This window comes from Argiope bruennichi, chromosome 6 (genome assembly GCF_947563725.1).
Source record: "Argiope bruennichi chromosome 6, qqArgBrue1.1, whole genome shotgun sequence".
NCBI lineage: Eukaryota > Metazoa > Arthropoda > Arachnida > Araneae > Araneidae > Argiope > Argiope bruennichi.
In genome coordinates, this window is record NC_079156.1 from 19,386,032 (window position 1) to 19,530,210 (window position 144,179).

General features: G+C 28.0%; 3 protein-coding genes across 4 annotated transcripts; 2 read left to right on the top strand and 1 right to left on the bottom strand.

Moving 5' to 3' along the window:
• Positions 1–3,010: 3,010 nt before the first annotated feature.
• On the bottom strand, positions 3,011–26,830 carry LOC129972852 (uncharacterized). The gene is made up of 11 exons (XM_056087150.1): positions 26,656–26,830; positions 20,122–23,655; positions 19,533–19,645; positions 18,205–18,675; positions 16,927–17,070; positions 15,894–16,027; positions 11,477–11,589; positions 10,403–10,569; positions 6,855–7,055; positions 4,428–4,511; positions 3,011–3,367 (listed from the first exon to the last, which is right to left on the bottom strand). The coding sequence occupies exons 2-11, from the start codon at positions 23,612–23,614 to the stop codon at positions 3,317–3,319; spliced, it is 4,971 nt and encodes a 1,656-aa protein (XP_055943125.1). The 5' UTR covers positions 23,615–23,655; positions 26,656–26,830; the 3' UTR covers positions 3,011–3,316.
• A 409-nt stretch (positions 26,831–27,239) lies between these two features.
• LOC129972237 (zinc finger protein ubi-d4-like) lies at positions 27,240–68,359 on the top strand. 2 transcript variants are annotated; one of them, XM_056086291.1, is made up of 10 exons: positions 27,240–27,327; positions 34,135–34,421; positions 36,729–36,943; positions 41,398–41,467; positions 50,482–50,712; positions 53,575–53,613; positions 59,111–59,245; positions 60,125–60,237; positions 62,701–62,782; positions 64,491–68,359. In XM_056086291.1, exons 1-10 carry the CDS (start codon positions 27,275–27,277, stop codon positions 64,535–64,537), a joined length of 1,272 nt encoding a protein of 423 aa, XP_055942266.1. In that variant the 5' UTR covers positions 27,240–27,274; the 3' UTR covers positions 64,538–68,359. The 2 variants fall into 2 exon arrangements, with proteins under 2 accessions (XP_055942266.1, XP_055942267.1); XM_056086292.1 differs by lacking the exon at positions 53,575–53,613 and having other exon boundaries at positions 64,491–68,357.
• Positions 68,360–72,174: 3,815 nt separating this feature from the next.
• On the top strand, positions 72,175–94,988 carry LOC129971679 (uncharacterized). The gene is made up of 9 exons (XM_056085655.1): positions 72,175–72,289; positions 72,378–72,451; positions 75,351–75,525; positions 79,357–79,489; positions 81,413–81,547; positions 85,646–85,769; positions 90,787–90,858; positions 92,753–92,824; positions 94,800–94,988. Exons 1-9 carry the CDS (start codon positions 72,175–72,177, stop codon positions 94,899–94,901), a joined length of 1,002 nt encoding a protein of 333 aa, XP_055941630.1. The 3' UTR covers positions 94,902–94,988.
• The last annotated feature ends 49,191 nt before the right edge of the window (positions 94,989–144,179 follow it).

The following is a 144,179-nucleotide window of genomic DNA, read 5'->3' on the forward strand; positions in this document are numbered from 1 at the left end:
CAATAACAACTTGGCAATAAAAATCAAAACTTGTTCAAATGAAATATACAGAAAATATATTCATAAAAATGCAACATAATTATTATTAAACAGTTTTATAAAATGACATTCACAATTTTTCAAAATAAGAATACACATACTGAATGATAAATCGCTCTAAATAATCTCTATGGATTTCTCAGCATTTTAACAAGTAAATAATAGTTTATGAACATAACATAATCTTAAATTTTTCTCACTAAATTTCCATTGAAATAAATGACTACATACTATACAATAGAAGGGAAACAACAATAAAAAAGATATAACTTTGGTATTAAACAAGCAAAGTTTGTATTTGAAAGTTATAGCAATAATTTGTTAAAAAAAAAGCCAAATGGATAAGATTATTTTAAAATACAATCTGAAACTTATTCTGGTGTTAAAAAAACCTTACATTTTTATAAAAATTAATATCTTTTAATAATAATAAGCCATTTAATTAAAAATCAACATACATTGTATTTTTTGTTTTTTGAAAAAATAATTTTCAAAAAGTTTTTTTGACAAAGAATAAATATCTGCTCTAAATTAATAACTAAAAAATTGACTATATATTAAGCCTGTTAAAAGCTTTTCATTATTTATCATACATAATTATGAAATGCACTAGAAAGCAATGATAATCATGATATTCGATTAGAACATTGAATTAAGCAGAAAATTAATAACAAAAAATAACACTAATAACTAAATATGTATATGATAGAAAAACAATTATAATTCCTAAATATAACAATGAAAATAAACAATTAAACTACAAACTGATCTAAGCCAATTAAAATTTTTTTAATAGTAATCGTAAAAACAAATTTTACTTGTATTTCATCAATAATCAATTAATAATAAATAGAAGTAAATAAAGCTGATAAATTAAATACTAATAATTTATAATAACTTTTCATGCTTCTCGTAAGCCAGACTTAAATAATTCAAAACAATTTCTTTTCTTATTTGATAGAATCATACAAATGTATTAAAAAAATTGATAATTCTATTTCAAAAAGAAACAATAATATATTCATTTTATTTTTTAAAAAATCCTTTTTTTAAAAATAAATTTTTTTTTTGATTTGTAGTCAAATTTGTAGAAGCACAAAAGAGGGTGCACTTTTTAGATGAAAATGAAAAATGTTCATTCAAAAATGTTCATGACAAATATACATTCATATATTGATGTATATACATAACAAAGTTATGAAACAACCAAATAATACACATCGAATGATGGCATTGATTTACTCAACATATATACTCTAATACAAAGTGTATGCACATATTCTGCATATTATTCATAAGTCTTTATTACATTTAAGTATTGAATTAAACATCAAACTTTTAAACAAGGCAAGAATACATTATATGTAGTTTCCACAAAATCTACATACAAAACCTGGAATATGTTCACAATATATATATATATATATATATGTATATATATATTTTACAGAGTATGCATACATGCTAAAATATGTTATTAAAAAATTGAAGATAAAATGTACTACTCAAAAGCTAGTTAAGTTATGTATTCCAAAAACAGAACTGCTATTTCATTATTGCACAATACAACATTTAAGAAAGAGTTAATGAATGATTTGAATAATTTTTTAAGATAAATTTGATATAATGTTCATTGATATTTATGAATTTTAAATTTCTTTTCTCACTATACATGTCACATGAAATAATCTAAACACAGATTGATATTTTAATATAAAATCATCAAAATTTAAGTTGGCCACTGAATCTGTAACTTACTACTTATTTGCAAGTAGAATCAAATTTATAAAAATTAATATTTTAATAACTTCCAATATAGTTTTGACTTTAAAATTGAATCAGAAATATAAAATTTAAATTTAATCATTCAAATTATTTTTTTGCGATGCCTATAAATGCAAGCCTATAACATGTAAGAGTATTATTTTTTCCCATAAATGCCTTATATATTTAAAATATTATATATATATTTACAAAAATAATATCTAAATAAAGAATAATATGAAATGACCAGAAAAAAATTTTTTAAAAAGAATAACTGCATTAAAAAAAACAATTTTCAACAGAAACCTTCTCCAGGTATAAGATTTCATAAGAAAACAATGCAAATTGTTCACAAAAAATTTAGGCAATTTGTAAAAAAAAGTAATGCATCTAATTAAAACAGGATTTCAAGAAATAGCAGTTCTGTATTCAGTTCTTACAATAGCAAACTCTGACATTTTCTTTGGTATATATGAACTGGCAGGTACTGTATCAAAGAATTAGTGGACAGGAGGGCAGACTTTTTTTTTTCCACAAAAAAATTCTCTCTTATCAAGAGCCTGACCACTTCTGATCATGCAATATCACATGTAAGGAGGTCACTTTGCAAAACCATAACAAAAAGGTTTGCTAAAGGACCATCACCGGTTCCAATTCATTTTATTGCAAAATGGTGCCATCAGACAGCAGAAGATAAACAACTGTACACAATAATGAAATGTCAAAATCTTGCAATATACACGAAGAGCAATTATCTTGTTCAGCCTCTTAATAAAAGTTTTTAGCATTAATTATTTTTCTTTAGGCATTTTGAAGATCAAAAGACTTATTTAAAGTGCAATATAATTCTATTTTGGCAGATTACTAAAAAATTAAAATATTGCATTATAAAAATAAAAGATATATATTTTTATGATAAATTAAGCATTTGCATATCATAACATGTTTTTGAGTTCAAAATAATTTTGTAATGTAAAATTTTTGATAAATTAATAAAAACATTAAATGTTACATCGTAGGAATAAAGCATATTTTCTAACTTATAAACATGTTTTTCTATGACAAATTTTGCATCTGTGTATCATATGTTTGATATAAATTGAAAGTGATATCCAATAATAATGTTTAAATATATCAATAATTATTCTATAAATCAATAAAATCATATAATTGGAGAGAATTAATACATAAAAAATATCTTCCTTCCTTTTCTTATTAAATGGTTAATTTAAGAAGAATGTAATTAAGTGATAATTACAAAATAAAATCTTGATTTTTATAATTTAAACTGAACTTAAAATGAGCAGAATAAAAGATAAGTGGTTCCTTGGTGAGGTTTGATGGCATCATTTCAACAATAGAAAAGAAAACACCATGAACGTGCATTTATGTTTAACAAATGATCTAAGTTGTTGGACTAAATAATTTATCCTACTTTCTTTACAAAGAAACTAGAAGTGTTGAAACAGGAGACAAGGTTAGGAAACTAAAACACAACAGCGTATTCATGTTGTCACCTGTATTTGTCACAAGCATTCCACATCTCAAGCATGTCTTGAAACATCTAAAAGTTACAGAAAAAAGATTATGATTTTTTAAAGAGTTCTTTTTATAATAAAGAATTACTGCAGCTGTTTAAGCTGTTTAGTTGGTAAATTTTTAGAAAAAAGAAGTATTACAATTTCAGATATCAGCCATAAGAAAAATTAATAAATTTCATTCAGACAGATAAAAAACATGCTTAAGTGGATAACTTAGATAAAATTGTTTGCCTGTTTTATAAACATCTGAATAAAGATGATGAATGTGTTGGTAGGTAAAAGAGTGCAATAGATAGAAAATAAATTTTAAACCATTGAAAGTAATTTATTACATGGGCTAGAGTTCCACAAAACATTAAAACTGACAATAGTATTTCTTAAATGTAGAACTTCTAATTATTAGCAGAAATAGACTCAATTCTTTGTCAACACAAAATAACTATGCAAATCTAAAAAACTAATCAAATCTATATAAAGTTTTGAAAGAGCTTCCAATATAATAATTATTTCTTTTAATTAATATATTGCAATAATTAAGAATTAATGATAAGTCTTTTGATAAATACATTGAAGAAAGCTAGACATTAAAGCTTTGAAGCACATGAAAATTAATCCTTTGCACTTAGAAAAATAATTCAACACATAATTATTCACTTAATACAAGGACTTATTTATTGCTATGAAAAATATATATTAATTGTTTTAAGTTAAAAAAATTAATTTTACATCTTCATACCACTTTGTAGGTATTTTTAATAATTAAAAAATAAATAAAACATCAAAACTATCCACTATTTTGAATAGTGCCTGATGGGAGCCAACCAAATGGAAAGGGTTAATAATTCCTACCTACAGTCTGTTTTAGTCTTTTGTTTGTTTTCTTATTTAAAAGTATATTTTAGTTCACAGTTTCCTAAATGAAGTTAGTTAAGAACACAGATCTAAAATCAACACTTAGTTCTTTAAACCAGTCACAATGATCTTCAACGATGAAGTTATTCAGCAGAACAAATATTAATCTTAATTAGAAATAACTAATTTGTAGAAGAGAAAAAACCCTTTAAAATGTAGAAATACCCTTACCTGTGTCACCCACTCAATATCTTGTAGGCAATCTTCTAATATTGTATGGGAATCTTTATCTTCACCTTTTGTAACATCTTTAACCTTGAATGTAAAAACACAAAAATATTAAAATGCATTTTGCACTGATAGCATTCTATATATTATAATAATTTTCTACTTTTAACAAGAGAAGAGTCTTTTGAAAGATCAAGCTATATTATGAACAGTGATTTATTAGCTAATTTATGAACAGTGATTCTGGATTTCCAAAACGAAAACTGAAACTGAACGGTTTTCTTTCAGAGGATAGAAACAGATAAGTGAATCATTAAAAGTCACAAGTAATTAATTATTTTGCATTTTCATTCAGATTAATAAGATAAGAGAAATGAAGAGATAACACACTATATATATTTTTACTAATAATACAAACACATATACATGTTTTGGTACCCAACAAGCGAGACTGTTAGAAAATTAGTATAAATATTCTTTGGAAGGCAGGAGTATGATCCTCGGAGCGATTTCTTTAAAATTTTAGTTAATTAAAAATTAATCAAAATTTTGGCATTTTTCTATCATAACTTATAAAAATAGTGCCGCACAAAAATGAGTTTTGCAACTTTTTAAAATTTAAAAAATTCTCTTTTCAATGCCATTGGTAATGACACCAATTTATTGTAGTATAGTTTTTTAATTTAATTTTTATAAATATTTTAGACTTATTTTCCAACAGTATATTTCACCAATGTAAAAAAGAACAAATTATTTTTATTGTATCTATAAATATTTCTTTCAAGAGTTTTCTTCCATTATTGACAAGAAGGTTTCAAGCTATGGTCTATTTTTCTATAAGGAATAGGTTTTTATTTAAATTATATTTTTAATATAAATTTTGAAATTTGTTGTACTTACAATTAAGGTTTAACTTCAAAAGTAAGCAATGATAAAATCTGTTTTAAAAAGCATCAATTTTTCTACACTGCTGCTAAGTAATGCATGCATAAAATATATTATTGCTTTTATTGTCTAAATATTATTTTTTTGTTCGAGGCACAGTGAATTCTTGTTTAATGAGAGAAATTTTTAAAAGAATAATCCTTTAACTTATAATATAATGAATAATATTCCTTACAACACATAAAACTTCAATGGTGAGCAATTCTTTCCTTTCTCAAATTTTTGTTAAGATAACAGAAAATTAGGGAGGTACATTTCACAATAAACAGTATAAGATCTTTTAAAACATTATGTACTATATGCCTATCAAAAATGTAAATTTAAAAATGCTTTGTTAAGATGCCATTAAGAGCAAACTACATAAAATATTTAATTGAAAATCTTAGCAATTTTTAATTCCAGTGAACCAGCGCGTTGTTGATGACTGCTTGCTATGCCTTTTGCACAGAAAACGGTGCTTCACAAATTATCTAACAATTATACTTGAGGTTTTATTTTTCTTCATATATCAATAAATTAGAATTTTTTTTCTATATTTGTTGCATTTAAATGAGCAATTTCAATCAGTTTAATGCTATTTTCTATGAAAACCTAAAAACTCGTTTTAAGTATGAGTCTATATTTTGCAGAACAGAGATAAATTATGAGAAATATATATATATAAAAAAAATGTAATATAAAGACAAATACAACAAAAAATTTTCATTTTCATTAGCCTATATAGTTATCTGAATATATATTTTATATTTAATTTTATTTATTTAGTTATATATTTAGTTTTTGTTACTGTTTTTTTATTTGTGACAATTCCTCTTTTGTATAGTAGATACTTTAATAATAAAGTTTTTTAAAAAAATTAAACATTTTCCAAATTCTTCTTACAATGAAATAGTTATATTGTATATTTCAACAATTACATTTCTTAATTGAATTCAATCACGCATTTAATGCATAAAAATAACATGTTTAAGAAAGCAGCTTCCAAGCATCAGTTTTAGAAGCATTTTAATGAAATGTCCAATCATTATGTTCAGATATATTTTTCAAACTAGAAATAATAATAAGCAAAAGGAAGTTTTTATAATAATAGGATAAACTGTTGAGACCAAAAATTTGCTAATTATCCCGAATAAGATATTTTATAATGTGATAGATTTTTAAAATAATCAATTGGGTACATCAATATAGCAAACCGTATCCTAATCATGTAGCTGAGCTGACATGGTTATCAGAAATTCCAAATTTCCAGCCAATTTCACTTTTTGCATTTATTTATACAGATTATATAAATATCTTTCTAAACAGATAATGCACCTCATGTAAATAAGCATGTAATCAAATGACTATATTGATTTTTTTTTCTTATTTTAGTCACGACTTTTTAAATGCATCTTTTTTTCATGTCATGTAAATTGAATATAAATCTCATGAATTAAAAACTTAATTTTAAAGTGACTATAACTAGAAAATGAAAACCAGACTCACCTTTTTGCAGCCCAACTGAAAGAAATGATATTTATGATGATGCAAGCGACTATAAAGAGTGACAGTTTGTACACAAGACCCACACAGTGGGAAATTAAAATCACTCGCAGAAGAAGAGTCTTCCTTACTTTCAAGGGTCATAGGGTCATATACCTGGCCTTGAAAGTGGGCAACAAACTGGATCTTGCCATTCTGACAGACCTGAAAACAAATCAATTAAGAAACATGATTAAGAAGGGAAAACTTTCTATCAATTTCTTTTTAAAAACATTTTGTTTCAATTCCTAATAGTCATAATTAAATTTATTTTCGATACTGAAGTGGAAAGTGAATTTTTAAAAGGCAATGAATTTAAGCTATCTGGTATGTAGAAGACAAGGATAAAAAGTTCAATATTGTCTATCATAGCATCACTAGGTAAACTTACAAATTCCAGAAAAAGAGGAGATTCCTTTCCGTTTATAAATAAAATTTTGCCCTACTGCAATCAGCAATAAAATTATTGAATAATGCATATATATGTTGAAACATTCTAAATCTTTTATAATAATAATCCTCAAATTTAATGAATTTTTATTATTGTGTAATAATAAATATACATATAAAGTTGTGTAGCATTTTGTCTTTCAGTTATACTTCAGGCTTCAATTAGATGTTACATTATTTGCAAACTAGGTTCAGTTTCAGAAATTACATAATTAACTATTTTCAATTAATTTTCTAATCAAAAAATTATTTTTTTTTGTACAAATATTAGTTAAAAAAAGAATTCCCACCAAAAAATTAAAATAGTGTTTTTTAATTTATATCCAAAATATTATATCCAAAAATAATGTCATTGTACCATACTCTAGAAATAATGCACAGAGTTGATTTTTGAGTCTCGCTCAAACATAAAATGCTTTTATTTCAGATTATTTCCTTTTCTGCCTTAAATACTTTTGTGAAAACATAAGAAGAAATAAAATAAAATAAAAAAATAAATAAATAAAAATCAATAACCTACTGATATATTTTTCATGAATATTCTTATTTACAATATTCAATGATTCTTTTAGCACTCATTAACAATCTCTTGCAAACAATTACTATTCAATAATCCCTCAAAATAAAAACATTTCGTCCTAATTTTTGGAAAGCTTCAGATCTAAAATGTTTAAAGTTCTTAGCTCAGTTACCCATAAAAACAATATCATAATAATAATTAATAAAGTAATTATACCTAGACATGGTCAGACATATTCTTTAAAAGTAATGACTAACACAGCCTGCCACAGTGCTTATATATCAATATTTTCATTTACATCTACATTCAACTATGTTTTTGAAATATAAAACGAAACACTTTTCCCTCTTTAACTCTTTCAATTCTGATCTGGCTAAATTGGCCATGCAAATTCTATTCTGGCATTCATGTTTCTGTTTCAAACAAAAGTACAGCACATAAAAAGAGTTATTATCAAGAATGTCCTTTCTTTACATCCTGCATGCCTCATTTGAAACAGACATTGGCTTGCCAGGATAAAATATGCATAGCTGATTTATCTGAATCAGTAGTTAAAAGATGAATAGATAAAGTATGCAAGCAAATATAATAAAATCAATTTCTGACAGTAATAAATTTTGCCTTTGACCATGATATTGTTGTATAATCACAACCAATACAGATATATGTAATACATTAAAAATACAAATTTAAAGATTGAAGGGTTTTTTATTGTTATTAAAGGAGTATATAATTGTAGCAATAATATAATAAAAAGCTATACATGAAAGCAACTGATAGCTATTCCAGGGTGCACAGTGAGAAGCTGCTGGAAAAATTAAGTATTTTCAAGCATCTTAGCAAAAAAAAAAAAAAAAAAAAAAGCACGTTTATTTAAGTATGCTTATGTAAACTGCATATTTTTTAAGCATAAGAGCTTTTTTCTGTTTTATAATAATGCACAGTTTAAATTGAAAAAAAAATTAAAAAAATTAATTTTAAATATTTATTCTTTAAATTTTAATATTTCTGTATTTGCACAACCTCTTCTATTGCAAAATTATATTTTTAAGAATCTGACAAAAACATAGAAATAATCATAAAATAATCATTAATCAACTTCTTTAAGATTAACAATAAAGATCTGTGAACTTTTTCAAAATTTCTTACAATTAAAAGGTTTTATTTAGGCTATATATACAACATTTCTGAAATTGTCAATAGTGATGTGGATGCTCAGCATGAACAACAATTTTGTATTTGAACAACAAATAAGATTCAACATGGCTGGGATGGAAAGAGTAAATTTCTTCCTGCACTAACTCATTCTATTTAGTAATTTTATTTGCAATCTTATAAAGCTAAAAACTAAAGCATTCCTATGGCTATCATCATATGATTACTGGCAAAACTGTGATGAAACTGATAATAGAAGAATGCCATGCTCTAAATGAGTTTTTTAGATAATAAATAATAGAAACAAATTCATAAAGTTAAAAAAAAAAATCAGTTCTAAAGTTTGAAGCAAAATGAAAATATATCAGTGCAATGTCTCCCCCATAATTTTTTCTCTTCAAGAGAAAATTAAGCCTTTTAAGGTGCTTAAAAGTGGTTTTCAAATGTAAGCACTTTTCACGACACTACACACTCTGTATTCTGAGTAAAAACGACCCCTTTTTTCCATGTCTTAAATTCTGTATACTTCAGAATTTTAATTATCTTGTAAAATAAGGAACTACTAACTGATTTCTTTGAAGGAGAATTTTATTGTTATGCCCCATTCCAGAAGAGACAAATTCAATAAACTCCTGCAGTTGGAAGAAGTACATATTTATCACCTGGTAGACTGAAAGAGCTTGTTGGCTGTTTTGTCAGAGACTATTTCAACCAACCATTTAATTGGATTTATCAAGTAAAATTTGTTGCAATTACAAGATATATAGCTGTATATTTCTCATCGACCATCAAACATACTAAATTCTTATTATGAAATACCCCACATGATATATATATATATATATATATATATATATATATATATATATAAAAGATATATATTGCAAATTTGGCAACACAACCTAGGTTGTTGCATAAAGTTATCATTATCTGGATGTAAACTATTGACTGAGTGATAAAATCTAAATGAAAAATTACTATAATTCAATGCCTAAATTTAAAATTAGGCTATGAATTACACTGTATTTTTAAATTTTAGGATAAAAGTATAGTTTTTTTTAAATATATTCAATGCCTTAATTTGTACATTTTACATTTAATCTATCTATACACATAATCTTTTATACAATTAAATCAAGATATCCTAAATTTGCCTACTTTTTTTCTCTTAATTTTTTTTTACTTTAATGTGATCAAACAATTTATTTTTGATTTTATTAAATTTTTAAAGCAGAACCTATTTTTTATGATGCTTTAATATTTAAATATCTTTATATGAAATTTATATAACTTAAAGTCTATATGACTTACATGAAATGCTTATTTTTATGTCATTTACAAATATCATAGCATATTTGTAGAATAGAAATCCAGGAGAATGTAATACCTGACACAAACTTTTTTCTTTTCCTTCACTTTTGCTCACTTTCACGAGAGGAAACATTTTAACAGAATCAGAAAGTTCACTGCTCCATTTCTCACATTCATGAAGCGCGCTTTTCTTCTCAGATGTAATTTCCTCTATTGCTTGTAAATGAGTCAAGAAATACTCATCTGGAAATGAGAGAGCAATTTAAAAAAAAAAAAAAATGCCGATTTTGATCACAATATTTTACATTTGTAACTACAATATAAAGAATCTTATAAACTATATTTCTGTATTTTCTATTACCTTTCTTCCTCTATTTTCTTATATTTTATGAAATTTATAATTTATTGAAACAAACAAAAATATGTAGATAAAGCTGGAAAGTATAAGAGAAAAATTCTAATATTAAAATAATACAATACATAAATAGCAAATCTCCCTAAATTTAGAGTCCAATAATATTACAATTTGAAGTGAATCAAAATTAAAATTCTTAAATTAAATATTTAAAAATTATAGAGAAATAATTCTGATAATACAATTCATTTAGAATTTTATCACAAAATCTTATATTAAGTCCAAGCATTTGCACTTTAAGCAGATCAAATGTCATGAAATTACAACTACAAAAATTTGGTCTCAGTTTAAATTAAGGGATTTTTAATTTGAATAAAAGTTAAATTAAAAATGTAAAACATAAGTTTTCTATAAAAGATAGTGAGATTAATTCTCATCTTACAACATGTAACATGCTTGCAAACAAATACGAACAATGAAATATTTTTTGAAATCTAAAATCCATATGCATATCCATATACGCACAATATATGAATCCAATATTTTATTACGTATCATCTCAATCACACACCCATACAGAAAAGAAAAAAATATATATACAATCAAGCTTAAGATTTTAAGTTAAATATTCAATTCACATTTTTATACTAAAATAAGGTGAAAGGCTTTGATTCAGTTTCACTGCAACAATTAAAAAATTCAAAATAATTCATTTTTATATACACAAATAAATTTCAATTTAATTTATAGTACATTATGCTGACATTAGACTAAAATGTAATATATGCAAATTACCTTTTTCTCGAACAATTTCTGGTATGAAATCTGGATCTAAAGCATGGCTAACTAAAGTCTGTAGATAAACTTCAAAATTTTCTCTTTGTGGATGTACAGTATAATCACAGGAACTAGAGTACATGAAACAAATATTTTTGTTACCAAAATTTCTATGACAATCAAATAAAAATAATTAACATAAATTACAATGATATTTTTTCAAAGGAAGCAATTTTGAAAATTAGAACATCAGAAATGAAAGTATTTACAAAAACTCAATTTAAAATTTTTAAACATTTATTCATTCATTCATTAACAATTCAATTACCAGTACATCAGAAATTACATTATTTCTCCTTCAGTATTTTAATTTGAAGAATAAAAAATTATGATGATTTTTGAAAAGTCAAAATATAATGAAGGGCAAGAGTATTTTTGCACAGAATGAAAATTCTGCAACTTAATATAAATACAATAATACTATTTTCAAACAAAGACTTTTAGCACTCACACAAGTAATTTAATACCAATGCAAGAATTGATGCAAACATTAATAAACATGCAAGAATCAATACAAGAAACAAAAAAAACAAAAAAAAAAAAAAAACATATTTGCTTAAATATATATTCAAAATATATTCTTAAGCTTTCAAGTAAAACAGAACCTCAAATTTATATATACCTTCTTTTTATGCAGGTTACAGGTTTTTTAAATTAATTAATTAAATATATCAAAAACTTTTAAAAAATTGATTCCAAATGTTACCAAAATCAATTTTATATGCTCTAACTTTTTTATGACAAGCACAGCAAAAAAAAAAAAAAAAAAAAAAATTAATATCTTTTTGCTGCAGCTAACTGATACTGTTTCTAAAGATTAAATTCAGTTTGTTAAAACATAATTTTATTTCTTTATTGATGCAGACAGATTAATTTCAAAGATCAGTTAACACATATTTTGAAGCCTGGGATTTCAAGTTGAAAAATATCTGACTTAGTTTTTTTCCTATCAGCTTTCATTTATAAGATATAATTGTAGTGTTATTTAAGTTAATGCATTAAATTAAGCTTGAGTTAGAGGAGTAAATATGAAAATTCTTTCACTAAATAGATTATGTAAAACAATTTAAAAGACGAAAAAACATACCAACTCTTTGATAAATCCATAATAGCTTAACTATAAAAATTAAAAATAAGAAGTGGAAAATAAATTTTAAAAAAAAATTATTTTGTTTCTCTCTCAAAGCTGCTTTTAATAATTTTTGCAAAACATTTTAATTAATTGAGGGAAAGCACAACAATAATTGTGTATGCCCACAACAGCTAATTAAAAAATGAAAGCTATTTTGTTCCACTCTGAAAACCTTTTTAGTTTGATATTGCTGAATGAACTTAATTTAAATAAACTTTTTCCAAAAATAACTTGTCATTTTCTGAGTATATTCACTCTGTATTGATCTTCTATTATTACTCACTGTGAAATAATTTACTTTCATTTGTTCTTAACTTTTTAATAGAACTACCAAGATTTTCAGGAAACTGCCTAAATGATGGTGAAAGTAATGAGAATGTTCTACAACTAAGGTTCCTTTAATTATTAATTATATCAATCAAATTTTTTTCAGCCTTGTGGTTATTCAGAAAGATTTTCACAACAAGGAAAAATGAGATCTATGTTTTTTTATTCAGTCCCATTCATGGCATCCTTGAAATAAGGATCATTTATGAACTTTTAACAAACACAAAAATTATTCTAATTTTAAGTTATTTTTCTATTATTCTATTTTTGCATTATCACTACAAAGCAAGGAGAATCCTGAACAGCAGCTTTCATGAAACTATTTCATTAGAAACTTCATATGCAGCAGAATCAAAATGATTTAACCTCTTCCAACTAAGGAATCGCAACTTACTTATAGTAATATAATACACACCAAGCAAGGATATTTTATAATGTTCATTTGTTTATCAAAATGATAGTTAACTATTTTTGTCCATACAAATTACCCTATGAAGTTCATAAATTTAATTTTCTACACGATTAAAATTTTGTTATCATACTGCCTTTTTACAGGACTTTTTGTGTGAAAAAAAAATACAAATATCCATCTTTTTTCCCTATGCATATAAATCTTTATTTAAAGGAATAATTTGTTCTTTAAATATTAAAATATTTTTAATTTTATTAAATCTCAAATAGAGAGCTGATAGTGAAAAACTGCTTTCATATTTGAAATCAATGTACCAAAATATGGTCAAAATCGGTTTAAATTATTCCAAAACCAATTTTTTTTTAGGTGATTTGCATTATTTGATTTTTTTTTTAAATGAAGAAAACGTTTTTATGTTTCAAATAGAAGTTTTCCAAATACATATGTTAGAACTGATGCTTTTAGACCATAGGTTCCCAAAGTGGTCCAGGTGGACCTATGGACCTCCTATGGACCCCCACACGGGGGTCCACGTAGACATGAAAAGAAAACAGGGGTTCACACGTTGTAAGTGGGGGTCCACGAAAAATTTTCTGGTTTTCATAATAAAGAACAAAAATTTTGGCTTGGATTTACCTATCAACGTAGGCAGGTAGCATCATTCACTAGGTAGGTACTCAAAAATATTCGAGACTCAGTTCAAACACAGAATTTAATAGAACAATAGATAATAGTACAAGTGGGGAATAGTGGGAAATTGCGAGAAAATTTTTGATAGCGTTTCCCTTGTCAAAAGAAGTTTTAGTGCCGTTACCAACCTGTTAACAAAAAAAAGGAGCAGATTGAACATCACAGAACGGGGAGATTTGAGATTACTTCTTACAAAACTGAAGCCAAATATTGATAATTTGCTGTCAATTCATCAAGTACATCTGTCTCATTAAAAGTATGACTATTTCTTATTGTTGATTTACATTTCAGAGTTCATTGTTGATTTTTTTGTCAATTGTTGATTGTTTGTAATGATAAATGTTTATAATTTTGTATAACCACAAGTATTATTTTAATAAATAGGACACAATAAAATGTGCTACTTTTTCTTCTTCTTAACAGCCCCAATTTAGGGTGATATTTTTTAGGAGTTTTGGGAATACAGTAGAAATGTAGAAGCAGGGGGTCTACCGAAAATAGTAAAACTTTGAAAGTGGTCCACGAGAAAAAAAAGTTTGGGAACCTTTGTTTTAGACCAACTAATTTAAGAGGTGCTAAAAACATACATTAATAGAGAGTTCATTGTTGATTTTTTTGTCAATTGTTGATTGTTTGTAATGATAAATGTTTATAATTTTGTATAACCACAAGTATTATTTTAATAAATAGGACACAATAAAATGTGCTACTTTTTCTTCTTCTTAACAGCCCCAATTTAGGGTGATATTTTTTAGGAGTTTTGGGAATACAGTAGAAATGTAGAAGCAGGGGGTCTACCGAAAATAGTAAAACTTTGAAAGTGGTCCACGAGAAAAAAAAGTTTGGGAACCTTTGTTTTAGACCAACTAATTTAAGAGGTGCTAAAAACATACATTAATAGAGAGTTCATTGTTGATTTTTTTGTCAATTGTTGATTGTTTGTAATGATAAATGTTTATAATTTTGTATAACCACAAGTATTATTTTAATAAATAGGACACAATAAAATGTGCTACTTTTTCTTCTTCTTAACAGCCCCAATTTAGGGTGATATTTTTTAGGAGTTTTGGGAATACAGTAGAAATGTAGAAGCAGGGGGTCTACCGAAAATAGTAAAACTTTGAAAGTGGTCCACGAGAAAAAAAAGTTTGGGAACCTTTGTTTTAGACCAACTAATTTAAGAGGTGCTAAAATCATACATTAATAGCACGGATTCAAATAATTGAAGCAATATTCTGAATTCAAAAATTTTACTAGATGATAAAAATGCATCTATTAGTATGTTTATGTTTCCACATACTAATAGATCCAATCATACTAATAGTATTTGCTCACAATATGAGCTTCTTTACTAATAAATTACAAGAGTTGATGGTTAAAAGATTGAAGAACAATGGAAAATAAATGGATGACTAAAATCTTTTTCCAAAAAGACATATACACTTTTCTATTTGAACATTACAGAAAGAATCAACCATATATAAAAACAATAAATTAGATATCATTATTTTTTAGAGAAAATCAAAATCAGGTATTAGATATAAGCAAACAAAACAAAAGCTCTTAAAAGCAAACACAATTTCTACCATAACAGTAAAATTAATTGCTGTCTAATATAAATGATCTAAATAACATAAAAAGTGACATAGAATTTACTTTTGAGTAAGAAATTGCATCCTTTGTTAGAAATTTAACATTGGTTAACAACAAAAATGATACAATTGGAGGGTGAAACAATAAATGATCAAATTTAATTTTTGATGTTTCTTTAATATTACATAAAAACATAACTATTACATAAAAAATATACATACCCACTAATATCTTGTTCAACTACGTTTTCAGTATCTTTTAACAATTCTACTATCACAGTGTCATCATCAGATTTAATAATTTTTACAGCTTGTTTTAAGTATTTATGTTTAGAAGATGGACTCCACCGAGAGTACTACAGGAAGAAAACAAATTAATAAAACTGAAAAATGACAAAAAAGAAATAAAAATAAGAACAAAAAAAAGGAGAATAGATGGATATTTCTCCAGAGCTTGACATAAAAATTTCACAATAAAGACTTTTAAAACTCATCATAGAATACATTAGTATTAAACCATAATGAAGGAAACATAAAATTATGGGCATCATCCTTTTTGTCTCTTAAATTCCTTGCTATACCCAATTATAAGCTGAGGGAGAAGTCATTAACACATCAGTAAATGTTCTTATTTTCATTAAATGTTTCTTCTTATAGGTGTCTGTTCAAGAAACTACACATTTCACTAAACTGATATGCACTTGATATGCATACTTCAAACTAATATTTGAAAAAAGTCTCTGCTTTATAGTATTATTTTGACATTTTAAAAAAAGTTTTTAATACAATTTGAATTAGAAATTTTAAGAAAAAAGAAATTAGAAATTAAAATTTCAGATATATACTGAACATTATAGATAAAGAAAAAATAAGCAGAAATCAATTCTGTACTTCCCATAATCAAATTCACAATATTTTGTTTTTACTGATGCAAATTAAAGAAACAAACAATCAAGATCTCAACAAAAAATATTTTAAAGAAAACAAGCAAAAATATATACTTATACAAAATAAATAAAACAAAATATACATTTTATAATGGTTTAAAAACACATTAACATGATTTTATACTTAAATTATGTATATTGTAATTCATTAAAAAAAACTAATTTAACATATATAAAACAAATATTCATATAAAAATTGATCATTTATAATTAAAGAAACTGTAAGAAAGCATTCAATATTTATAAACAGAATTTCTTTTTAAACTATAAAAAAGACATGATTTGAATTCATCAAAAGTAAAGCTTACCGATGAGGTATTACGATACAAAATATTTGTACTCCCTTCTCCTTCAAGAACTTCAAATAACTGTAAGACATTCTTGCCTTCAATTCGCCAAATAGGAGGGCATTCACTACCTTGGCTATCAATACTTATCACATAATCTCCAGTCTATAAAAACAGATACGAAAAAATAACTTGCAAATTATACACCTTATAGATTAGACTGAATCTCTGCATTAAACTACTTTTCACTTTTCCGAAATATACAATAGAAAATTTGGAATGTTATTTATTTTACAAGATATTTTTAAAAAAGTGCACACATGCATTATATATTGTTATAATTTCTAAATACAGTACAATGTCGAGCTCCATCCTAATGTGGTGGAAGGGCAGGCTAGATAGTTCTATGAATTCATTTCTTTACCCATCAATACCAGTAGACAAAGTTTATAAACCAAAACTCACTGTAATAATATGTATTTGCACACTTGTTATCCAGTACTAAGCCCTCCATTTATCTCAAAGTGAACACAGCCGTGAATTATAGAAGTAGTTGCCAATAATGTGTTGAGTTAAAATAGAAGGCTCTATACTGATAGTTTATATACTGCACTGTACATTTCCAGAATTTGTTACAGAAAAAATAAGTTAAAGGATATAATTTGTTCACATTTTAACATAAAATTCTGTAATGCCCAACTTAAATGCAGGAAACATTAATGTAAATCAAAGGCCTAATTCTTAAGAAAATTGACTCAAACTGATTTTATTTTTCACTATGATTACACAGATATGAAAAGATGACTCTAAGATAAGAGTGAAAATTTACAGTTTTTAGGTTTTGAAAAAGTCCTGAATAGATGTCTTGCCTTCCTCATTTAATTACAATAAAAGAAAACTAGGCCGGATAGTACAGAAGCCAGATAGTCATGAAACGGATATTCAGTAGTGTACTGTATTATGAAAAGTATTAAATTAAACTACAAAGCCAAAACATACATGAAAGATAAATTTATTGGAAGCAGTAATACTAAATACTCTTATAGTTCTGAATCATAATGAGCACTTTTAAATTATTCATAATTCACAAAATAGAATATCAAAATTTAGCATTAGATTATTTATAGATATATAAAATATTTTACTACAAAAGCATAACATTAGAGTATATAAAGACTTTATTCAAAGATGAATAAAAATTTCAATTTAATTTTGATCAATATTTTCCATCAGAACAGTTTCAACATTCTTTTATAAATGTAAGAAATTTTTCCAAGTAATCAAGAAAATCCTACTCACTTTAAAGTGAGTTTCAGTATTCCAACAACTCTCACTATTGTTAACAGGTTGCTTAGATGCTGCCTCAGAAGTTTCACTGGATTGAACAACCGCAGCTGCCTCTTCCACTATTTTTGGTAACTCTGGCTCTATTGTGACAACCTCAGGTACAGCTACAACCACAGGCTGTGACAACTTCCTTGGTTTCCGGCGTCTCTTTCTTGTTCGGTAACCAATTGTTTTATTTACTTTCTTTTTCTTGGGTGCAGCTGGAATTGCCGGTTGCACAGTTGTAGCTGGTTCTGAAGGTTTCACAGCAGTTGGTTGGACTGAAATAGCAGGTAAATTTGTAGGCTTAGATAAAAGTACCACAGGCTGTGGTGGCATCACAACTGGTATTGGTAGAGCTGAGATGGACTTGGAAGAAGCAACACTCGTCAAAGTTGAAGTTATGACATCAGGTAATGGAGGTGGAGGATCAATTGTTTCCTCCTAAAATAATAAAAGAGATAGTGAAACGCTCAAATAATTGCATTCTATACATTATTTCTATAGTTAACATACCTTTTTCTCAACCAATACAGAACTTATATCAATGAAGAATGCATAAATAGAAAAGATTTTTCATAAAATTTTCACATTCCATGCACAATTAACATAAAAGCATATCTTTTGTTTAAAATTTAACTTAAAAGAAAAATTTAAACATTGCAGTTTTTCTTAAATGATGAATGTGCAATTCCCCTATACTTATTTTTATCACTTCACAAAATGAATCTATATAAATCAAATAGTTTAATTTCACTTTGTCTAAATTGTATATAAGTATTCAATTTCAAAAAACAACAAATAATTAGATAATTTTTTTTTAGAAGGGGCAAGCAAGTTGAATGTGCAGAAATTTTAGAAGCACTTACTAGTTTTCATCAATAAAAATAATACATGATGTAATTAATAGATGTAAGCAGAAAATACATATAAAATAATACTATGGTCTTCCTTAATGGTGCTTCAAGACAATTTAGTTTGATTAGATTAATACTGTTCATTCTGCAAAAAAAAAAAAAAAAAAAAAAAAACTGTTTGTAGATTATTTATGTTATCCCACCTTACTTTACTCACTGTTTTTTCCTAGTTTAATTATTTGGAAAAAAATTTTTAAAAAAAGAAGCATTCACAAACTGATCAGTAACTTTACACTCCCCTTGGACTTTGTATGGGGCAATAAAAATGGTTAAAATGATAAAATTATGTGTTTTTATTCTATTTTTAGAATTCTATTTCTAAACTATTGTACCAATATTAATTTTTATAACAGACCATTAAAAAAAAAAACAACTTAAAACTACCATTTTTGTTACTTCTTCCTCCTTCGTTGTTTTATCTTCCTCAGTAACTGTAATTACATTTTCTTCACTTTCTTCAAAAGCATACTTCCTTTTTACGCAATTCCTTGTCCTTCCTATATTAATGGTGAATAATAAATATGTAGGATATATTAAATTTAAAACTTCTAAACAATGAAGTATTCATCTTTACTAATAAAAAGAATAAAGGTAAATGCAAATCCTTTGGCATTCGATAAGTAAGACTGTTTGATATAGAGCTACTAAGTATATTTTAATATAAATTTAATCTTTTCAAATAAAATAATGCTAATTCAACTTTTATCTCAATTTGATTTTGAAAAATACTTTGCTGAATGAATTATGAATTTCAAGTTACATATAAAAGAATTAATATAACAAAACACAAGCAATATTCCAGGTGATAGTTGCTAAAAGCAGCTAATTAATAATATGTGATGGTATAAAAAAAGCATATTGAAGTATTAAAAAAATGGAAGCCAGCATTTAGTATATAAATACACAAAATTAAAAAGGATTAATAAATAAGATTCCAATAATTGACTAATTATTTTTAAATAAGTATATTCACTTTTAATTGTTCTGGAATTCTTTCTGCGTAATCCTTTCTCTTTACACTTCCTCATCAGTGGTCTTCTTTGGGTATTTGAAACAGTTTTACTGCCAATGATCTGGACATCCTTAGCAGAGTTTCTAGTTCTTTTAGGATTTGAAGGAGTAGCTTTTGAGTTCTTTGGCAATGCAGGAGATTTTTCTGCTGTGCGTTTCACTTTAATGACTAGTAAGTGACGAGTTCTCCTCCTCTTACCTCTTCTACCTTTAACAACACAAGCACTCTTTATAGTACATTCTTCTACAGTTTGTTCTTTCTGTGCTTCCTCATTCTCTTGTAGTTCTTCAGCACTCCCAGTGGCTTCAGATATATTTGTAGGTGTGGTTATTTCTTTCTTGGAACTGCTATTTTTACTTGATGATCCAGATTTATTCCCTTTTTCACTATGATCTTCTTCATTATCTTCACAAAGCCTCTGAATAGCCATAGCCACAGAATCAAATATCCCCTGAGTTGAGTTTTCATCTTCATCAGAAGAAAATGAAGGTGCTTCAGGATTTGGAACCACCATTTCTTTCTGCAAAGTAGAACAGCCAAATAAAGTAGGGTCAAGTGATGGAGCCTCGTCAAAGTTGTCTTTATCATCAGATTCTTCTATGAGATTTTTAGCATCACTTTCTTTCGAATTTTCCATAGAAGATATGTCAGCTTTTTTATCTTCAGGTTTAGGTGATCCCTGAGGACTTTCTTTCTTTTCTGCTTTGGCATCGAGATTTACACCAGAGTTGCTAACAGTTGGTTCATTGCTACTCTCTAAAAATGTCAGAAAAGACTGTAAAAATCCTTTGTCTTTTTTGCTTTTTTTATCTGAGAAGCTTCCTTTTGACACACTGTCTTCAACATCAGGATCAGATGATAATCCAGCAAGAAAACCTAGATCTTCTTCAATACTATTACATAATTTTTTTGATTCATCAGATAAATCATCCATTGGAGGAGTTCGACATATTGGGGATTCACATTTGGTCTGTTCTTTCTCAATGCTGCTTTCAACAGTTAAGTTTTCTGGGTTCTCTACAACAGACAATTTATCTTCATGCTCTGACACTTCTTGCTTAACCAAAGACCATTTTCCACCAGTAGCTTTGTCTGTTTCATAATTTAAATCAGGCAAAGTGTCTTTTAAATTTTTTTCTGGAGGTGAATCCTGCTTCTTTGCATTTACATTTACAGAATGGGACAGGTCAACTGGGAGGGGTGAGGAATTTGAGACTGTTGGCAGATCACTGGCAACAGAAGGACTACATAAATTATTTACAGAACTATTAGAAAGAGGAGTCTTAATCTCTTCTGTATCTGCAGTTGAAGCAGGAGAAGTTAATTGTGACTGATTATTCTCAAGGTGAGAGTAAGTGCAATTCAAAGGTAATGGATTTGCATTAGAATCACATTTGCGCTTTCGACTTCGCTTGCATTTTTGCCCTTTAGCAGTAAAATCAAGAGCTGGTGATGGGGAATTAGGTGAAAAAGGAAAGACTTCACTTTTACTATTCATGGCACATTCAGATCTAGATGAGATCATTGGGTCTAAATGTTTTACATGTGGACCCTGCACAGCTGATGGCCTGCCATCAAAACGTGCATCTACTGGATTTTGGTAAACATTTTCTTTATTCATTTTCACCATATCAATAGGAAGCACCTGAGGTAAGTGAACATCCTTCTGTTGTGATCGACAATCACTTCCCATAAGTGCGGGTCCCACTTCCCGAAGATTCTCATCGACCACCTTTGAAGAGTCACTAGTGTTCTCATGTACTTCAGAGCCCAATCCTCCATTCATTAAGCTGTAATTGATTTCTGAACTAGAATGTGGACGCACATGATGGTTGTCTACAAATGCTCCACTATTGATGCTTAAATTACTGCTCTCTATAGAATAAACAGATGGGGATGAATGCTGAGACAAATCTTGTTTAGCTGGGGAGCCAGATTCCGAGTGGCAAGTTCCTGGAGTTGAATAACACCCATCATTTGAAGGAGAGTGGTACATGACTGACTGACTGTTAACTGAAGAGCAACCACTATCATGGCTCATTGGCAAAGGAGTTGGTACATATGCTTGTCCCATAGATGAAGAAGGTGGAGTAGTATGAGCTGGAGTAGATGCTGGTATAGGAGTGCTCATTGGTGGATAAAGATTTTGACTACTTGATGAATGCTGGCTGCTATTATTGATGTGTGCCAAAGATTGCCTTTGACTACTAGCTTCACTTCTGGAATTAGCAGGATGCGTTGGTAAGCAGGAAGTTGCATGGGCTGCACCTGGTGGATATGGATATGATTCTCTCACATTGTAAGAATGATTAGGAGGATGAGATTCTGAATTATATATAGTTGAATTATTGTTAATATTACTTGTTATGACAGACTGACGGGAGATTTGGCCATTATGAAGGTGGGTAGGGTTGCCATTCAAACTGTTATTTGGCACAAAATTACTGAAGTTTGAATTGGCACTCGTGTTTGTGCTAGTTGTGGGAATGTCCTGTTTGTCAACATTTGATTCAAAATTTCCAAATGACTGGGAGTAACAATAAGGAGATATTGAACTTCTTTGCACTCCAGGTTGCACATTGGAGCAATATGAGCTGTATGCTGCAAAATCATTTTTTGAGCAGGAAGAATAATAATTGTCACTGACAGATGAGAAATAAGGATCATTTTGTGATGATAACAAAGAGGAATGTGAAGTGTTGCTACTATCCACATATGATGATGGAGGCCGTGCAGGAGATGACAAAATACTCCGGTAGCCTCGACTCAGATCTTGTTCCACAAAAGAGCTGGAGGGCAGTGAAGCACGTGACTGTTTAGAGGCTTGAACACTCAATTTCTCACCACTTCGTCCTACCAGATGAGATCGTTGTAGAACAGTTTCATGAGGCAGGACCCCAAAAGGTCCACATTGAGATGGAATGATGCCAGAATGCCTCCAAGATCCAGGTGGCATAGAGTTGGGAAATAAATGCCCAGAACTAAGGCCAGGAGCGCCAGATAAACCATTGTTTCCATCAGTGTTTCTTCCATAAGCAGACATGCCACAATGAGAGAACCCAGTTCGCAGATCATTAAAATCATTTTCTCTGTTTACAGCTTTGAATAATCCTGCAGCTCCTTGGGGAAATGAAGAAAGATGTCCTTTATTAGCTGAAGGAAAGGAAGTAGAAAAAAGACTAGCATCATAATTAGCAGCAAAAAGATTTGCATTAAAAGATGGATCATTATGGTTGGCCTGAGAGGGATTCAGGCCATGAGATGCTGCAAGGAGAAAGTGATGTGGTCCCCCAGCATTCCCATAGCCAGGAATGTGTTCCTGGCGAGGTAAGGAAGATGATAATGCAATATTGTTCATTTCTGCTTGCTGTGACAGAGCACCTGGAGGGTGGTTCATTGAAGCCCCCAATCTTGAAAAGTGCTGACTGTAAGCTGACCATGACGTAGGGTCCATGTTTTCTCAAAAGAGAAAAGAGCAGGTTTCTCAAGAAAACCCTGGAAAGAATATAGAATTAGAGACCTGAATGGAAAGATACAGTTCTTCCTTTAGTTCCTTAAGATTTATGTTAATGAATGGTAGTTCATTTACATACAAAAAAAAAAATGCACAATGATAACTTTCTGGTTTTATTCAGTCCTGAATAATCTGTCCTGACAGATTATACAAAGTTATATAGATGGGGGAAAAAAACATTTTTATACAAAATAAGTATCTTTTAAAAATAATGATATTTTAATGACAGATAGTATTTATAAACTATGCTAGAAAGAAATGTAATCTTTGATGATTAAAAACAATCAAGAATTATTAATTTATTTAATGGAATTTATTCTGCCCTTTCATTATACAACAAACATTATATATTATTTTAGACAGCTAATATCAGACATTAAATAATATTTTAAAATTATTCAAAATTATCTTAAGTATCTAGCAAATTTCAAATAAGATTTTTTACTTTAGAAACAAAGAAAAGGATGAAATGTAGCTGTTACTACTTATCTAAAAGTAAGCATTGACAGAAATTAATTTTGTAAAATCTAACATATATTTCACAAACTGAAAGAATCAATAAGAATTCATGTGAATAACTTAATAATGCAAAAAAAAAAAAAAAAAAAATCAGTGACAAACAATTTTACTATACTTTAAAACACAGGAAATCATTTGAAAATAAAATAAATGAAAAAAAAGTTTTTATTTTTTTATACTTGAAGACAATTTATAAGGTAAGAAAATATAATAAATTTTTTAAACATGTTCATTACTAAGGCTATGAGAGATAATTCTCAATGCATTTATAACTACTTGATATCAAATACACTTTCATAAAATAAGTAAATAAAATTATTTCAAATTACATTCAATTTGCACATATTTTTTATATTTAAAAAAACCCATAAATAATTATGTATAATAAATATCAATTCCTTTTCAAAATTTTTATTTGAAAGCTATGAAAACATCCCTTGAGAGGAATAAATTACTTAAACATACATGTTATCAATAAGAATAATTTGAATAAGATTATTTATCATACAATATTTTTTAGATTTACTTTAAAAATAATCACTGTCTAAAAAAGAGCCAAGACACTCTCTTTATTCAATAACCATACACTACCATGTGAAAAATGATAAACTAAATTAGATAGCAGAATGAAAAATTTAATAAAAAGGACATTATTTTTCAGCCACAATTGGAACAAGGCTTTAATGTTACCACTTTAACATTGGTAAGATAACAGCTGTAGAAAAATATAAATAGCGAAATATTCAATTAGTATCTGCATGTATTTTCTATTGTATTTTATAAATAGAATTATGTCAAACAACCAATTACAGTTGACATAACGAAAAATTCAAGATAATGAAGGATATTTTTGATAAATAAGCTTATGAAATATGCTAAGATAATCTGATATTATAACAAGAATAAAAAGACTGTAACTTTAATATAAAATTATTTTATGAATTCAGCAGTACCTATTTATTTACTTACAATAAAATTGAATGGCAATTAAAAAATACATTACTGATTGATGAAGTGCTTTCTTACAATTAATTATTTTCTTATTTCAAAGAACATGATCAATGTTTAATTTTCCAGATTTTACTTTTGGAATTGATGTTAAAAAAATAAATAGTTGTATTAACAACAATCAACTCTTTGTTATTGATATTACTGAACAAATACAATTGAAATGATCAGTAAAGAACATTATTTTAGTTCTGTTAAAATGACAGTTAATGATAAACATTTAAAACATACTCCTGTATTAAACAATATAGTCATTTTTTAAAAATACATAAATTTTTTACAGTACCAGCTGAAACTTATTAAATTCTTAGACTTTTTTTTTTTTAAATTTGTGATTGAAACTTTATGATAAACTTTATTCCACAGAAGCTTATATATATAACAATATATCCAAACAATATACTGATTTTTTTTTGTTTCAACTCAATTTTTTTTACAACTGTATAATGTTCAAATTTATTTTTCAATGAAAACATAAGCAAAAAAACATCTATCACACTGGATAGCCATGCATTTAAAAATGCTTTTAAATGTGATATTTATTTTACTAATCTGTATTAGATAAATATAAAATATTTTCAATATTTTTCACGGTAGAGATAATATTATAATAATAACCTTGGTAATAAAATAATGCCATACTTTATTTATATATGTATTTAAAACAATGGTCATACCTGTTGTTTTTAAAATAATTAAAGCAAGAACAATAGCAAGAAAGCTATTAAGTAAAAAATACAACAAAACTTTTCTTGATAACAGACTTGGATAAATAAAAGCCTTTTTAATCAAATTTCAAAAAAATCATAATTGAAATATTTATTTTACTTTAAAATCTAATGGCAAATACAGCATGTTAAATAATTATGAGTAAAATGGAAAAACAATACACAAGATAAATAACTGTTGCAGTTCATGTTTTCCTTTTAACTTATGTAAGATACCAATGAACACAATTGATATGAATTTAACGTGTATTCCAATGGTTTTTAAATTAAATCAAAACTTTTTCAAAATATAAATGAAGAAAAAAACCCAACATATAAAAATTTTGCATATTACATACCAAAGTGGATGAAATAGCAAATAAAATTTCTATCAATATAGAATATAAATTTTAAAAAATTGATTAATTAAATAACAATTAGAGCGGAATTTTAAAATATGAGTTATTTTTCCTATAAAATATTATATGCTATATAAAGAGCGCTAATATATTAAGTAACATTAATATAATACATAAATCGATATACATGCATGTAATGTAAACAAACAAATTATGTTTCAATAATGAATTGTACTAAATAACTACATCACGAATATACATGATGAAAAACTAAATAAAGTTTGCAATATATTCCATATATAAAAAAAATGGAAATTCACTGTATGATGTTTTTAGAAGAAGAAATAATGTTCAATTTTAAATGCATGATTTTTGAATGACAACTTACTGTTTACATATTGATTGAGAAAAATCGACGCTGATGAGAGTTTAAAACGGGAGATAAAATCATTTGATTCATTGGAACACAACGCATTACGTATTTTTCAGACATATAATTTTGTAAAAGGTCTTCTTTTGCATCAATAAAATATTTACATCTCGAACTCAGTAAATCAAATGCATCGTCCGCCATGTTTACGATCATAACTACATATAAATGTAAAAGGTATTGCCAGATTTATTTTTATGGATTGGTTCAGTTTCGGATTCCGTATCCTGAAATGTTTTTCAAAAACATTTCAACTTCATACAGAAAAATAATCTGTCTTTATTTCTTGCAGTGCATCAGCAAAATGCAAGAGTTACAAAGATTTTTAATATTTATAAATAATAAAAAAATTCTAAATATATCAAATTTTGTAATATAATGGATTTGAAACTGGAAAATATTCTCACAGAATGTTTGCATGTGAAAATATATATGTTATGATAGAAAATTATAATCGAGCACGTTTTCAACAAAAACGAAACTGAATATTTAACTGAAGAATCTGGCATCAATGATCATAATCTCTATCATGACAACTAATTTTGTATTTTATTTACGTCAGTAATAGAACAAAATCATGGCGGAAGAAACGCTAAGCGTCAGGACGGAATATCTTGAAAGATTAAAGAGGTATATTTTTTGCAGAAAGAAAATTAGTGCATTCATCCTTTTCATATACTGATTTCTGTCTATTTGATTTCAAATAATATTCCTTCATTTATTTCCTAAGTAAAGAGAGATTACTAGTTAAAATTTTTTGGTTGATCGATCGGTTGCTTATGTATTTATAAGTAGTTATTAAGCTTCAAACAAACCGGTCGCTAGCCGAATTCTAATACACTAGAATATGTAATCTTACTTTGGTATTTTTAAGAGAATGTAGCTATTAATTTTACATTCTAAACAGTCAGATTTGAGATTATTTATTTTTTTTTTCAATTTTTATATAATCCTTTGTTTAGAGAGAAAATTGTGCACTATCGGAAATTATTTTTAGTGCATAATATTTTACAATCAGAATTTATACTTTTACTTTTAGGCATTTGGAATGTGTTGCATAGTTAACATACATATATTTTTTCTGTAGCGTTCTTCTTTATAATAGGTTTAACGCTAACATGCTAATTTTCATCAAATGCTTTGAAAAAAGATTTTATTAAGTAAAGGCGGGAAAAGTTTGCTTAATTGAAAATTATTTTACTCATTGGTTTGTTATTTTTAATTATATTTTTTGTACCTCTTATTTATTTTGAGCACTTGTATTTAATATTATTTTATTTATTTCTAATGAAAAGGTTCTGGGTGCGATTTTCCCAACACCTTTGAGGAATGTGCATAGTTACCTTGTTTGTTGTACAAACCCGGCTCACTTCCATCACTACAATGAGGAGTCTGTGTGTCTTGAAACAATTATTGTTTGTGTGTAGAGGGAGGAATTATTACAAATGAATTTAAAAGATTTGCTTTGCAGTGTTAACTTAAATTGGTAAAATTAGCTTGTCTTGAGAGGGTTGTTTTTCTTGAATTTGTCAATATTTAAGGGAAAAATTCAACAATCAAATGAATCTATTAAATGAAATTGTGATTATGCAAAAAAGTAAAAAGAAAGCAAAAAAGATAAATAAGAATTTTAATATATGCTTGAGAAATCTAAAATGGTATTTAGATTTAAAAAAATTTTGGTATGCAGTCTTAGCAGAATTATAAAAAAAAGGAAATTTTATTTATTAACTGGAATTTTTAGTTGATTTTTATTCAATACTTCTTCCACTGTAATGAATACAGAATAAAAGTGTTTCATCATGAAAATATTTTTTTTAGTATAATGAATGTATTATTATAATGTATACAATAAGTAGAGTTTTTGAACATCATTAGAAATAGAAAAAAAATTTACAGATTAATCAAAGCATTAATGTGTTAGAGAAATCTCTGAAATTATTACTGTATATATATATATATATATATATATGTGTGTAACATTATTTTATGTGAAGCAGAATGCAGTTTGAAGACATTGAAGAGACTTTTTAAAATCCATCGGGAAAGCATAATTATTTACAAGCAGAGACACGGACAAGACGCCCGCCGAAGTGGAAAAAGGGACGAAATAAATTATCCCTCGCCTTATATAACCTTAGATTTTGATAGGGAAAATATTTCTTCATAGTGCTAATATATTAATAAGATTCTGATAGGGATTTCTGATGCATGTCAATCACATGTAAGGGAAACACAGGGATCTTTTAAGAAAGAATGTGCTTACTGGACATTTTTTACCCCTTCACGCCCAGCCTGTGATAGTGTTGGCGTTTAGCCGATTCAGCAATTTTATAAAGCTTCTCTTGAATTAATTAAGTAGAGAAAGTGTAATTGGATCTCGAAATAAGATAATATTTTAGAGTGAAGTTACTATGGGCTAAATTAAGATAAAAATCTTGGAAATTAATTAAGTTGAAATTAAAGTTTAAAATATCATTACATTTTCCCCCCCACTACAAGACGTGAAAGTATGTCGGGGCCCTCAACACACAGCCTTGCCTTACAGTGGTGGTCAAGTAAGAAAAATTAAAATTTAAAAGTGATACCAAAGTTTCCCTTACCTTCACATTATGTAAACATTAATACAAAAATCTTATTCATCATTTTACATTAGAAATATAAAAAGAATTATATTTATGAAAAATATTATATAAAAACCTTAATAATCAACAGTAATAAAAAATATTAAAAATTAAATGATATGGTACACACATGTATTCTGGCTATTTTTCTGCAGGAACTCAGCTGTTGAATTTAATTTGGAGAGGATTGTCAATGATATATTATTCTTAAATGTTAGGAAATCTGACTCAACAAAATTATTAAAATAGAAATAAAGTATTAAATTATAATATCAATAATTATTATGATTTTACCCAACTTAAATATCAGCATAATAATGATTTTAAGTAAAGTATTTTAACTGTAAATAAAAACACAAGATTCAAAACTTCAGGTAAAAAACTTGGATATGAAAATAATACTTGCAAAATTGAAATATTTCATATTAAACACTTGGAACTGAAACATAAATTTAAGATTCAAAATATGTAATGAAATTCTTGGAAATGAAAATAATACTTGTAAAATTGAATAAATTTATTATTATATTTGGAATAATTTTATTTATTTTTTATTATTTGGAAATATAAATAAATATAAGATTCATGTATTTCAAATAAATCATTTGGAAATGATAATAATAATTGCAAAATTCAAAAATATCAAACAAAACACTTGTGGATGTATGTAACAAACACAAGATTCAAAATACTCTTATGATATTTGGGAAATTAAAAAAAAAAAAAAAATGTAATATAAAAAATATTTGGACACAGTGATAATAGAGGGCAGTTTAATAACTGTCAGGGGTGTAATAATTTCTCCTGAGGTATTTACTACCTTAGTCTAATTATCACGTGCCATTAATTATTAAGTATATAAGAATCTTGGTATGTTACTTTTTTTATTCACGAGGTCTACATGCATAATTTTTAAATAACAGATTAGAAAAAAATTTAAAAACTCAATATTTTAAATTAAAACTCATTATATCTTAAATAATAATAGAAAAAAAAATTATTTGCAATTATATTATAACAGAAAAATTAAATTTAAAATCAAATCAAAAGTACAGAATATAAATTTTGAATTTCACTTGTTGAGTCAGCTGGTGGATGATTTCTTTTAATCACTTTTTGAAGAATAATCACTTTTTTAATTAATCAGAAAATGCAATTTTGAGCACTGGAACTGGAGACTACGGCAGGTGATGGAAAGCTATTTTTATATTAAGATGATAATATAACACACAAGTGATATTTTCGAAATCTGGTTGATTCAATTTGGCATTGGAGACCACTGGCGAGTATTATATTGTGGTGATGATATGACAGGAAAATGACGTTCGAGATCGGGATTATTCAGCACAGGTAAGGAGCCAGAAAATTGTTATGATGACAAGGAGCCCCAACTCCTTGAAGATATAAGAAGCATGCACATGACGATATGGAGCACAAACACAAGGGTATTAAGCAGCAGTGTTGGATGAAGTCACGGGTTATGGAAGGTATAGGATTCAATGGGAACTGGACTGGACCCTGGACTACTGTTTGCATGAAACGATGTGGCCGGAGGCAGCTGAAGGAGACGGCAGTGAAAGAGCTTCGCCATGGAAACTCAGGAGACGGCTGGCTGGAACGAAGAGCGTCGGCGAAGAGCTATTGCACGATTCATTTTCCTTTCACGCGGATTTAATTTTAATTCTTTCAGTTCATTTGACAATTTTTCACTGGCAACTATCTATCCTTGTCGACTCCTTAATATGTAAGCAATTATTTTATGTGAAGCAGAATGCAGTTTGAAGACATTGAAGAGACTTTTAAAATTCTTTTTAATATCCATCGGGAAAGCATAATTATTTACAAGCAGAGACACGGACAAGACGCCCGCCGAAGTGGAAAAAGGGACGAAATAAATTATCCCTCGCCTTATATAACCTTAGATTTTGATAGGTAAAATATTTCTTCATAGTGCTAATATATTAATAAGATTCTGATAGGGATTTCTGATGCATGTCAATCACATGTAAGGGAAACACAGGGATCTTTTAAGAAAGAATGTGCTTACTGGACATTTTTTACCCCTTCACGCCGAGAGTGTGATAGTGTTGGCGTTTAGCCGATTCAGCAATTTTATAAAGCTTCTCTTGAATTAATTAAGTAGAGAAAGTGGAATTGGATCACGAAATAAGAGAATATTTTAGAATGAAGTTACTATTGGCTAAAGATAAAATCTTGGAAATTAATTAAGTTGAAATCAAAGTTTAAAATATCATTACCTATATATATATGTAATAATATTTCTGAATATAATTTAAATCTTAATTTCCTAATTTTTATCTTAATTTCACCCATATTAACTTCATTCTAAGATATTTACATATTTTCTGATCCAATTCCTACTTTTTTATTTAATTAATCCTACAAGCATTCAAAACTATAAATTCAGCAAGTTCTGATGCTCTGAGTGAAGAGATAAAAATCCTTAATGCTTAGCACATTCTTTTAAAGATACCTAAAATTCCTTTACTTAAATCAACATGTATCAAAAAATCCCTATCAAAGTCTCATTGTAAAAACCATTGAAGTGAAAATTTTAGTCTCTTTTGCTCTTTTTTATTCTTGTGTTGTGATATAAACTGACACATCGCTGATTGCTTTGTACAAATTAGGCCTCCTAGGATGGAATAAGTTAAAAATTCAAGTGTCTTCTTTTCGGCCACACAACTGTTAGAAAATATGTATATATATAATATAGTAATCAATTTCAATCTCCAACTAATTTAGTATAGAGCTTTTATTTGGAGTAATGAAGATCTATTGCATTAAAAAATTAAAGGAATTAATCGTAAGAAGACTATGAGACCTGATTCGTCATTGATGTAAATTGAGTGATAGTTTAAAAAAAACTGTAGAAGGAATAATTTGTTATGCATGGATAAATGAAGAAATGATAACAATAACAATGGGACAATAAAGAAGTAACCACCATTAACCAACAAAATGCTTTAAGCCTTTCGACATGCAAGAAAATCGGTCCAATATTGTACAGACTTTTGTGCCAAACATTGTTCATGTGATACTTGTATCCAGTGAATGCTTTATAACTCATTATCCTCAATAATTTTTTTACAAAAGTATAAAAAAATTAAATATGCATGAATATTTTTCAATCCTCTGTATTGAATCTATTTTACCATTTCTGATTAAAACAAATGAATAATATAACTGATGTATGATTTTTTTAATGCTATCCTTGTATACTTACAGAATTTTATTATTTTAAAGAATTTTCGATGTTGTGATCACTTTGACTTGGACCTAAACAATCAATATAAGTAGATTCTACTGTATTCCATTTTTAAAAAAATTTCTGGTATACAAAATTTACTAAATAAAAGTATTATAATAAAAAAATTCAAACATGGGGTATAAACGAATCCCCAGACTATTGATTTTTGAGGGTTGAAAAATTATCTATAAAGAATGATAATCTACCTGCCTGTTTATGAACATGAAAATTCAAGAAGGAAATAAATTAGACTGAATTATATAATTTCCATACTTCTGTGTATTATTACTTAACTTCTATAGAATTTGACTATTTTGAGAAAGATTCTTCTATAGTTTTGTGTAGAATACCTTGGAGAAACATGAGCTCAGCAAATGCTTCCATAATCTAAAAAGTTTGGGAATCACTTGCCCTCGAGAAGTGTTCTACCTGAATACAAGTACATTAACTGAAAAAAACCAATAATCCAGATGAATGAAATATGGTATCATCACTTGACTTGCAGATTTGAGTTAAATTCTAGACCAAATACATAAAAGGAAAGAAGTCTGGTTGTTCAGTCTTTGTGAATTCTAAAACAGAAACTACATAAAAGAAATTAAATATATGAATTTGTCATCAAAATTATATATTTACATACAATTTTAGAACAATTGGTCCAAAGAAAGGAAAAATTGTTTGCTCGATTTGTTTAATTATACTATTCACCAACAACAAGAAATATATTTTATAAGCATATAAGAAAGTCAATTAATGGACAATCTTTATAATCTAATTTACTTGTATTTCTTAATTTGCAAAAATTATAAATCAATTGATGATTTTTTTCTTTATTACAGAAGACTTCACTTCTTTAAATGAATTTGGCATTCTTTATCATTAACTGTATAATAGCTATCATTAAGCATGATTGTTGCCTAGGAATATCACTTTTTTTGTAAATATAAGAGATTGCAAAAATGCATAGTAGAACATCTTGGTTGTTATCAGGATTATTTAATGGAGAAATTTCCAATTAATGCGAATTTTATGTTACATTTTCAAGATTTTTTATGTGATATTTTATATTGTTAGAAGTACTAGAAAGAAAAATTTAAATTAATTTTGTTTAGTTTCAGAAATATTTTATTGTTAACAATTTTTTTACATATGTAAATAAATTTTATGAGCTTACGAAGTAAATATTTGTCAAAAGACTTTTGCAATATAAGACCTGATTATTTCTGCCATTTGGATATTTGTGATAATACATGTGTGATGCATGCACATATGCACTTATAACTTATTTTTAATGAAAAATATAAATTAAAAAGTTCAAAGTACATATGTTTCTTTAAAAATATGCTGAATATTGATTTATTAAAAAAAAGTATATTTGTCGCATTATTTTGCTCCTAAAATTTTGTTTTTTCGTGAATAATATTTTTATTACTTATATTCATTTTTATAGGGGAAATTTTAATGACAATAGATATTTTGTTAAAATAAAATATAGCTATAACATTATCAGATTAACAATTACTGGTGTATTTTTCCTTTTAGTATATTGAATGACTCTTTCTATAAAGATGCCATGGAGCATGCAGCCAGCTACAATACTCGTTTATGTTTGGAAAGAAAAATGCGACTACCATTTTTAGATCAGCAGACAGGTGTTGCACAAAGTGATTGTGCTCTTTGGATGCAGAAATGGCAGCGAATGCCGGGAAAGACTGAAGGACAACTCTATACTTACCCGGCCAGACGGTGGAAAAAGAAGAGGCGCCAGTATTTGATGAACAATTTTTACCTCACTCGCCGTATGAAGGAAGTTGAAAATAATGATTCAGGTCAGTGATATACACTAGTCATCGCAACTTCTTCACTCATCATCATCATCACTTTTCATCTAAGTTGTTCTCGTAATTTTTAAACTCATATTAATTGTTTTTATGAAAACAAAGAAATTTCATTTGTTTGTTATTTACTAATATGTCTTTTTTTGCTGTTAATTAAATTTATAACTATATTTACCATCAAAGGATTGCATTTTGTGCATAACAAATCACTTACTTGCCAAATGTTATTTGTAAATTATTTTAACTTTTTATGATAATAAAATGTTAAAAAAAATCTTGATAGTGAAGTTGTCTTTTTTCTAAGACGTGGGACATATTTTCTAGACTTCAATATTATATTTTAAATTAGCATTTATTCATTTTTGGATAATATATTTAATATAAACGTATGATTTTATTGCATTCGATATTTTCACTTTAATTATTTTGATTTTTGTTTATTTTCAAAATGTACATTAAACTGCACATTTTGGTATTATTTATACCATGAAAATATTTTTAAATCTTATTTGGATTTTATTTATTCAGAAATTCCATCAATAATTTTAAAGCATTATGTTTATAAATGAGATCATTATGAACTGAAGACATAATATCTAACTCAATATCTATATTCTTATAGATAAATTTAATATCCTGAAAACGAAATTGAAACTCTATTCGTAACTTCACAATGCTTTAGAAATTTTTATAGTTGTGAAGATATGAAATTATAGAATTTTAATTTCCAAGAACTTGCATAAATTTTATTGATATTTTGTTTTTGAAATATACAAGGAAGAAATTCCTAGTATTGCCATGAGAGATAAAGATATAAACTTATATTGCATGAAGAGAAGAATATAAATTCTTACAGATATATAAATGAAAATTTGTTATTAAAAATATTATGTAGTGGCTGTTTATTAAAATTTTATAAATTGGTGCATATTATTTCTATAAAAGGCATATTCTTATATAAGAAATTTATTAATTATAAACCTGCAATAAAAATTATAGTGGCTGCATTTTGTTCCACTTTAAATTTAAAGAAGGTAGTGTAGCATTTTGTGTGAAGAAGTTGTCCTTTACACTTGCTTGAAATTAGTTATAATTAAATGTATCAAAGCAAAGATACTTGCCTTGTCTTATTTTTATATTTTAAAGTGGAAACTGTAACCCATTGATTCATTTCATGGTTTGTTTCTAGAACATGATATGTTGAAGCACTTTATTAAAATATTTGTGGAAAATAGTTTTTGTCATGCATTTTTTTTTCTCCCAAATGTGTATGCTATATTATCACAAATGCATTTATAACATTGTTTTGTCAACTTATATTTTTCATTTACAAAGTGAGGCCTGTTCTGAAGAATCAATTTCAAATAGAATAGTAGAATGAGGGAGAAACTGCATTTTCCTTAGATTAGCTGCTTTTAAAAAATCCACGTTTATTATTATCTTTGTATTGATGTAAAATAGTGTTTCCTAACTTAAAGATAGCAGCTACAAGTGGAGTGTCCTAAAATTTTTTTGATGTTTCTACAGCTCTGATAGAGCCTTCATCATCTATATTTCTTAACATATTTAGATAAAAATTGTCAAAAAATCATATTGATTTTAAAGATTTTCTGGAATTTAAGGTTTTTAAATGGATTCATTTTTAAATAAATATCAATGCTTCATTTATTTATTTTCTAACTTTGGTATCACGAAATTTCTAAAAAATCCAAAAAAGATTGCAATTAAAAAAAAATTAAGTAATGTTTGTGTGAAAGATTCACTTGACTTGGAAGCTAATGATATTTTAATCTTTTAATACCATATGATAGACTAGTACTCTCTTATGAGGAATATTCTATGCACATCATATAATAGATAATTTTTACTTTGATAATTATTATAATTTTAAAAATTACGCAATCTGTCCTATCTTTATATTAGTGAACCAGATTCAGTTGACTAAGAAATATAATATTGTCTCCCATTATATTTTAAATGTTTGACAGATCTTTTCATGGCTAATTAGATTTAATTTATTACATGAATGCAGTCATTCAAATTAAAAATGAATTTGCTATGCAAGTTTTATTTCTTTCTAAAGAATGTGTATGTATGTATATATATATTCTTTATGCTTAATTTGATCATTATGAAGAGAAAAAAGTTTTTCATTTTAAGTATATTAAAAATCATCAGATAAAGTATACAATTTCTAAAAATACATTTCCATTCTATATTTGTAATTTATGTGTTTAGTTTCTTCAAGTAATATTTTATTATTTAGCTATGTTATTATTTTATAATTTATATTTTTAGAGAATCATCAATCTACAAATGAGAATTCCATGTCTGGAGTTCAGGAAAATGACAACAGTACAGACAAAATTGCTGAAGATTCAAAGGATTCCTGGTATAAAGATTTTGAGGAAACGCCTGAACAATTTGATATGGGGGTGGAAGTTGAAGATCCTGATACTGATGTGGAGGATTATGAAGAAACTTACGTTCGTAAGAAGAAGAAGAAAATAAGAGTGAGTTTTTCTCTTTTGTGATTTGTTTAGTGTGCTTGTCCTCCTTCCCTAGATGTATACATTTTTGTCTTGCCCGAGAATTTAACCTACTCAAACACCACACACATTTCTTGCTTTCTTTTTTAAGGTAAGGGGGCAAAAATTAGTTCTCTATATAAAAAAAAAATTTATCAGTGCATGTAAAAGAACATTTAGACTTACTATTATTTTGGATATTTAATGAACTTCTTAACCACTATAAAAATAAAATTTGTGTATAGAGTATATTAATTTAGGTTTGTATTATGCTGATAGTCACAAATTGTGGACTTGTCACGATCAGTATAATACAAGCCTTCTCGAACTTTTCTACTCATATCCAATTTTAATCCAAAAATTTTTTTGTTACAAACAGTGATAAAATTAAAAATTGATGTATTAATTAATGCTATAGAAAAGGAAATTTGATTTTTCATAATTATTTGATGGATTTTAATGAAAGTCTTCTTGGATTCAAAATGATTATCACAACAATTTTGTTTGTAAATTTTGAAGAAATTTCAAAGAACAAATTTAATCTTACTATTAAAGAAATCATAAAAAAATTATAATTCTGTTAATCTTTAGCATACAGATTTATTTTTGAATGAAATGCTGTCTTCATGTTTAGTTATTTTTTAAAATAAGGCTATATTTAGTATAAAAGCAATTTTGCTGTAAATAAACTCTAAATATGCATAAGCTTAATACATATGTATGAAAGAGAGGTTTAGTATTAATAGTAATAGCAACAAAAAAGGAATCTATTAATATAAATTTTAGATAATTATAAAGTTTTGTGCTGTATTAGAGATAAAGAATTTCTAGTAAATAGCTACAGAATAGTTTTATAATGAAACTGAAGAATACTGAAGTTCACTAAAATTTTTCTCTGTTTTTAGAGTCTTGGATAGCATGTTTGTATATTTCAGGAAGCTTTTTTTTTTCTAATTTTGAGGTTACGTTAAAGACTTATTGGAATTTCAGAGATTAAAATATTTTTTTGGTATCTTATTCTATGAAATTTAAGTAATAAGCATACTTGTCAGAAAATAAAATGCTTTGTTGCCTTCTTTATATTTAAATAGGATTGTCACTGCACCAGAAAAATTGGGAAAATTCAGGGAATTTAAAAATCATCATCATAAAAAAAAACTATAAAAATGCAGGGAAATTTGAAAATTTCCATAAAAATTGTGAAAACAAAGGGAATTTTAAGTTTCTTAGTTCCTTTTTGTCATCTAAAAAATGCCAATCTCCAAATTTTGCTAGAATAAAACATTATAGCCAATAGTTTCTAAAAATGAAACAACATAATTTATGACTGTGCAATCATGAAAACTGTCCTTTTTTTACTGTATTTTTTTTTTCTTACCTTTTCTTTCTGTATATGAATAGATCAGTCCAATTTCAATTTGAGAGGCCACAGTCCTATTTTTTTTTATGAGATTTCCTATTGCAGCTAATGAACTTGCACATGATTGCTATAATTAGGTGAGAGAAAAGAATAAAGTTTTTTGCCAGGTATTGCAACCTACATTCAATCTGCAGAAACATTGCGATGGTGTTTTGTCACACACATGAGTTTATTGAATGGTTTGTTTAATATAAGAAATTGTGAATTTATTCAAAGTAAATTAGTGATTTTTTTTTTTAAAAATGAACTGCTTAAAATTTGTATTTAGCATGGATCGGGTAAATAAAAATATAAATTCTGATTTTGCTGAATGAGTAGAGAAGTTCTGCAAAAGCCATTTGCTGTGTACTGCTTTGTAAGATAATAAGCTTAAATAATATGAAAAAAGGCACTTACTTGTCATGCCAAGAGAAGAAAAAAATAAAAAAATTATGTGCCAGTTTAAAAAAAAAAAAAGTCATTTTGATGTTGCATTTTGTACCAAAAAGAAATACAAGAGAAAACATATCAAGTCCAAAAATAAGCTGATTTCAAACTTTCTACTTCAAGAATTATAATTTAAAGCTGTCTTTTATTGACTTAAAACTTGTTGCATCACATGATGAAGCTTTGGATTGCATTTCAGCAAAATGTCATATGGATCTTACTGTAAGATATTGATGTGAATCAACCAATAGAAGGTATTGGAAACAACCACAAAGTAGTCCAAATGGTATTTTTAAGGCATACCACTGCTTAAGAACTATCTGAAAATTTTAAAGATGTTATATCTTTAGGTTTGGACATTCAGCTACTTTTACAAATTAGTATGGATAGATAAATTGTAAATTCAAAATGCTTAAAAAATATGACAAAAACTTTCATGCAAAAATAACTATAAAATTTTACATCTAGATACTTGTGGACTACACATAATCCATGGAGCATTTCAGTATGGGCATAAATCTACTAAATAGAAAGTAGATGTTTCTCTAATTGCAGTGTATAGAATATTTAAAGATAGTTCAAATAGACATGCAGATTACCTAGAAGCTACAGGTTCTGAATTGCCATTAAAGGTTTATTCTGTCTGCTGGGTAAAATAAGACAGTGTTTGCAAACATGCCATGTAAAAATCTTTTTCCTGGATCTGTCATGAATGAAATATTATAATTAATTGTCAAGATAAATTGATTCTAGCTCAAATTTGGTTCTTCCCTTATTTTGTAACATTTTTCAGTCATTTCTTTAAAAATTTTAAATGTTTACCTTTTTTATATGCAAATCTTTTTATTCTTATTAAACAGTTAATGAAAATTGCTGCAAAAAAAGCATAATCAAAGAAGCAAAAGTATTGATCACATATTTTTGACAGATTAATGATTCTAAAAATCTGATTGAAAAAAACATATCGATTTTGGAATAGTGATTACAAGCCACTTGATTGCTAATGGAACTACTGAAGCTGAAAAAAAAGAGACCTTTTAGCAGAGTCTCTTATATTTGTAAAAAATTATATATTATTTGAATGTATATCAAAAAATTTTGCTGTTTTAGAAACTGTATCTTGTTTAAATCCACATTTATTGAAAAACAATGCATTATTATGTAAAAAAACGAATGGTTGATTTGCTTCGACTTCTGTATTCCAAAGAACAAATTTCTTCAGTATGTTCAGAATATGTGAAGATCAAATTTGAAGTTTTTCTAAAAAAACTACATTACAAAGATGATCTTGATTCATTTAATGACAAAAATTCAATTAGATGATTTCTATTCTAATATTTATTTTAACACCTTTATCAAATTTCAGTTTCTAATCCTTATCTACATGCTTTCTATTACATTAAAATTTACTAATTTCTTTATTCAGTGCAGTTCTCTTTCTTGTTGTACACACTCCATTTGAAGTACTTTTTTAAATGAATTTCTTTTGTACTCTTATGAATTTCTACATAGTTATTAAGAGTTTTTAAATATTATATTTTAGATCTTTTTTCATTTTAAATGTTTTGCATAAATTTAGAATTTGTTACTTAATTTTTCATTGAAATTGATATGTTACTTAATGTATCACTACAAACTTATAGAATTTGTTACATGATATATTATTTTAAACAAACAGATTTATAATTAAATATTTGAGAATTTATTATAATTTGAATAGATTTTTCTTAACATAATTTGTGTTGAAATGATATAATATCAAGTATTTTCAATCTCGGTAACATCTCTTGATTCATCAGATTGGTATATACTTCACATCATGGAACCTAATGTATTGTACAAATACTGGTATAAAATATGAAATATGGTCTCATTTATTTCCTATAATTCTAAATGAACTTAATCAAAGAAACAATAATAGCTTATAATGGCCTGTATTAGAAATAAATTTTATAATTATTACAGATTTCAATTTTCATTAATATTTATACAATAAAAATTGTTAACATTGATGCTAAGTAACATCTTCTCTTATGTTTAAAATTAAAATATTTTATTTATTTATTTTTATTTCTACTTATTAATACCCCTACTTCATATTTGTGCCCTGTGCTTTCAAATCTAGAGTGTAGCAATCAATTTTAGACTGATCAATCATTTTATTTAAAAAGAAAGTTAGTACCTTCTTTCTTGCTAAAAGAAAATTGCAGATTCCTTCAAGTTTAGCTGTGCAAGAAATAATTATTTATTACTTTTTTCAGGGAAAAGTAGCTATTTGGAAATGTTAATTTTTAATGGTCTGAAACTAAAGCTTTAAAGGTTAATATTAATTGCCCTGAAAGAAATAATTAATTCATATAATAATTTCCACCTGGTTGTTTCAGCAGTATATTGATTTCACTGGAAGCTGATATATAAGCAGTTCTTTTAAATATAAAGCATTGTTTTATTAAACAAGCTTTTTTCTCCTTTCTTTTGACAGGGTTCAACAATAGTAGGTTCTACATTCTTATTCAATGAAGAATATATCTTTTTATTATGATACATGTGAGACCCAGTTATGGAGTAAAATAGTTTACAAAATTTGTTTCAGAGCAGTAGAGGAAGAAAGAGAGCTGACCGTTATGACTATACTGACCTTGAAAAGCCTTATGTTTGTGAAAGTAAGAATTTTTGTTTTTGATTAATGGAATAAGTGTATGTTGCTATGCCATGTATGTTCTCAAACTATTAATTTTATTTCTTAATTTTTTAAAGATTTTGTATATGCTTGCATGCTATTATAATATTATCTGTGAAATATATGAAGTAGAATTTGATTAAGGAGGAAAAAAATAGTTGAAACAATTTTTAAATTTTATTTAATTTTGATGTTTGGTTTCATGATTCCCTCATTAGGCTTTGTAATTCTTAAATTAGCATCACTTATTGTTCAAAATCATATTATGTAACATTAATCAGAATTTAATATCTATATGTAATATGTTCTAGTTGTGACTAAATCAGGACATACCTAGCCAATAGGCTTATCATTATGCTCCGTAAATTACAAGAATGGCATGATAAGAACTATTAATCAAAGTGGCTTTGGTATATATTGCCTTTGATAGAAGTTTAACTTTGTTTTAGTAGGAGATGGTAGGTTGTTGTCTTGATGTGACCTCTTGAAAAGGATCCATAATTCTTTTTTATATTTTCTTAAATGAGGAATTGGATTAGACTGCAGATTTGCCATGTTTTAGTAGGAGATGGTAGGTTGTTGTCTTGATGTGACCTCTTGAAAAGGATCCATAATTCTTTTTTATATTTTCTTAAATGAGGAATTGGATTAGACTGCAGATTTGCCAATGTAAGCAGCATACCATTAAAAAAATAATCTAAGTACAGTTAATTGAAAGCTAAATAATTTTTATTATATAATAATATAATAATCAAAAGAAATAAAATTAAAATTATATATTATTGCTTACTTCAAATACTTATACAAAAACAGTAAATTCGAAATAGCTTATTCCATACAATGACATTAGTGTTGCTCTGTTTCACAAAAATAATCAAAATGAAAGTTTTTAAAGGTACATGGTAGAATTTGCAGAAATTATTGAAAGTAGATATTTTAAAAGTGTAAGTATATACTTTGTAAGTATTGGTATCAGTGAAAAGATAATTTTTTGAGTTTTAAGATAATGTAAAAATTTTTGTATTGTTATATTTTTAAAAGTTACTGCAAAACAATACTAAACTTTTGTTTTAATTAATTAAATGAAATTAAGTTTTTCACGTATATAATGAATTAAATTTTATGAAAAGTAAAAGAAAGAAGAATTTTCATTGGCATTTGACTACCATGCCATGAAGAATATATGTAAGATATTGTAATACTAATAAAATTAAAGGCAGAATAATTTGTCTAATAATTTACTTTATACTATGGCAGAATATTCATAGAATGTGTAGTGTCATTAAGAGTCCTGAAAAATTGCTTATTTTTTCTTTTTCTTATAAAAGATCCTTAAAAAGGCTTATTTTTTTTTTATCCAAGTGTCTCCCCCCCACCTTCTAACAGGGAGGGGGAAGAGTAAAAAAAAAGAAAAAAAAAATACATGTCTCAATAACTCAATGATATGTCTCTATTTTCTTTGCATTGTCGGATCTTTCAATGCTTCACGAATTTCAATGAATCCAGAGGTCAGTGGAAAATGTTTTTATTTCAGTTTAGGGAAATAGTATGGTAAAAGTATGTGCATTCATCTACTACAAATCCTTTCAATACTGCTTCATTCGGTGGTAGTCGGCTGTACACATAATAAGTAATTTTCATAATATGGGAAAAATAGGGAAAAATATCTTTAATTTATTTGATGTTTCTTTCAGCTTCTTTGGCTTGTTTATATAGGGGAACTGTTTGACAGAGTTTAGAAAAATCTCTAAATTGAAACAATATTTTATTTACATATTTAATGAATTAGCATGCTTTTTATATTCTAAATTTAATTACTTATGTTCCTAACTTTTTTTTTTTTTTTTTTTTTTGAGGAGTGAATTTTAATCAAGGAGCAGTTTCATCATTTTTTCTTAATACTTTTAATTCTAGTGTAATTAAATAATTTAAGGCATTCAATAAAAATCTTTTAGTAAGATTTTTCAAACAAAATACATAAAAAAAAAACATTTTAAATGACTTAATTTCATTGTTCATGGAAACTATTCATTAATTACTGGTGATTTTTTTTTTCAATTTTTATATTTGTATAAAATTGGACACTTACTTAGTTAATGCCTAGTTTACTTTATTTCAACGACATCATAGTTCTACAATCAAAGATATCTATAATCAATACTGCATCAAGTTTGGTTCTTATTTCTTTCTCTAAATATTCTTAAAAAATACTTAGAAGTTCTTATTTTTTAAGATAAAATTTGTCTATACACCCTGATACTCTACTTTCTTAAACATTTATGTTTACTTATCACATTTCAAGAGTGAAAGATATTAGCTGCTTTTATGAAAGACTAAACACCTTTGGTAACTACTTATTTGTATGAAATATTGTCTTTCCTGGCTGTTGAATAGCCAATCTGGAATGCATTTATTTTAAACTAGCCACTTTTGGCGACCAGCCGGTTTGCCAATCTTAATACACGTTAAAATTTTAATAATTAAATATTTTATGGAACTCCCATTTTAATTGCTTCTTCATTAAAATATTTTAAAACTTCAAATTTTAATAGTCATATAATTCACTCATAATATTATAAAGGCCTTCAGCCATAACGTAATATGAATCTCTCTAATTTTCTGTTAGCTCCTGTAGAATTTATGCTTTAAATTAAAGTGGAAATGATTAAACTGCAATAAATATAATAATATTTTTTTTACTGTAAAGAAGCGTTTTTTATATGAGTACTGAAGACAGAGTCGCTGAGTATTTAAACCTTATGGGCACTAAAGAATATTTTTCTTTATTTATATAATATCTCAAGAAGTTTTCAACAAAATTTTCTGATTCATCATGAGCAGATCAATTAATTAACAATTTTTAGTTTTAAAGGCACCAAACACTAAAAAAATAAACAGAATCATTTGAAATAATCTGTCAAAAACATATTAAACCTTCAAAACCAAGTCCGTATCCGTTGAAAATAGTTGTCAACAATCAGAACACAATGGGCATGTCTGAATTTTCAATGCCAATAATGGTAACACAAATGCATGAATTTTCTACTCTAGTTGGGGTAACGCTATGCAGATTAGAAATTTTTAATTTCCTTTATTCTGTTTTATTTTAATTCAAAAGTACTTCTGAATAAATCTGAAAGATCGATTAATTAACAATGTTTAATTTTAAATGCATCAAACATTAAGAAAATAAACAGAATCCTTTGAAATAATGTGCCGAAAATTTCTTAAGCCTTTCCTCTTTAGAGTGGGAAAAAAAAATTGAAGCCTTACTCATTTGGCAGTGGGGAAATGAAAATATTTTTTTGGCAGGAAAGTTAGTTTTTAATTAATAATTAAAATTCTAATTAAAAATTCAAAAAAAGGGACCCCAGGTGCACATTCCCGACCTCCAAGGTATGCATGTGCCAAATTTGGTAGCTGTAGGTCGGTCTGGCCTGTAGAGTGCCAACACACACATTGAGCTTTATATAAGTGTAAATTTCTTCTTTGTACTACAAAAAGACTAAAAAAATTTTAATTTAATAAAAATTAAATTATTTGCAAAAACAGTTAAGAAAAGTGTCAAAATATACTTGGTATACTATCTCCAGTTGCAAACGCCTAATCTCCATCTCCAACTATGAATAGTTGGACAGTTTTATAATAAATCATTTAGCGAGTTGAATTTGATTTTTATATATGTGATGATGCATGAGTGTAGTAATGCTTAGTATTGTTGTCGTGGGCTATGTACAATCTCTAAAATACATGAACAAAATTAACTCTTGGATAACTTATTAAGGACATCCTTTTTTTTTATGGCCTATCTAGTAATATTGGATTTGTTTCACATTAATGATTATTTATATGCTTCTTATTTGTTTATAGAAAAGTGCAGGAGTTTGACATTTTGTAAATTCTCCACACCTTCCAACAATTGCAGAATTTCTGTAGTTACTATGGAGATTAGATAAAAACTATGGAATTACAGATCTATAATGAAAAACTACAGAAAGTTTCAACACTCATGCACATATATTTATGGCAAAATTTTAGAAAAATGACTGTATATGTGGAAAAATACAAAATACACTGGAATTATTCTTTTCTCAAATCTTTGCTCACAACAGTGCAAATAATAAAAGTATTTTTTGCATGATTGAAAGAAAGAAAGAAGGGGGGGGGGACAGAATGTTGTTTCAACGTGAATACAAAAACACTGAAGTCACTCTTCATAAAATAAATAAAAATAAAAAAAAGCATTACAACATTGTGAGCACTGGATATGTTTCATGATTTACTTATCTTAAAAAATTCTGTTTAAAGATACAATGTAAATTAATCAATTACTATCAGAAAGTAAAATTTAAAACTAATAGATAATGAAAAATTGAATTTACCAAATTTTATAATAGAGATGAATGCTAACATTTTGATATAAAATAACTGTAAAATTTGGTCTTAATGTTTTTTTTTCTGAAGTTCTTTAATAATGGTAATTAGTCAAAATTTTATTAATCTGATTTTTAAAAGCTGTAGGAGATATGTGATTAAATGCTTTCATAAAAGAATAAAAATGATATCACAATATGTGGTTGTAATTGCTAGTAGAAAAAAGTGTCTGAATTATCTATATATTCAAAATAATTACAAGTAAAAAAACTTATCCATCAGCCTTAACTATAACCTTACTGATTTCAACAAGTTTTATTTCGTATAATAACTTATAACCCCCATATATGCCATCAGGGGTTGCCTTCTCCTTCCCCGTTTCTCCCATTATCTTCAATTTTCTAGAGATACCACAAATAGTATATAGCTGTTATAGTATTTCTAACCTCAAGAATTGGACACTTTCTTTCTTTGTTGAATACTTTCTTTTGTTGTGATAAGGTATGATTCATTAAAATTGATTGACTTATCTGAATAAATTCTGTTAATATGATAAGTGAATAGTCAGTCATCAGAGGTGGTTACTAAGTACATATAAATTAAAAAGAGATCGAAATTCTATTGTTAAGTTGCAAAGCTGAAATATATATATATATATATATATATTAATAATGTTATTGGAAATTGGTTAGTTCAAAAGTAAGTTGGGAAGTTGCTTTGAAATTGATTGGAAAAAATATTAGAACAAGCAATAAAAATTTAAAAAATATTAAATGAAATAAAATTTTATCAATTGAACTCCAGCTATAAAAAAAAGAAAGCATTAAAAAAATCTGTGACCTATGAACTGAGTCAATTAAAAATCAAAATATGAGGTATAAGCCACTTAATATAAATAACAGAAAAAAAATTAAAAATTGCATATAAAATTAATTTTGTAAAATAGACAAAAAAAATTGTATGAAAATAAAATTGGTGCCAATAGGAAGCAATTTTTTAAATTTTTAGATAGTAACAAGATTTTTTTTTGTAAGATATATATATTTGGAATATATAGTGGGAAAGTACAGAAAATTTTTAATAAGTTGATATTTGAATTAACTGCTGCACTTTAAAAAGTTAACCTTGGTCATTGAATTGCACATGTCATCAATTTTTTTTTTTTTTTTCAAAAATGGACAAAAATTACAAGGTACTTTCTTTATATAGATAGATAGTGACCTTTTTGCTTTTAAGGAGCAAGCAACAATTTCAGAAAGTTAAGACTGCTAAGTAAACAAGGTGATCTAGAATAGTAATCACATTACAGCCAGAAACTTACTACAACAACTGCTGTTTAGTATGCAGAATTGTAAGGTTATTTTTATATACCAACTCCACATGCTTTGTCAGAATTATGCATTGATTATCTTACCAAACTTTGCTCATTCACACAAAGAATTGATTATTATAAAGCACAAGTGATTGCTCACATTATTATTATTATTATTTACACATGATGTAAATAATCACCCTTGCAGCCATTATAGCAGCAAATGAAATAATTGACTCTCTTGGATAGTACTTTTTCTTTAGAAATAATCTTCATAAAAAAAAACAGCATTTCATAAATTTTATGAAATTTTTTTCTAAAGTTTCAACAAAAATTCAGTGTTAGTCCTTCATTCATCTGTTCATTAATCTCCATTATTGACTTGAGAAAAAAAATGTGGTACTGTAGTATCTTAGAGAAACTTTTACTTTTAACTATGTGCTTATCTAAACAGGCTGATCATTACTGTTGCTTGGATGGATTATTTTCTTTTGGAGCAGATAATGCTAGAAGACAAATGTCATCCTTAGATTGTTTGTTTCATGTATTTATTTGGCTCAACTATGTATATGCTGTTACAAATTTCTTTTACTGTCATCAAATCTGAATTTTATTATGTATTAGCCATCTTTTGCAATCAGTTGGTTTTCTAAGATTAATGGTTGCTAAAATTTTCAGTTAATTATAGTGTTAACACACACATTTATAGAATGCTATGTATATGTGCTAACACATACACATATTCATCTTTGTTATAAGTAAAGTTTGTATTTTGTGAATTGCTTGTTTTAGAGATCAAATTTCTAGGTGAATATTGGGATTTTGTTTGTTATTTTTATTTTGAGTTAATAAGCTTTGTTTATAATGGAAAGTTTAACCAAGCCATATTTCTTTTTAAGTTTTGGCAATTATCATTTTATGGTAATTGCCTATTGAATAACAATATTACATATTTGATTTGAAATTGTAATTTGCCAATGAAGGAGATTTTTTCATTAAAATCTGTGGATCCTGAAATATTCTTGAATTAAAAAGAAAGAAGAGACAGAGAGAGGGAGAAGGAAAGATTCAAGCATCTTGTTCCATAATATTTTAACACGATTTTTTTTAGGCTTGATGATATCTGTTGCATTCTGTGCATTATAGTATTTGTGTCATGTAGTTTAGAGAGAAAATATTAACCTAAAAAGATAACATTTAAAAAATGCAGTCTTGAAATATGTCCTATGTAGTTAACAATAAACTGAGAACTCTGGTATTTATTTTTGCTTAATTATATGAAAACCACAAAAATATTAATATTAGATTAATATACACTGCTTGACAATTGCTAATGAGCAGTTACGTTTTTCGGAATAATTAAGTATAGACAATGATTGAAGAAATGAAACTAAGTACATATTTAGTAGAAATGATGTGTATTTATTATAGTGCAAAATGATACAGATATCAACTCATAAAAGAATTAAAAACTTAAAAATAAAAAAGATGCTCCTTGGATGATTTCTAAACAGACCCACAAAAATTGATCTTCAGGTCAGAATTATGCAGACAACAGTACCTTAGTAAGATGTGTGATGACCACGGGCACTAATGCATATTTTGCATCTTTTCTACGTGCTCTCCACTAAACTATTGAGGAGTTCTTCAAGGCGATTTTGAGCTCTTGCGCTGTTCGGGGAGGGATTGTTCTTTGTGAAACACGTCTGCCAAGAGCATTTCAAGCATGTTCAATGGGATACCTCAATGCTTCTGTGTGGCCGCGCATAATCGTCCATAAACAAAAAGTCTGGACGACCTACAGCACCCCTAAAAAGACGAACATGATCCAGAATAACCTCTTTGCAATACTGTTGCTATGTAACGCTTCCTCGCTCAAAGATGTGAAGCGATGTTCTGCCATTGTGCATGATGCCTGTCCACACCATCACGCATGGGCCGTACCGATCACGTTCACTAACAAATTGTTGTGCATAACGTGTTCCACGCTCTCCCCACAGTAATTTGTGGCCAGAATCACTTGTCACACTGAAATGAGATTCATCTGAGAACATCACTCTAGACCAATTTTGAATATCCCAATCAACATGTTCCTTACACCAGCGTAATCTCTCACGACAATGGCGTGGTTAAAGCGGGATGCAACGAACAGGCTTCTGTGCATACAAACCAACTTGATTTAATCGCCTTGAGATGGTTCTTGCAGAAACATGTGTACCGGTAGCGGTTGCAAGGTTTACAGCTATCTGGCCAGGAGTTAAATTTTTGTTCCTTTTTGCCATGCATGAATCATGAGCTTGCATGCAATGTCTTTTATACAGATAATGAGTCCTGGTCTACCACACTCTCTCAATGAATTTACTTTTATTGTTCAGCTGTCAGACGCAATTTTGCATAAATCGCTTGTTTCTTAGCAATTGTTAAGCAGTGTAGCTGAAGGAAAGTAAGCTGTGTTGAAAGTAATTTTTTAAAATTTTATTAAAATTAGAGCAAAAAGAGTGTGGAAATTTTATTGATACCATGAAAGTTTTTTTTTTTATTTTTATTTAAAATGTTTTTGTTTTGTAATATGCTTCAAAATTATTGGGGAATGCTTTAAAATTTTGAAAAATTCTTCATTTACTACCAAAGAGTACCTTTATTTACTACTACATTCTGTATTTGGCGCCTCTCGGTACCATAATGCGCCTTATAGAACATTGTATTTAGTCCATATTTCAACAAGCAATTTACAAAATGTATGTTAGCCTCTAAACTTTACAGTATGAAAAAAATGAGAAATAGAATACTTTACATTTAAAATATCTGGAAATCATATTTATTTAAAATAACTGGTACAGATGCTAATTATTAAGTACATTTATGACAATATTTTCAATTAAAAAATGTATTAATACAATTTATTTCAGCCAGAGCTTAATTAACGAATGTTGACTAACTTTTGTTTACAAACTGAATAATAAAATTTTTCAGTTTAAATAAAAAGTTAAAACTACTTAAAGAAATTTTATATTTCCAAATATCATTTATATTTCTTTATATAATTGTTTTTAACTCATTTTCAAAAATTTCTGTAGGATATAATTTATTTTATAATAGTTTAAAATTTTTGATCACAAAATTTACAAATTAGAAGTTATTGATCTAAATATGAAAAGGGCATCCATTTTTTTCCCATTATACATTCAAGTATATTTGAATCTGAAAGAAAGCATTAAAAATCCTAATCTCGTATTTGAAATTGAGAAAGGTAATAATTTTTTATTGCATCATTTGTAATTTGGATTTTTAATAATTTGATTTATTTCCAGTCTGTGGAGCCCGTTACAAGACCAGGCCTGGTTTATCTTACCATTATAGCCATGGTCATAACAATGACTCGACAGATAACACAGAAGAAGAAACCAATTATACTCCCCCAAAACCGTCAGCAGCTCCACCTCCTCCAGCTCCTGTCCCTCCTCCTTGTAACCCACCTCCTCAGGTCATGCAACCATCCATGTCTTCATGGCCAGGGCCTTCCAGTGAAGATGGTCCTTTAAGTATGTATTATTTTTCATGTTTTCTTTTTCCACAGAAATGGTCTGAGTTCAGATTCAGGAGTTTTTGAAGTAGCTTCTGAAACTGTCTCTACCTGTTTAACAAATCTCATGCCTTTTCCATTCTGTAATGATCTGATAAAAATTTAAAAATTATATATCTGTAACCGTTATATTTTTACTTTGCTATTCTTCCTACTAAATGTCTTATTATATATTATTACTATATAACTGTTTACTTTCATACCAGATAAAATCTGAAAGTGGGAATTTCATTCTTTCCTCTGCTATTTAAATTTTTCACATTATGCCTTCCTCCTCCTCCCTAAAATTTTGCTCCAATATCCAATATTTTTAATGAATGTTTTCTTCCAAAATATGAAATTCAGTATAATATCTTTTAAGAAAGTTTTATAATTTATAAAGTTAAATAATTATTCCATATTTTATCTAATTAATGTGTGTGTGTTTTTTTCACCCTTATTTTTACTCTTATAAATTTTGCTGTTTATCTTATAAAAAAACAAAGGCCTTTTAGCTGGGAGGAGGAATTAAAAGTATTCTACTTTTGAGCATTAGTAAAGCAATGCTTGAATTGAGAAAGTATTGAATTTACTATATATGTTCAAACTATGTTTTAAATTTCATGAAATTCTGCCTTTTAATAAAATGTGCTGAAATATTGAATAGAAGTGATATCATGCATTTGTGTATATATGTATCATTTCAAGAATTAATCTGTATCTGGGTCAATTATAAGAATCTATAATCTATATAATAAAAAAATTTGATATTTTATCATTTGTCAACAACTTAAACATCTAAATGTGAAAAAAAAATTATATTTTTAATTATAAAAGGAAGCTTTTATATCTCAGACTTCAACTATCAGAAAGTACAAAAGGAAACTGTAAAATTGGCATTTTAGGTAGAAGAGAAATCTTTATCTTGATTTGTTTATTCAAATCAGAATCTTCATAGAAATTTTTTTATCAAAAGGCTTTTATCAAAATCTCACTGAAATGACTTCTCTTAGATTCAAAATAATTGAGATAGTGAAATCTGTCTACATAAAAATTCTGAATACTCAAGATGAAAAATTTATCACAAAATACTTTTTTTTAACTTTCAGAACAAATGTTCATGCTACCTATAATAAAATATATTTCAAAATTGACGAAGTTCTCACATTTTGAGTAATAGATTCTGTTTTTTAATCAGATGCTATGATAGTATGTAATAAGATTTCGTGCTTTTCACATGAGGCCATTAGTATTTAATTTCTCAAATCTGATTTTATGTAGAATTTGTTTTTATTCAAGGCCTTTGTATTTTAATATCTTGAACAATTACATATTTGATTATAAAAGTGTATCATAATAGTAATATTTATAAATTAAATCTTCCATTTTATTTCATTTAATGGAATATATTATTCTGTTGATTGCAGTCCTTCTGGACTCGGATATTAGTATTTTTAAGAGAATATATATATATATATATATATATTTAACAAAAGGAGAGATTTTTTTTACAGAATACTTTTTATCTTTGTTATTCACACACACACAAATGCAGTTTAAATTATTGATTTGAGTTTATGATATAATTAGATAAAAAAAAATCCTTAAACTGAAATACATATCAGCTTTAGTGCTTTCAAAATATTGAATTGTGTGTGTGTGAGAGAGAGAGAGATGATTTTCATAAGGAGATCATGATCCCAATAAAATATGAATTTTTCATGTATTAATTAAATATTAACTGTATAAAAATTAATTTTAGAATGCACGTGAAAAGTTTATCACAAGCCCTCACTCTCTTTGTAATTTAATCCATATTTGTTAAATATATAAATAGTTTAAAAATGTAGAGAGTCATATAAAAATTACTTCTACAAATTTACATTACCTAAATATTTTTAAAAATTATTAAATATATTGCACAATTAACTGTTTATTTCATATTTATACTTTATTGACATTCATTTTTTATCAGAAATACTGCAACATTTTTTTGCTGAAAATATTTAAAAGGATGGTTAGAAAGATGCCCTCCCATTGTATTATGGGAAAATGTTATATTTGTTATTTTTATTTATTTTGTGTGCATGTAGTGAGCCCATGATTTATGTGAATCTATTCTGCATGCACTCTTCATGTAATTGTAAGAAAAATTTAAGGATAAACTTCAGCATACTGTTTTTTCATAATATAAAAATTTCATTTCTTATGGACCATAATTTTGAGGGGGGGGGGAACTTTGTAATAATTAATCTTTTCAAAATAATGAGTTAATTTTTTGCTAATAAATATACCTAAAAGTGGATTTGAGATTTTGTTCATAAATTCTATTTCAGAAAATTATCAATAATTATTTATTCTTTCTTAACTATTAGATGTCACTGATAGTTATGAAAATAATTTTTCAAAACTTTTTTCCCTTTTTTTTATTTATATATTAAGCATACATTAATTTTACTATGCTTCGGTGTTTTTTCATCTTTATTGCATAAAATGTGTATTTAGATTTTTGTTTTCTGTGTGTGTGTTTTTTTTTCCTAAGAAAGTTGTTGAGTTCTAGCTATGAGCAATTAAAATTCTTTAAATATAATATTATTTTTTTAAGAATTAATGAGAAATGATATATGTTGAAATTAAATATTATTGAATTGTTTTTTTTTTCTTTTCTTTTTGTAATCTTTTAGAGTTATTGATTGTAAAAAAATACATAAATTACTCAGGCAAAAAGTAACAATTACGTTTGGAAAATCATATTGCACATAGCTAGTATCTAGGCATGCTAACTGAAAATAAATTTCTTTCTTTCTAAACTATAGTTCACCTTTCTCCTTTGTATTTAAAGCTTGCATTTTCAGGAGCCTAAGCTCTTTCTCTTCTACAGGTGGGTTGTGCATGTCACACAGCTTTTATCCCTCTACCTCATCCTTTCCCATGTTGTCTGTATTAGTGCTATTCAGGGAATAAACATCGAAATATTCTGCATTTGTTATTGTTAAATTGGAGATATTTGTAGAAATGAGAGAAAATGGCTTATCAAAGCAATTTTAGTTGATTTTGTTTTTCTTAATTATCTTCATCTCCAATCTATTAGATGTGCTCACTTATTCATTTGCATGAGTTAGGCATAGCTATATATATACATGTAAATTTAGTAGCTTTTTTTTATTTCCTGACTTTCACAAGAAGGTGGCTGAGAAATTAAATGTCTTGTGATATTAGATGAATCTGTTTTTCATAAATTAAAAGTCACCAACACAGTTGTACGTCTTATAATCCTATTATTGCTTTTCATCTTGCTTTCTGTTTGTTTGTCTCATTCCTAGTAATCACACTTGTTAATGTGGAATTAAAGATTTGCCACCAACTTGTTAGAGTTTAGGAATAGTTTTTAATGTGTATGTAGTTCAACATTTTACATTGTGACATAATTAGATTCATTTTGAATTGTACTTGAATAGTTTGCTGAAAATGTAGCTATTGTTTATTATCAAAATGCATGAACCTATTTTAGAATTTAGTTAATTTGTAATATTATCTTCCTTTGCTAGCTTATGTCTAGTTTCTTTAAATATATATTAATATGTCAAATATTGTTTAGGGAATGTTATATCGGCCAAATATTTGATAGAGGGGGGGGGGGCACTCTTTAAATATTTAGAGTATCTTTATAAAAAAAATTGTATACAACAAAAAGTAAGACATTTATGTATTTAGAAGACTCGATAAAGAAATTAACAAGAAAAGTTAGTTTAAGGAAAGTGTGATTGTACATAGATAATACTCTATAATATTGAACAATTAGCAGTTTTCTTAACTTAGTCAGTTATTTCACTATTCAACAAATTAAGGACAGTATTCTAATTTATGTAGCTTGCTATTCTCTAGATTTAAATGGAAATCAGGATAAGTAAAAGTTCATTTGAAACGTTTCCCTTAAAATTGAAGCTTCTAACATATATTTATACAAAAGTGAAACCAGAAGAATTTTATTTCTATTATACTGAAGATGCTTTTTTAACCATTATATCTCTGTTAAAATAAAAATATGAAAATAATTAAAGATTTTAAGGTGAAATATTTTCCATAAGTTCAGACTGTTTAAATGTTATCATTTAGTAAAGGATTTTAGTAGCAAAAATTACAAATAAAATAACCGAAAGTCCCTAAAATATATTAATTTTTCTATTATTCAATTAATTGAAGTAATATAAAATTGCTACATAAAAAATAAAAATAATAAGTTATGTGCATCTTAAAGAAACTGCAGAAAAAAGCTATGCCTTACTAAAAGAGTGAGAAAATAAAAAAATTTCTGATCGTATATATATATATAAACATACACATTTTTAAACCAGTCTTGGCCAAAAAGAGAAGACACTTTTGAATTTTAAACTTTGCTTTATTCCATCCCGGTAGGCATAATTAATTAAGCAAGAAGCAACAAGGTACGTCTACATCACAACACAAGAACGAAATGAGAAAAGAGTGAATGAAATATTTATCTCCATTATTATTTACTGTGAGATTCTGATAGGGATTTCTTTACATGTGTCGATTTAGGTAAGGGAATTAATTATATGGATATTTTAAAAGAATTTGTTTAGATTAACAGTATTTTTTCCCTTCACCCAGAATGTGGGAACTTTTCTATTTCAGCAATTTTACAGAGTTTCTGTTGCATTAATTTAATAAAAAAGGTGCAATTGGATCAGGAAATAAAAGAACATTTGTGAATGAAATTAATATGGGCTGAATTAAGATAAAAATTTAGGAAATAAATTAAGTATAAATAGAGTTAAAAATATCATTACACACAACACAAACACATGTTATGCAGTTTTAAAATTTACATTTATCATGGATCTTTATACTTACCAGCACATGTGTTTAACTTTACTTCTGAGATATCACCAAAATCGAAATTCCTACCTAAAAGCATCAATAATGAATACCAATAAAAAAAAAAGAGTTCACTGAGTTTGTGAAACATGCTCTTTAAAAAATTTAAATAATCACGCAGTCATCCTATGTCTTGTCTAATTGTTTCAAAATTTTGCTTGTGTTTAATGGAGTCCCCCCTCCCTTTGCCCTACAAAGAGATTTAAAAAATATGTAGGTGGATTTGTTCTTTCAATTGTTTAACATTTCCTATTTGAATAATATATATTTGGTTTTTTTTAATATCCTATAGAAATTATTGAAAAACAAAAGCTCAAAAATATTGGAATTTTTCATCACATTAAGAATGCAATTATTCAATCTGAAAAGTTGAATGGAAACACAGAATTTCAGTCATTCTCATGTGAAGATTAGATAAAGTTTTTTGTTTACTTTCTTGCTAGCAACTTTTATACGAGCTGTTATTTTTTGTTTTTTGCTAAGCAGTTCATTTAAAATTTCTGTCCAACATTCCATTTATTTCATTTATTATTTCAGCACCATCAACTACAAGTTTTTTGTGTATTAAAAAAGAAAATAGAGTGAAAATTTAACAGAATCTAAATTGATTAATCTGAAATAAAATGGGTTATAAAGAATTCATATAAACTATAATTGTTATAACAATTGTCTATTAAATTGTTGAAAAATCAGCTAATACAATAACAATAGTTGGATTAGAGTAAATTCTTCTGCTTCCTGTCAAATACTCTAAAATAAATTATTTTAAAATTACCGTATATTTCACTATTTGATTTCATAATAGTTAAATTTAATAAACTTATTTCATCATAACAAGAAAATGTTAGTATGGTGGTAAAGCAGCATAATATTTTTATTCAGAAATTTATAGACAAAAATAGATGTATAAGAGGAAAGAGAGTTATCCCTCTTCTTCTTTTCTCACTTAGATGATGCAGTATTAATTGCTGTTACTCCATAATTAAAAATTTTATCAAATGGCTACATTTTAGTCATTAAATGAAAATAAATTTACCGAATTTTCAAACCTTTTCTTTATGTAGTGGAAAGAAAACTTGAAGTAATAGATTATGCAATTTGATTTTGTTGCAGCAATAAAAAATATTGTTACGAATTGAGTTCAAAAAAGTATAAAGAGAGAAAAAAAGTATATTGCTGATTTCATTAGAAAGATTTGTTTACAAGTAAACACTATGAAAATATTGTAATCAGTAAGAGGGGAAAAAATTATTTTCTCAAGATTATGATAGAAATAGCTGTTTTACACCTTCTGAATTAAAGAAAATAGAATTATGCTCTTGTGTTGGTGAACATTACAACTAAAAAATGCAACAACAAGTTGCATGAACACAACTTAGTCCATATCTTAAAATTGTGTAACTGAATAAAATTTGCATTAAATCACTTAATTAGTATTGGTACACCTAAACAAATTTTTCAGTATGTAGAAAAACTCCACAAAAGGTTATTTTGGGTTTTCTTCTTTTTTAATCTTCTTGATTACCTTACCTATTTAATGAAATTTTTATTTATGTTTCCAATTACTGCATTTATTTACCTATGCATTGCCACTGACATCCAAAGGAATTTTGTAATTTTGTTCAGAGAAAATGTTAATATTTGCACAAAGACATTTAGAGTGTATTTATTTCACTTAATAAATTAATAATATTTAATTCACTTATAAATTGAATCATTAAGAAGGTCTCCCCTTCCTTCCTTTATTGTTGCTTTCTGACTCCCCCCCCCCAGTTTCATTATACTAGTTTGCAATCCAAATTTTCGATTGTTAATGTATAATTATAAACTTACTTTTTGTAATGATATCTTAATAAAAAGCACAGTTTGGCTTTTATTAGATGTCATTACAAAGAGTAAATTTATGGTTATACATTAATAATCAAAAATTAAATGGCATATAATAAAAAGCACAGTTTGGTTTTTATTTATTGTAATTAAATTTTTATTTTAAGCAGTATATGTACACAATAGATTTGAATAATGGTCTATAATTACTTTGAAATATGCAAGAAAGTTGAGGGGAGAAATTATTTTGATTTTTTTCAATAAAATCATCTTAATTATTTTTTTAAAAATTCAGAATTTTACTTTTGTTTTAATAAAATCTTTGAAATTTTTTTCTTTGAGGTATACTGCATTACTGCAAGGATAGCAAGAGAGAGAGAGAGATTTTTCAGTGCAATATGTCTATAAGTTTCAAATTAATATTTTACATTTATCATAATATACAACTTTTGAATTCTTATATTTCTATTAACTTTAGGATTAAATTTTCTCTTATTTTAATGCCCAATTACAACTGTAAACTAATTTTCTACTTTGGATAATCAATCATTATCTTGAGAGAAATATTATTTATTGCTTATAATTATTTTTGTAATTATGTGAAATGGACCAAAAATATACAGTATTTTACTTCTACCATACCCTCCAACAGCTACGGATATTAGGTGAAACTATAGTTATGCATATATATATGGCGAAAAATTATAGAAAATTACAAAAAAAATGCCTAAAGTACCCTCTTCCCGATCATCACTCACACCAATGCTAGTGGTTAGTGAAAAACATTTTTTTTTAGCATGGGTTGAAAAGAAAAACTGGAATTTTGTTTTAAAATAAATTCAAAAACACTGGAGTTGTTTCTTATTACAAAATATGCATGAGGGTTTGTTATGATGTTAAATTGAGCTATGATAATTTTTTAAAAAGTACAAGTGCTTGCTGTTTAATTTTTTAAAAAAAGCTTGTAGATGTATGAAAAATAGTATTAATTTGTTTGATCAACAAAATCGTATTGTCTGATATTTTTTAAATAACATTATTTCACTTATTTATGTAGTCAATAATAAATATCTGTTAAATAAATTTGGGTGACTTAATTAATAAAATTCTTTGGAAATATCTATTTTTCAATAATTTATGGATATTTCTAATACGTAATATGCCTGAAGAAGTATTACAGATGAGTGGGTAACCAATGTTGGAGGGTATGTTTTACTGTCATTAAGCTGCCAACTCTCAATGTTGTACTTTATTAATAGCTGTGCTAGGATTCTAGCAAAAAGTAAAACAACTAATTTTATGCATTTAATGTTGCTATTGTTTTCATTTCTGTAAAAATTCAGAAATAATCTTACAAAGTCTTTTAATAACTGTGCATGAAATAGTCCATTTCTTTTTGTTAAGAAATTTTACAGTAGCTTTGATCGGTCAAAAAAATCTCTTCAACTTTCTTATTCTGCATGGCATTTTGTTTAATGTTGGCTATCTCTATTTATGTGTAGAGCATGACTTTTTTTAAAGGTTTCTTTTATTGCATATTTATTTTTTGATGTTATTTTTGAAGAAATAAAATGTAGAGTTTCTCTTTAAAGAATTGTAGTTAGTAATTTTTACTATGGTAGAATTATTTTTGTTTTTGTTTTCCTTACCAGCACCAAGACCTACCTCAGAAAAAGGAAATACACTGCCAAGTACATACTGTGACTTTTGTTTAGGCGATAGTATTGAAAACAAAAAAACAAGGATGCCTGAGGAATTGGTTTCTTGTTCAGATTGTGGCCGTTCAGGTAAATGAGAATGAAAATTTGTTGAGAGATAAGAGATAATGAGAATGTAAATAGTTGTGATGTACATGAATTTTTAGTATTAGTATTAGTGGACTAATTATTATTTAGTATGCATATGTGTATATATATAACCATAATTTTTAAGCATAATCGTGGCCAAAGACAATTTGAATTTTTAACTTTGTTTTATTTCATTCCGGGAGAATATATATATATATGTGTGTGTTTGTCATTTATATATATATATATATATATATATATATATATATATATATATATATATATATATATATATATATATAATTAATATGTTTCATTTCATTGCGTGCTTTGATATTATTATTTTCTTTTTCCCTTAAAAACAAATAACCCACTTCTAATTAACCAAACTAGAAAGGGGCCTTTTGGTTCTAGAAACTGATATGTAAGTAGTATAATATAATAACTGTGTGTGTGGCTTTGTACAGCTTTTGATTTGTATGGTTTTGTGCTTTATAAAAGTGTGACAACTGCTTGATATCATCTCATAAATTTGTGTTTTTAATGCGTGGAAGATTAATAATAACTGTGTTAATATTTATGTTCAATTTATTTATAGTGGAAATAAATAATTCTGTATATATTAAACTATCATTTGAAATAAAGCAAAATAATCATTATCCTTATAACAATGTATCCTTAATAACAATTCTTGAACAATGAATAAGCATGTCTTCTTGCAATAAGAAATTCTCATGAAACATTTAATATTTTCAATAATTAATAGAATTTTAAAAATGATTTAAATTCAACTTTTATCATTAGTTCATAATATATTGTTGTATGTATAAAATTTTATCACTTTTGTGCTCAGACTTGTTAATATATCTTACTTAACAGCCCATCCAACTTGTTTGCAATTTACGCCAAATATGACTGCTTCTGTTAAGAAGTACCGTTGGCAATGTATTGAATGCAAATCTTGTGGTATTTGTGGAACTTCTGATAATGATGTAAGTATATAAAGAAAACTTAGTAATTTATAGAAGAAAAAGTCAAGAAGTCAGTGATGTATTTACTTAATGTAGCTTAAATATATTAGGGGTACACTGTACATTTTAATTTTTTTTGAAGACATTGGTATTAAAATATATTCTTAAAAGAAATTAAGAACTTTTTCAGAATGTATTATCAAATTGATTCTGATAAAAATAGTTCAACCAGCATCAGTGTTTTAAAATTAAAAAATAATAATAATTTTTTGCAATTTTTAAAAAGTTTTATAAAATATTTTGGATTTTCAATATTTTTCCTTTTTTCTTGTGATTTATATTTTTTGGAATAATGGAAACAAAAGTTAGGATGAATTAAAAATCTGTCTCACTGCTAAATTTGAATTATTTTTGTTGTTAAACCTGAAAAAACATGAAAATTCTAAAAAGTATTGATGTTGACATTATTTGATTGATTTGATACAACAAAGATATCATCAATTTTTTTTCTATAATACTTGTATTCAAAATGGCTTAAGGAAGATTTTTAGAATTATTGTTTTTATTGATCTGCCATCTCAATATCTTGTCTATCGAAAAAGTTTTGTTCATGGCATTTTTTCAATAAAAAACTGAATAAAAGACAATAAAATATTTTTTAAAGAAAAACTAAAAAAAAAAAAAAAAAAAAAAAAAAAAACTAATATTGGTTTCTTAAAAGTCATTTTTATGAATATTGGGGAAGTATTGATGAGAGAACTACAGAGAATATAGAACATAAAAGAAGAACATACTTGTTTTGTTGATAATCATTTCGCCTAAAGAATTGTTTTATTCAAAAAATATTGTGAGTAATTAATTAAGGACAGAAAAAGGCTTCAAAAGGAAGATTTTAATTATGCACCCCCCAGCTATCAAATTTTGTAACCGACAACACATAAAATGTCTTGAAAACTGTTAAGAAATCTACTCTAAAGTTTGTGGCCATACTTCCAAACCATATAACCTTCAAAAAATGCTACACCCATCCCCAATATTTTTGTTGCTTTTAAGATATCATATAGCTTTAAAAAATGCAGTTTCCATTTGTTATTATTATTAAAACCTGGTCTTAATATTATTAGAAACTTTATTTTGATGATTTGCAAAAAAAGTTTAAAGCAAAAACTAATGAAAAAATAATAATTAATAAAACCTTCCTAAGTAAATACTATCTTAGAAAAATTATTGTAGGGTACTACATATGGGCTATTCTGTCAATCTTAATTAAATCATAATTATATATTTTTGAAGTTTAGTAGACTTCATTAAAAATCTAATATGGCTTCTCAGTATTAAAAAAAAAAAAAAGAAAGGATTGAAAAGAAATTCTAAACAATGCTTTTGTGTGTGCATTAAATTGATTAACTAATTTAAAAATGTATAACAAAATCTTTCCCATTTATGTGAAAAATTTATAACATGTGTAAAAGATTTGTTGCAATAAAACTTCTAAAATATAAAGAAAAAAGTTTAAAAATATGTTAATATTCCTTTATAAAAAATTATTTTTATAAGCATTACTAATTTACAGTGTAACTTGCCCAATTCATTTTTAATTCAAATTTGTTGGTAATTTAAATTTTTCTCTGTCCTCTTGAATTTCCTGTTAATATAATTTTAGCATATTGTCATTGTTAGAATTTATTTTAGTATTTTAGTTAGTTTAGGACTAAAACAAAATTGTTGCAAATATTTATTTTTGGTAATTTAATTTTTTTCTGGAATCCTTTATTTAAATTATTTTGTTAAAAATTTAGTGATTGAGAAGAACAGTACAGGTTCAAATGAATGTACAAGTTTTTATGAATATAGATTTAATCATTGAATCTAAAAACAGTATTATATTAGTACCTCCTCTTTGTTCTGAGTATATTTTAAATCTGAATAGTCATAAAAGAGCTGGATCTATCAAAATTTAATACTAGATAGTCTCGTTTTGTGAATTTCTGACCAGCACTATTTTTCTTGTTATAAATTACATGTCTAGCACATTCAAGTGAAACTTCTGCAGGTTGGCAGCTGTAATATGCTTTAAGTGTTCATCTACATTTTAAAATTTTGAAACGTTTAAAATGCTTTGTAAATGTTTACTTGTTTGTGTTTTTATTTTTATTTGCTCTAATACAGCAAAAAATAGAAACTTTCCTGGGCAAGAGAGGACGGCGAAAGAGTTAATGAAAGTACCTTCTTTGAATGATAATATTTTAATATTATTGGAACAAAATGAAAATTACAAATTTTTAAATATAAAATTATTAGAAATGAGAAAAACATTTCAAATAAATCTTGCCCTTTTATAACAAATTCTGCAATTTTACCTAATTGATTAATTGATGAAATTTTAACTAATTGATTGTCTTTTATAACAGCATTCATAGCATATAAAGTAGCATTCAAACTTATTACATTTTTTTTAAAAAATATGATTTTTTTTTTTAAAAGGATCAACTGTTGTTCTGTGATGACTGCGATCGTGGCTATCATATGTATTGCTTGACACCACCTCTTTCTGAACCCCCAGAAGGTATAATTATATTTTATTATTATTATTTTGTAAAATATTTATATTGTATAGCATTCATTCTAAAATTATCAAAAAAAGTTTAAGCATTTAGGTTTTCAATGCCTTAAAAAAGCCTTTCCCTATTCTAGGACCATAATTTTATATATTAAGCTTGATTCTTTTTGTAGTGTTAATAACAAATTCTTCAGAATAACCTACTAGATTATTAATGTGATACTAATATATTTGAAATATATTGAGTATTAAAAGAAATGTAATCGATGCATTTAACTTGAATTTTAGTTTATATACAAGCAATTTACTTATAGAGTCTTTGGCATTTGACAATTTCTAAAACTAAATTGTATACGGAAAAAATGCAAAGGAAAATTTCATAAATCTTGAAAAATTATTGAAGTATAAACTGTGAAACAATATTTGATACATGTCAGTTTTAGTAGCAAGCAAAAAATGTTAAGAAAAAATTTCACCTAATTATAAATATATATAATAAATATGCGCATAAATATAGATCAAATCAGATGCAAGTCAAATGCTATGTAGTTTGATTGAAATTGTTAAATTGGCAGAAAAATTTTATTGGTGCTTTTTGTGCCACCATTACAATTGACAAGTACCTGATTTTTTATATTTATTTTATTAAATATGTATACAAGTATTTATGCTTTTTCAATAAAAATAAAATCTGAAATATCTTGAAAGAATCAAAAAATTATTTGAATAAAATTGTCTAACATCTGTTTAAAAAAGGAAATTTTAAACTTGTCTTGTGAATATCAGCAAACATTATGAATTTTAATTGCCATAATTAAATTAAATACTGAAAAAATGATTTTATGTATTTCAAATGCAGTTTGAATATATAATATCAAAGTTTTTCAAGCAAAATTAGTTATTTTTTAATGTGTAACTGGAAATTAATCAGTTTTAAGTACGTTCATCATTCAAATTAAATTAACTGCAAAAATTATCTTTTCCATTTTATTGAACTTGGAAATATATCAGATACTAGATCTTTTCCTGTCTGAAATCTTAATGAATTGTTTTGAAGGATTTTAATTTATTATTAATATAGCAATACATCTTCCTTTAATATTTTTAATTTTATTACTGTTTTGCTTTTCACTACATGTTTAGATATAAACACATTCTAGATTAATGTATAAATATGTAATGAAAAATATTTTTTGTTTTAAATGTGCATTGATTATTAATATTGTACTTTTTTTTATATATATTGCCCATTATTTGTAGAAACATTAAAATATACTGTGCTTGGAGAAGAAGATAAAAATCTAATAATTTTATATAATCGTTTGATACAATAATTTTTATGTCTGTTTAGACAATATTTTCTAATCAATGTCAACCCTACAAATTATAACTTGCAGATTTAAAATTTATAATTTAAAATTTGTTAGATTTGTTGTCAAGCTGATATTTGTACAAATATATAATTTTTGTGTCTGTCTAATTTAAAAAGTCTATGCAATATAAAATATGTATTTTCAGAAAAAGTATCTTTTTTAATTTAACTAATATATTTTCTGTTTAACTGGTGTTCTATTTATAACTAAATCTTGTTTTATTACTTTTAATTTTAAAAAAAAAACAGTATAGAACTTAAATTATATTTTGATAGTTTTTAGTCAGGTTTTTTAATCACTTTTTTGCTATTTTTGTGACAAATTATTTATTTCAATTCTAGGTTCATGGAGTTGCCATTTATGCATTGAAGAATATGGACGCAAATAATTTCTTTTTATTAGACATGTGTAGAGATTTTCATCTATTTTCTTTTTATATATTTTGTTTTAGAAACTCGGTGGCAGCTTTAGAATTTTCTTTGAAGAATTTTTCTTTTTCGTTGTAAAACAAAAAGAAAATTCTTATATTTCTTTGTATAATCTTGTCATTTAACATATCCTGCATTTTGCTGGTGTGGGTGATTTGATATTTGATGTTTTTTTCTGAAATTCTTTGAGTTGTTAAATGATTTTTTTTAAATTTATTAAATGCTGCAAATTTACAACGAATGTAAAATCAGCCCAACATTTTAATAGTTTTGTTAAAGGTTTGTTCAAGTTATACAAACTTTTTATGTAACTGAATTTATTCACCACTTAAAATAAATGTCTATATATGATAGAATATTTTTTAAAAAAAATTCATTTTCTTTTTTGAGAAATTTTAAATGCTTATATTTGGAAAAGTAAATTCTATGCTTTTTTTTTTAAAGGAAAATATCATTTCACCCCCCAAAAATTTTTTTTCCTTTTTTTTTTTTAAGGCTTTTATTACCATTATTTAAAATGTATTTGGAATCAGTCTTTAAAAGTCTGATTTCTTAATTAAAATAAGAAACCCAGTACTTATAGAAGTAATCTAAAAGTTTAACTGTGTCTTTCATAAAATTTATATTCATAAAATTTTATAAAATATTCATATCATATAAATTTTATAAAATATTCATAAAATTTATATGATTTGAATTTATTCATTATGTTACAAAAAATACCATAGTATTCATTGTTAAAGTGTTTGTGTATTTTATTTAAATACACAATCATATAAATGCATTAAGTAATTCAAATATATTTTGAACATTTTGTTGTTTGTGTGTAAAAATTAAAGAAATTCTATGAATTTTTTTTCATGTTTAATTACCATTGTGCATCTAAATATAATGATTAAGCTCCTATAATACTTTCAATTAACACCATCAAATAAAATGGTACTTGCCACCATTTTTTAAAAAAAATATTCTAATGTATGATAAGAAAACATGTATCATTTTGTTTTAGATATTAAAGTGAGCCATCATGTTAAGTTAAATGTTTTAAGTTTTATCCATAGTGATTCCACTCCCAATTAAATTCAGATGATACCACTTCTCTTAGCATTCAATATTTCTATTAAATAAACCGAAAGACTGTGACGGGTTCCTGTGTGCTGGAATCCGGATTTGAATTTCAGCTCCAACTACTACCTCATTCTTTTTATATGCAAGTAATTTTATAACCATAGTATGCTCATTTTAGATGATATATTCATGTAATGTGTGCTAAGAATGTCAAAATAAAAGTAGCTTGATCATATTCTACATTTATGAAACTGTATTAGATTTAACAAGGATTTTTCACTATAAGGAAAGGCTATGTGAGGATGTAAATTTTTGTAAAACTTTTACATATTACTTATGGTATATTGGAAGTAAAATGTGTTTTTTTAAACTCCCTTCTTTTCATATTTGACTTTAAAAATGTGAAATAAATTCAAAATTTTTTTTATACATCAATTTCTATATCTGACTTTTTTATAGCAATTCCAGGTATGTCAATCTTCATTACTCTGTTCTTAATTTAGCTACATTATACATTGGTATCTGATGTTATTAACAGAAATGGTATTTTGTTTTTCATTCCACTTGATAAAGTTACTTAAAAATTCTTTGAATGTTTCATATAACATGTATGGAAACCCATCAGACTTTAACAATTGAAAAAGTCAGTAATTTCAAATAACATCATTTGGAAATTTTTGATTTCACTGCCAAATTCTAGTTAAATCTACAGCTGTTGATCACATCATACTTCTAATTTGCATTTGAAAATGTATTCATTAGAAACGTTTCTTGATATTGGACAGAAATCAAATATCAGAAAATTATTTTCCTCTTTTTAATGATACTCTTCTCTACTGTATAATTTTCTTATACATATTTTAGAAAATCCTTGCAATAATCATTCATCCAACAAGTAGTTGTATGGATGAATTGTAATCATTTTCTAAAAGATTGTTTTTTAGATTTATCAAAATCTGTTGAAGCAATGCTGATGATATTAAATACTAAATTAATCAAAGCTTTCTTTTGCAAATTCTAGATAAAATAAATGTTTTGTAAAACTAAATAAAAACTCTTGTAGATTTAAAAAAAAAAAATCCTGATTTTAATAATTTAGTTTTACATATGAATGTTATCTTTGAATGTCATTGTATTCGCCACTTATACAATAGATTATTTGTTTATTGAAACTTAATAATATCTTAATAATTTATAGATTTAATATTGCCTATTAATTTTTATTAAAAAGGCAGGAATCCTCATGTACTTTCCAATGAACATGTTAAATGCAGGTCATTATCTGTAGAAATAAAAATAAAAACATTTTGATGAATGTTCTAATAAATGAGAGCATTTGATATGGCTGGGATAGATTTTTATACCTATAAAGACTAGTATTTTGTGTATACTGATGACCTAAAAATATACGTAACAATTATGTTTACTGAACTGATTGTGGAAATAATTTCTTCCTTTTTGTATACTGTGTTTGTATGGAAGGAAGGTGTTTGAAGTTTTTAAATATTGGAGCATTACTTTTAGTGTTTAAAATATTCTATTGAGACAATATTGCATCATCCAGTTCTTTCTTTTTTTAATAAATCTTATTTGTTTACTATATATTTTATAGAATAAAAATAAAATCTTTGGTTCTTAATTTATTTTGCCATGTTTCTATAACTTATGTAAGTTAGGGAATTTTGTTATACCACTTTACATCGTTTTTGTATTTTGCTACAAAAAATGGAATTTTCAGAACTTAAAAAATAATTCTTAGTATTTTTTTTAAACATATTAAATAAAAAGATGTACATAGTAATAGTATTTAGTGATAAAAGTACTGAAAAATAAAAAGTTGTTTTATTTCAAAGGAATATATCTTTTTATTCAGTTGTTAGTGGATTTTCTATGTATGTCATATACTTGGGCATCTGTGCTTTTATCTTAAGTGATTGCATTCAAGTGTCTTAGTAAATAATTTCATTAATTACTTATATTTATTCTATAATAACTTTAATTGAACATATATGTATGCACATGCACTCTAACAGTAACTTAATAGTTAATTTTTAAACTGTTATAAATATGCATCTACTTTTAAAAGAAAATCTGTTTTAAGTTACTTAAAGAATTATATTTTATGTAGTTTGAATCAGCAAATGTACTGTTGAAAGAAAGAAAAAAACAAAAAAAACATGAATTTTAAATTTTTATACAATTCTCTAAGCATACTAAAGTTAAAAAACAAACAAAAAACACTCTTTTTCTCAATTAAAACCGATTGAAGTATATAGTTGAGGCCTTAAAGAAGATCATCCAATTATCAGACACTTATTTCCTTGAGATGGCCGATGATTGGTCTAAAAATAATGAAATTCAATACCTCATAATTTGGTCAATCAACTGAAAGTATATATCTATCTCTAATAGTTTAAAAATTAATTTTTGAGACACTCTTAGAGTGAACAACCTGTATAATGCTCATTTTCCTTCATTTTATAATATGAACACAAAATATATGTTTGATGCAATATTATTCTTATAACACTTTTTATATATTTTTTTATTTAAGAAATTTCAGTTTCTAGCAAATGTAACATGTTTTTATATATTTTGAATTTCTCCCATTGCAAAACTGATTTCATGTTTATTTTTATACATTTGATTCTTTTATTATTATCTTTATTGTAGCTGAAAGTGCTTTATAACTACAATAATCTTATTACATAAGATACCTCAGAAATGAAAACATCAGAATAAAATGTGTTTCACTTTCATGGTTTCTCTTTATTTTCACTTATAAATCACATATCTGAATATATATATATAAAGACAGTTATTGTAAAATAGGTAGCATGATGTAGTTTTGTAAATTTTCAATTCTATCACATTCATTGATGAATATATGCATTCTATTACACTCCATTTTAGAATAATACATATTTTATAATCACATTTTCGATTTCACATTATTCATCCCGTTTATCTTCTTCTTTTTTTTTTTTTTTTTATCTTGGTAAAATAAATTAATTTTTTTTGTTTGATTTAAGTAGTGATCAATTTTTCTGTTAATTTTTTTCACTAATAGTGCTAAAGCATAATATTAATCATTCTTGGCTCTTGCTTCAGGCCACTCAATTTAAACTAAAATTACCAAACTTGGCACATATATAGTTAGGAGTGCAGAAATGTGCATATGTGAGTAATTTTTTTAAATATTTTATTTTCAAATTATGATTTAACTATTTGGAGTTTTCTTGTGATAATTTTAAGAACTATTGCACAAAAATTATTGTTCTGCTGTTTTGAAATTCAAAAACTTATTTTTAAAAGTTATATCAAATTAGTTTTCTGTAAAAAAATTTTTAGTTTAGATTTAGCTAATTTTTAAAAATGTTTGTATATTTTACAGCAGTATTTTTTTTGTAAATGAAATGCAAATTGTTTGCATTGTTGCTTCTTATAGTTCATGCTACGTTCTATTCCATTATTGTTTACAAAGTTTTGGTGTATTTTTTATATTGAATAAGCTTCTGGTTAAAGTAAACTTAAAAATTTTTTTAATTATTGGGGACAAATATAGCAAATGTTTAGCTTGAATGAGCAGAGATGAAGGTTTTTAAATAAATATCATTTCATTGAATTTTGTGTACTTATAAATTTCTAGCTTCTGTAACCGTGCTTCACTTGCATTTATCTGTTTTATATATAGATAGGAAAAAGTAAAACATAAATATTTTCAAAAAATTCAAGCTATAAGACATTCAACCTGATTAAATACTTATCTAAAGATTTCAGGGAAACGAGCTTTGTGATCTCAAATTTGACATATTTATGTAAAGACTGCTTAAAGCTCTTATCAGGAGAATGCAAACTAAAGGCTTTTTTTTAAATCTCGGATAACAATCTATTGGTTTAATAATTTATGTAATAAAACACCAGACGTCCTGACATTAATTGCGACTAAAAACTGATTTCCAACAAATTCATGGTTAAAGTGAAAAAAAGCCTGACTTTTAGATTACTTCAGTTACTAAGTTAAAGAAAAGCCAAATATTTAAGGTTAGAAAATTAAAAAAATGTTTGTTGACACATTTTAAAGGGCAGAACTTTAACATTTTTAATCGTATAACGGTGATATTAAGAGACATGATAATCCAATAAAAATTGATAAACTTATCAATTATTTTAATGTAAAAGTTTAACAAATAACAGTTTTTTAAAAAAAAAGGAGAAAATGCAAATTGAGCATAAAATTTTTAAAATGTTGAATTAGTTGACAAAATTTGGTTAAATAGTAGAAAAAAATTGCAACGTTTCTACTAAAAAAAGAAAAAGGCAGCGACGAAGTAGTTGAACCTGTCCAGCAAAGCGCAAGCATTGAGTGCTCTCAAGCGATTAGTGGATTGAGAATTGAGCCATCCACCGAGTCTTGATGATAAGTATTGAAGCAGCATCGAATTGTGTGTTAGTCATTTGTATAGTATGAGCCGGCAGTTGGGTACACTGTACAGCTAAAACGGGGAGAATAGCAGGCAATTGGAGAGACATATAGAATAAGTAATAGCTACGTGGATTCTCCCTTCCTGTCTAAACACATTGTGCACTGTTGTTTTTTACTACCGATTACTACTTGTGGGCTACTGTTTGTTTTAAGTGCTGCTGTGTATTGCTTGTATACGTGTTGACTGTATTTGATCGTCTTAATAAACGTTATCTGTTATTGAGACCTGTTGACTGTGTCACCATATATTCACTGACAGAGCACCCGTTCGCGGAATTTGTAGCAGCAATATATGTATTAAAATGGTGTAAAAATCGCTGCAATATAATATTTTCGGAAATTATGGCAAAAACGTCAAAATTTCACATAGTTTTTAATTAATTAATCAAATTTTAAAATATCACTCCAAGATGTATATTCCCACCTTTCAAAATATGTTGCGCCAATTGTCTAATAATCTGTTTCTTAGAGAGTCAAATCACAAATTCTTTTTTATTATTAGTAGAGACTATCCGCTTTTGACGATTAATTGTTTTGTCGGGATTATTGGCTGCGAGTTTGCTTTTCTTAAATTACGAAATATCAATGTTATTTGACATTTTAAATATTGTAACAAGGTTAGTAAGCATCTTGCGCCTATAGGGTTAGGAGCTTTGTGCAGTTATGCTCATTGTGCTACACTCTTGTGTAATTTTTTTGATATTTTTCATGAAATGTGATGTATAATTGCAAACGGAAAGTTATTTAACTAATTCAATAGCATATTTGTTGAACTAAAGCAAGTTAAAAAAATATAGGAACTAAAAGAAGAAAAATTCAGCAATGTAGTATATTTTTTTATATGCTGAAGAATGTATTTCATGATCTTAATAATATATCAAAGAAATATCCAATAAACAATTATTTTATTTAATGAAAAAATCAATGCTTTATTATAAGGAAGCAAAACATTAAGCTAAAAGAGCGATGGTATACTTTATAGATCCAATTATAGTACAGGGAAAGACTAAAATTGTTTAAAAATGAACCTTCTTAAAAAAATTTACATCAGTATAAATGTAGCAACGATTATTGCTTACATCTAAAGTAAATAATTTCCACAGTATATAAAAATTTTCGAAACATTTTTAAATAATAATTTGTTTAATATAAATAAATAAATAAAGAGAAAAATGTTCATATAAGTAATGGGAGAAGAAACGAGAATGACTTTATCAGCACAAAATAGTTCTTATAATCGTTGAAAATGGAATTCTTAAATGTTAAGATGGTATAAAATAATCTTCCGAGGCTGATTTGGGAACTAAAAGGTCGCGATAATTCAAAAGCGCAACGACTTGTGGAAAATGAAATTTTGTTCTTGGATTTAGTATCAAAAGTGAAAGATTTGTATGAGATTTCGAACCAAATCTGTCAAAGCGGCCATCTGTCAGCATGCATGTAAATGCACTAACTCAAAAATGTAATGACTTTAATAAATGAAATTTTGGAATATTACTTTGAGACTACAGTTATAACTCCTTGTCAAATGTTGATTTCAAGCGGCCCTAAAAAAATCGTCCAAAATACATATATTCGATTTTCTAGTGCTTGTATATAAACTACATGCCAGCTATTAATTGTCGATAAAAAATTCGTCAAAGATTGCATGCTATATTCAGTATAAAGGCTAAATTCACTTCAAAGATCGATGTCTCATTACTTCTGTTTGCGAATGCCAGGCAATAATAAACAGGTACAAGCTCCGTAGTATTCGTGATCTTGCCACAGGTCCACAATTTTATGCGGGGGGAAGGATAGCATCTTTATTAGAGGGCATGCAAAATAGTTTTGGGCAGACTTTCCAGCTGGTTTCAATAATAGGCAAGACGGCAAAGTAGATAGTGAACAACAGAAAAATTAGGATTAAATTTAGAAATGTATTGATATCAGATACATTTACAGTATATTTAATTATTTGCATTTTTAAGCCGAAATTTTATAAAGAGATAATAGTTTTCTTTTGTTTTAAAATACTTTACTAAAATACTAACTAAACATACAATGAGTTTTGAACAGCCCTTTTTTGGAACAGTGCAGATGAAAGCAGCAGCAGCAGCAATTGTGCCGCCTTTTCATTTTGAATTCAAAAACTTCTGTTGTGTTAGTGTTTGTGCATGTACGTGCTTCCCTCCATATGATTTTAGCAGATTATTTTAATATTAGTTAATTTGGTTATTTGTAATTTTCTGTTTTAAATTCTTCAGCTTCTTTTTTTGAGTGTGTATGCTTAAAAATGGGAGAAACGAAGGAATTGTTTCATTTCTACGGAAACCAGAATGTATGATTTATATATTATTACATTATCTCATATTGCTGTCTTATAACTTTTTTTTGTATTTATATGAAATAAAAGATATGTCAAGACATTTAATTTCTACTTTTTTTATATGGCAGTGAGGGTAAAAAAAAAAATTAAAAAAAAACGATAAAAACTAATCCGATAAAGTAAAGATTTAGAATAATAAAAATCTTGCAAATACATTAATTTAACTACAATATATTAATTTGTTTTTGAATGTTATCATGAATATTGTATGAAGTTTTCATATTAAACTGATTAGTGCTGTTGATGCAGTCTGAAGGAGAAAAGAGGAGTATTAGAACCTTTCATTAATCTGACATCATTCATTCTGCACGAAATCAAAAAGAAAATCCATTTCACACGTGTGCAAATAAAACTTTTGAGGACTTTTGTATTTTTATATATTTCTGAATTTACCAGGAAAACAGTCTATATATTTTGATACTATATAATTTATCATTCTAAGAATATCATAAGTTCATCTATTTTAATGAGATTTGTCTAATTTTAGCCATAGTTGTTTAATAAAATTATGAAAAATCATCTTGTTTAGTAAAACCCATTGCATATGTTTTAAGATTTGTTACTTTTTATTAACAGTTGTCAATTTTTGCACAGTTCTTTTCCAGGACTGTAATTTTACATCTTGAGAAGATAATATTTTTTTACAACTTCGCAATATTAATATTATCTAATGATAATATTTAGACCTAATCAATAAAATTAGTGTCTAATTGTTGGTACTTACATATTAATTATATACCAATTACTTATCCCCACATTCTAATAAACTCTTTCATACTGAAAATTGCCTATTTTTGCCAATGACATATGGTTAATGTTAAAGTTCATAAATGGCCTGCAGTTAATATTTAATTTTTTAAAATGTAATTTCAATTAATCCTGTCAGTTTCTTACTTGATAAAAGAATAATTGTCCAATGAAATTTATTATAGAATTGATTATTTTTAGTTAATTCTTTAGATTACATTTTTTTTTCTTTCAAATAATTATTCTTTGCGAAAAAAAAAAAATCCTGCATTAAATAAATATTATATATTTACATCAAATTCTGTATATAAATTTGTTTTATTTTGTCATTAAACATTGATTCTTATCTTTATTCATAATAAAGAAGAAATTTTCTTATTTTTAAACTTTCTTATTAAACTTTCCAAATTTCATAGAAATACAATTTGGTGGGTAGGAATATATACATCTGAGTGTTTTTTTAAAAAAAGTTTTTATTCATTAGAAATCAAACAATTTTTTTTAAACCAATTTTAGAATTTTAGTTTACAAATATAACTTTTGTACCATTTTAAAATTCAAAATTGATTCCTTCAGTGATTTTCAATGTTTAATTAGTTGTGATTTTAGAATCAATTTGTCTTTTAATACTGTGGCAAATCATACTTACTGTTTTAAAAACTATTAAACTTTAATTGGCTCCAATTTTTTATTTATTTCTCTCTTTTTCTTATTTTAAGCATTAGATTAGTTATAGTTTTAGATTCAATCTGTTATTTTATGTATGTCATATAAGAATTATTTCATGAATTATTTAAATTGTTGCTATAACTTCTAAAGCTATAGGTATATTTGGTTAATAATTTTGTGACAAAAGTTTTTGTTTTTGGTTTGATTGGATTAGCTTAAATATTTTCTTTCTATTCAATTAAATTATGCAATAATGATAATTAAATCAGGCTTAAGTTGATATATTTTTAGACTTAATTTTTTTTATGTATCAAGTTGTAAAGCTGTGAGAGAAATGTTACAAAATGCTTTATTACAAGGAAAAACTTATGCTATTTGAAAAGTGTGCTTTAAATCAAAAGTTGAGCTGTCTATTCTGAGTATTGAATGAACATTGTTTGATAATGTTGAATAATCGAACATAGTGGTATAGAATCCATTTTCAAAATTCAACTTTTTGAAAACGGACTTCAGATAAATTTAAAATAGATTCAAAATAATCAAAAGGAACTCGATTTCCTTATACTTTGAATGCCACATATATTTAGTGATATATATTTTATAAGAAAATAACAATTTTGCTTATTTATAAGGTAAAATCCATAGCAATTTATTTCCTAATCATTTTTATGTTATAATTAGCTTAAATACATCTTTATAATTACCTAAATATTGTTATCTAAAAATGTAATTTAAATTAGAATTTTGGATGGCCAAAATAAAATAGTAACCTTCATTAAGTTTCATATTTTTAGATTGTTGTTCCATCTAAAAATGTGTATTAGTTTAATGTAAGGATTATTACATTATGTGCAAAACATTCAGGAAATTTTATTCTAGTTATTTTCAAAAGTTAACTTGAATGCTATTATATTTTCTATGCATTGTTTCCTTTCTTTCTTTTCCTATTTATTTCTTGATCTTTTGTAGGAATAAATTTTTTCAGCATGCTAAAAATATATTTTATAATTAAATTGACACACATGACTAAATTAATACTATTGATATGATGGATGAACCATCTGATCATTGATGGCAATTAATGCATTAAAGTTGAAAGAGGATGGACTATACCAAACTAAAAATTGGAAACGACAATTTTTGTGTAGCAAAAAAGAACAATTGCATAATAATGATAAGGTAAATGTTTTACTTGTGCTTGTGCATTCTTTTGACTAGATTGCTGACATAATTGCTTATGTGGTTAATTGATTCATTTTGTTGCAACACTGAGGAAATTTTATGTAAATTATGCAAATATTCTACAAATAATCTATTTTACCATGTGTTAATGAAATCATATCTCTCCTGTTCTAAATTTCCATGTTCAATTTATTTCATAAAAATATTTTAAAATCAATTCCTTATTTTGATTTGTGTATTGTTATAATTTTAGATGCAGCAGTGGTTGAAAGAAGTGTTTCGAAAAGAAAATATCCCATCCTTTGATGAAACTCCTGAATTCATTGAAGCTTTAAAAAAAGTTATGAATGAAAATGAGGTTGCAGAAAATGATGCAAAGGCAATAATTAAAGCTAAAGAAAATATGAGAGATTTTTACAATGCAAAAAGTAATATATGTTTTATTTACTTTTATTTAACTTATCTTGATCCTTCCATAAATATGATCACATAGGGAATATGAACAATGAAACTTGTGAAAGTTTTGGTTTCATTTTTTCTCAATACAGTTGCAACCGAAGTATGTCATCATATTATGCTGTAAAAAATTAGAAAGAGTTTTCCCTCTTCTAGCATGAACCAACGAAATACATGCTTTCCAGTTTGCTGATGCCTCACCAACATGCTTGCTCTGTATTTACAGTGCTTTTTTACATTCTTTGATCCTAATATTCTGCAGATGTTGCAGATTAACGATTCTAATATAGATTTAAAAATATAATTATGAAGGGAAAGTTCTTGCTTAGTATTATTTTACTTGATAAACATATTTATCATATAAATCCATAGCTAACTGATCTGATCCATAGTTTCATTTTAAAATTATTATATTTCATTTAAAAATTATCATAATTATTTTTTAAATTAAAAAAAATAATAATTTAGCTTTTTAAGGTTTTGAAATAAATTGGTTCAATGATTGTTGTCAGAAACTTTTCTCCTGTTTTCTGTGTGGATTTCATTTTGGTGTTAATTTAAAATCGGCCTCCATATATACTTCATTGGAAGAAATTTTTCGAGATTCTATGAAATGTCTTGAAATAAATAATGTATATAAAATATTTTGTGTCATAAATATTTAAATAAAAGTAATTTTTTTCTTATTGATAAGAAGTTGTAAATATATTTCATAATTTTTTTTAAATTAAAAACTATTATTGTTCGATATCCAAATGCATGTTATCTTTTTCTATCATTATCAACTACACAAGTGTTTTTAATATCCACATTTGTTATAAATCTAGTACATTTTTGAAACTAAATAAATTTCTCAGGATTTTGGATGTTTCAATTCCTTTGGATGTTTAGGGCCAAGCATATGCATATTGGGGTTTTAGATGTGTGCTTCCTTTTCTGTGGTTCATGTATGCCCTATGCTTTAAGAAATTCTCTTTCCTTTCTAACCTATTTTTGCTTGTTTCCTATCCTGAAGGATATGTTTTATTGAAGTAGGTTGTGCATTATTAACTGAAAGCAGATATATTATCAAATGATATCCTAAGAAATAAGACTTATTAAGGTTGTACATAAAGATAAAATTTTACTTTCCTGGGGAACTTTAATTTTAGAGATGAATAATGATTTATTTTACTTGCAAGCATTTGCCAACAACCTGGGCTATTGTTATATATCATAAGACTAGAAATATTATTGATGAAAACAAAACAAAAAAAAAATATCTGTGTCTCATACAAATTAAATTGTTTAAAAGCATCATTAGACAAGTGTCAAGCATTGGCATTCTGCTCAGAATCATCCAGAAATATATCTGAACATTCTTCTATTTTCTTTTTCTATGGAACCACATTTTTTAATTAATAAATTTTTTAAAAAATTGCTGAATCGCTAAAATATTTTGATTTGACAATAGATAATCTTTGGACTTGGTCATAACACATTCGTGATTTGCATAAAAAATTCTATGAGATATATAGACATACATTTCTGCAGATGCACGAATTTCAGTGTTTTCGGAATTGAATTTTATCATTCTTGAGGTTGATTATTTCCTTCTATGTAATTCAAGAATGCTTTTGATACCAAATGCTTTTTGTATAAATTTATTCATTTTATTGCTGAATTAATCATTTTTATTTTACTTTTTGATGTTTTTTGGCACAATTCATTATTTTATGAAATTTAGCTTTAAAAAAAAATCCTAACTTGTGTCATATGTATATATATTCCAAATTTGATAGCATTTTGGTACTGGGTGAGGAGTTTCTTCCCTTAACATTAAATTTTGGTATTTCATAATAATTGAGAAGATTCTATTTTATTGTATTAGTGTTTAGGGCTAGACCCTATTTGCAGTATAAATTATTAGAATGCATACTGTATGAAGAGTTTTTTCTGAGTTTTCAGTTTCTTTTGAATGTTTCCAAATAGTGTTTTTAATGTTATCTTGGGTATTCCTTTCTAACATATTGCTGTCTTAATTTTCAAAATTCTAAATTTTATATCTAAAATAAAAATTAGATATTTGTGACCCAGATCTTTTGAATGATTATTAGAGATATTAAAATCATTGATTGCCAAAATAGAATCTTAAATTTGAGTTCGCCAGTTGGGGATCTCTTAGAATACAAGGTTTAAGGTTTTGTGACAATGTTGAATTTTAGATGTGCATCAATCCATTTTTCTTGTTTCGAATTAAATCATTATGATTCTGTTTTCCGAGCTGAATTTTCTACAATTAATTTTACTTTGTATTAGGCCTTGGAGAACAGTATTAGGATATATATATATATATTTGATTGTTTGTTTAGAATTTGTGTTTTGTTTTTAACTTGTTAAATCAAGATTTGTTTTAAACATTAAAGAAAATATTCTTTGGTCAAATTGGTTTGTTTAAGTTCACCTGGGTGCAAGTACATGCTACTGACCCAGAGATGGAGCTGACCAACTGTTATAGGAAAATTTTAGTTGTGAAGAAGTTTTAAATATGCCAAATATGACTTCGAAGATATTTCTACCTGGAATAATTCTGACACTTTGGTGCATGCAAGAGAGTTTTTCCCGAAATGCACTAACTAATAATACTAACACTGCACATCAAACTCTGATTTGATTTGTTACTGGCCATGATCCCTTTCCTAACTGTCTTTTCAGATTCAGATTGTTAAATTCATCGATTTGTTCTTGTAGGAAATTTGGTGATGCAGATCATTTAATTTTTTTTATGTGATTTTATAAGGAATTTTAATCTTTTCTCACTAACAGTTGTCCATAAGTCTATATGGTTAAAATATACCTCCTAAAATTTTTTTTGGTTGGTAAATTATCAAAAATCATAGAAACTTGTTATTAAATTTGCAATTTTTTAGAAACTTCATGTTTAGGTTGTATTTGTTTATATATCTTTCTGGAAATACTCTCCTATATGATTTTGACCTTTTCTTCATTTATTTCATTTGTAACATATTTTTTTAAATATCTGTGACTTGTAAAGATTTATTTTGCATTGTTTTAAAAGTTAAGGAATTTTTATTTTCTCATATACAAACTGGAGATTTTGATGAATCTTCATATTTCAGAGTCTCCTGAATTTGAAAATGCATTTTTAGTATTATGTCTTTATGTCAACTCAAAAACACCAAGCTAAAAGAAAAGAAAGAAAGAAAGAAAAAAAAAAAAAAACTTAAATGAAATTTGGTATGTAATAAATTAAACTTTAGCTTGAAATTTGGTATGTGGTCTTTACCTCAAATTTGTAGATTTCTTTCAAATTTTTAGTATAGTACATTCAAAGGAAATTTCTTGCCCAAAATACATATTTGTTTTTTTTTGTACATGTGTATTAACCATATGTCTGTGATTAGTATCTAAGTAAAAATTTGTTGAAGGTTGCATGCTAAAAACTAAGTATTTAATAAAATGCTAAATAAACATCAAAGATAAATGTTATTATTATGTACCAATGCTACACAGTTATTACATTCATATTGGCTTCCATTAATACCCAGGGAATCTAATCTCTGTCATGCATGGGATTAAAAATAAATATCTGAACATTCAAGGCATTCATGGTATTGCCCTGTTTCCACTAGTTTATGCAAGGGAATTGGAATAATAGTTTTATTAGAGAGTATCCAAGAAAATTTTGCAGAGACCACTCTTCTTGATTTTGAATGTAAATGTACTCTGTTGGGCCTCTTAAGGACTAATATTAAAGATAATATATTGCAAGATTTATTCTATTAACTGTTCTTTCTTCACAGTTCATTTCTTTACAGTTGAGGAATTACAGCTGGTTACTGATTTTATTCAATTAAATTCTGAAACGTATGGAAGAGTTCAAAGATTAGCTTCTATGGCTGAAAAAATGAAACTAAAAGAGCCTAGCCCTTCTAAGTATGTTTGTTGTTTTCCAATTGTTCTGTATTAGATAATAAGTACTAGTAATTTTTATCTTCCTTGTTAGTGAATATTTAAAGTAATGTTTAAATTTAATTTTTTTTTTTGTATATTTGAAACTTTTCTGATTTAAATTATCTTATTAGAAAATCACATACTTTAGTTAACTTGATATTTATCTCTTAATCTTGTGATGCTTGAATTTTTATATTTATTCCTAATAAATAATGAATTCTTGTTTATTTCTACAATTGCATCTATTAAAGTTCTAAATTGATGATAATCTACATAGATTTCAATTCAAGCCTAGATGTTAAATATATTTTAATTGTTCAGCTTAGATATATATTTTTGTGTTTTTTTTTAAATTAATTTATTCTGAGTTATCCTTTTATTTTAATAAGAGATGCCAAGCTTTATTTAAATGCAGCAAAAATAAATAAATATATAACTATTATGAGGGTTTTTAATGAAATAATAAATAAATTAAAAATTATTTAAAAATTCATGCAAATTATGATTTGCCTAGTTTAATGAATTTCTTTATTTCATTCCATTACCTTTCGTTAGCTTTGAAGTTTTTATTTTTCTGATATCTCGTTGCAACTAAGGTTATGTCATTCTCAATAGAAGTATAGTCAAAATAATGTACATAAATTTTATTTCATAATACACTCTTACAGAAAGAGGCAATGATTACTATGCAGTAGAAAAATCTTTGCAAATTAGGAAAAAAGTGTATATTTATTACCAAATCTATTGTGAGTAACTTGCCAAACCTGTCTAATAATAATCCTATAGATAATAATGAGAAGTTCCATTATCAATTTGTTAATATTCTACTTTTATTCTATACATACACTCATGCCAAACTTCAGGTTTTCTTGTAGAACAATGAAATTTAAAAATTAGAAGTTGTAATGTTATTTTATCACAGTTTCAATGTATATTTTCTTACTTAACTAATATTTTCTCCCCTATTTAAAAGTTATATGTTTTTAAAACAAAAATATCTAATTTTAAATAAAAAATATTCAATAAAGAAAAAAAGTTTAATTTTTTTTAATGATTCAACAGTTTCTCCATGATGCACATATTGAAATTGAAATTTTTTTATAAATAATCTAGATGCTTCAAATAGAAGTTGTAATGTTTCTTAATTATGCTCTTTTTCTTTTCTTGCTGTTTCTTTAAAGTTTAATTCCATGCCATCACAGTACAAGCAAAAGTGTGATTTTCTAAGTAATATATTTTCTAATTGCATGTTATCTTTCATAGTACTGGAACTTTCCTTTCTCATTCTGCATGTAGATTAATAAACAGAATCTTTCTTCCTCATAAATGTAAGAAACTAAATTCTAGAGGAGAAAAATAAAATTTGTACTATTAAAATTATTGGATGATAAATTAATTGGCTTTTAAAATGCTGGTGAAATGTTTTTGTTCAGTAATAGTTTTAGAAAGTAATTGCAGGATAACACCAAATTCTGACTAAATTTTTAATTAATTAAGAGTATGCTTATGCTTAAGAGAGATGCTTATTAAAACATTTTTTTTTAAATCTTCTTCCCAAATTTTGTTTTATGAAAAAGTTAGCTAGTGCTCAAACTGTGTCTCCTACCAGTGCTTCAACAGAAATACACTCTTTTCCTTTATTATCTGGAAAGATGAAAGTAATAATGATGTTATAGTATATGTGAAGTAAAAAATATGAAACAAAAATAAATAATATTTCTAATGCATTTTATAATTTATATATTAATGTAATAATATTTCTGTATTGTAGTAATTCATAGAAAACTTTATTAGTTTCTGATGATACAAAATTATATTTGTGACATATATATAATTATTACAATTTTCCTTATTATTAGTTACATAAAAGAATTCTTTAATTTATATATTTTATTTATTTTTTAGTTTCCTTTTAGCTATGACTGAAATTGAAGATAAAGAATTTATAAAGGCAGAAAAAGAGTTTATTTCTAGTCATTATATGTCGATTTTCAGCCACAAGGTAAAAAATACCATAAAGATGAATGAGAAACTGAGAAGGTATATGTCTGTATTTTCATTTTTCTGTCAGGACAGTATGCAAATTTCTGCCAAAAATTGCTCTTTTTTTTGTATACTTTCTCCTTTATATTAATTTAATTTTCATTATAAGGATTTTAAATTATTTTGTTTTAAACTTAACATCCAATACTTTGCTAAAAATTGACTTGTTGTACTATTTGATTTGAAAAGATTCTTGGTCAGGTTTATTTACATTTAATTTTTTCCTTCTATATTAATTACTTTATGTTGCATTGTTGATTGTTTGCTGTGCAGTTTCTTTCAACTATGATATTAAATTGAAGAAAGGATGATTGACTGTAGAATTCCTAAATTTTTTACTTTTTAAAAAAATTTGTAACGCTTAAAGGTATTATGATATGTTGAGTAATTTTGTTATCTCACAACTTCAGCAAAGGCAATGCTTAGGTAAAATTGTCTTTATGCAGAGCACCACCACATATTGGTACATCCATACAGCAATTGTTGCGCCATCACTTTACAGAAGAAAGAGTCATTAATCGCTGTTTTCGTGTTGCATGACCACCTTGCTAGCCGGATCTAATCCCATATGACTTTTTTCTGTAGGGTTATTTAAAATCGAAGATTTATCTTGGTGGAGTCTCGAACTTATCAGTTTTAAAGGAAAATGTAACACAGATTGTTATGAACATGCCTCCTGAAATGTTGCATTCAGCTGTAGAGAGTACAGTGGACAAAATGCAATGCCTAGTCCAAGAAAATGGAGGTTACATTGAAAATAGCTGATGTCTTCCCCGGGAAAATGATTCAACTGAATAAAAACAAAGGAACAAAGAATAAAAAGGAAGTCAAATAGAATCTCATTTTTTTTTTTTTTTTCAAATTTGTAATCATTTACAGAAGTTATTTTTTCGAATAAAGCACATTTATGGAAAAATCAATTCTTTGTTAATCATTTATCTGTTTTTGTAGCTTTTTAAATTTTATCGTACAGTTAAACTTAAAATTTTGATCAAAAGTGCCACATTTCCCCTATCAGCAACTTTCCGAACTATTTTTTTCGTGGATTCCTTTTCCCCATGTCGTCAACAGTCCCTGTACAAAATTTGGTGGCTTTGCGGCTGATAGTTTGAGCTACAGAGGTCTCTCAGTATTGTCCGTTTAAAAAAAAAAACACTCTGTATATCTTCAAGGCCTGTGTTCAAGCATTTGAAAATATTTGTTGTCATTCAACAATTTCTTCTCAAAGGCCATTTAATATACTATACTAAATTATCAAAGGTTAAGCAACAAATTTTACATATTATTTCTGAATGTACAAGATGTTAATTCCATAATAAGCATAAATCTGTAATTAGTGGTTTGATACTTTTGGTACTACAGAGAATGTTTGTAATTTAGATCTATTCAGAATTCTGTCTCTTTACTTTTACAAACCTAAGAATTGTGCTAATTTTCTTTCTGAAATATTTTAAAGGAAATATATCATTTATGTATATAAATGATATATCAAAAAGAATATAAAATATCTTTAGTTGTTGATAACCTAAACCTTTTATTTTTATTTAATAGAAATACCTGTAAAGTTTCTAGGTGAGAAAAAGTTTCTTTCAAAATCTTTTTTAGAGAGTTTTTTTTTTTTTTAACTTATGATAAATAATATAAATAAAAGCCCATTCTTGCCTAAAAATAATCAATTGAATACTTGCATTATTTAACATAATTCCTAACATTTTGTAACTTTAATCTTCTAAAATCGGAAAAAGTAAATGAATAATGTAGTAAAGCATAAATTAAATTTTAATGTTTTTAAAATTTACATTTTATTTTGCTAAGTAAATTGTTTGGAAACATGTGCCACCTATGTGTTTTTTTTATAACCCTATTTATTTCAACTGTGTCATTCACCAAATAATTTTCCAGATTTTTGAGATACGTTCATAGTCACCCTTGGTATTAACAAGATTTTATATATTCACTGAACATTCCTCTTAAAAAAATTCCAAAGGCTTTTTGCAAAAAACGTGAATATTGCTACTAAAATTGTTTAAATTCGAATGTTGTATGTGAATTCAATCATTACATCGTGTAAGACTTTTTGCAGTATTAATATAAAATGTACTGTAAACACTGCCATGAAACTTGGACTAATAATACCATATATACTTATTTTCATAAGATAGTGGATAGTGGATTATTACAAAAAAATATGCCAGACTTATGTCAAAATATTAAATATGTGAAAATTATATTTAAATGAAATGTACTGTTCACTATTAAGGATTATTATTTTCCATCAAAATTTTGCAACAAAGAAGAGCATCAGTGAATATTAAATTATTTACAAACTTTATTGGTAGTATTTTTTTAGGCTACTGTAAATAATTTTGACTTGTAACTGTTTGTAATTTTTATGACCATAACTGTTGCATCTCCCATGGCATGAAATACCAAAACTATGTACTAGATATGCATGGTAAGAATTGAAAGTTCACTATAGTAAATACCCTGAATTTATGGGACAAGTAGGACTAATGAAAAACTCAGTTGGATAAGCTTAAGTTGAAGCTCAGTTTTGTATATAAATGTATGCAATGTTTCATTAATTTAGAGACTAGGCCTTGGTAAGCAGTCATTGAGAAAAATATGTAATAAAAAGAAAGAATCTAAGTTTCTTTCATAAATATAATTTCACTGTTGATAGCGTTTAAAAAAAAAACAAAAAAACTTAGCAAATTCTCCTGAACTCCGATATCTTTTTTCTGACTTCAAATTTTTTCAACTATGTGATATTTTTTAATTCATTGCTTTGTAATCATTATGGAGTCACCCCTGCCTACGTAAGTATCCAGAGTATTTAGGTAGGTGGATTATTATTGCAGTAGCTTAGTGGGAATTGTTTCTTAACTGTCAATACCATATTTAATTCAAGCCTCTCCCATGAAAGGTATATTTCATCAGCGGAGAATATATAGCTTAATCCCACATCATTGCTATCTCACAGGAAGGTGAGAATTTGCTCATTTATATAATTTCACATTCAGTTACTTGTGGTGCCTTTCAAGGATAATCTTTGCTTTAAGGGGGAAAAAAAATGTTTCTGATTGGTATCTATTGTCTTCTAAATTTATAACTCTATTTCAAATAAAGTGAGGCCTACTTTTTTTGGTGGATATGGGTCTGAAGTGTATATCTATTATAGGCATTGCAATTTTCTTATGTATTTCTAGTACCTTACTGACCATCTGCTTTTTGTTATAAGAGATTAATAAGCCATTGATTGAAATTTCTAAATGAATTGACTTTGTAATATTTACAACTTCCTCCCTTACATAAATGACTTATTCAGTTTTTGATGTTGCTTTCGATGTAAAAAAATTTCAATTTCTGGAAAAAGGACACATTTTTTTTGTTATTTGCTTTTTAGTCTTAATTCTATTTTTTGATTGTATTTTAAATTAGGGAATGTTCAAAACAAGAGAAGCAGATAAAACAGGGAATTACTTCGAATTTGTGTATTAGATTTTTTTGTGCAAGTGTAATGTAGAAAAATATGAAGTTAATAAAAGTGAATTAGCATGAAAAAAGTTTTTCCTTTGAAATTCTTTTGATAATATATCTGATGTATGAAACTATATCTCTAATATACATGTAATGATACCTTTTAACTAATTTTTATCCTAATCAATTTCCTATTTTTTTATTTAAATTAATCCACAGTACTATATTTTAAAAGGTTCTCTTATTTCCTGATCCAAATCCCACTTTTTTATTTAATTATTTCTAATATGCATTTTAAAAATTGCTGAGTCTGTAATTCTCAGGGATAAGAATCTTTAAAGCCCACAGCATAACATCCACAGATATCTAAGATTCTCTTTCCTAAATTAATATGTGCAAAGAAATTCCTATAAGAATTCCTATATATACCTCTCTTTGTAAAAGTACCAAGGAGAAAACTTCCCTCACTTTCGCTCTTGTGTTCTGTGTGAACAAATGTATTCTTTTTTTGTCCGTATGTATTAATCATGATCTCCCCTGGAAATTATATAACATTTCTTTATCCTATAAAAAACCACAATATACTAATATGACTTTTTTTCTCTTTTTAAATAGATATTTGAAGTCATTAACCAAAATTGTTGAAATGCAGAAATCTCACTACTCTGAAATTATGAAAGGTATGGCATATTTTGATGGAAAGAAAGGCAATTTGGAAGAAATGATTAAGAAGAGCCAAGTATGTCAATTTTATTTTTATATTTTTGTCAAATTTCCACCAAATCTTGTTTTTAATTAAAATATCAAAAATAATTTTTTCCTCTATTATGATTTAACAAATTATCATTACAATTTAAAATACAATAGATTTCAGATATCTGGCTGATATAAAATTAGAGGACTATCAGACTAATGGAGATACATAAAAAAAGAAGGGAAAAAAACAGATTTTAATAACAGAAATATGAATTTATCAAAATATATAAAATTATACAGGCAGTTAAAAATAATAGATATGCAAAATGTCATTTAAAAACTGAGTAAAGCCCATTATTTATTTTGCTCAAAATGATTCTCATGCAATGACTTGTTTTTTCTTTAATTCCCATTTGCCAGATAACTATAGGGACTGGTTTGGTGCAGTTGGATTTCTCAATCTATTGTTGTATTAATTTTCAACATTTTGAAAGGGAAACTTTTTGAAGTTTACCTAATCATTACTATCAAAGTAGCTATGTAAACTGTCTTTTGGATGAAGGATATTATAGTTTGCATTTAAGAATTTCACTTTCTTTGGAAGCAATGAAACTTCCCATTAGTTCATTCTTCACTGAAAAAGACAGTATCATTACAGAAAAGCTCTGTCATTGAAGAAACAGTGATTTTATTTTAAATTTCAAATTATAAGTATGTTGACAAAATGTGTAGGGAGGAAAAAATGTTCTAAAATGAACTGAATGAAAGCAGTTTTTAAAATACACTTCTATAATGTACTAAAAAAGAGAATTTTTGTTCCTTTTTTTTCTTTCTTTTTTTTCTTTTTTTCTTTTTGTTTGTTGTTGTTGCTGTCAAATTTGCCTTCAAATGGCTCGGTGGGTTTTATATTGAATTTTAATCAAATTAAGTAGTTAACTAATCAAATTCTAAAAAAAATAATCAAAATAGTGTATTCTTATTAAAATTACACTTGTGTACAAAATTTATAATGTTGCACATTAGAAAGTGAAGAGAAAATCATTTATAAAATTCCATCTTAGCATGAAATGAGTTAAAGTAAAAGTTGTATTGAGGATGTACAGTTTTAAAATATATTTTCACTTGAAATTTATATGTTAGGACTGTCATATTTTATTGGTGAATTGGTAGAATTTATTTGAAATCAGTTGTCATCTTATTGAAATAATATATAAAAAATTTTTAGAATTGTTTATAGAAAAATAATTTAGTCTTTTCATAGGACACACATACAAAAATTCTACCATAGCAGGTATTCTTTTCAAACTATGGAGAGTATGAAAATTAAAATACTGATAAAAAAAAGTGATGAAAACATTAAATAACTTTATTAAAGTTGAAATTGTGATTATTGATGAAATTGTGTTTATAATTTGTCATATGTTAGGAAGCTGTATATACTTATCTTGGATTCATGGTAATGGTTTTGGTATGAATATAATGGTACCATATAAAACTATCTGTGCAGAGACAAAATGACCATTGATGGATTTTATCCAAGGCTTGAAGAATTGAATAAAGTAATTTCATTTGATAAGTTTGGTTTAGTGAAATATTGGAAACACCAAGTGAAATCTTATCCAGTGAAAGTTCTTCAAATTTATACTTTTCACAAAATGGAAACAGACCTTAACTGATTAAATATTTTGGATTTTCTGATTAAATATTTTGGGTTTTCTGATTAAATATTTTGGGTTTTATTTTAATTATCAATTATTACAACTCGAGTTTCATTTTAACTACAAATTATTACAACTTGGGTTTCTTTTCTTTTAAACATTTTGACTAAGTAAAATGGGGGGGGGGGGTATAAACTTTTACTTTTCACAAAATTTATTTTTGAAAAGAGTAGTATAATCAACTTTTCAAAATGATGCTATTTTATTTAGTTCTTCAAAACATATATTTTTTTATCTAATATGTATAATAACATAATTGCTTTGCACTTTTTCTCGCTTTTAAATTTATTGTGTTAATTTTGTTGTTAATTTTGTGCAAAGTGAATAAATTTATTGCCAACATTTATACAAACATTTAACTTAAAATAGTTTATTTCTAAAGCAGACATAGGAAAAAGAAATAAAGTTTTTGCATAAATGTAAGTATATCCAATAAATTAATATTTTTCAATTATATGAAACAACAAAGATTAAATTTTTAATCGCTGTGCAATCCTTATTAATAGTTTGAACATAGTTAATATTAACTATCTTTTTATATATCATAATTCTTTGACTAATTTCCCACAATGTTTTATTACAGTCTCTCACAATGTTTTGAAAAAGAACAGGCAAATGCTGTATATTCTACTACATTCTTAACATATAAAGATGAATGTTTGTTTCCTTTTTTAAATACAAACATGTTTTTTCCCCCCTTAATCTTGATGACATTTCTTATATATACTCTTCAAAATAAGAGGAAGACCACTGTTATTTTTTCAAAGTTCAAAAGTCAGTTAATTAAAAACTAAGCAACATTTATCATAAATTCCTGTAACATTATCTCACAAAAATAAATTTTATTGAATCTTAAAATATAAATAAATTTGATTTGCAATGATGCTGATTTCATTTGTGTATTTCTTAAATTTTAATTTTGATATGTTTTTCACAAATAATTTTATACAGAATTTGTATAAGCCTTTATTATTGTTGTAAAACAAATGAACTTCTTTTGTTTCATTGTTTTGTCAAGTCATTTTGCCAAGTGTGTTTGCCAGTGTTAAAATTATGATAAAATATTTGCTTTTCTTGGAAATTAACATCATAAATATTAATAGATAATAGAAACATTTTTAATAGTTAATAGATAATTTTGGAGATAAACATCATATAAAACTAGGACATTGTAAACATTTTTTATATATACAGATGCAGTAATTTATTTTTTAAACACTGCTTTTCAAAATTATTCTAGTTCTTTTTGTTAAATCTTCATTTAAGTTTGCCTGATATTTTGGTATTTTTTAAATTTTTAATGTACTCTATTGCTATCTTGTAAATTTTTTTCGATCAACACATTTTCTTAATTTTCATTTCATTGTATTGTATTTTATCGATTATAAAAATCTTACATTTTAAAACTTTACTTTTAAATTTGAATTCCAGCTACATAAATTGCATTTCTTTTTATCTTATAAATATCTCCAATTCAGACTTTTCTTTACTGTTAATAATTATAAGCAGGTACTGTTCTATTATCTTTAATCTTTTGTAAACTATTTAATTGCACTTTCACTGCTTTAAAAAGCTGGGGTTGTAAAATTTTGCTGATTTTTAACTTTGAAGTACCATTATGATTCAGTATGACTTCAGATATATCAAACAATCCAGTCAAATTTTATAGTTTGCCTGTGTGTAAAGGTTGATATTTATTCCTTTTACACACTTTGATTTACATCAATTTTGAAATTGATCTATCAACTTTGCATTTTATTTACAATTGTAACTTTAATTTTTACTGCATCTATACAGAAAACTCTATGGGAACTAAATTATGAAACATGCCCTTGACATATATTGTTGCAATGCTTTTATGAACATGTTTCATTTCAATGAATGGCAATTGAATTTTGTTGTAATTCAAATTTGAGGTTAAAGTTTAAATTTTTGGAAAATGAATGGATGAATTGTATTGAGGATGTATGCAAGTGCAAAAAAGTGAATTATCACAAGGTTCCTAAAATATATTGAGCATGGATGCAGATTATAAAATCTGAATTTTCTGCCTCTCAAATGAAATCTTTATATAAAGTTATTCATTGAAGTGAAACATTATCCATATTTTTAGATGGTTACTAGAACCAAGAAAAGTCACTATCAGATCATCTATACATGTTTTTAAATCACCTACATCACTTTTAGTATCATCTACCAATGTAATACTGAGTATGATTACTTCCATCTATTGTATATATAAAAGTTCATTTCAATTCACTGATTAATTTATCACAAAATTTCCTAAGTATGAAGCCCAGAAACTTGCAATTGGCAGTAAGTACTCTGATATTACAACGTTGGGTATATATTAAAATTGTTTTGTCGAATTAATAATTTCTGTTGAATTTGGCATTGTAAGTATTTAATTTCCATTTAATGTTAAAATACTTCATTTTGTAAGTATAAAAAAAAGTTACAAGAAGGTAATTTGAATTTTCATTAAATTAATTTTTTTTGAGTTTTATCAAACACCAAAAGTGAATGTTAAAATAAATACATTCCAAACTGATATAATAAAATGTATTTGTTTATTTGAGAATGGTCTGTTTCCTGGCTGTTAATAATTTAACAGCTAGAAAAGCTTATATTTCAGGGGGAAAAGCTGATTATTTCAGTTGGATAACCATGCATAAGGAATTAAAAAATAAATAAAATTAAAATGTTTTTTTTTATTAGTTAGCCCATACAAATTAAAATTTACTTTCTTCAATGTTCATATAAAAACTTCTATAAAGAAATACATGCTTTGAATTTTTTTCAGTGGGTGTAAACCTACCTTGCATCCATTTTTTCAAAAAAATTTGAAAATCAAGAAAACCACAACAAAAGATTAAATATAAAATGCTCACTTCCTTTATTCTTTCCTCTTACTGGCTTAACAATTTAATTAACCAGCTTTGCAAAATGGACTAAATTAAGAAGATTCAATTCAAGTAATTCTTTAAAGTCTTCTTAGGTTAAACATATAGATAATCTTTAATTGAAGAAAATGGAATAACATTATTTTCTTTTTTCTAAAATATAGTATAGTGAAATCTGGTAATTCCTAATTGTGTAATATCAACATCTTCTATATAAACCTGCATGATTTTAACTGCTTTATTTAGAAAGTCCAATTTCTTGATATTCTTTCTGTGGATGATGTCATTTTTATAAGTAGGATAAGATATTATATTTGTATCACCATCAATTAATAAATTTTGAAATTTAAAAATTCAAATTTCTCGGCACCAGTAAATTTGTAAAATATTTTTTAGATGGAAAACAATAAAAAATTTTATGATTTAAAAATTATTTTAGGAAAGATTGCATGAAGCTAATTATTGGCAAATTGAAGGAATTCGTCATTCAGTTTTGGTTGAAAAGGCAAAAGTAAGTGACTTTTTGGAATCATTCAAATATAAAATATTTGAATATATCTTAATATTTATATCATTTAAATTTTATATATAAATTTAACTGTAAATATAAAATACTTTGTACTATAAAGAAATTCCCTAATAATACAAATATTACATATTTATAATTTTCTAGAGAGTACACAAAATACAAAAGAGTATACTTATCAAAATCATAAATGAAATATTTTCTTACCTGCCAGGCAGATACTAAAAGAACAAATACAGTAGACTCCCGATTATCCGCAGGCGGGTTATCCGCGCCTACCGCATAAAGTTTTTTTTTTTTTTTTTTTTGACTGTTTTTTTCAAAAAGGTGCAGTTTTACAGTTATGCTTTTGTAATTACATAATACATTACAGTATTAAAACAGTACATATGTATTAATTTTTCTGTGTATCCTTGACGCCTCTCGTAAATACAAAGCACTTTTCTGTTTTCATTAACAAAATGCATTTTAGGTTCGTTTTGAGTGATATACTAAAATATTAAGCGTTAGTTAAACATTTCCTGCTGTTTATTTTACGTTTTATTGTACATAAAACGATTTTTCGAAGTTGGAATGACTGTTTTCTCTTTTGCTATACCCGTTTTTAACTTTTTTCGGATTATCCGCGATTTTTGTTATCCGCGGCGGCCGCACCACCCAATTCCGCGGATAATCGGGAGTGTACTGTAACTCTAAAATTAAATATATATCATTCAAATAAAAATTTTCAAATTGAACATCATTTAGTGCCTTCGCTTGACTTTTCCCTTTACTAATTCAGTACAGCAAGTTTTCTTCTTTATAGTATAGTGAAGGAAACCAAATATGGAAGGATTTTGGATTGCTTCCTTGAATTGATAGATCCAAAATTTGATAGGTGTATATGATGTTGATGACAAAATCACATTTTGAATTTAATTTAATTCAACTGTAAATAATTGTATTTTTACAGTTACACATATGCGCATATAAATAAGTCAGCAACTTGTTGATGGATTTATGATGGACAAAGGATGTCAATTAAATTTTGGAAATTAAATCATATTCTAAATTTCATCACTTTGTAATTTTAAATTATTTCATTCACATGCATACAGGCAGGTATAAAAAGATTTCATCCAAAGTATGTTGAAATATACAATTTTAGTGTGAAAGGCATGCTCCAAATTCCACCCATCTAGGTTGTATTTCTGAGTTATGTTCACATGCACTCAAATAGAGAGACATAAATCTAAAATTTATCTCTTCAGTCTCAAGGGGTTGTAAAATGTATAGATTTCTCAAAATCTGGAAGTTGAATATTTTGGTAGTAAAATATTTTCTTTGTGTACAAGAAAATAAAACATTTTTAAATCAATCTCTTTTTAATTGATGAGTAACTTATAATAATCATTGCATTAAATTTTAAGTTAAAAAAATGACAAAATTTCTTCTTTTTAAGTATATATATTATTTCTTTAAAGCTGGTATGCTATAAAAATTTTGAAGGTTTCTTGATTCTCTTAGTAAATCAGTCTAATTATAAATCAATAGAATTAGTCCACAGTCCACCAATAGAATTAGCCAGCATATAAATCAAGAGAATTAGTTCCTATTCAAAAATAAATTATTACATTTTAAATATATTCATTTAAATCAGAATACATTTATTGCATAAATGATATTTGTGCTAATTTCTCCTGTTTAAAATTTCAAATTAAATCTGAAACTTTCATTTTTTAGTATTTTTTATACTGATTTATTTCTAAACATGTTATTATAATAGGACAGGTGATTATATAATATATAGAATCATTTATTGCTGTTGATTCATTTTATGAAATTTATTATAGCTTTTACTATTCTTGATTATTCTCTTTTTTAAAAAATCAAACTGTAGAAACTTAAAGATATGGAAGAACGTCTAAAAACTTTGGAAAATAAGTGTGAAGCATATCATTCATTGAAACCTGTAAGTATAGGCCCTTTATACATTTTTATGGTATTTTCAATTGAATAGATAAGGGTTTAGTTAATTGAAAATAGTTTTATTTTTCTGCAATTAGTTTGTCGTATTTTTAATTAACACTGAGTATTACAAATTTTCTATTATTACAAATGTTGTTTTAAAGTTACATTAAATAGGGGGAAAAAAATTGGTACGAGAAATATTCTTAATCTGTTATTAAAAAATGCTTTAAAAGTTGTAATAGAATTTGTATATGTAAAGTACAATAATTGGTAATACTAACAGAAGATTATATAAAAATTTACAAATTACAAAAAAAAAAAAAAAACTACTCATAAATTTTAAAAATAATCATTGTTACTTCAAAAATAAAATCTGCCAACTCTAAGATCTGAACAAAGTCATTCAATTTTTTTCAGTTTGAACTGTAAATAAATAATTGATAGGAATCTAAATGTAGAAAAATATATAATAAACCTTTATAAAAAAAAATATTTTATATAACTTTTTTTCTTGCCATATTTACAAAGACGTTGCTCTATCATTTGTTTCAATCCATTACACATGGCTTGTCTATTCCACATTTCCACTGTTAAGAGAAGTTCAAAAATGGATCAATTCATGGATCACTTCAAAAGAAACATCATTTTTTGAAGTGATATCCGACAGTTGCCAAAAAAGATGGGAGAAAGTAGTTGCTAATGATGGAGAGTACTTTGAATCATGAATAGTTAATCACTTTTTAAAAGTAAAACCTCAGATGTTAAGGAAAAATGATGGAAGCAAAGTTATTCGTCTAACAATGGTTACATCGTTACCAGTTGAGACTATTGTGCACTAATGGTCATTTTTGAAACATGTGGAAATCCAACATCTTTTTGTAGAAGTTTTTACCTTGAGAATCTACTGCAGTTCCTTTCTTGTTTTGTAAGGATTTTTTCTTTTTGCATTCATCTTGTTTGTGGATCAAAATATTCTCCCCTTCTGTTATTCAATCAAATATCAATTATTCTTTGCAACACATTATGTATTGAATATTGTTGATTAGCCGCTGCCATATCCATTATTTATGAGATGAATTTTATCTGTACTTTAATTGATTAGTCATCAATAAATATGATGCTATCTACCTGGGGAAATTAAGTATTGCTTATTTGAAGGCAAGGCTGATGTTGCAAACATTCTATAAAAACATGTTAAAGGTTACTTTTCGATTAAATCCTTTTATTTTGAAAATACAGTGTTTTGGTAAATATAATGATTAGACAACCAATTTCTCTCACTATGTCATGTACTAATTGTAACTCGATAATTAATTTCTTAATCATTTGAAATAGACATATATTTCCACATGGAATAAAATTCTAAATGATGTAAAAAAATGTATTGTTTGAAACAATTAATGTACTTATAAAAAAAATTACAATGTTTAAATTGTTATACAGTCTTCTGATCCGATGAAAGATATCCTGTAAAATATTCTTGATGTATTAACATTTTAAATAAAAAAAGGTCATATTTCTGTGGCTGAAATTGATCAAGCACTTCCAGTATCACTATTTTAGACAGTTTACAACTAGATGAATGGCTGCCTCATTGGAAGGTGTACCAATCAGAATTTAAATTTATTTCAAGGATGTTTTTGATTGGCTGAAAAGGATGAAATTCATAGCTCTATAAAATCAATCAATTGGAGCTTTTTTTTATTATATTTAAAATGTTAATCTGTCCAGAACATTTAACTAAATAGGATCAAGGGACTATGAAAAATTAGGCTTCTTTTCTTTTAGAAATTAGTTTTTGAGTATCAATGAAAGTATATACCCTATGTATTCAAAAAGATATTGAAAAAAAAAAAAAAAAAAAAAAAAAGATTGCACATGATTTTATTATTATTATTATTTCTTTTTTTTTTTTCAATTTCTTCCATTGGTTTTAAATGTTTGTAATCCTACCATGTTTTGATCTTTTTTTAAAGAGTTTGAAAGCTACAAATCTTGCAATCGAGGAGAAAGAAAAAGAACTGCTAAAATTAGAAGAAGACTTCCAGAAGTTGTTGCAAGTTTTTGAAAATTCATAGCTATTTTTCTGAAAGATTAAATCTTTTTTAAATGGAAAAGACTGTACATAAGCATTTGTTTTCTATTAAAAGTGAATATTCCTGCAATAGTATTGTTCCATTTTATTCTTTAATATTTCTGTTTTCATCTATTTGTTCTTAGGATGATCACATATTGAAGTAATTTAAAATTATTATCCAGCTTACTAATGGTTATAGTTTCATTATAAGCAATTATAGGTCAAAATATTTAGACATTGTATAGAAGAAAGTTTAAAGCTTTGTTTGAGTACATAATAATTCCCTTATATGATGATCTTTAATGATGAATTATATCCAAATGTCAGTTCAGTTCATTATCATATGAATCATTCTCAGTGCAGAAGACCTCACATGCTAATGAAATGTAAATTTGTTCACTGTGCAGGCAATGAAACTTTAAACAGGTTTTGGTATATTCCTATGAATGTCGGAGGATTTAAACTGCCATATGCAAAAAAACTCCACAATTTGTACATTTTGCATAGAATTATTTTTTTTTACCGACTATTGACACACCAAAGCAAGGGGAAAAAAAAAAATCAACAAGTAGGAGCTTTCAGAGCAAGGTGAAAGCTTTGTTAAAGAATTGCTCTACATTATAAAGAGAGCCCAATTAAGATGAACAAACCGCATCGACTGGCGGAATCCTTCAGAGTTAACAGAACGTTGCATACAAAAGTATACAATTAACACATTAAGCAATATGTCAGTCATTAATGATTGACACTTTTTATGTTCAGACAGCTTTAGCCACTGATGGTGGCTGACGTTAACTTTTTCATGCAGATCGCGACAATCGCTGGTGACTGACAATATAAAATACGATATAAAAAAGAAAAATAGAATTATATTTATAAATGTGCTTACATTTCCTTATTAAAATATTTTAGTGGGTTGCACCAAAACACGCTAAACATCTTGTGTGTAAGATTATTCTGAACATCGTCGGAGACAAGGAGCCAAACGGGAAGGAAGGTAATAAAGGCGTGACTTTTAACGAATTAAATAATCAGCTATGCCAATTATATAAGCTGAATTTAGTAAAATATGAAACTCAACAAAGTTTATGAATATGAAATGTAACCAATGCATATAACTTCAAGAAATATAACTATAATTTTGCATTTTTTTTTTTTTTTTTTTTTTTTTTTTTTGTAAAATTATCAGTTGGTAAAATAGATAGTTTAATTTTTGGTCGTTTGTAAAACTCTCCTGCTGTTTTTACATGACAAATGAATAAGCAACCAAATTAAAATAAATATTAATTTAAAGCCAAGGAACTAAAAAGAAAGATATAAGGAATCTGGCCTGAAGACTTTCTCAAGGGTCACCCTCAGGCAGGGATTCAAACCAGGGATTTTTTCTGTGAGGGGTCTGACTTTGACCAACAATTTGACCCCTCGTGACCCGAAAATCCCAGGAAATTGAGGTTTTGGAGATAAAATTAGTATCATAAGATTAAAATAATTATACCATAACAAGCAAAATCATTTCCAAATTTTTTCTAAAATCCAATTAAGATCACAGCAAAACCAATCAACACAAGATCATAAAAATTAGAACCAAATTCATTAAAATATAAAAGCCAAAACATTTGCTAATTGAAAGTGCAACTCTAAAAAAACAGTGTGAAGCAAGTAAACATGTTAGTGCAAATGCACTTCGTTAAACAAAATTTAATTTTTCCGCGTTTAAAGCTATATACGCCTACCGCGTTCCGTCATAAAACATCGTCATCATAAGGAATAATTGAAGCGCCATCTATTGAGTTAAAAATTGAAGCGCCATCTATAGAATTAAAATTCAAAGTGAATAAACTGTAGGAAGTTAGAATTTATCTAATTTCTAATACTATCTAATTTTACACATTGATACAACGACATTGACAAGGTGACTGAGGGTGGAACTCTATGAATCAATGCCCACTAACACCCAACCAATGCAAAAGCTAGTGCGTTGTCATCGAGATATCCCAATGACTTCATTATATCCCTTGCCCCATTATATGATTTTAATTATTTTCACAGAGTTTATTTAGAAAGAAACTGTTTTTGTTTATGGTGCTGGAAGCGTATAGTATGGACCTAGAAGAATGAGAATCTGTTAGTACTTACCCAATGGGTATCTTATCCATATCCTCTACAACCTTAATTTTTTTTTTTTTGCTTCTATTTACTTTCATGGGTTGCCACACTGCTGAAGTTTTATTAAATTAAGATATATGATCATTTGCCATTTCAGAAATAAGGAAAAATATCATACATAATTGAAGACATCGTTGAATATAAAAATTCGCTTATAACAAAACAAATTTTTGAATATCATTGTTCAAACTTTTAGTTTTAATTTTTAAGAATGCTTTTTGCATTATCTGAACACATATCGGTTTTTGCAACAATACTACTTGAGTATTATTCTATGTTTCTAGTTCGAACAATACTTTTTACATTATATAAACAAGGTCAAAGATCATTAGCAGCGAGATTCATTTTCGGAAAACGCCATTTCACCACCATCTTGAAGAGTTGTATGCAGAGCTGTTTTTACTGTTAGAAAATTTTTATCAGTTCAGAAGAAAATTCCATCGAAGCAATCCGAAATTTTTATAATCTTCTCTTCATTAAAGGTTAGTCTTCTCTCTATCAAACAGTTTGTATCTATTGTTCGAAATATTTTTACATACCATTTTAAACAACACTTTTTCTATAATATAAGTAATGTCGAAAATCCTTATTGTCATTTCATCGGTATCTTTCAAATTTGTATCTAGAAACTATCTTCATTATTCAAGAATTTAAAAGTTTATTTGCTTTTATTTCATCGAACATTTGCATTTTTCCAGTCCAACACAGGTTACAAATGTCCTTTAAAAGAGATAGTTTCCTGATATTAAAATTATAAAGAACTAATTTGATTCAAATTTTTGAAAGGTTTTAAATTCTTATGAATATAAAGCATTCTGTGAGTTCCAAATATTAGGCTTCTAGTGCTTTCTTTCCATTATCAAGAAAAGTTCCTGCCTCTTCTTTTTGTACAATTTTTGTTAATTGCGAAAATAAAACTTCGATTGGCGCTTTTATTTCCACTGTTACACTAATATTTTCACTATTTCTCTCTAAAATTTGATCTATATTTCTGAACATTTCTCCCCATTTTCCCCAGCATTTCTCCTATTTTTGTCTAACATTTCCTCTATTTTTTCCTAAAATTTTCAGAAATTTATCCAGTTTTACACTAAAATTTTCACTATTTCTGTCTAACTTTTCCTCTATGTTTCTGAACATTTATCCCTGTTATCCCCAGCATTTCTCCAATTTTTCTCTAAAATGTCTCCAATATTTTCCAAAAATTTTAAGAATTTTTTCCAGTTTTACAGTAAAATTTCCACCATTTTTCTCTGAAATTTCCTCTATGTTTATGAACATCTCCCATTTTCCCCAGCATTTCTCCTATTTTTCTATAAAGTTTTCCCTATTTTTTTTTAAATTTTCAGAATTTTTTCCAGTTTTACACTACAATTCACACTATTTCTCTCTAAAATTTCCTCTACATTTCTGAACATTTATCCCCATTTTCCCCAGCATTTTTTCTATTTTTCTCTAAAATTTCCCCTATATTATCCTAAAATTTTCAGAAATTTATCCAGTTTTACACTAAAATTTTCACTATTTCTGTCTAACTTTTCCGCTATGTTTCTGAACATTTATCCCTGTCATCACCAGCATTTCTACAATTTTTCTCTAAAATGTCTCTAATATTTTCCAAAAATATTCATTTTTTTTCCAGTGTTACACTATAATTTCTACTATTTTTCTCTAAAATTTCCTCAATATTTCTGAATATTTCTCCCCATTTTCTCCATCATTTCTCCTATTTTTCTTTAAAAATTCACCTATTTTTTCCAAAAATTTTAAGGATTTTTTCCAGTTTTACACTAAAATTTTCACTATTTCTGTCTAACTTTTCCTCTATGTTTCTGAACATTTATCACTATTTTCCCCAGCATTTCTCCTATTATTCTCTAAATTTTGAGAATTTTTTCCAGTTTTACACTAAAAATTTCAATATTCCTGTGTAACTTTTTCGCTATATTTTTGAACATTTGTCCCAATTTTTCTCAGTATTCTCCTATATTTCTCTAAATTTTCCCATATTTTTTCCTACATTTTCAGGATTTTATCCAGTTTTACACTCAAATTTTCACTATTTCTCTCTAAAATTTCCTCTCCGTTTCTGAACATTTCTCCCATTTTATCCCAGCATTTCTCCTATTTTTCTCTCAAATTTCCCATATTTTTCCTAAATTTTTAGAATTTTTTCCAGTTTTACACTAAAATTTTCCCTCTCTAACTTTTCCTCTATATTTCTGAAAATTTCACCCCATTTTCCCAACATTTCTCCTATTTTTATCTAAAATTTCCCCTATTTTTTCACAAAATTTTCAGCATGTTTTCCAGTTTCAAACTAAAATTTTCGTCTATGTTAAGAACATTTCTACCATTTTCTACAGCGTTTCTTCTTTTTTCTCTTAAATTTCTTCTATTTTTTCCCTCAAGTTTTCAGAAATTTTTCCAGTTTTACACTAAAATTTCACTATTTCTGTCTTACACTTCGCCTATGTTTCTCAACATTTCTACCCATTTTCCCCATCATTTCTCCTTTTTTCTCTATAATTTCTCATTTTTGCTGTCTTCAGTTCCAGGCTCGAAGCCGACAAACGTTTTTATAATTTTTTTTTTTTTTTTTATTTATTTTCTCCAGTTTTCTCAGTCCTTCTTGGGGATAAAATGAATAATTCCAAATCATATACATCAAAAATAGAATTTAATTTCAAAATATTTCTATATTTATTCGAAATTTTACGAGTCTAGTTCACGCACATACGCAGAATTCATTTGTATACCTAGCACTGTGCTTTTAGACCAGATTGACAACGTATTTAAAATTTTACCGGGCAGTCGTAATGAGAATATTAGACCCTTCAGAAACTGTCGGACTACGAGGCTTGGTGGCTGGGTCGGAGGAATGTGGCGCTTAGTTTCGTAGGTCTTCAGTTCGAGTCGCGAAGCCGACAAACATTTTTATATAATTTTCTTTTTTCTTTAATAAATTTTCACCAGTTTTCTCCATCATTCCTGCAGATGAAATGAATAATTCCAAATCATATACGTCAAAAATAGAATTCAATTTAAAAATATTTCTATATTAATTCGAAATTTTACGAGTCTATTTCACGCACAGGCGCAGAATTCATTCTTATTCTTAGCATTGTGCTTTTAGACCAGATAGACACCGTATTTAAAATTTTACTGAACAGTCGCAATGAGAATATTAGACTCTTCGGAAGCTCAAGGGCTATGAGATTTGGTGGCTGGGTCAGAGCAGTGTGGCACTTGGTTTTGCCGGTCGTCATTTCGAGGCTTGAAGCCGAGAAACATTTTTATATAATTTTCTTTTTTTAAAAAAAATTATTTTCACTAGTTTTCTCAGTCATTCCTGGTGATAAAATGATTAATTCGAAATCATATAGGTCAAAAATTGAATTTAATTTCAAAAAATTTCTATATTTATTCGAAACTTTACGAGTCAAGTTCACGCACATGCGTAGAACTCATTCGTATTCTTAGCATTGTGCTTTTAGAACAGATTGACACAGTAAATTTTACTGGATATTCGTAATGACAATATTAGACCCTTTAGAAGCACTCGAATTACGAGGCTCTGTGGCTGAATCGGCAGAGGGTGGCGCTTTGTTTTGAAGGTCATCAGTTCGAGGGTCGAAGCCGACAGATATTTTTAGATAATTTTTTTTTAAATTTATTTTCGCCAGTTTTCACCATCATTCCTAAAGATGAAATGAATATATCGAAATCATATTCGTCAAAATTAGAATTTAATTTCAAAATATTTCTATATTTATTCGAAATTTTACGAGTCAAGTTAGCGCACATGCGCAGAATTCACTCTTATTCTTAGCATTGTGCTTTTAGACCAGATTGACACAGTATTTCAAATTTTACTGGATAGTCGTAATGAGAATATTAGTCCCTTTAGAAGCTCTCGGCTTACGAGGCTTGGTGGCAGGATCGGCAGAGTGTGGCGATTTGTTTTGCAGGTCCACAGTTCGAGGCTCGAATCCGACACATACTTTTACATATTTTTTTAAAAATTTATTTTCGCCAGTTTTCACCATCATTCCTAAAGATAAAATGAATAATTCCAAATCATATTCGTCAAAATTAGAATTTAATTTCAAAATATTGCTATATTTATTCGAAATTTTATTTGTCAAGTTCAAGCACATGCGCAGAATTCATTCGTATTCTTAGCATTGTGCTTTTAGACCAGATTGATACCATGTTTAAAATTTTACTGGACAGTCGTAATGAGAATATTAGACACTTCAGAAGCACTCGAATTACGAAGCTCTGTGGCTGGATCGCCAGAGTGTGGCGCTTTGTTTTGCTTGTCTTCAGTTCGAGGCTCGAATGCGACAAATGTTTTTAAATAATTTTAATTTATTTTTTTAAATTTATTTTCACCAGTTTTTTTAGTCATTTCTAGGGAAAAAATGAATAATTCCAAATCATATTCGTCAAAAATAGAATTTAATTTCAAAATATTTCTATATTTATTAGAAATTTTACGAGTCAGGTTCACGCACATGCGCAGAATTCATTCGTATTCTTAGCATTGTGCTTTTAGACCATATTGACACTATATTTAAAATTTTACTGGATAGTCGCAATGAGCATATTAGACCCTTTAGAAGCTAATAGTTACAAGGTTTGGTGGCAGGATCGGCAGAGTGTGGCGATTTGTTTTGCAAGTCCTCAGTTCCAGGCTCGAATGCGACAAATAATTTTAAATAATTTTAATTTTTTTTTAAATTTATTTTTACCTGTTTTCTCAGTCATTTCTAGGCATAAAATGAATTATTCCAAATCATATGCGTCAAAAGTAGAATTTAATTTCAAAATATTTCTATATTTATTAGAAATTTTACGAGTCTAATTCACGCACATGCGCAGAATTCATTCGAATTCTTAGCATTGTGCTTTTAGAACAGATTGACCACGTATATCAAATTTTACTGGATAGTCGTAATGAGAATATTAGATCCTTTAGAAGCTCTCGGCTTACGAGGCTTGGTGGCTGGATCGGCAGAGTGTGGCGCTTAGTTTTGCAGGTCTTCAGTTCGAGGGTCGAATGCGACAAATGTTTTTAAATTATTTTAAATTATTTTTTTTATAATTTATTTTCACCAGTTTAATCATTCATTTCTAGGGATACAATGAATAATTCCAAATCATATGCGTCAAAAAAAGAATTTAATTTCAAAATATTTCTATATTTTTTCGAAATTTTACGAGCCATGTTCACGCACATGCGCAGAATTCATTCGTATTCTTAGCATTGTGCTTTTAGACCAGATTGACACCGTATTTCAAATTTTACTGGATAATCATAATGAGAATATTAGACCCTTTAGAAGCACTCGAATTACGAGGCTCTGTGGCTGGATCGCCAGAGTGTGGCGCTTTGTTTTGCAGGTCTTCAGTTCGAGGCTCGAATGCAACAAATGTTTTTAAATAATTTTAATTTATTTTTTTAAATTTATTTTCACCATTTTTCTCAGTCATTTCTAGGGAAAAAATGAATAATTCCAAATCATATTCGTCAAAAATAGAATTTAATTTCAAAATATTTCTATATTTATTCAAAATTTTACGAGTCAAGTTAGCGCACAGGCGCAGAATTCATTCTTATTCTTAACATTGTGCTTTTAGACGAGATTGACACAGTATTTCAAATTTTACTGGATTTTCAAATTTTACTGGAAATTAGACCCTTTAGAAGCTCACGGCTTACGACGCTTGGTGGCAGAATCTTTTAGAGTGTGGCGATTTTTTTTGCAGGTCTTCAGTTCGAGGCTCGAAGCCGACAGATATTTTTAGATAATTTTTTTAAAAATTTATTTTCGCCAGTTTTCTGCCTTATTCCTAAAAATAAAATGAATAATTCCAAATCATATTCGTCAAAAATAGAATTTAATTTCAAAATATTTCTATATTTATTCGAAATTTTATGAGTCAAATTCACGCACATGCGCAGAATTCCTTCGTATTCTTAGCATTGTGCTTTTAGACCAGATTGACACAGTATTTCAAATTTTACTGGATAGTCGTAATGAGAATATTAGACCCTTTAGAAGCTAATAGTTACAAGGTTTGGTGGCAGGATCGGCAGAGTGTGGCGATTTGTTTTGCAAGTCCTCAGTTCGAGGCTCGAATGCGACAAATAATTTTAAATAATTTTAATTTTTTTTTAAATTTATTTTTACCTGTTTTCTCAGTCATTTCTAGGCATAAAATGAATTATTCCAAATCATATGCGTCAAAAGTAGAATTTAATTTCAAAATATTTCTATATTTATTAGAAATTTTACGAGTCTAATTCACGCACATGCGCAGAATTCATTCGAATTCTTAGCATTGTGCTTTTAGAACAGATTGACACCGTATATCAAATTTTACTGGATAGTCGTAATGAGAATATTAGATCCTTTAGAAGCTCTCGGCTTACGAGGCTTGGTGGCTGGATCGGCAGAGTGTGGCGCTTAGTTTTGCAGGTCTTCAGTTCGAGGGTCGAATGCGACAAATGTTTTTAAATTATTTTAAATTATTTTTTTTATAATTTATTTTCACCAGTTTAATCAGTCATTTCTAGGGATACAATGAATAATTCCAAATCATATGCGTCAAAAAAAGAATTTAATTTCAAAATATTTCTATATTTTTTCGAAATTTTACGAGCCATGTTCACGCACATGCGCAGAATTCATTCGTATTCTTAGCATTGTGCTTTTAGACCAGATTGACACCGTATTTCAAATTTTACTGGATAATCATAATGAGAATATTAGACCCTTTAGAAGCACTCGAATTACGAGGCTCTGTGGCTGGATCGCCAGAGTGTGGCGCTTTGTTTTGCAGGTCTTCAGTTCGAGGCTCGAATGCAACAAATGTTTTTAAATAATTTTAATTTATTTTTTTAAATTTATTTTCACCATTTTTCTCAGTCATTTCTAGGGAAAAAATGAATAATTCCAAATCATATTCGTCAAAAATAGAATTTAATTTCAAAATATTTCTATATTTATTCAAAATTTTACGAGTCAAGTTAGCGCACAGGCGCAGAATTCATTCTTATTCTTAACATTGTGCTTTTAGACGAGATTGACACAGTATTTCAAATTTTACTGGATTTTCAAATTTTACTGGAAATTAGACCCTTTAGAAGCTCACGGCTTACGACGCTTGGTGGCAGAATCTTTTAGAGTGTGGCGATTTTTTTTGCAGGTCTTCAGTTCGAGGCTCGAAGCCGACAGATATTTTTAGATAATTTTTTTAAAAATTTATTTTCGCCAGTTTTCTGCCTTATTCCTAAAAATAAAATGAATAATTCCAAATCATATTCGTCAAAAATAGAATTTAATTTCAAAATATTTCTATATTTATTCGAAATTTTATGAGTCAAATTCACGCACATGCGCAGAATTCCTTCGTATTCTTAGCATTGTGCTTTTAGACCAGATTGACACAGTATTTCAAATTTTACTGGATAGTCGTAATGAGAATATTAGACCCTTCAGAAGTTCTCGGTTTACGAGTCTTGGTGGCTGGATCGGCAGAGTGTGACGCTTAGTTTTGCAGGTCTACAGTTCGAGGCTCGAATGCGACAAATGTTTTTAAATAATTTTAATTTATTTTTTTAAATTTTTTTTTACCAGTGTTCTCAGTCATTTCTAGGGAAAAAATGAATAATTCCAAATCATATTCGTCAAAAATAGAATGTAATTTCAAAATATTTCTATATTTTTTCGAAATTTTACGAGTGAAGTTCACGCACATGCGCAGAATTCATTCGTATTCTTAGCATTGTGCTTTTAGACCAGATTGACATCGTATTTCAAATTTTTCTGGACAGTCGTAATGAGAATATTAGACCCTTTAGAAGCGCGCGGATTACGAGGCTCTGTGGCTGGATCGCCAGAGTGTGGCGCTTTTTTTTGCAGGTTATCAGTTTGAGGCTCGAAGCCGACAGATATTTTTAGATAATTTATTTTTTTAACTTATTTTTGCCAGTTTTCTGCCTTATTCCTCAAGATAAAATGAATAATTTCAAATCCTATACGTCAAAAACAGAATTTAATTGCAAAATATTTCTATATTTATTCGAAATTTTATGAGTGAAGTTCACGCACATGCGCAGAATTTATTCGTATTCTTAGCATTGTGCTTTTAGACGAGATTGACACCGTATTTCAAATTTTACTGGACAGTCGTAATGAGAATATTAGACACTTCAGAAGCACTCGAATTACGAAGCTCTGTGGCTGGATCGCCAGAGTGTGGCGCTTAGTTTTGCAGGTCTTTAGTTCGAGGCTCGAATACGACAAATGTTTTTAAATAATTTTAATTTTTTTTTTATAATTTATTTTCACCAGTTTCCTCAGTTATTTCTAGGAGATAAAATGAATAATTCCAAATCATATGCATCAAAAATAGAATTTAATTTCAAAATATTTCTATATTTATTCGAAATTTTACGAGTCAAGTTCACGCACATGCGCAGAATTCATTCGTACTTTTAGCATTGTGCTTTTAGACCACATTGACACCGTATTTCAAATTTTACCGGATAGTCGTAATGAGAATATTAGATACTTTAGAAGCTCGCGGTTTACGAGTCTTGATGGCTGGATCGGCAGGGGGTGTCGCTTAGTTTTGCAGGTCTTCAGTTCGAGGCTCGAATGCGACAAATGTTTTTAAATAATTTTAATTTTTTTTCTTATTTATTTTTACCAGTTTTCTCAGTCATTTCTAGAGATAAATTGAATAATTCCAAATCATATACGTGAAAAATAGAATTTATTTTCAAAATATTTCTATATTTATTCGAAATTTTACGAGTCAACTTCACGCACATGCGCAGAATTCATTCGTATTCTTAGCATTGTGCTTTTAGACAAGATTGACACCGTATTTCAAATTTTACTGGATAGTCGTAATGAGAATATTAGACCCTTTAGAAGCTGTCTTATTACGAGGCTGTGCGGCTGGATCGCCAGAGTGTGGCGCTTTGTTTTGCAGGTCCTCAGTTGGAGGCTCGATGCCGACAGATATTTTTAGATAATTTTTTTAAATTTATTTTCGCCAGTTTTCTCCATCATTCCTTTAGATAAAATGAATAATTCCAAATCATATTCGTCAAAAATAGAATTTAATTTTATAATATTTCTATATTTATTCGAAATTTTACGATTAAAGATCACGCATATGCACAGAATTCATTCGTTTTCTTAGCATTGTGCTTTTAGACCAGATTGACACCATATTTCACATTTTACTGGATAGTCGTCATGAGACTATTAGACCCTTCAGAAGCTCGCGGTTTACGAGTCTTGATGGCTGGATCGGCAGGGTGTGGCGCTTTGTTTTGCAGGTCCTCAGTTCGAGGTCGAAGCGGACAGATATTTTTAGATATTTTTTTTTAATTTATTTTTGCCAGTTTTCTGACTTATTCCTAAAAATAAAATGAATACTTCCAAATCATATTCGTCAAAATTAGAATTTAATTTCAAAATATTTCTATTTTTATTCGAAATTTTACGAGTCTTGTTCGCGCACATGCGCAGAATTCATTCGTATTCTTAGCATTTTGATTTTAAACCAGATTGACACCATATATCAAATTTTACTGTATAGTCGTAATAAGAATATTAGACCCTTCAGAAGCTTTCGGATTGCATGGCTTCGTGGCTTTATCGGCGGTGTGTGGTGCTTTGTTTTACAGGTCCTCAGTTCGAGGCTCGAAGCCGATAGACATTCTTAGATAATTTTCTTTTTTAATTTATTTTCACCAGTTTTCTCCATTATTCCTAGAGATAAAATGAATAATTCCAAATCATATATGTCAAAAATAGAATTTAATTTCTAAATATTTATATTTATTCGAAATTTTACGAGTCTAGTTCACGCACATGCGCAGAATTCATTCGTATTCTTAGCATTGTGCTTTTAGACCAGATTGACACCGTATTTCATATTTTACTTTACCGTCGTAATGAGATAATTAGAGCCTTCCGAAGCTATCGGGTTATAAGGTTTGGTGGCTGGATCCGCGGAGTGTGGCGCTTTGTTTTCCAGGCCTTCAGTTCGAGTCTCGTATCCGACAAATGTTTTTAAGTAATTTTAATTTACTTTTTTAAAATATATTTTCACCAGTTTTCTCAGTCATTTCTAGAGATAAAATGAATAATTCCAAATCATATACGTCAAAAATAGAATTTAATTTCTAATATTTATATTTATTCGAAATTTTACGTGTCCAGTTCAAGCACATGCGCAGAATTCATTCGTATTCTTACACTTGTGCTTTTAGACCAGATTGACACCGTATTTAATATATTACTGGACAATCGTAATCAGATTATTAGAGCCTTCCGAAGCTCTCAGGCTACGAGGCGTGGTGGGTGGATCCGCGGAGTGTTGCGCTTTCTTTTGCAGGTTTTCAGTTCTAGGCCCTAAGACAACAAACATTTTTATATAATTTTTTTAAATTTATTTTCGTAAGTTTTCTTCAGCATTCCTAGATATTAAATGAATAATTCCAAATCATATTCGTCAAAAATAGAATTTAATTTCAAAATATTTCTATATTTTTTCGAAATTTTACGAGTGAAGTTCACGCACATGCGCAGAATTCATTTTTATTTTTAGCATTGTGCTTTTAGACCACATTGACACCGTATTTCAAATTTTACCGGATAGTCGTAATGAGAATATTAGACCCTTTAGAAGCACTCGCATTACGAGGCAGTGTGGCTTGATCGCCAGAGTGTCTCGGTTGGTTTTGCAGGTCCTCAGTTCGAGGCTCGAAGCCGACAGATATTTTTAGATAATTTTTTTAAAAATTTATTTTTGCCTGTTTTCTGCCTTATTCCTAAAAATAAAATGAATAATTCCAAATCATATTCGTCAAAAATAGAATTTAATTTCAAAATATTTCTATATTTATTCGGAATTTTATGAGTCAAATTCACGCACATGCGCAGAATTCCTTCGTATTCTTAGCATTGTGCTTTTAGACCAGATTGACATCGTATTTCAAATTTTTCTGGACAGTCGTAATGAGAATATTAGACCCTTTAGAAGCGCGCGGATTACGAGGCTCTGTGGCTGGATCGCCAGAGTGTGGCGCTTTTTTTTGCAGGTTATCAGTTTGAGGCTCGAAGCCGACAGATATTTTTAGATAATTTATTTTTTTAACTTATTTTTGCCAGTTTTCTGCCTTATTCCTCAAGATAAAATGAATAATTTCAAATCCTATACGTCAAAAATAGAATTTAATTGCAAAATATTTCTATATTTATTCGAAATTTTATGAGTGAAGTTCACGCACATGCGCAGAATTTATTCGTATTCTTAGCATTGTGCTTTTAGACGAGATTGACACCGTATTTCAAATTTTACTGGACAGTCGTAATGAGAATTTTAGACCCATTAAAAACTCCAGCATTACGAGGCTTGTTGGCTGGATCACCAGAGTGTGTCGCTTAGTTTTGCAGGTCTTTAGTTCGAGGCTCGAATACGACAAATGTTTTTAAATAATTTTAATTTTTTTTTTATAATTTATTTTCACCAGTTTCCTCAGTTATTTCTAGGAGATAAAATGAATAATTCCAAATCATATGCATCAAAAATAGAATTTAATTTCAAAATATTTCTATATTTATTCGAAATTTTACGAGTCAAGTTCACGCACATGCGCAGAATTCATTCGTACTTTTAGCATTGTGCTTTTAGACCACATTGACACCGTATTTCAAATTTTACCGGATAGTCGTAATGAGAATATTAGACCCTTTAGAAGCTCGCGGTTTACGAGTCTTGATGGCTGGATCGGCAGGGGGTGTCGCTTAGTTTTGCAGGTCTTCAGTTCGAGGCTCGAATGCGACAAATGTTTTTAAATAATTTTAATTTTTTTTCTTATTTATTTTTACCAGTTTTCTCAGTCATTTCTAGAGATAAATTGAATAATTCCAAATCATATACGTGAAAAATAGAATTTATTTTCAAAATATTTCTATATTTATTCGAAATTTTACGAGTCAACTTCACGCACATGCGCAGAATTCATTCGTATTCTTAGCATTGTGCTTTTAGACAAGATTGACACCGTATTTCATATTTTACTGGATAGTCGTAATGAGAATATTAGACCCTTTAGAAGCTGTCTTATTACGAGGCTGTGCGGCTGGATCGCCAGAGTGTGGCGCTTTGTTTTGCAGGTCCTCAGTTGGAGGCTCGATGCCGACAGATATTTTTAGATAATTTTTTTAAATTTATTTTCGCCAGTTTTCTCCATCATTCCTTTAGATAAAATGAATAATTCCAAATCATATTCGTCAAAAATAGAATTTAATTTTATAATATTTCTATATTTATTCGAAATTTTACGATTCAAGATCACGCATATGCACAGAATTCATTCGTTTTCTTAGCATTGTGCTTTTAGACCAGATTGACACCATATTTCACATTTTACTGGATAGTCGTCATGAGACTATTAGACCCTTCAGAAGCTCGCGGTTTACGAGTCTTGATGGCTGGATCGGCAGGGTGTGGCGCTTTGTTTTGCAGGTCCTCAGTTCGAGGTCGAAGCGGACAGATATTTTTAGATATTTTTTTTTAATTTATTTTTGCCAGTTTTCTGACTTATTCCTAAAAATAAAATGAATACTTCCAAATCATATTCGTCAAAATTAGAATTTAATTTCAAAATATTTCTATATTTTTTCTAAATTTTACGAGTCAAGTTCACGCACATGCGTAGAATTCATTCGTATTCTTAGCATTGTGCTATTAGACCAGATTGACACAGAATTTCAAATCTTACTGGATAGTCGTAATGAGAATATTAGACCCTTTAGAAGCTGTCTTATTACGAGGCTCTGCTGCTGGATCGGCAGAGTGCGGCGCTTTGTTTTCAAGGTCCTCAGTTGGAGGCTCGATGCCGACAGATATTTTTAGATAATTTTTTTAAATTTATTTTCGCCAGTTTTCTCCATCATTCATTTAGATAAAATGAATAATTCCAAATCATATTCGTCAAAAATAGAATTTAATTTTATAATATTTCTATATTTATTCGAAATTTTACGAGTCAAGATCACGCATATGCACAGAATTCATTCGTTTTCTTAGCATTGTGCTTTTAGACCAGATTGGCACCATATTTCACATTTTACTGGATAGTCGTCATGAGACTATTAGACCCTTCAGAAGCTCGCGGTTTACGAGTCTTGATGGCTGGATCGGCAGGGTGTGGCGCTTAGTTTTTCAGGTCTTTAGTTCGAATCTCGAATGCGACAAATGTTTTTAAATAATTTCAATTTATTTTTTTTAAATTTATTTTCACCAGTTTTCTCTGTCATTTCTAGGGATAAAATGAATAATTCCAAATCATATACATCAAAATTAGAATTTAATTTCAAAATATTTCTATTTTTATTCGAAATTTTACGAGTCTTGTTCGCGCACATGCGCAGAATTCATTCGTATTCTTAGCATTTTGCTTTTAAACCAGATTGACACCATATATCAAATTTTACTGTATAGTCGTAATAAGAATATTAGACATTTCAGAAGCTTGCGGATTGCATGGCTTCGTGGCTTTATCGGCGGTGTGTGGTGCTTTGTTTTACAGGTCCTCAGTTCGAGGCTCGAAGCCGATAGACATTCTTAGATAATTTTCTTTTTTAATTTATTTTCACCAGTTTTCTCCATTATTCCTAGAGATAAAATGAATAATTCCAAATCATATATGTCAAAAATAGAATTTAATTTCTAAATATTTATATTTATTCGAAATTTTACGAGTCTAGTTCACGCACATGCGCAGAATTCATTCGTATTCTTAGAATTGTGCTTTTAGACCAGATTGACACCGTATTTCATATTTTACTTTACCGTCGTAATGAGATAATTAGAGCCTTCCGAAGCTATCGGGTTATAAGGTTTGGTGGCTGGATCCGCGGAGTGTGGCGCTTTGTTTTCCAGGCCTTCAGTTCGAGTCTCGTATCCGACAAATGTTTTTAAGTAATTTTAATTTACTTTTTTAAAATATATTTTCACCAGTTTTCTCAGTCATTTCTAGAGATAAAATGAATAATTCCAAATCATATACGTCAAAAATAGAATTTAATTTCTAATATTTATATTTATTCGAAATTTTACGTGTCCAGTTCAAGCACATGCGCAGAATTCATTCGTATTCTTACACTTGTGCTTTTAGACCAGATTGACACCGTATTTAATATATTACTGGACAATCGTAATCAGATTATTAGAGCCTTCCGAAGCTCTCATTCTACGAGGCGTGGTGGGTGGATCCGCGGAGTGTTGCGCTTTCTTTTGCAGGTTTTCAGTTCTAGGCCCTAAGACAACAAACATTTTTATATAATTATTTTAAATTTATTTTCGTAAGTTTTCTTCAGCATTCCTAGATATTAAATGAATAATTCCAAATCATATTCGTCAAAAATAGAATTTAATTTCAAAATATTTCTATATTTTTTCGAAATTTTACGAGTGAAGTTCACGCACATGCGCAGAATTCATTTTTATTTTTAGCATTGTGCTTTTAGACCACATTGACACCGTATTTCAAATTTTACCGGATAGTCGTAATGAGAATATTAGACCCTTTAGAAGCACTCGCATTACGAGGCAGTGTGGCTTGATCGCCAGAGTGTCTCGGTTTGTTTTGCAGGTCCTCAGTTCGAGGCTCGAAGCCGACAGATATTTTTAGATAATTTTTTTAAAAATTTATTTTTGCCTGTTTTCTGCCTTATTCCTAAAAATAAAATGAATAATTCCAAATCATATTCGTCAAAAATAGAATTTAATTTCAAAATATTTCTATATTTATTCGGAATTTTATGAGTCAAATTCACGCACATGCGCAGAATTCCTTCGTATTCTTAGCATTGTGCTTTTAGACGAGATTGACACAGTATTTCAAATTTTACTCTATAGTCGTAATGAGAATATTAGACCCTTCAGAAGTTCTCGGTTTACGAGTCTTGGTGGCTGGATCGGCAGAGTGTGGCGCTTAGTTTTGCAGGTCTTCAGTACGAGGCTGGAATCCGACAATTGTTTTTAAATAATTTTAATTTTTTTTCTAATTTATTTTCACCAGTTTTCTCAGTCATTTCTAGAGATAAATTGATTAATTCCAAATCATATACGTGAAAAATAGAATTTAAATTCAAAATATTTCTATATTTATTCGAAATTTTACGAGTCAAGTTCAGACACATGCGCAGAATTCATTCGTATTCTTAGCATTGTGCTTTTAGACAAGATTGACACCGTATTCACATTTTACTGGATAGTCGTAATGAGAATTTTAGACCCATTAAAAACACAATCATTACGAGGCTTGGTGGCTGGATCGGCAGAGTGTGGCTCCTTGCTTTGCAGGTTATCAGTTCGACGCTCGAAGCCGACAGATATTTTTAGATAATTTATTTTTTTAACTTATTTTTGCCAGTTTTCTGCCTTATTCCTAAAGATAAAATGAATAATTCCAAATCATATTCGTCAAAAATAGAATTTAATTTCAAAATATTTCTATATTTTTTTGAAATTTTACGTGTCAAGTTCACGCACATGCGTAAAATTCATTCGTATTTTTAGCATTCTGCTTTTAGACCAGATTGACACCGTATTTCAAATTTTACTGGACAGTCGTAATGAGAATTTTAGACCCATTAAAAACTACAGCATTACGAGGCTTGTTGGCTGGATCGACAGAGTGTGTCGCTTAGTTTCGCAGGTCTTCAGTTCGAGGCTCGAATGCGACAAATGTTTTTAAATAATTTTAATTTTTTTTCTTATTTATTTTTACCAGTTTTCCCAGTCATTTCTAGAGATAAATTGAATAATTCCAAATCATATACGTGAAAAATAGAATTTATTTTCAAAATATTTCTATATTTATTCGAAATTTTACGAGTCAACTTCACGCACATGCACAGAATTCATTCGTATTCTTAGCATTGTGCTTTTAGACAAGATTGACACCGTATTTCAAATTTTACCGGATAGTCGTAATGAGAATATTAGACCCTTTAGAAGCACTCGCATTACGAGGCAGTGTGGCTTGATCGCCAGAGTGTGGCGGTTTGTTTTGCAGGTCCTCAGTTCGAGGCTCGAAGCCGACAGATATTTTTAGATAATTTATTTTTTTAACTTATTTTTGCCAGTTTTCTGCCCTATTCCCTAAAGATAAAATGAATAATTTCAAATCTTATACGTCAAAAATAGAATTTAATTTCAAAATATTTGTATATTTATTCGAAATTTTACGAGTCAAGCTCACGCACAAGCGCAGAATTCCTTCGCATTCTTAGCATTGTGCTTTAGACCAGATTGACACCGTATTTCAAATTTTACTGGATAGTCGTAATGAGAATATTAGACCCTTTAGAAGCTGTCTTATTACGAGGCTGTGCGGCTGGATCGCCAGAGTGTGGCGCTTTGTTTTGCAGGTCCTCAGTTCGAGGTCGAAGCGGACAGATATTTTTAGATATTTTTTTTAATTTATTTTTGCCAGTTTTCTGACTTATTCCTAAAAATAAAATGAATACTTCCAAATCATATTCGTCAAAATTAGAATTTAATTTCAAAATATTTCTATATTTTTTCTAAATTTTACGAGTCAAGTTCACGCACATGCGTAGAATTCCTTCGTATTCTTAGCATTGTGCTTTTAGACCAGATTGACATCGTATTTCAAATTTTTCTGGACAGTCGTAATGAGAATATTAGACCCTTTAGAAGCGCGCGGATTACGAGGCTCTGTGGCTGGATCGCCAGAGTGTGGCGCTTTTTTTTGCAGGTTATCAGTTTGAGGCTCGAAGCCGACAGATATTTTTAGATAATTTTTTTTTAACTTATTTTTGCCAGTTTTCTGCCTTATTCCTCAAGATAAAATGAATAATTTCAAATCCTATACGTCAAAAATAGAATTTAATTGCAAAATATTTCTATATTTATTCGAAATTTTATGAGTGAAGTTCACGCACATGCGCAGAATTTATTCGTATTCTTAGCATTGTGCTTTTAGACGAGATTGACACCGTATTTCAAATTTTACTGGACAGTCGTAATGAGAATTTTAGACCCATTAAAAACTCCAGCATTACGAGGCTTGTTGGCTGGATCACCAGAGTGTGTCGCTTAGTTTTGCAGGTCTTTAGTTCGAGGCTCGAATACGACAAATGTTTTTAAATAATTTTAATTTTTTTTTTATAATTTATTTTCACCAGTTTCCTCAGTTATTTCTAGGAGATAAAATGAATAATTCCAAATCATATGCATCAAAAATAGAATTTAATTTCAAAATATTTCTATATTTATTCGAAATTTTACGAGTCAAGTTCACGCACATGCGCAGAATTCATTCGTACTTTTAGCATTGTGCTTTTAGACCACATTGACACCGTATTTCAAATTTTACCGGATAGTCGTAATGAGAATATTAGACCCTTTAGAAGCTCGCGGTTTACGAGTCTTGATGGCTGGATCGGCAGGGTGTGGCGCTTTGTTTTGCAGGTCCTCAGTTCGAGGTCGAAGCGGACAGATATTTTTAGATATTTTTTTTTAATTTATTTTTGCCAGTTTTCTGACTTATTCCTAAAAATAAAATGAATACTTCCAAATCATATTCGTCAAAATTAGAATTTAATTTCAAAATATTTCTATATTTATTCGAAATTTTACGAGTCAACTTCACGCACATGCGCAGAATTCATTCGTATTTTTAGCATTGTGCTTTTAGACAAGATTGACACCGTATTTCATATTTTACTGGATAGTCGTAATGAGAATATTAGACCCTTTAGAAGCTGTCTTATTACGAGGCTGTGCGGCTGGATCGCCAGAGTGTGGCGCTTTGTTTTGCAGGTCCTCAGTTGGAGGCTCGATGCCGACAGATATTTTTAGATAATTTTTTTAAATTTATTTTCGCCAGTTTTCTCCATCATTCCTTTAGATAAAATGAATAATTCCAAATCATATTCGTCAAAAATAGAATTTAATTTTATAATATTTCTATATTTATTCGAAATTTTACGATTCAAGATCACGCATATGCACAGAATTCATTCGTTTTCTTAGCATTGTGCTTTTAGACCAGATTGACACCATATTTCACATTTTACTGGATAGTCGTCATGAGACTATTAGACCCTTCAGAAGCTCGCGGTTTACGAGTCTTGATGGCTGGATCGGCAGGGTGTGGCGCTTTGTTTTGCAGGTCCTCAGTTCGAGGTCGAAGCGGACAGATATTTTTAGATATTTTTTTTTAATTTATTTTTGCCAGTTTTCTGACTTATTCCTAAAAATAAAATGAATACTTCCAAATCATATTCGTCAAAATTAGAATTTAATTTCAAAATATTTCTATATTTTTTCTAAATTTTACGAGTCAAGTTCACGCACATGCGTAGAATTCATTCGTATTCTTAGCATTGTGCTATTAGACCAGATTGACACAGAATTTCAAATCTTACTGGATAGTCGTAATGAGAATATTAGACCCTTTAGAAGCTGTCTTATTACGAGGCTCTGCTGCTGGATCGGCAGAGTGCGGCGCTTTGTTTTCAAGGTCCTCAGTTGGAGGCTCGATGCCGACAGATATTTTTAGATAATTTTTTTAAATTTATTTTCGCCAGTTTTCTCCATCATTCATTTAGATAAAATGAATAATTCCAAATCATATTCGTCAAAAATAGAATTTAATTTTATAATATTTCTATATTTATTCGAAATTTTACGAGTCAAGATCACGCATATGCACAGAATTCATTCGTTTTCTTAGCATTGTGCTTTTAGACCAGATTGGCACCATATTTCACATTTTACTGGATAGTCGTCATGAGACTATTAGACCCTTCAGAAGCTCGCGGTTTACGAGTCTTGATGGCTGGATCGGCAGGGTGTGGCGCTTAGTTTTTCAGGTCTTTAGTTCGAATCTCGAATGCGACAAATGTTTTTAAATAATTTCAATTTATTTTTTTTAAATTTATTTTCACCAGTTTTCTCTGTCATTTCTAGGGATAAAATGAATAATTCCAAATCATATACATCAAAATTAGAATTTAATTTCAAAATATTTCTATTTTTATTCGAAATTTTACGAGTCTTGTTCGCGCACATGCGCAGAATTCATTCGTATTCTTAGCATTTTGCTTTTAAACCAGATTGACACCATATATCAAATTTTACTGTATAGTCGTAATAAGAATATTAGACCCTTCAGAAGCTTTCGGATTGCATGGCTTCGTTTCTTTATCGGCGGTGTGTGGTGCTTTGTTTTACAGGTCCTCAGTTCGAGGCTCGAAGCCGATAGACATTCTTAGATAATTTTCTTTTTTAATTTATTTTCACCAGTTTTCTCCATTATTCCTAGAGATAAAATGAATAATTCCAAATCATATATGTCAAAAATAGAATTTAATTTCTAAATATTTATATTTATTCGAAATTTTACGAGTCTAGTTCACGCACATGCGCAGAATTCATTCGTATTCTTAGCATTGTGCTTTTAGACCAGATTGACACCGTATTTCATATTTTACTTTACCGTCGTAATGAGATAATTAGAGCCTTCCGAAGCTATCGGGTTATAAGGTTTGGTGGCTGGATCCGCGGAGTGTGGCGCTTTGTTTTCCAGGCCTTCAGTTCGAGTCTCGTATCCGACAAATGTTTTTAAGTAATTTTAATTTACTTTTTTAAAATATATTTTCACCAGTCTTCTCAGTCATTTCTAGAGATAAAATGAATAATTCCAAATCATATACGTCAAAAATAGAATTTAATTTCTAATATTTATATTTATTCGAAATTTTACGTGTCCAGTTCAAGCACATGCGCAGAATTCATTCGTATTCTTACACTTGTGCTTTTAGACTAGATTGACACCGTATTTAATATATTACTGGACAATCGTAATCAGATTATTAGAGCCTTCCGAAGCTCTCAGGCTACGAGGCGTGGTGGGTGGATCCGCGGAGTGTTGCGCTTTCTTTTGCAGGTTTTCAGTTCTAGGCCATAAGACGACAAACATTTTTATATAATTTTTTTAAATTTATTTTCGTAAGTTTTCTTCAGCATTCCTAGATATAAAATGAATAATTCCAAATCATATACGTCAAAATTAGAATTTAATTTCAAAATATTTCTATATTTATTCGAAATTTTACGAGTCAAGTTCACGCACATGCGCAGAATTCATTCGTATTCTTAGCATTGTGCTTTCAGACCAGATTAGACCAGATTGATTCATAATTAAAATTTCTCCTATTTTTTTCCTAAAATTTTCAGAATTTTTTCCAGTTTTACACTAAAATTTTCACTATTTGTCTGGAAAATATCCTGTATGTTTCTGAACATTTCTGCCTTTTTTCCCCAGCTTTTCTCCTATTTTTCTCTAAAATTTCTCCTATTTTTTCCTAAAATTTTCAGAATTTTTTCCAGTTTTACACTGAAATTTTCACTATTTCTCTGGAAAATTTACTCTATGTTTCTAAACATTTCTCTTTGTTTTCCCATCATTTCTCTACAATTTCCCCTATTTTTTCCTAAAAGTTTCATATTTTTTTCCAGTTTTCCACTAAAATTTTCACGATTTCTTTCGAAAATTTCGTCCATGTTTCTGAACATTTCTCCTATCGTCTCTAAAATTTTCCTTATTTTTTCCTAAAATTTTCAGAATTTTTTCCAGTTTTACACTAAAATTTTCACTATTTCTCTCGGAAATTTCCTCTATGTTTCTCAACATTTCTCCCTACTTTCCCCCTCATTTGTCCTATTTTTCTATAAATTTCCCGAATTTTTTCCTAAAATTTTCAGAATTATTTCCAGTTTTACACAAAAAATTTCACTATTTCTCTCGACAATTTCCTCTATATTTATGAACATTTCTCCCTATTTTCCCCAGTATTTCTCCTATTTTTCCCTAAAATTTCCTCTAATTTTTCCAGTTTTAGAATAAAATTTTCACAATTTCTCTCGAAAATTTCCTCTGTATTTCTCAACATTTCACTGTACTTTCCCCAGCATTTCTCCTATATTTTTCTCAAAAATTTCCCCGATTTTTTCCTAAAATTTTCACAATTATTTCCAGTTTTACACTAAAATTTTCACTATTCCTATCGAAAATTTCCTCTATATTTATGAACGTTTCTCCCCATTTTCCCCAGCATTTCTCCTATTTTTCTCTAAAATTTCCTCTAATTTTTAATAAAATTATCAGAATTTTTTCCAGTTTTACACTAAAATTTTCACTATTTCTCTGGAAAATTTACTTTATGTTTTTAAACATTTCTCCCTATTTTCCCCAGCATTTCTCCTATTTTTCTCTAAATTTTCCTCTATTTTTCTCTAAAATTTTCAGAATTTTTTCCAGTCTTACACTAAAATTTTCCCTGTTTCTCTCGAAAATTTCTTCTCTGTTTCTGAATATTTCTCCCTACTTTTCCCAGCATTTCTCCTATTTTTCTCTAAAATTTCCCCTATTTTTTCCTAAAATTTTCCGAATTTTTTTCCAGTTTTACACTAAAATTTTCACTATTTCTCTCGAAAGTTTCCTCTATTTTTCTGAACATTTTTCTCTATTTTCCCCAGCATTTCTACTATTTTTCTCTAAAATTTTCAGATTTTTTCCAGTTTTACGTAAATATAGAATCGAATTCGAATAAATATAGAATATTATATTCGAATAAATATAGAATATTTTTCGGCTTCGAAAATCGAACTGATCACCTGCAAAACCAAGCGCCACACTCTGCCGATCCAGCCACCAGACGTCGTAATCCGAGAGCTTATGAAGGGTCTAATATTCTCATTGCGACTATCCATTAAAATTTTAAATACGTTGTCTATCTGGTCTAAAAGCACAATGCTAAGAATACGAATGAATTCTGCGCATATGCGTGAACTACACTCGTGTCCAAAATTAAGGTCGCAAAGATGTTTTTCAAAGTAATTCTAAATGGCTACCAGTATAATTTAAACAAATTATATTTTTTATATTGTGAAGGACCGGTAATGCGATATTAACCTTTCTTGTAGGAAAAAATGTTGTTTAGCATTAGTTTTTGAGGAACTACTGAAATTCGACCTTTTAGGGCATCTGGGATTTTTTCCTGCAATTTTGTGAATATTGCATTAAAACAAAAAAAAAAAATTAACCTTTTTCCATTGAGAATGAGTTTTCATAATTGTTTAGACGATTCCTTGAGATGGAGAGCCGTTGGTATGCTTGAAATTGGACAGTCTCAAGCGGAGGTGACTCAGTGGTTACAAGTGGCACCAAAAGTGGTATCCAGGTTGTGGAATCAATTCCAAACAAGTGGTACTGTAACCAGGAAGGCCGGCCAAGGCCGTCACAGAGCAACGACGCCTGCATATGATCGCTATTTGGCATTAAGCCCACAACGGCATAGGCTGACAACGGCTCCTCAACTTGCTCGTGATCTTGCTGCTGCGTCTAGAATAAGAATTTCCAGACAAACAGTATACAGAAGTCTAGCAGAGCCCTTTATGCCCGGTGACCAGTTGAGTGCGTCCCTTTGACTGCATCCAACAGAAATGCCGGTTGTTGTGATGCCGAACACTTCAGTCTTGGGCACAGCAAGAATGGGGGCGTGTTCTTTTCAGTGATTAGTTGAGATTTACCACACAGAGTAACACTCGTCGAATCTTCATCTGGAGAGAGCTAGGAGCTCGATATCATCCCTCCTTCGTAAAAGAAATCGACAGATTTGGTGGCAGAAGAATCCTTGTCTGGGGTGGCATAATGTTGGGCAGTCGTACACCACTGCACGTCTTCGATACGGGTACTGTAAATGCACATCGCTATAGGGAGGAGATCTTGAAGTCTATGTGAGGTTGTTCCGGTGTGCTTTTGGCCCAGACTTCATGTTTATGGATGATAACGCGGGTCCACACAGAACCCAGATCGTTGATGATTTTCCTGAGGAAGAGGATATTCGACGTACGGACTGGCGCTCGATGTCTCCGGATCACAATCCTATTGAACATGTTTGAGATGGTACTTGAAGAGCCATTGCACAGCGCAACCCCCCTCCTAATACCCTCCAAGAGTTAAAAGCCGCTCTTTTGGAAGAATGGGCTTTGTTGCCCCAAGCATTTATTGAGACCCTCATAAACAGTATGAAAGCTCGCTGTGAAGCCTGTATAGCAGTGCATGGTGGTCACACTCCATATTAGATGTGTTTTCCCCTAGATAAATGCTTTATCTCTGATTCACAATGTAACACTTTTTGATATACCCTGTATCTTAATTCAAAAATAAAATCTTTTCCATGTTGTTACGTGTCTATGTTCTTTCTTCCATTGTAGTGTACCTCTGTGCCAAATTTCGTGGCAACACAGTGAATAGTTTTTCTTTTTTCGCAGATTTTATGTTTATGACCTTAATTTTGGACGTGAGTGTAGATTCGTAAAATTTCGAATAAATATAGAAATATTTTTAAATTAAATTCTATTTTTGACGTATATGATTTGGAATTATTCATTTTATCTCTAGGAATGATGGAGAAAACTGGCGAAAGTAATTTTTTTAAAAAAAGAAAATTATATAAAAAGTTTGTCTGCTTCGAGCCTCGAACTGAAGACCTGCAAAACTAAGCGCCACACTCTGCCGATCCAGCCACCAAGCCTCTTGATTCGAGAGCTTCTGAAGGGTCTAATATTCTCATTACAACTATAAAGTAAAATTTTAAATACGGTGTAAATCTGGTCTAAAAGCACAATGTTAAGAATACGAATGAATTCTGCGCATGTGCGTGAATTTTACTCGTAAAATTTCAATAAATATAGAAATATTTTGAAATTAAATTCTATTTTTGACGTATATGATTTAGAATTATTCATTTTATCTTTAGGAATGGGAATCCTGGCGAAAATAAATTTAAAAAAAATTATCTAAAAATGTTTGTCGGCTTCGAGCCTCGAACTGAAGACCTGCAAAACTAAGCGCCACACACCGCCGATCCAGCAACCAAGACTCGTAACCCGAGAGCTTCTGAACTGTCTCATATTCTCATTACGACTGTCCAGTAAAATTTTAAATACGGTTTCAATCTGGTCTAAAAGCACATTGCTAAGAATACGCATGAATTCTGAGCATGTGCGTGAACTTGACTCGTAAAATTTCAAATTAATATAGAAATATTTTGAAATTAAATTCTATGTTTGGCGTATATGATTTGGAATTATTCATTTTATCTCTAGGAATGACTGAGAAAACTGTTGAAAATAAATTTTAAAAAAATTAAAATTATATAAAAACACTTGTCGTATTGAGCCTCGAACTGAAGACCTGCAAAACTCAGCGCCACACTCTGCCGATCCAGCCACTAAGCCTCGCACTACGAGAGCTTCTGAAGGGTCTAATATTCTCATTACGACTGTCCAGTAAAATTTTAAATACGGTGGCAATCTGGTCTAAAAGCACAATGCTAAGAATACGAATTCAATTTATGTATATTTGAATGAATTTATGTATGTTTCTGGTGAGAGATGTCGATGCATAGATCGAACGAGGTGTCCGTGCTCGGGAACTGGCACTACGCGCTCGGCATGGGTCGACATCATTCCCCTTGTTTTTTTCCTTTATTTAACATTGTATTTTATGTATGTTTCAGTTGGCATATATATGTTTTTGAATTTAGTAAGGGTTAAACATATTAAGAATCTTAGAAACGTGCGGCGTTTCAGGAATGTGTGTTCGGTGGATAGAACTACAGGTTCTTTCTTTGTTTTTCGCTATAGTCATTAATTCGAGTCTCGAAGCCCAGGAAATTTTCCACATATTTTTCTTCTTTTTCTTTAAATTAATTTTCCATACTAGTTCAGCAGTTACTCTGATTTTTTTCAAAAAGTATTCATTAGTTTTAAAATTTTACTTCAAAATATCTATAAATTTAAAGATATTTTAAGTGTTAAGATCTTGCACATGCACAGAAAACATTTCAGCTTTTAGCATTGTGCTTTTATATCAGATTCCCATGATGTCTTAAATTAGGAAGGATTAAATCATTAAGAATCTTGGAACTGAACGGAGTTTCAGAGATGTGTGGCTTGGTGGATAGAATTGTAGGTTCTCCCACTTCTTTTTGCTGGTCTTCAGTTTGTGTTTCGAATCGCAGGAATATTTTTTATTTTTTTTATTTTTTTGAATAGTATTTTCCATACTAGTTTAACAACTCCTATGAACGTTTCCAATTCTTATACATCAGACAAAATTTTACTTCGAAATATCTAAAAATTTAAAGATATTTTAAGTGTTAAGATCTTGCACATGCACAGAAAACATTTCAGCTTTTAGCATTGTTCTTTTATATCAGATTCCCATGATGTCTTAAATTAGGAAGGATTAAATCATTAAGAATCTTGGAACTGAACGGAGTTTCAGAGATGTGTGGCTTGGTGGATAGAATTGTAGGTTCTCCCACTTCTTTTTGCTGGTCTTCAGTTTGAGTTTCGAATCGCAGGAATATTTTTTATTTTTTTTATTTTTTTGAATAGTATTTTCCATACTAGTTTAACAACTCCTATGAACGTTTCCAATTCTTATACATCAGACAAAATTTTACTTCGAAATATCTAAAAATTTAAAGATATTTTAAGTGTTAAGATCTTGCACATGCACAGAAAACATTTCAGCTTTTAGCATTGTTCTTTTAGATCAGATTCCCATGATGTCTTAAATTAGGAAGGATTAAATCATTAAGAATCTTGGAACTGAACGGAGTTTCAGAGATGTGTGGCTTGGTGGATAGAATTGTAGGTTCTCCCACTTCTTTTTGCTGGTCTTCAGTTTGAGTTTCGAATCGCAGGAATATTTTTTATTTTTTTTATTTTTTTGAATAGTATTTTCCATACTAGTTTAACAACTCCTATGAACGTTTCCAATTCTTATACATCAGACTTAAAATTTTACTTCGAAATATCAATAAATTTAAAGAAATTTTATGTTTCAAGATATTTTACATGCGCAGAAAACAGTTGAATGTTTAGCATTGTGCTTTTAGACCAGATTCCCATTTTTGAAGCCTGGAAGGGTTTGAAACATTGAACCTTAGATTGAGAATTGAGAATTAGATCAGAATTGAGCGGATCTTCAGAGATGTATGACTGGGTGGATAGGACAGTAGGCTCTTTCGCTTCTTTTTGCTGGTCTTCAGTTCGAGTCTAAGTGCAGGAATTGTTTTATAAATTGTTACTCTTCTTATAGTTTATTTTGAGTAATATTTACCATACAAGTTCTCATTTATTAATAATTTTCAATTCTTATACATTAGACTTAAAATTAAATTTTAACTTTCAAGATCTTGCACATGCGCATAAAAGCTTCCGACTTTTAGCGTTGTGCTTTTAGGCCATATTCCCATTTTGTTTGAAACCAAGACGGGTTAAAAACATTAAGAGTCTTAGAATTGAGGGATGTTTCAGGTAGGTGTGGCTTAATGGATAGAAGTGAAGAAGCTTTCAGTGCTTTCTGCTAGTCTTCAGTTCGAGCCTTGAAGCATACAAATTATTGTATTAATTTTATTTTATTTTGAATATTATTTTCAATACTAGTTTAGCATTTTCCATGGATATTTCCTATTCTTATACATTATACAAAATTTTACTTCTATAAATTGAAATAAATTTCAAAAGCCGGAATTGCTTCAAATTCTTCTTCGAAATATCTATAAATTTAAAGAAATTTTAAGTTTCAAGATCTTCCACATACGCAGAAAACATTCCAACGTTTTAGCATCTTGCTTTTTGACAAGATTCTCATTATATTACAAGGAAGTGTAAAAAACATTAACAGTGTTAGAATTGAGGGGAGTTTTATGGAAGTGTGGCTTGGTGGGTAGAACTGTTGGAGATTTCACTACAGGAGCTTTCATAAGTGTGCTGTTCGAGCCTGGAACCGCCTAAATTGTTTTATATATTTTTTAAATTATTTTGAATAGTATTTTCCATACTAGTTTAGCATTTTATATGACTGTTTCCTATTCATTTTCCTGTTATTTATCTTTCTAATACATTTTACGTTTCAAGATCTTGCACAGGCGCAGAAACCATTCCAACGTTTAGCATTGTGATTTTAGACCAGATTCCAATTGCATTTCAAACTAGGAAGGATTAAAAACATTCAGAATCTTAGAATTGGGAGGAGTTTTAGGGGATGTGGCTTCGTTGATGGGACTGTTGTCGTTTTCGTTGCGTTTCGCTGGTCCTTAGTTCGAGCCTCTAAGCGCCAGAATTGTTTCTTACTTTTTGATTAATTTATTTTCAGTATTATTTTCCATAATAGATCAGCATTTACTAAGAGTTTTTCCAATTCTTCTTCATGAGACTTAAAATTTTAGTTCAAAATATCTATAAATTTAAAGAAATTTTACGTTTCAGTATCTTGCACTTGCGCAGAATACATTTCAACGTTTAGTACTGTGCTTTAAGACTAGATTCCCCTTATGTTTGAAACCAGGAAGTGTTAAAAACGTTAAGAATCTTAGAATTGAGCCGAGTTTAAAGGCAGTGTCACTTGGTGGATAGAACTTTACGTTCTTTGAGTGCTATTTGTTGGTCTTCTGTTGTAGTATTGAAGTGCAGGAAATGTTTTATATGTATTTTTTAAAAATATATTTTTAAAATTATATTCTATATTAATTTAGCATCTAGTATGAATGTTACTAATTCTTCTTCATCAGTCTTAAAATTTTACTTCAAAATATCTGTAAATTTTAAGAAATTTTAAGTTTCATGATCTTGAAAATGCGCAGAAAAAATTCCAACATTGGGATTTTTGACCAAATTCTTATTATGTTTGAAAGAGGAAAGGTAAAAACCATTTAGAATCTAAGATTTGAACGGAGTTTCATGGAAGTGCGGGTTGGTAGATTGAACTGTAGGTTCTTTCACTACTTTTTTTGTTGGTCTTCAGTTTCTCTAATTCTTACACATCAAACTTAAAATTTACTTAAAATATCTATAAATTAAAAAAAAATTAAATTTCAAGATCTTTTACATGCGCAGAAAACATTCAAATATTTCGCATTGTGTGTTTAGACCAGATTCTAATTATGTTTGAAATTAGGAAAAGTTAAACGCATTAAGAAACTTAGAGTTGAGTGGTGGTTCAGAGATGTTTCGCTCTGTGAATAGAACTATGGTTTCTTTCATTCCTTTTGCATGATCTTCAAGTCGAGTCGCGAGGTGCAAGAATTATTTTATATTTTTTCCCCTTTTTTGGGGGGGGGATAATATTTTCTATACAAGTGCAGCATGTATTTTTCCAATTCTTTTACATCAGAATTAAAATTTTACTTCGAAATATCTGTAAATTTAAAGAAATTTTAAGTGTCATGATCTCGCACATGCTTAGAAATCATTCCTATGTTTAGCATTGTTCTTCTATACCAGATTTCCACTATTTTTCAAACTAGAAATGGTTAATAAATTTAACAGAAATTTTGAGATTTTTAAAAAAATCTATTAATGAAATAACTGATGTATCGTATCTCTAATATTTGTAATTTTTCAAGTATCTGTAAAGTAGTATAAATAAAAAAAAAATCATATAATGCAGCGTAGTTTATATAAGGGAAAAAATTGGCGCATATATGATTTCGAATGAAATAAAGAAAAAAAGAAGAACATTACTTAATAGATTTTAAAAATTTATGTCATTTTTCTTTTTTCATCATTCATTACTGGCTGATTCGAAACTTTTTTTTTTTTTTTTCGAATTTGGCAAAGCTTTAATTTGATTTTTCTCTGGTACAAAGAATTATACCAATAATTCATTAATTTGTTCCATTTGTATTCTTTTCTTAAATTAAAATCTCCCTTCTTGAGAGAATTTTTAATTAAACCCTGAACAAAATATGTGTTGTAATTCAACTATAATAACAAATTTGGGGAGATTATATGTACAACCATACATTCATAAAATGCTGCATAATTTAATAAGAAATTTCAGCCTGATAAAAGATTTCTGTAAAAAGAAATAATTCTCGATAGGAAATATTTTATTATATTTCTTCTTGTATTCGTCTCTTGGTTTGATATTTTTTGAATCTCGAAATAAAGTGAACTGCCGGATTCGAATATTTTATATTTTTCGAAATATTTCTCCTATACATGAATTCTATCAAACATATTATTTTTCAGAATATTTAAGTTTCTATAATTATATTCAGTTATTCAATTAAACTGATTAAAATTTATGTTTAATTATTTTTAATAATAATAACTGATGAAATTGCATATTTGCTTTAATTAATTAAAGAAATTGTATTTTGTTTATGTAAAAATAATTTTCTTAATTTGAATGATACTTTTAATACATTTTTATATTTCTGATTATTTTAAATGCAATGAAATATGATTTGAATTTGTATTCGAAATATTAAGTATGACGTATTCTATACAAAAACATAAACAAAAGAACTTCTGATGGTTGATATCTAAGTTTTTCGAACGAAGTATTGAATATTTTTATACAAATGCAAAATAATGTTATAAACCTTTATTTAGTACTTGTTTTATAGAAAAAAATAATAATAATGAACAATAGAATTTGATTCGCATGAAAATCTTTTTTACATAGCTGAAATTTATCTGAATCTAAATCAGGAATTGAAAATATATTAAACCAAATATTCGAAATTTGTTCAAGAAGTATTATTTTTAAATCTTATTAGAAATAAGAATATAATCTAATTTATCAATATAATTAATTTATAATATAATTAAACAATAGGTAAAGCTTAAAATCAACTTTTCAGAATTTTTAAAATTAATTTTCATTTTTTAGAAGAATGTCTCTAAATAAAATTGGAATATCGGAAAAAAAATTCTAATAAAAAAGTTTGATAGTAGATGGCGACAAGAAAACAGAAATCAATTTTTATGTCCAACTTCACGGATAGATGGCAGCACCATTGAATTAATAAACTTTTATTTTGTCTCTTACTTAATAGATGGCAGCACGAAGGAATGAAGAACTTTTATTTTCTCCTTTAATTCATAGATGGCAGCAGTAATGATGTAAAACTTTTATTTTCTGTTTTACTTCTTAGATGGCAGCACTAATGAATAAATAATCTTTTAGTTTCTCTTTTGCTCCAGAGATTGCACAATTTATCTGCCAGAAAACGACTTTTGTCTGTTCTCGAATCCAACTACAAATATTTTTCCGCAGCAAATAAATGTATGATTATTTGCATTATTTGATTGCTTTTATTATTTAATGATATCGATGCATTGATGAATTAACGGAAGAATTCCATATTAATTAATTAACGAATTAATTAATTAAAAAAAGTGTATCTAATTGATCGTATGAAAAAAATTAATTTAATAGTATAATAGTAAATCTTCTTTCATAAATATTAACTAATAGTATAAAGACAAAATTTCTGATTGCTTATATTTTCACCTTATAAAATCCCATTATATTTTTTAAGGTAACTGAAATAATGTGTTAAAAGTTTTTATTTAAAATTTTGGTTTTCCCTTTTTCAAAATTTTTATGAAAGAAAGAATATTAAAATAATGTTAATTATTAAATTAATATATACACAGAATTTTTCTTTAGATATTCTATTGCAAATGAAAAGGACGGAAATTCTGAATAGTAGGAGCAAGAAAAAAATACTGAATTGCGCTAACATGGCATTTATGTCTAATTAAAGTGGCGCTATTGCAAAAAACGTACCCGTTGTACTATATTCCCATTAATAAAACACGTATAATATTTATGGCAATAATATTAGATTGGCGTCATATTAATATTCTTAATTAAAATATTTTTCATTATTTTTAATTTAGTCCCTAGGGGATTTTTTTCTTAAGAAAATGAATATACAATGTAAAAATATTTTTAGTAAAATCATCTTAGCTGAATATGCCTATGCAGAGTTAATTTTTCTGCATAAAAAATGTTGCATATGTACATATTTAAATAAGGGTAATTGAGGTATTTAGAGTTTTCAACTCGTAAGAACTAGAAATGAATTAAATCCCTCTCCCTGTTGTGTTTGACATTTTTTTTTTTTTTGTAAGCATCGTACATCATGTGCAAGAGAAAAGTAATCACAATAAAATTAAAGATGGACTCATGCTATTATCGTTAATACACAAAAAAATCAATTTCGTAGTAATAATGAAAGGATAGTAATTGTTTTATTAATAAGCAAAATTTGAAAATGATTAATTTATTTTTTTAAAAATGATCGAGATTTATTAATAAAATCCTTCAGACATTTAATACATGTTTCAGTAAGAACTAGAAGTCTTTGAAAGTGTACACTTTTTTTTCCCCTTTATGAAATAATGACTCGTTTTTATTGAAATTTTTCCATAATTTGTTTAAAAAAACAACATTAAAAAATACATTTATAACAGCAATGTAAAGATTAAATACCTATATTCCTGTAATATCTGAAATCAAACCGATTTGGGAAAATTTATAATGTTTTGCCTTTAAAATAATTATTTCTCAGCCTCATGTCATTTTAATTTCTTAACATTTTTTATCGGTAATTCTCTTCTTCCCATATATGTTTTCAAGTTATATAATTTTGCATTTTATCAGCACTGTTAGTTCAAAATAGCAACAATGAAAAAGATTAAAATTTTAACTGTTGAAACAATTCTAAGAGAAATGTTTTATTGATTTTTCATTTTAGGTAATCTAAAAAGTTCAATTCTAATATTTATCTTTTTATGCTGGAAAGGGTAATAAAAACTTTTAATAGCTTTATAACATAATTTTGTTTATAATTTTAATTGTATAGAAAACCAAAAGTGTATGTTGCGTTTTATTCCGTTTGCATTCTCTTCTATTTTGAGTTTCTAATTTTAATAAATTCTTAATTCCAAAGCAAAACCACATAAATAAGAATTTTTTTTCTCATTTCTCTAGTTTCATAGCTTTTTCCTGTCTATTTATGAAACCTTTTGCATCTGTTTCATTTCTGTGCACATGTGCATTACTCGGCATCTCACCAAAAAATTATTCCAGAATGGCTTCATTGAGTATATTTTTTAGGTTTTCTGCAGGAAAGAATAATTATCCTTTCCCGTAAGTAAATATTTTTCGCATTTCAATAAACAACAAAATAAAATTTTACTTCAAAACATTTATTAATTTAATTTAAAATTTAAGATTCAAGGTCTTAATCACATGAGCATAAACCATTCCTATACTTAGCATTATGCGTTTAGACCAGATTTCCAATGTGTTTGAAATAAAGTCCCTTTCCTTTAGGGTTAAACGTATTAAGATTCTTAGGATTCTGCAGCGTTGCAGGGATGTGTTTTTGGTGGATAGAACTACAGGTTCTTTCTTTGCTTTTCGGTGGTCATCAGTTCGAGTCACGAAGCCGTGGAATTGTTTGATATATTTTTCTTCTTCTTTTTTTAAATATAATTTTCCATACTAGCTTAGCAGTTACTCTGATTTTTTTGCAAATCGTATTCCTCAGGATTAAAATTTTTCTTCAGGATATCTATAAATTTCAAGATGTTGCACATACGCAGAAATCATTCCTATATTTAGCATTGTGCTGGTATACCAAATCTCCATTATATTTAAAATCACGAAGAGTTAAACACATTAGAGTTGTTACAGGGATGTGTGGCTTGGTAGATATAACTAATGGTTCTTTCACTGGTTTTTGCTGGTCTTCAGTTCGAGTTCGAAACCGAGGACTGGTTTTTATATTTTTCTTTTTATTTATTTTGAATATTATTTTCCAGATTAGTTTAGCAGTTACTGTGAATTTTTCCAACTCTTACACCTCAGAATTAAAATTTCACTTCAAAGTATCAATAAATTTAAAGTTTCAAAATCTGCAGAAATCATTTCTGTTATTAGCTTTGTGCTTTTATACCCGATTCCCATTGTGTTTGAAACTAAGAATGATCAAACGCATTAAGAATCTTAGAAATTGCGGTGTTTCAGGGATGTGCGCATTTTTGGATAGAACTATATTTTTAGTATTTCGTTTAGAAGTTATCCCTTGTGCTATTCAAACAATTATTTTAATTATGCGTTAATGTGAGACATAAAAATGATGAATCCAATTTACATTAGGAAAATCTGAGTATGTATCAGGAGCTACGTATGTTCATTGCCCTCAGATGGAAGTGATGACGGTAAGTCTTTAAAAGCTGATTGGAATCTATATAAATTTCATTCTATAGTTCCGTAGTGGCTCTTTCCAAGCTTAATTTGATTTAAAACGGTTTCTGCGAAATTCTTTCACTTATATGCATTAGATTATAAATTATCTATTCATTATATAACAATCATTACATTAATTTCCTATAATTAAACCGATAAGAAAAGTCGTGGTTTGGATCATAATTGCTCTCTTATTTATCAAAGTCTTACACAAAGCATTAAACATTATGTTGGGGCCTATATCAATGACAGTTCATCCATTAGTGTTGCAGTACCTACTTAGCTTATTTTCAGAAGTAAAATTTTCTTCTTTTTATCGAATTTTTTACTTTATTTTGAGTCTTGGATGTTCTTTGCTTATTCTGTCAGCCCTGATAGACTGGTGATCAACGAAAGCAATAAAAAAAAAGTAACCATAAGGCGTGAAATGAACTAACAAGAAAGGAAAACGCAGATCGAGGCAGTTCATGGAAGTTCCTTTTGTGCAAAATATATAGATTTAAATAAACAAGTGACCCTTTTCATCGTCTGAATTTAGAGGCGCTGCACCTATAATCAGCAGCGGTGTGGACGGCTCGTCATTTTCCCCCCCTTCTCATTCTCAAGTTCGCTTTCGTTCTTTCCGATTTTTATTGGTTTTTATCTCGTCGGATATTAATAAGATGCTTTCGATTCTCGAGGCCTTGACAGAAACACATCTGATTTATTGAACATTCATATTCTTTTGCTAGAAATTGATTTTTGAAAAAAGTATGAGGATAATTTTTTTGAAGTGTTCTTCAGATAAACATTTTTGTGAGCGATCAATAAATATTAACCCTTTGACCTGGAAAAGTAATTCGAGGCAAAATTATTCACGCAATACAAGGCTTATTTATTATTCTGAAAAATAAATAAATATATATTTATTTCAAGTTGATTTTTTCCTAAAAGTTAATTTACATCTCTTTACCATTCTGTAGGAATTTTTAACAATCGAAATTGAAAAATAAATAAATAAAACGTTCAAATGATGCAACGTCTTGAATAGTGATCATGAGTCACCTCTTGAGAGCAAAGGCTTAATCAGTACATTAAAAAAAAACATTAACGCTGCGGATAATTTAATGCATATCTTATGCGATATTCATATTTGGAAGAGAATTAGCTGACTAGAATAAGGACTGTGCGGGGATGAAAACCGATCCTTTTATCTGCTAAATTATCACATCATTTTCTGTTGCAGAAACTATAAAGAATTTTTATACCGATGATTGAATAAGTTCAAAATGCAAGAAACCTCATCTGTGGATTTAAAAGTTTTAGGGCTACTTATGGCTAGAGCAGTTCTTTTTTAAATACAATTATTTGATAAATATATTTTGCAGTACTGCTAGTTTCTGAGCTGACAAGCTATCACTAGCATGTATTTTGGAGATATGACAATATTAGCCATGAACAAAAGCCGAAAGGTAACCAGATAGATCTTGACACACATTTGTAAACCTCTGAAAACTTGCTCTTAAGCTGAAAAATAAAAATAGCCGTTTTCGAATTGAAAAATAGACAATAAACAGAATATTTTTAACCGCAAGTCGGACACGTTTAGCTTTCATGAGTTATTTTTATTTATTTATTTTTTGAATACTTACTAATCAGTATAATAAAAAATCAGGTACGAGATCCATTTACTTAGCACTGCAACTACTCACGTGCCATTCGCACTTACGTGTTATAATTCGTGACAAAAACTAACAAATGAATGATCCGGTGTTTGACGAAAATCATTCAAAATTAATTTACGTTTTCTGAAGTTTGTGTTTTTATAAATTTCTTTAGAAAACAAAGAAAATACGAAGCTTTAGAGCTGCTGCAAAAATTCCATGCAAATCAGCTTATAGGTAAAATATCCGCGCTTATTCTTAAATATTAGACTTTTACCAGAAATTTCTCGACCCGATATCATACATTAATGAAATTGAAAATGTAAGGATTCTTAAACTAAACCCCACTTCTTAAAAAGTAATTATCTTATTGATGATCAGAATTCTGACGAATCATTTGACAATTTAATCCTTTTTCATAAGAGGATTAAATTATTAGAGGAGATCGCATTCCTTGGAATGAGTACCAACTTAAAAATCTCTGTTAAATATCACTTTAAAAAATACCCACCATAAAAACAATATAAAAAATTAATTCGCTTCTTAAGAAGTATAATTAATCTATAAAGAACAAATTGCAATTTAATTTTTTTTCCCGACCGTGAATATATTTATTAAATTTGAAACAAACGCCACCTTTTTTCCCCATTTATTACTAAGATATTTAATCATTAAGACTAAAATTAAGTTTTATCAAACCACTGAATTTTTGATAGATTGATTTTCTGCTACATTCCTCTAAATCCACATTTTAAATTAAATTTTGAAGCTATGCGCACATATCTTAAAAAATTCAATGGAAAAAAAATCGGTGACATTTGTAGAAAATAAACTTAAAAAGCTGCAGAATTTTTGAATTTGCCTATGATTGACTATTGATCAATTCAAGTGCTAGCGAACACGAATACTACAAAAAGCTACAAGTTAGTATAATAAAATATAGAGCATCTGCACTAGAAAAGCGAGATATATATATATATATATATATATATATATATATATATATATATATATATATATATATATATATATATATATATATATATATATATATATATATATATATATCGATAAATTCAGTCACACCTAAAACTTACAACAGTAATAAATCAATCAACTAGAGTTTAGAAAGTCCACTTCCAACAAACTTAAAAGTATTACAGGACATACCAAGTCATTTCTCTAAAACGCAATACAAACTCGCATTAGATGGACCTCCTATAAATGCATTTTAAATAAGCATGTTATCGATCATGTTTAATAAAAGTATCACGCGAATTTGTCTTTTGCATAATTCCACTTACATTCAATAAGGAATCCAATTTAAGTCGTTTATTTCACGTGCGAATCTACAATCTTGATTAATATTAACAATAATTTCCAATTAATTTGACCCACTTTGTAAGAATCCCGAAAATACCTATTCATCTTAATATACATTATATATAATACAACAAAAAGCTTCCAAATAAATGGAAGTCGGGACTTGGGGTTTATAAAAAAATTGTACACCACAGAGGAATTAATATAGGAGAATAAGGGAGGGGCTACAAGTCTTGTGAAATATTATAGCTCAGCTGTGGGCAAGAAACAAAACTTTTTCAATCAGAATTGCAATCCGTATACCAAAACGTATTTTTCAATATAAATCAGTTCTATTCGAGATATATGTTTCAACTACTAAAACTATATACATATTGAGAGTTTTCCTTTCCGAGAGATTTTAGATACTTAAGTAATATATGCCGCTAACGTGAGAATGAAACTGGAATAATCATAATACTCATTCGGAATTCACACAGCAGGTTTGCCAGAATTATCACCAGGGCAGATTTCCATTGCTCCGCTACAATAACCCAACCTACCTCCCTTGAAATGCAATTCACAGCGAACAAGCAAGTCAATGCAGCAACAAAATATTCCATTCAAATGTGCTTCTACTCAAAAAGCGGAAATGATCGAAGTATTATTTCTGGCATTAAAAAAGGAGGCGTAATTAGTAAATGAAGCCGCCAGTACGAAATTTTCATTAACCGATTTCGTAAATTATGCTCCTTATAATAATCGAACAAACCTTCGCATCTATTTAAAAACTAGGCAAAAAGTTATCTTTTTATGAATGATCTCTTACTTAAGAGAAGTCATGCTTTAAAATTTCCATTTTAACTATGCTTAATGTCCTGAAAAGAATGTGCACAATATAAAATCATTACTACACAAATTTATACGTCACAATTCTACAGTGAGGATGCATAATTTTAACGTTTACGATAGAGCAGAGCGCAACGTTTAATAATATAATTAACTAGAACTTAATGTGATGTATACTCGGCTAAGCAATTCTGCACGAGGCTATGGCTTCACAGATATTCGAATTCGACTACCGATAACCCCTTAGAAATGGTATATAACATACTATAAATCATGCAACTGAAATGAGAGCACTAGCCTGTATTAATATTATTATAAATAATAAAAATTTGAACCTATCTTTAAATCCACTACATAGATTTATGGAAGAAATTGACTACGCTTTACGTCATCAAAAATTTAATGCACCCAGGAGAAAGACTGGAATGGCGCTTTCTATTAAAATAACTATCCTATGAAAATCGCATTTTAGGACGACGTTCAATTACATTAATGCGCAAAAAATTAATTCTGCTTCAAAAAATTATTAAATCGGAAAGACGCCTATTTATCAAAGGTATCAATCTCGTCTGCACGCTGTTGATGTAAACGTTCAAATCCGATTAAATATTAAAATTTGAATGGATCAGAAACCATTTACATTGTAAATTCTAAAATCAGAGTCGATACTAAACACACAACCAAAGCTCATTAAAACTCAGCAATTACATTTACCCTATTGGACAAACCGATTAAAAATTCAGCCTAATTCTCAGAATATGCGCCAAAATATAGTTCTACTTTAAGCCATACTATATTCATACGTATTTTAATTATATTTTCTGTAGATTTATGCTCAATTTCTTCACCCAACAATTCACCAAAGCAACCTTATCTTTTAATACTCATTTACAGCAGTTGCCATTATCAGGATTTTCCCTCTGGAGCTTACTGATACCAACCATTCTAAGCGATTGTTTAACTCAAAAATCAAGCACACAATAGCAAAGTTTGTTAACTCCTTCCCTGCTTCATAGCAAAGTAGCTAGCAAAACATATACATTATGTTTTGTTTCTGCCACCACCTTTCTTCTGCGTTTTTCGTAATCCGATCAGCAGCAGAAAAATTTGATAACGTTATGATGAAAGGAGGAAATTTTAGTTAAATACCCGAAATATTTTCATAAAGCTAACAAAATGGGTATTCTAAATTATTTAACAGAACTGAATTTTAACATTATGAAATTTCCGAGTACACTTCAGCATTTTATTTTAGCACATTGGGCCCATTTCTAAAAAACCGTATCGTTCAAGAAGTTCTGGTTCACAGTTTTTAATAAGGAATATTAAATTTTGGAAAACTTAAATTTAATAGATGCTGTGGAAGATCATCCAAGTGATCAGATTTTTGATCTTCAGTTTTAAAAAAAAGAAATAACACAACCTACTTTTCTGACCACTAAGCAGTCGCATGCAGCTCATAAAATTTTTGGCGTCTGGATGCGATCGATTAGGGTCCAATAAGCCTTTTTGGCTACTTTAAAAACTCCCTTTTCTTTTGTGGGAGAATTAAATCAATGTTATTCAGTTATCATCAGAAGATGATTTTCTGGTTGCTGAAAAAAACCCAATTAAGTTACATCACTAAAAATAACAAAAATTACAACAATAATATTTGCCGGAGCTTGAGCTACTTTTGACAGTGAATCGAATTCAAACCATAATTTATAAAGTTCTTAAAAATGTAATGTCCTTGGTGGGAAAAAAAAGTCAAATAATGAGGATCTGGAGTCAAAAAAAAGTTTTGTTACAACAGAAATCTAAATAATACTTGCCAATAACTAATTTCCTCATATTAACGTTCGACATTTCGATGTCTCAGATGATAAATGTTAAGACTTATGTTTTCCATCACTTTTCAATAACAAGACATATTACAATGAAAATGAAAACTGTGAAAGTATCAACTACCGTAAATTAGTTCACATGATCACAAAAGGAATGTAAAATGAAGGCATATTATTAACAGATGACGGCAGGAAATGACCAATACTTAATATGCAGCTGTTGTCAGATAGCTGTAGTATTTTTAAATAATTTTTTTTTCAGATTTCGCATTTTTTTTTCATAATATCCTTTTCTTCAAGTTATTTATCCAAACTTTTTTGTTTGCATAATACAGACCAAGGTTTTAGGTTCAAATTAAAATGAAATTGAATGAGTATTGCATGAAGCGGACACAAAACGACTTTTAGAAAATGGGCAGGCCATACTTCGACCACCAGTCCAGCACTCTTATGAAGACTAAATATTGTTGTTTCATTGGAAAATATATTTCTTTCAAATATAAGCTCTTTCTTTCTTCAATTAACATGCTGTTTATCTGTATACATAACCATATGTTAAGGATAGAGAACAAACTTATGATGTCTGGTTATTTTGCCCATTGTTGTTCAAGAACGACAGGCTGACCTACACCTTGAAAGAAGGAAAGGTTCACGGGTTGAAACTTTCCAGAATCATCAAGACTAACCATTGCAGTTCAGTGTACACTCTTGGATATTGAAATAGAGCAATATCAAGGCGAAACTGTTGCCCTTCGTGAAGGGTTGAAGGACAGTCTAAAGAGGAGGCCTCGGTAATCAGCCTAATGTGAAAGAAGATTCCTAAAAATAAAACAAAAAATTATTAATAATATATAAGTAAAAATATTCTTTGGCAAAACAGACGCGGATTTAACAATTCGTAATTTAACAACGTAATTTTAAGAATTAGTTCAATTTTTTAAAAAATTATCAAAGTTTGTTTTTAAAAGCATCATCAGGCACAAAGCAGCTATAGATTAGAAATATAGTAAGCAAGAAAAAAAGACTGAAAAATTATTCACAACTTATATAGTTTTAGAAAGAAAATTTGCCGACATAGCATTTTGGTTTAGTAATAAAATAGGCAGCGCAACTTAGTTGCCGTAAAGCCAGAGTTCGAGACACGAAAATAATTTTTGGACGAAGATTAATTAGAAATTATTACACGTATTTAAGAAAGACTTTGCAATAAGAGTAGATAATGTAGCATTTAATACAATTTTTTTCCCCAAAACGCAAATTATATTTACAAACAGTTTAACGCCGCCAAAGAAACATTTGGACCCAAACAACTTAATAGTTAAATTAATTTATTTACGGTATTAAATTTTCAAATACTCCAATCAATGACGAAACTTAGAAGCAAAATAATCCAATATATGCTAGAAGAAAAGGCTCAGGAGTTTGCCTCAATACGTATTTATGCGATTTTTTTTTTTCAAAAAAACTTTTACATTTCTTAAGTTTAACATAAAATTGCAAATTCGTCTCTTTTGTCACTCCAACAAAATTGTGCACAGAATCATAAAACATTTTTGAAAAAATGAATCAAAAATTACTCTATAATGTTCATTCATAAAAAGAAAACAAGCGGAAAATATTAACTCAATCTCTTTATAGGGCATCTCATTAATGTAACAACGTCGATTTCGCTATTTAATTGTCCTGAAGAGATCAGGCAAATGACATAAAACACGATTAAATCATTTACCTGACGATCCATCATTTATAATTAAATGATCTTTGAATGTTGGTTAAAAATAATGCAAATATCCTGATACATTTCAATAGCTAAAATTTAATTCAGATTCATTTTCTAATTCAAGCAGTCAGTTTCCGAATTAGTTAACGATGTAAGAGAGCAATTTATAATTTGATTTTTATATAAGATCGAATTTGCATTTTCAGTAAGGAAAATTAACATTAACGGCAGATCGTTTAAATTCGATTGCTTAACAAGAGAAATTGCCCTTAAAAATTTTACATAATATATTAAATATACCGATACTTTTCATATTACGATGATTTATTCAAAATTCCCATTTAGTTGATGATTGTTTTATACGGAGATGTATAAATGAAATGAAGGAATTTCATATCGAAAAACATTTTGTGAATTGAGGGGATGGTTTTAGAAACACTGACTAAGTTAAAAAAGAAAAAAAAAATCCTTGTAATTGGAAAGCGATATCAATATATTTATTTATATATATATATATATATTTGCTTCTTTTGCGCATAAGGAGCTGTTGATGTTTTCAGTGTTTTCCGATATAAGAAATTTTAATTTAAGTAAATAGAATATTACATTAACTCGGATGGGGGGGGGTAAGACACAGCTGAAAAATTATGATTAGGTGATTAGTTTGAAGCCCTCTTAATTATAAAAATAAATTTCATTACTAAAGCTTAAACTTATTAATGCTTCATTAATAAAGTTTTTATTCATAAAAATTGAAATAAGTCCAAACAATTTTTAATACAGCATTTAGATTCAAATCTTTTTAACTAGACAGAATCACTAATAAAAAGAAATTTAAAAGATCTTCTAATTTATATTTCATTTTCGAAAACGCATTGCATCAAAATTTAAAACAAGTATTAATTCTCTTGAATAGAATTATAATTTAAATCTTTTTGCTTTGCTATTTAATTATATTGTTATAGTCTCATTAAGTTGAACAACGTTGAACCTACCTTGTAAAAAAAAAATTAAAGATTTCGAGAAACTTTTTGCCATCCGAACAAATTTCCTTTCATTATTACATAGAACTATTTCGTTCGAATGTTAATCATATTAAAGCCGTTAGCTTAATCGATTATCCGTTGCTTCTGTACTTTTTGAATTAATAATTATATAAATACTGAATATCAATTTAAAACAACAAAAGAACTTTATTTCTTGCGAACTTTTAGCGACTCAACCCCCCCCCTCCCTCTCAATTTATATGTTAAACTGCAAAGACTCTAGAAATGAGAATTGACATCAACCCTAACAAATATTCTTGAATTTAACTGTATATCTCTGAAATTATTGAACAAAATTTTGCATTGCGATTTCTTGCTGTTTCGATGAACATAAAAATTAATTTGAGAAGTAGAAAATTTTTTTAAAGACAAAAACCTAAAATTTTTATTAAAATTATGAAATACTATCCGCTTTTGACGACCAATCTGTTCATCATGAGTAGTACTCTCTAAATTTTATAATTAAATATCTATGTAACTTGGTCTCTTAATCGCTTCTTCGGCACAATATTTTTAAGCTTCAAATTTTGATAGTTATATAACTTATACTATTATAGAAACCTTGCATTTAGTACATTTTACAATATGTCTCTAATTTTTTTATCAGTCTCCGTAATATTTAAATTCGAATTTGAAATGGAAGAGAAAATTTTAATCAACGCGAAAGCGTTATTGCTGAAACCAAGCATATCTTTTAAAGATGACTACGGAAAATCGAATCTTCAGAATTGTAATCTAACGTGTATCACAGAATATTTCCTACTTTGATTTACACAAAACTTCCAAGAATTATTCAATAGAAATTTTTCTGATTCGCCATGAAATTCCATTTTACTTTCAAAAAGATTTAAATGTGGTAATATTTTATTTCAATCAATACTTGAAACAATTATGAAGTCTACATTTTATGAAGTCCTTAGATCCTAGAAATCATATTCAGTAAAATTATCTCGATAATTAACGTTTCATCTTCTGCGATCAAACTTGATCAAGTTATAAAGCAGCTTTGAGTACCATTATTTTAGGAGAATCAACCATTTCATCATTTTAGACAATCAGTCTTAGTGGAAGTCAAAACGTGATTCTTCAAAAGGGTCGATGAAGAGGTCTAAAACCGCACGCTTTTATTTATAGAATGGAAACATTCCAATTTTCATAACTCAATGACTTTTAATTGCTAAAATTTTTCTTTAAAAATATTAGTGCCTCAAGAATATTTTATTAAATATGACTCGCAAAGAAGAGGATCTGTATAAAAATTTAAAATTCGTCATTCATCAGATTAACTATTGATTCAAACTACATAAAATGTAATTATTTCATTTAGACATTTTTATTAGATATATACGTCAATTAATAAAGTTTTAGAAATTAATTGTTGGGCCCTGATTAGAGTGGATACCCTGTATATATTAAGATAGGTGTACCTTAAATAAAATTGAATAATATTGGTATTTTAAAACTTCACAGAAAACTTTTCCCCGCATTCATTTTTTATGGGAAACTAGAGGGGTTCGAATCCTTTTCATTTTTGCTCGTAAACACTGATATTATAAGATATTGTATCCGATGTTTGTCAATTCCATTTAGCAAGATTTTAAACTTCACTGGTCATTCGTTCAGTGTTGAAAGTCTAATCATTCCATGAGAACAACATAAAATTTTCCAACTGACCTACTTCCGATTCAAAACTGAAAGCCCACAGCGAGAACTTTCTTTGCTCATATCTCCAATGTCTACATATCTCAATTTTTCACGTTTTGCCGCCAACACAGCAGCTTCAGGATCAGCTTTTCTTTTTAAATGAGCAGATTCTCGCTCTATCTTTCTTCATTTGATATCTTTAGACAAACCATTAATATTTTTTTTAAACAAAGGAACACCTGCTTAGCTTCAGTATTCAGATGATTCTTAGCCGAGAGAGGAATATCTCAGTTCAGTAAAGCTTTGAATTTATTCTTGCCATTCGGCCATTTTATCTCCAATTTTCTTAACTGAATAAAGATATTTTAAGGGTAAACATACATCGTCTGCTATTCTGTCGGTTCAGTTCAGAAAGATGAACCATTTTCTTCACTCGAAAAAGCTAAAGAAAGTGGAAAGCTATTCATTAATGTTACCACAGACGATGCGCCCTAAAGGTAGAAATAATAGTGTTTTCAACTCATTTGCTGTTCATTTGGTGTTTATTAAAGCTTTACCCCCCACCCTTTTTTTTTTGTCCCCATTTCACCGTCAAGTGCAATATCAATATTTATTACGACGTAATACTAATATCTAATTATAACAGAAACGAAAGTATTTACTTTCAAATTCTCTGCATTTTCATACGGATCAAAAGGCAGGAAATGAGGGTTCGAGTTCTCATTGATTCCGCGTGTGGAAATAGCTGTATCAGCGAAGTGTTACGAGCAGTTTGAAGGCCACCTCGCTCAAAGAGGAAACCATAATCCATTCTCTGTTCGGGGGGACGAAACCTAAACATCACAGTGTTGTTTTCTATTGAGGTTAGTGGTTTAAATCGATCTTTTGCATGTCATTTTGAAGTACTTTCGGAAACGAAAATAAGTGGGTTTATTTCTAAAATTGAGGATAAGCGTATTCTGAGCCAGTTGAAAGATAAAGGAATTATTTTATCGGATCTGAACTGTAGAGAAACCGAAATTGGGCTCTTGATTGGGACTGATAATATAGGAAAATTATTAACTTGGAATTGAATCGAGTTAGATTCTGGATGAATGGCTATTGAAACTAAACTAAGACGGACGGTAATCGGAAAATTTAAAAAATAATTTGTGGCGCACATAAGATTACAAGCTGAAGAATTCGATTTTCTGTTGCCATATTTTTATAAACTACGTTTGGATTCAGGAAACACTTTTCGTATTTATCGAGGTTTTATCTCTTCCATTTCTAATTCAAATCTCATGGGAATTAAGAGAAAACTGGAGAGGTATATAGTACAATTTACTGAGTATCGCACAGCTTCTATAATACATATTATGATTAATATGACTATCACAATTTGAAGCTTAAAAATATTTTGCTGAAGAAGCTATTAAGGAACCCCGGTACGTAAATAGTTAATTGAAAATTTTAGAAGCTAAACGCGACTAGTTTATTCTTAACTGCCAATTTTACTATTTATGAAAATAACAATAAAGAAGTGAATTACTTCTGATCGACAAAAAATTTAAATACATTTTAAGCTTAAAATAGGATTGTTTATCCCGCTGTATGAGAATCAGTCAAATTTTGTTGCACCTTTAATAAAATTCGGCAACCCATTGTAGAATAGCAACAATTTAAAATTGAAAAATTAAAAATAAAATAAAAAAATAAATTACGTAAATTCTTTACCTTGGAACTATTTTCAGCTCATTCATAGACGAAGAAAGTTTGCCCAATGATTTAGCAAGATGAAAGTTGAGGTTTGATGTGGCATTAAAAAATCTTTTGGCATCGATAAAAAATCGACTCTGCCGGATATTTTCTATCGCGATGAAAAATCTGCACTGGACACACTTTTCTGGTGAATTGTTGATTAACTTGGCAATTGAGGCAACCTTTAACTTTCAGAATACGAACCTCCAAGTTTTCACATTTTTTTTCACATTCACAAAGAATTAATAACATATCTTTGTAAACCAGCTCCAATATTTGTTATATAAAATCAAAAAGTTTACTAATTCAAAAATATATAATATCTCATCTTTTGTATGACATCAGTTTCATTGCTATAAACCATCTTATTATCAGTGGTAAAACAAACACTAAAGTACAATTTAAATCAATGCTGCATCACAGTTGCTCACCATTTTATGCAATTTAGATATATTTTCTAAAAACTAGAAATGGCAGCGTCTATTAGTAAATTTATTCGCATTGCAAATGGTGAAACCGCGTTTTTGCAAACACTGCGAAAACGAAATACATTTCCATGTTCTATTTATTTAATACATATTTTTATATAATTATAGATTAAATGAAACAATCGCTTCAAACTTTCTATACGTAAAGAAGACTTTGCTGTACAATCTGATGCATTTTTAAATAATATGGGACAATGGCAGGCAAGTATTAAGAATAATGGCAGATATAGCTATACTGTGTCCATAATGTGACATAAAAGTAGCATCCTACTTATTTTTTCGAATACAAAGTATACAAAGAAAAGGTAATGCAATCGCCAAAAACTCGCGATTTTGATGAATCTTGAAGTTGGATTTTTTTTCGAATCGGAAAGACATAGTTTTGTAATTATGATTGTTTGTAATAGTCTGCTAACATTATAATTCGAAAACGTTGGTTGAATTAAATCCGACTACAAATTTCAACATATCGAATTTTGAACAAAATTCATTCCCTTGAAGGCAGTCTGTCTAGCTCTTGAAGTGTAACTGAACACAACTAAAAAACGGAATGCGGAATTATATGTTTAAAATTTGGTACGCAGTATTAATTAAAAAAGATATTATATTATAGTATAGATTCGTATCTAATTTTGAATGAAATCCGTTAACAGATTACTACTGTCGTTCTATGTTTTTGTATGCATGTGAATTCCATAAAACACAAAGAAAAATGAATGGATCGTCAAAGAAGTGCCCAAAATGCATTTTCAGTTTTCTTTACCTTATACTACATAGCACTAAAAGCGTGGAGATTCAAAGTTTCGAGATAGATTAAGGTAACATTACTTTTTCTTTCTATATTTCGGTACATCAAAAAATACATGAAGTTTTTTCAATATATATGATTCAAACTAGTTATGAGCAATAGAAAAGTATTTCCATCTTAATAGTAGAAAAATGATAACCAGAAAAATCCAATTTACTCGCAGCGTCATATTAAAAACAATTCAATAAATGAAAGTTCAGCATGACTTCGGTTTTTCATAAATATGAAAACTTATGGCAACTTGGCGATGTTAAAAATAGAAAAAAATACTATGCAAAGTTCTGCATACTTCCAAATCTGATTGGCAAAATATTTATAAAAATCAGGCGCTTTAAATCCCTTGAATTGTGTTTTCAATTCGAAACTGCACAATGTATTGCATTCATAATTTACAGAAAAACAGTCACCAATTTTATTTTTACTGAGTAAAATGTAAGAAGAATTTCTTGTACCTAATTCAAATTTTCAAGCAATGCTTCAAGTTGAATTAGCTAATAAAACCTTTTTTCTTTTTAAAATCTTTTAGTATCAGAAAATTCACTGTCATTCATTCATTGTTTACCGGTATCAACAAGCGACATCATCGAATTCTTTCTTATTGACATTTAGAATAAATTATCAGTCACACACAATATAAACCAGTTTTCTCTACTTGGATTGTGAACAGAAAGGATATAGAAAAGAAAATGCTATGAGAATTTTTAGTTTAAATTAGATCACGTGGGGATTAAAGAAGCTTTGATCTACTTACCAAGAAAATGTTCCTAGAATATTTCCACCATTACAGTATTAATTCTTTTACATCTAAGGCAGTTTTGAAAGAAGGAATTAAC

Excerpts from the sequence above, each read along its gene's own strand:
- LOC129971679 (XM_056085655.1), top strand. The coding sequence starts at position 72,175 with ATGAGTTTTGAACAGCCCTTTTTTGGAACAGTGCAGATGAAAGCAGCA. Across the intron at positions 75,526-79,356 it reads AGATTTTTACAATGCAAAAA|TTCATTTCTTTACAGTTGAG; the intron begins GTAATATATGTT and ends CTTTCTTCACAG. Across the intron at positions 85,770-90,786 it reads AAATGATTAAGAAGAGCCAA|GAAAGATTGCATGAAGCTAA; the intron begins GTATGTCAATTT and ends AAATTATTTTAG.
- LOC129972237 (XM_056086291.1), top strand. The coding sequence starts at position 27,275 with ATGGCGGAAGAAACGCTAAGCGTCAGGACGGAATATCTTGAAAGATTA. Across the intron at positions 41,468-50,481 it reads AAAGCCTTATGTTTGTGAAA|TCTGTGGAGCCCGTTACAAG; the intron begins GTAAGAATTTTT and ends ATTTATTTCCAG. Across the intron at positions 59,246-60,124 it reads TTCAGATTGTGGCCGTTCAG|CCCATCCAACTTGTTTGCAA; the intron begins GTAAATGAGAAT and ends CTTACTTAACAG.
- LOC129972852 (XM_056087150.1), bottom strand. The coding sequence starts at position 23,614 with ATGGACCCTACGTCATGGTCAGCTTACAGTCAGCACTTTTCAAGATTG. Across the intron at positions 18,676-19,532 it reads AGGAAGAAGTAACAAAAATG|GAGGAAACAATTGATCCTCC; the intron begins GTAGTTTTAAGT and ends TTATTATTTTAG. Across the intron at positions 7,056-10,402 it reads AAGAAAAAAGTTTGTGTCAG|GTCTGTCAGAATGGCAAGAT; the intron begins GTATTACATTCT and ends ATTTGTTTTCAG.